We start from the raw sequence: 144,179 nt of genomic DNA, 5'->3' as shown, positions 1-144,179 counted from the left end.
CCTTCGTCTTCTCCAAGCTGTGTGTGTTTCTCTGCAACCCTAATTCCAACATGGCTTAGTGCTCAATAGTCCACACACATACGGTATGTACCATCTTTCTTTTGCACTAAAAGGACTGGAGAACAAAAGGGAGAGGAGCTAGGCCTCACCATCCCTTTATCTACCAATTCATGTACTTGCCTCATGATCTCCTCTTGTTGAGCTTGAGAAACTCAATAAGGAGGCTTGTTAGGCGGTGAGGTTCCTGGAAGGAGCTCAATGTGATGGTCATCATCCCCTTGTTTTGGAGGTAAGTCCATAGGGATATCATCAATGAACACATCTTGGAACACTTTTACAAAATTAGAAAAGTCGAACTCTTCTTGATTCATATCATTTACATTTGATGAAACATAAGGAGCTTTTAGAGACTCTTTGACAAAAATTATGTACGCAAAAACTGAGCTCTTCATTGATTTATCAAAATTAGGAGGATTTACAAGTGGAATAGTGCGACCATGCTCACACTAGCATCTATATACATGTTCTTTCCCCTGTGGGTGAAGTAAATTCTCCTTTCAGGGAACTTCATATTGGCAGCCATGCTATCAAACCATGGTGTCCCTAGCATAGCATCCTTATGTTGGAGAGGAGAGATAAAAAAGTCTTCTTAATAGACATAGATTTGGACATGAAGCCTTAACTTTTCAATCAAGGGAGTAACAAAGGCTGGCTGTCCCTTGAAAGTTGTGTCATCCGTTACAATATCTCCCATCTCAAAAGCTTGAATGCCCAACTTGGTGGCCAACTTTTGTTGATATGAAATTGAGAGTAGAGCCAGGGTCAAGCAAGATGAAGGCATCATGCTCTCTTACCTTTCCCCAAGCATAGGAAAGTGATGATCTTTTGCAATGAACATACTCTTTTGGATCTTTGATGGTGGAAGCCCTAGGAGTCTCATTGCAAGCATTCTTCTTGGGGCAAGAACAATAGCCATGTCCTTGCTCCCCACACTTTAAACACTTATGGTCCTTGTGAAAAGCTTCAAACTCTTCAGGAGAGAGTTTGTTTTTGCCTTTGTAAACTCCCTTCTCCTTGAACCAATTATTGTTGTTGTTATTGGAAGTGCCTTGGGAAGAATTTTGTGCATTGTTTTTCCCCTTTGCATCATTTTTGTCTTTGTTTTCCATGGCGTTGAACGGATACGCCGCGACGGATGTCAGCACAGCGAGAACTCACCTAACAAGATTTGTCAGCTAAGGACAAAGCTTGACCCGCAGGCGCGTGGAAGCAAGTATAAGGTGTCAACCTACACTCGACCGACTCCTAACTAATTCCTACAGAGTTCTCTACCAATTGTCTAAGTCACAGCCTTCAAGAGTGCATAAGAGGAAACTTCCTACAACGCTGTTTAGAGCCGAACACCCATCAAACAATCTCGAAACACCATAGAACTTGAAGGAGACCCTACTAACACCAATAGGTCGCTCTCCCTAAGGTCTATGAACCAAAATCCCAACCCAAAACACCCGGTGCAAAATCACGTAGTTTGTCTGGCCGAAATTTGCAGGTCTTTGTTTTTGAAATCTAAAGTGCCTAATGTGTAGCTCTACTCAATGTGAACCGTGGATATGCTGCAATGCAAAATTGGACAACGTTTTGCAGATTTTCTTCATCATGATGCACATAAGGTGAGGTGAGCCAGTGAACAATTTGATCGCACCCGTTAGGGTTTTCACCATGTATTGGACACTTCTCTCACCTGCCTTCAAGCCCCGCAGCTTAGGATAATTCAGCCAAGTGGGTTGGCTCCTTTGTAATATCTCTTGGGCCTTCCACGTCCTGATCCTTGGTAGAGGACAAAGGCTGAGGTTGTCTCTGATGTTTTTGGGTGCCTCTACCAAGTGGATTAGGTACTGTGGGTACTTTGTCAGCCACGCCTTCCTCCATTTTGGCTGGGAGTCAACTATTAACCTGGCCCCTTCTAGCTGGGAGATATCTGTGTTGTAGAGTGGCACTGTCGGCTCTTCTCTAATCCTCTTATTGATGGTGCTGGCTTCATACTTTAGCAAAGGATATGAGAGAGAGGGCTAAAGCCATTCACGCCTGAGGTTGCTGGTGTCAATCTTCTAGATGGTCATGGATTTGAAAACCCTCTTCTCCCATTCTAAGGCTTCCTTAGTCGTCTCTCTGATCTCCACCATGATTGCTTTACGCATCTTTTCTTCCTCTTCCTGTGTCAGATCTTGTAGCTCTTGAGAGGATCCTCCTAGGATTTCCTCTTGCATAGGTGTGTCCACAGGATCTGCCACATTTTCTAAATCTATGCTCTCAGTGGCCGCTGGCCCTGTACCTTCTTGCTCTTTGGCTTGCTGTCCTCTCAGCTCCTCAATTTGCTTTAGGAGTTTCTATTTTTCTGTTTCAGCTTCTTCTCCCATGTTCACGAGGAGGTCGTTCAACTCGGCATTTATCTTCTCCGCCTCCTCGAGCTTTCTTTTGACGCTTTCTACTTCCTCTTGCATGGCTTTTTGTTCTTCTTCCATTCGTGTTTGCATAACAATTGACCCTTTTTCCATAATCAATCATTTCTTTTTCTCTAGAGTCAGCTCCTTGTGAAGTTCTTGCATCTGTTCTTCATAAATTTGGCTTTCCGTAGTGATGTGATTCGAGCTAGTAGCTCTGACTCTGGTAGGAGATGCCCATAGCCTCTAGATGGTTTGATCTTTCACTTTGAGTTGGTCCTTGAGCTCAAGGACCTCATCTTGGCTGGCTTCCTGATCTAACTCCGCCTTTTCTTTGGCATTTCTCATGGCCTCTACTTCCTTGGACTCCTCAGTCAGCTCTAGGGTCAGGTTATCCTTTTCCCTCTTTGCATCTATCAATGATTTGCTGAGTTGCTTACACTCCTCTTCGACTCATTGCATTCTTTGGGCTGCTGCTTGATTTTCTTTTTCCATTTCCTAGCACCTTTGCAATGCCTTTGCTAGACTGGCTTGTAGCTCCGCTTCTCTCTCTTTCTGCCTTTGTAAAGAGTCTACTTCCAGCTTTATCTTCACTTCAGTGGCCTTGAGAGCTGCCATCTCACTTTCTGAGGCCAGGGACTACACTCTTAACCCGGTTAACTTCGTCATCACCACATCCCAATCATTGGAGGGCGGGTGCAGGTCCACTGTATCTGTGGCCATCTCTTTTAGTTCTACTAACCTGATGCTTTGCATTTGTTCCTTAGGTCCTGTGCTTGCCAAGTCGAATGCGACTGTGGCAGCCTCTTCTTTTGTGTATCCTGCAGCTAGTAGGCCCAGCAATGTGTTGTATGCTTCATTTGGATTTGTCTCCTCACTCTTGGGTTTAACCTCTTCCCTTTCCTGGCTTTGTTCTTTCTTGGACTCTTCCTGGCCTTCGTGTTTGTCTTCCTCCTCTTTATCTTCTTGTGGAGTCCTGTGAGGAGGTGGTGAGTGAAGTGGGTTGGACTCAGGGTTGGCCGGTAGAGATGTAGGCTTTTTCTTTAAATCTCGGTCTGCCTTTGTCTTCCTTTCTCTCTCTTGGCTTTCCTGCTCGTCTAGCAGTTTCTGTCGTACCTGTTCCACTTCCTCTTCTGTAAAAGGTACATGTGGAATATTTTCTAATGCGGCATCAAGAATCTCAAAATTTTTAATGTAATCTTCGAATCTGTCCCTTTGCACCCTTCGGGATGATCCCAACATTGCTTCTAGAGATGGCTTCCAGAGTTCACTCAAATCGCCTTTAAGGGCCCTTTCTGCTTTGAATCTCTCCATCAGCCGCTCTAGTCTTGCCGCTTTTTGTGACTTTGTCTCTTTTTCCAGCACTTGGGTAAATTCTTTCTTTCCCTTCTTTTGCTCTGGCTGCTCTTCTTGAATAGGCTCTAGCCGTGTTTTCAATCTTGTGGCAACCCTTGGTGCTTTTTGTGGCTCGTCTTCTTTGTCTTCCTTGAGCCTCAGCCAGTCGTTCTGTGATGGGGGGTCAGGCCATCTTCCTTTTGCGTGCAATGCCCCATAAATCACCTTAGTGATTAGTTATCTTGGCACAATATATGTGGGCTTCTTGTTACCCATCTTCACTAGGTTGTCATGTATATATGCTGCATAATTGATTATCTTTGGAGTGCTCTTCATCATTGCCCAAGTGAATGTCATGGCAATTGCTCCTAGCGGCATTCTGTACTTTTGTGGCCGCTTCGTACACATATGGAAGTATTGGTTGTACAACTGACTCATGATTGCCACTTTGGGGTTGGAAATATCTTCAAAAGTGTAGTTACCTTTCTTCTCAGTGTACACCTTGACATCATCTCTTCTTTTAGTTACACTATCCCCCTTGTTGGAGAGGTCTAGTGGATCTGCTACAACTTGCTCGGTGATGAATATTTCTGTTTCTAGCCTGCCTTGCAGATCCGTTACTCTGGCCACTCCATCTTCTTTTATTGTTGTCACAAATTCCCACATTCTCTTTATGTCAATTCCGACAGGTACAGCTTCGAAATAGTTGTGGAGATCAATCTTCTCCAAGTATTTGGCCATCTTGCTTCTTACAAACTCATTGAGTTCCCGCGGTTGCATTGGTAGCTCGATCACATTCCTTTCAGTGTCTTTGAACACTCCTTGGTAGATCTTTAGGTCGTTGGACTCTAGCAGATCTTCTTGGATCCTGTGCTGGTGGGCTTTAGTGTTCCTTCTGGTATGACGAAGGGCTCCACTTCTTCTAGGTAATCCTTAATGGTCATTCTTTTCTTCTTTGCCGGTGACTTCGCGGCTGCCATAGATCCTGTTGCACTCAGTAGTCCGAAGTTAGCGTTTTTTCCATATTAGCTGAGAAACTGATTTTTATCTATCCAAATGACTTGAAAATTGAAAATAAAGCTTAAAAGGAACTTGTGAAACTGTGCATGTGCTCACAGTGCAATTCTGGCCAAAAATTTCCCTCTAGACATCCTACGCGTAGGATGTCTTTTTCATCAGGATTGGGTGATACTTGACATGCTAGTAGTCCTTCGCCTATGGAACATGGCTATATGCTTGGATATGGATTTGGGTATCAAAAAGTGGATTTTTTGGGCTGATTCAGGCTTTAGGTCACAAATTGGGTAGAAAGTCCATAACAGGTAGCAAGTGATGTCCAAATGGGTTGAAAATTGATATATGGGCTCATTGCACCATGGTATTGGCTCCGATGATGTCACTCTTTGCACAGAAGGTCTAAATTATGGTGGAGACATCCTACGCGTAGGATGTCTATTTCATCAAAATGGCATGGGATTTGTTCTGTGGGTGGTCCTTGGACTATGGAACATGGCTATTCTCTTGGATTTGGATTTGGACAAGGATTGATGCTTGTAAGAGCCTGTGTAGTGTTTTTGGGCTCAAAAAAGTGTATCTTGAAAGTGTTTTTGGGCTTCAAAATTCGTATATGAGCTCTTGATGATGATGTGATTGGATCTGGAATGGACAAACATCCTCTGTAGGCCAAAAATGTCAAATAGAGATGAGTACACAGATGGATTGGTTATGTGCTTGTGAATGTGTTGTGCAAGTTTCATGTGATTTGGACAAGATTTGGTAGGTCTCTAGCCCATTATTGCCTCTATGCCTTAACTTTGCATTTTTTATGCATATGAGGTCAATTTTGGTCCAAATGTGATGAAAGTTGGTGGCTAGCATGTAAAGGTCATTCAAAAAATGTGTGTGATGAAAAATATTGGGATTTGTGCCCATAAATGCCCTTGAGACATCCTACACGTAGGATGTCTCCTGATGATTTTTTCATGGATTTTGTCACTAGTGCCTGCCCTTGGTCCCCCTGAGTCCCTTTTAAGCCTAATTTCAACAAAAAGGTCAAATGGATAGAAAGTAACTCCTTGTGTGGACTTCAGAGCCTCCGAGCCATTTTCTGACTTTTGGAGTGTTTTTCAGCGATGAAATTTCTTGAAGTTGGTCTCCATAGCTTCCCGATCCCTTGGGGATCCTTGCCGTATGGTTTTTGTCGACTTTGTCTTTACCGGAGTTTCATTTGGCAATTTGTCGCTCTAGAAGCACCCGTGGTTGCATTTACATATCTTCGATGAGTTGTGGTGGTCTACCACCATAGGACTTGGTTGTTGATGGTATAGGAAAGCCGCTCGTGAAGTTTGGTGGCAAACGGGCATGCGGTTTGGCCACGAGAGCTATTTGACGCTTTGTGTGTCTGATGTCGTTCCTGAAGTTTAGTGCCACTTCGGGTCACTTTTTGGTCATGTGGAACACATAGACTTGTCGAGCATGTCGAGATGCTCCTACTCATGAATTTGGGCACCTTTTCGCCGATTTCCCATTTGGTGGCCTCTTGCGGGATTCTAGGAATTAGGGTTTTTCTCGATGGTTTTCTACTGCCTTTGGACATCCAAGACTGATCTCCTATGCTAGGGTAAGCTGCCGATAAAGTCTCGTTGCTTTTGGGTTAGCCGTTAGGTGGCCGCCTCTACTTGTAGGTCTCTACTACCCGCTTTGTGTGTGAACCCTACGCTAATTTTCGCGACAAAACGACAAACATGCGCGAAAAACTCAAGGTGGTGAGCCTACCTCTCATGTCTGAATCCCGTCGGGTAGTCGTGCGCGTCGTAGAAGCTGCTGGAAGGTCCGTTCGCTCTAAGTGGCAGAAGCTCTCTCCAAAAGGTCAATAGTGAAAATGAGCTAAAATTGAGGTGAAAATTTCTTATAATGGAGGTCCCCGAACCACTTTTCATGAAATTTGACATGTGCTCCCAACTTCTTGCGAGATGCGGTTTAGGCTCAAAATTTTCTTGATTTGGACTCCATTTGCTCTATTTACGAGAAATTTGGCATTTGGTCAAAATCTAGCCAAAACACGCTTTCCGCTCCAGTCTCATAATTGCACTCCCACTGTACCATAGGTTGTCCTATAGTCACTGATCATCCCCATATATTTTTTTTCTCATTACAACCGTTTTTCACCTGCTTTTTGTATTTTTGAAATTTTTTCTACCGAAAATTAGCAAAATTAAAACGAAAATAGCAAATCCAATCCAGAAAATCTCAAAAAATCATAATAAATCACAAACATCACCACAAAACATTATATACACTCACATGCAATTTTTATGGCCGGATTTCTCCGTTTTACCAATATTTTGCCCGAAAAATGGCTATTCCTACTTATATATACACACCTAGGGGCTTGATTTGGCGTTTGGCCCCATATACCTATAGATACATGCTGTATAAGGGCATATGTACTTGGGTTAGTCCAGAAAAATCCGCAATCAGACAACAACCCTTAAAATAGTTGAAAATCATGCCCCCTTTTTTTTTGCTTTTCTGCTATTGGTTCCGCATTTGAGAATGCCTCCCCCCCTCCTAGCCGGAGTCCTCCCGGACGACAAGGTATCGCCTCGGAGTATGTGCCATGCATAGGTTGAAAAATTTGTGCTAATGCTTGACCTATATATGTGGCCCTAATTTATGCATACTCGATCAATGCATGGAAAAATTAATGCTATGCAAGAGAAGCGAATAAGCAAGATGTTTATTGGCATTCGCCGTCGAGGTTTCCTGTTTTCTTTGCAAGTAACAGCTGTAACTCTACTGCTCTCTGTTTAATTGTCTTTTTTGCAAAAGGCAATCGCTTTGCCGCTACTGTTGATATAGCCGTAGTTGTTTCTATGGAGAGGGTTGGCTTGGCCGGAATGGCCGTGGACCGTATTTCTTTTGCTTTCCATTGGTAGCTTGTTTTTGCCGGTTTGTGTAGGTGTTTTGCTACTTCTTGTGTTGCCACTGTTTTGTTGCTGATTGGCATCCATATAAGTCTGTTGTCCTTTTTCAAATGCAGCTGGCTGCCTTCTGTTGTTGCTTGTACTGAAGGGAGTTTATTTTGCTTTTGTTTCGGTATCCAAATGCGAGTAACATTTGGATTATTGTTGAGCATTTTCTTTGGGATCCATATCTGTTTTATGCCCTTGGTTTCTAGTTGAACTATCTGCTTCGGTTGAATTCTTTCGTTGCATTTGTTGACCGCTGGGTCAACAACACAACATAACTCAAGTTTCGTACCAAAGTCTTATCTTTTGAGAGTTATGAAATGCTGCGGATTATGGCTATAAACGTCATTTGTAATGAGTAGTTATTCTAGTTTCAGAAGCCGGGGTGCAATAGCACTTCCAGATTGTAAATACAAAGCCATTTGACACTTTCAACCCCATTTTTTGTTAAACCTAAGGTAGCCTTAGTATATAAGGTACCTAGGTCATTTTGTAAAGAAGACTTTTATCATAATCAAAACTTAGCGCTGCCATCTACTGTGTGTGAGAGAGAAAGAGAGTGAGCGTGAGCTTTATCCTCTAGCTACGCCCGGCTCGCTCAACACATTGGAGATCCGACTGCACCATTCTTGTAGGCTCGAGGAGAGCTACGCGACAACGCAAAGCATTCCACGCGAGACAAAGCACACACGCCGACCCATCTATGAGCTATTTGTGGCCGTAAGTGTATCAAACGATGTGTGTTTTCTGCATGCTAGTAGTCTATAGAATCGTGGTGACATAAGCTACGCATAGGCACTCATAAATTTCAGTTTCGGGCACTTTCAAAATTCTGCTCTGTCATCCTACACGTTTTCCACAGATGGGTTTAGAGTGAGGGTTTTGAGTGTAGAAGCTTAGGGACAAGTGTATCCTAGTGAGGGGATGGTGTTCCTTAAGTTTCGTATGAATCTGGCATGATTAGGTGAGCTACCTTCCATATGTGTATATGTGGCTAGGTGGTGTAGTTGAGAGCAGTGAGGTTCTTGATTGAGGTTTAGTTGGCCTTCCAGAGTGTTGTATGTGTAGGATGGTCTCAGCCTGACAAGCTAAAGATATTTCCTCTGTGTGCCTATTGTGTCATCTGTGTCCTCGATTGACATTATGTTGATCTAGGTAGTGTTTGCATGCACTTCATGGGTGTGTGAGTCGCTCCTCCAACATTGGCACCGTTGCCGGGGACACAAGGACTTAAGTAGGTTTCCTACTAACACTCGTGTGATGGTTGCTTGATTTAGTTTCGGCTAAACAAAGCATTTTTCTTAAGTGGATCCGAAAGAGGATATTCCGCGATCAAGTGGATAGCCAGGAAGCGTTTGTCTTGCCGAGGGTCTGCGACTAGATAGGTTTAGTTAGGATCTGTTGATTAGAGTAGTTGTTGGTGGTCAAGTGATTTGTGAGGTGATAAAAGCGTTTACTAGTCCGTGTGTGGCAGTGAAGCGTTTTTCTACTCATAGATGCAAAACCCCATATGACTTGTAGGAGTAGCTTTAGGTAAGTGATCCGATTCTGATCTAGAGCTATTCAGCACTGAATTATTTGCTAAAGTGCTTGATTGCATTTGAAATCACGGAAAAGTGTGCTTTTGAGGGAAAAAATGCACTAAACAAGCTTTTGTGGATATTTTTGTATGACTGACTGATGTTGTGCATATAAAAGAGCATTTGCAAGGGTTCTGTGTGAAGAAAACCTGCAATTCTGTAAACATAGACATCCTACGCGTAGGATGTCTCAAGGGGGTTCTGGAGACCAAATTTGAAAATTCTGACTGCACCTGTGGGTTCAGAGGGTAGGTTTAACCCTAGTAACATATTGACTTGAGTGTTTTTCCCTATTTTTGTTGAACAAAAGCCAAAAGGCGGAGTCAGAAAACGTAAAATTTCAGCAAAGGCTTAATTGAGTGATTTTTGCATGTTTTTGCAATTGTGAAGCATACTTGCACTTGCTGAGAGCATAAGGAAGCATCAGGGACACTTCAGCCTCAAAAAATCAGCAGTAGACATCCTACGCGTAGGATGTCTACAGGGTGATCTGGTGAAAATTTTGAAATTCTGAGTTGACAAGTGTGTTTAGAAGGTAGGTTTTACCCAATTTTCACCTGGAAAGTGGAAATTTGACCAAATTTTGACAGATCAAAGCCAAAAGACGAGAATTGCCAGACACCCTACCTAAATTGTGTCCAAGGCCTAATTTTGAGACCAAACCATAGGAGGACTCCATAGGCATGTTATACATGACGTTTTGAGTGCATGTGAGAGTTTTCAGCTCATTTGGGTGAGAAAATTGGGTTTTAAGCAAACTTTAGCATTTTTTTGAGAAAAAAAATGCTAGAACAGCTAGTTTTGGGGTCTTTTGACATTCAAATTAAAATCTAAGCATAGCATTGGGTTGCTGACATCAAGGGGAAGTTGTGGCTCAAGTTTGGGGCAATTCTAAGCACTTAGACATCCTACGCGTAGGATGTCTTCACCATGATTTAGCACTCCAAATCAACCTCTAAGCATACCACAGTGATCAACACCTTAAGGAGAGTCTGTGGTTCAAATTTGGGGCAAATCTAATCAGTTAGACATCCTACGCTGCCGTGCTGTGACACGTACATAGTGGGAACGCATGCTACAAGATCTATCTTGTATTTTTTTAGATACATAATTATATTTCCTATAGTGTACATATGCATATTTAAGTATAATAATAAGCCTTCTATCTCATCCTATTATTTTTCTCAAGGGTAACATATCCTTATTTTACCATCAGAAAATACTATGGGAAAAGCATCAATAGCTCCGCCTCTTTAACTTGGGGCAAAAAGCATTGATTCTTTATTTCTACTATTTCATTATCATCTCACACCCTAGCTAGATCCTATATCTAGGGTAAACTCCAATATATATATATATATATATTCTATGTATTTTTTATACTTTTCTTATGTTTCTTTTTAAATAGCTACTAGGAGAGAATCAAATCCTAGTGGGACACTAGGTGGCATGATTTCAAAGATACACTTATTTTAATGCATTATTGCAAGCATGATTACAAAACTTTGTCAAGGAGCAATGTCATGCTTTCATATGGCATGAGGTGTCCTTTGGAATTAAATGAAAGTCTAGGCTAAGGAGACCACATGAAGACTTTTGCTGCCATAAATGGACCCTATTTTGATGAATTTTTTACACCAGGTTCCAATCCGAATTGGAAAACAATTTTAAAATGAAAATCGTAGCTAATGAGCTGAAGTTTTTGCCCATATTTTTACTTTTTTATTTGGAGCCACGGTTGAGGAGATATGATCAAAATATTGGACCCCAGTTTTCCCACATCATGCAGGGACAACTCATTTCCAACTTTTCCAATTCCTGTTCACACTGGCTCCTCTCTTCTTGTGTAAACCCTTGTGGGTTCCCTTCACCTATAAAAGGGGACCTCTTCTTCCTTGGAAAGAACTCAAGCATTCAAGCCATTGATGAGAGGATTTCTTGAGGGAGTGAGTAGTAATGCCTAATTGTACTTAGCCCCATTAACATAAGCCCAAGCCTACACTTTCTCCTAGAGGAAGACTAGCCATTCTTGTACGCCATCCTTGGAGGATCAACTCTAATCAAAGAAAGTGTTGTACTTGGCATATCAATCAACGTTGAATTCTCCCCTCTTCTTCTCTCTCCCATCAATAATGGTGCCGAAGGGTTTCAAGTAAGATGTGTTCTACATTGATGTTTTCTTGATTTCTTGTTGTTTTCATTTTCATCTCTAATCCAACATATATATATGTATCTAATCTCATCTCCTTAACCAAACCTATCTCTCTCATTCTTAGTAATTCATCCTCTCTAGGTTCTCTTTGCTACAGGTACATCTCTCCCCGCAGTATCCTTATTGCCTACGGGCAAGAATAGGGCTTGGGAGGGAAACTTCTCATCTCTTCACTTCTCTCATATCTACATTTCTCACACACTATCCTAGATGAATAACCCACATGATGATCATTTCTATCGCTTTCACTATGTACGATCTATTAGAATTAACGTATGGATTAGCCGTAAAATACACTTTCAACAACGTATAGTGTTTCTCTTCGGCCCTGAAAGGCTCAATGAAATACTTCTATCACCGGATCCCATCATACTACCTCTCATAGACTATAATTTTTCTTTTGATGTAAGCGTAGTTATCTTGCTATGAACCAAGAGGATTTGTACACACAATTAATCCCAATCACGAGACAAAATATATATATTATGGTAAGCACAAAACTACAATTCCAAAGAACAATTCGTAGCCTATTTGGTCAGCCAAGATTGAATGCCATTAACTCATCCATTAACCCTTTCATATTACCCATGATACGATATGACCATAGCCTTGATGTTTTCATCTTCGTATTGTTTTGACATTCTCTTTTGCGTTCTTTCTTTGTGTGTGTGTGAGTGCAAGAGAGAAAGAGTGAGTCTTCTTTGATTGCACTTCTTTCCAAACCCTAGTCTTCATGGCATCTATGGTTTAACTCCTTTATATAGTTTTTGTTGAGTTCTCTCACAAACTCTCACAGCCATAAGCCCGGTGCTTTCCTGGCAAGACTGCAAATTTCTCGACAACGCGTAGGATGTCTAAGGCATGATTTTGAGGCCAAATTCAAACTGTGGACATAGCAGGGTGTTGTATAGCCTTAGGCAAGCCTCCTAGGCAAATTTGGTCTAATTTGGAGTTGATTTGACTTGGGAATTCATCAAAATAGACATCAGGATTTTGGAAGAGATTCTTGATCATTTGACCAACCTATAGGTGTCAGAATCAAAAAGTAAAAATAGATGTGAGGTAAGCACATCAAGGGGAAGCTACAATGCAAGTTTGAGCTGAAACAGAGCAAAAATACATCCTACGTGTAGGATGTCTCCAGGGTCATAAAGTGGTCAAAATTCTACTTTGGCCATATAGGGAGGTTCTAAGTGTCTCAAGGATTCCATAAATTTTTTCAAAAGTGAATTTGGACCTTGTTTGGCCTATTTACCAAGCAAAGACAACAATTGTCAGACATCTTACTCGTGGAGTGCACTAGAAGCTTATGCAGCCTAAATCTTGACCTATTGGCATCCAAATTCAATTTTGAACATACCATTCGGTTGCTGAGCACTAGGAGAATCTTGGAATCAAGTTTGGACAAAATCTGAGCAGTTAGACATCCTATGCGTAGGATGTCTCCAGCTTGATTTAGGACTCCAAACCAACCTATGAGCACACCACTGTGATCAGCACATCAAGGAGAATCTGGGGTGAAAATTTCAAGTCATTCTAAGCAAAAAGACGTCCTACGCGTAGGATGTCTCAAGGCCATTTTTAGGTCCAAATCAACCTCTGAGCATACCATTGTGTTGCTGGACTTAAGGGGAGTCTCTTGACCAAATTTTGTTAAATTTTGAGCATATAGACATCCTATGCATAGGATGTCTCTAGGCCAGTTTTAGGGTCCAACTGTAATTTTGATCATACAGAAGTGTTCACAGTGTCACAGAGATCCCAAATCTTCTTTTAAAATTGAATTTGGACTCATTTTGACCAATCTAAACTGCATTTCACTATTTTGGCCGTAACTTTCACAAACGGTATCGGATCGAAAAAGTTTTTATATCAAAATGGCAACCATTTTGTTCAACTTTGAAAAAAACATCGTTTAAGGCCTCAAAATGCATCCAGAAGTCAGGGGTGTCTAAAAGCTACAATTTTCGAGAATTGTGAGAAAACGGTTACGGTTTTGGACATAGTTTCGACTTTTCCCTAACCAAAGCACTTGAACACTTGGACTAAGTCTACTTGAACCAAGCAAAAGCTCTTAAGCCCAGAAATCATGTCTACCCTAGATTCAAACGCAGCTTACACAAGCTTGGAGATCCCGACGATAGAGAAATATCCTCCCACAATCGATCTTCAAAACTTGCAATTAATAAAGACCCATCTTGTTGAGAGAGTTTGGATGATTGGTCATGAGAGTGAAGGACTATATAGATACATTGATGACATTGAGGTCAATATTTATAGGTGCTCAGATCTATACCTAGAAGAGATAACGGATTACAAGCTCTTATATGTTTACACATACGGAGTCGACTGTCAATGGAGATCTATAGTTTTCGACAAGTATGGATGAGAATATAGAGTTGTAGAAAGCACAAATCCACTGACTGTACTAGAAAGAGGTGGATATTTGGTCAATGAAGGACCACAAATGCCTCCACCAAACACGAGAATTCCTATAGGAATTCCAAGAAGAGAGCCACCAGGATTCCCTTCAAGAGAGATAACGAGAGAAGGATTGGGAGAGTCTCTGGTTAGACTTGTAGACAATCAACGAGTTAGACCATCCCAAGTCCAGAAATGGGTAAACAGAAAATACTCTGGAGATAAAGATCCGAGAGATCACGTAACGGCTTTTAGAAGAGTGATTAGAGCAGAGGAAGTTTCAGATTTTGCGACACAGTTTGCGAGATTTGGATTGACTCTAGAAGATGATGCAGCTACATGGTTCGACTCGGTGGGAAAATGGGATTTTGAGACCCTAGATGAGCTGTTTGAGGAGTTTATTGAAGAATTCTCGCCAAAAGGAATTGCTCACAACACGGTCTCACAAATCCATAGATTCAAACAAAAAGAGAATGAATCAGTACGCAAAGCATCATTACGGCTCAAGAGATATGTTAAGCTTTGTCCGAGAGCAAAATTACCTACGCAAGAAGGAATGATGCTGATCTTTATCCAAGGAATGAGACATGCGGGCCTTCAGAAGGATCTGCATATGATAAGGAGGATGACGCTAAACAATTTGATCAAAGAAGCTCTTTATCTAGTGGATAACTGTGAGGCATACAAATAAAAGGAATTAAAGAGTCAAGGAGTGACACATCCTCTCAGCACAGTGTTTCACAGATAAGTGAGTCCATTGCCAAGCCAACGGCACCTATTGATCAAGAAAAGCTTATCGCGACGACTTGGTCAAGAGGTTGATTCCTTTTGTAAGGTCTGATTCGGGGGAGCCGAAGTGGTGTGAAATTGAGAGAAAATGGACAAACCATATGGGGGAAGAGTGCTATTATAGCATGGAAAATGCTAGGGAGAGGTATGTACAACCTGTTCCAGAAGCACCTACTCCACCTAGATACATTACGGGGAATGCGCCAGGACCAGTAGGAGTTTTAAGGCCACAACTTGTCTTAGGACAACAACCTCCACTGCCAGGTGATAGAATGCCGGTAGACATGAGATACATGCCAATGATGGAAGCATCAAATAAACCAACGCCAGTACCAGCTGCAATGTGGTATAGCAACCAAAGTGAGTACTACCCTTCGGAGCAACAAAATGTGAGAGAAACACATGGAGTGGTGAGGCCGGTACAACCTCCACCTCCTGGGTTTCAGTCGAAAGAAAGAAGGTATGAAATGGACGAAAGGACATTGTGATTCATTGCAAATAGCGGCTTATCTAGGTCAAAGCTTGCTTATAGCCAAGAGGAAATGCTAAAAGAATCTCCTCAACCAGAGGCAGATTGTCACAAAAGTCGTGACAACCACTTGGTCAAACAATGTCCTCATACGGAGATCACTGAAGTAAATGCCTATTGTCTTGAGTGTAGCATCACTCACTTGATCCCCGATTGCCCGAAAAAACCAAACCAAATCAAGAAAATCACGACAAATGTATCAGGGATTGTTTAGCTCCCTAGTAGCTCAAAAAATGAAAATGTCGTACCAGTTCAAGTGGTTACGAGAGAACAAGCTCAAAAGAAAGCTGATGAGAATCTAGAGACAAAGAACACGGAAAGTGACACGAGTCCAAAGACAGATGATGGACCAAAGACGGACGCACCTAGTCAGAAAACCAAGAGCAAACGAAATAGTTGGAAAGCTAGAAAGACTAGGATGAAATCACGCAGGGAATGAGAGAAAAAATCCCTAGCTGAGAAGCTTACCGAAGCTATGGAGAAGATAAAACAACGTGAGGAAAAGGAGGCACCTTCTCTTACACAGATGGTTAAACCTCTAGAAGAACCATCCACGGATGAGAAACCAAGAAGTGCTAGTTCAGGAGGATCTGTGTTGGCAGAGAAGGTTAATGAGACATTAGATGCCCTCTTGAAAGCCTATGATGAAAGACTCAAAAACAACCAAACCCAAGAACACAGGTGGATGACATATCCCTATGCGGAACTAGAAAAGAAAAAATTTGAAATGTGCAAGAAAATGATTCAAACAGCCCAAGCTTTACTAGAACCACCAATTGGAAAACCTGAGGATGTGATCCGTGTCATGCCTACACAAGTAATCCCACCAAACCAGGAGCCAGATTCTAGTCATGAGCATAGACCAAACCTCAAAGACCCAGCATTAGAACCAAGGATAGTACTGAATACCATGGATAACTCTTCCGAGGGATTTCACCAAGCTATACCTGAGGATTGTAAAGAGATAGATGGTCTTGACAAATTGTGGAAATGTCATAAAATCTAATATCTAACTAACCCAAATGATTTTCTCATATTAAATTGATCACTTAATGTGGGAGAATAAACGGGAACAAGTGTTAAGATATAGGTATGTGCTTTTAGATCTATCTCAACACGGGGCCAATGTAAAGGGGCCCAAAAGGGAGATGGTCTATCAAAGAGCAAGGCTAACCAATGGAGCATAAGACCTTAGGGTTAGCTTCATTGAAGACCTCCAATAAATGTGTGTAAAAGTCCTTTTGACCTTAAGTAAGCTAGGGCTGAGCTTGAGGTGGGAACCCGACCCAAGCTCGAGGTGCTTGTCCTGCTTGAGGTGTTTGTCATGCTTGAGGTGTTTTTCATGCTTGAGGTGCTTGATTAAGATGCTTGAGGTGCTTGACTGGCTCCATGCTTGAGGTGCTTGACTTGCTGCATGATTAAAGTACTTGAGGTGCCTTGAGAAGCTTGCCTGAGATGCTTGTGGGAACCCCCCCTAGTTCAAGTGCTTTGTCATGCTTGGTGAGTAAGGTGCTTGATCACCTAAAAGTCAAAAGCATTCCTACAAGAGGGGGGGCGAGCCCTTTTCCTAGGGCCTAGAGAGAGAACACCCACTCACACACACAAGGGAAGCCCATCTTGAAGAGGCAGCAAGGACACATGTCAGGCCCCTACCCATGTTACCTTCATGTGTTGCTTGAAGCCTATTGGCCAGGCTTCAAAGGGGTCCAATGATAAATTACATGAATTATCTAATTGTTTTAGCATTTATCAAGTCCTCTCTCTCAAAGGGGAAAGGGGAACACTTGTCCCAAGGCTACCCATGTTGCTTGTAATGGCTCCTGCTTGTGATTGGCTAGGCCTGGAGGGGTCCAATGAGCTTCAGGCATGAGCTACAAGGGGGGGTCGACCCAAGCAATCTAGGGGGGTGCCTAGGGGGTATACTCACCCACACACACTCACAAGCACTCTCATTGTGTGATATGCAAAGTGCAAGAGCTCCCTCTCCAAGCAAGTAGAGGTTGAGAGCCTACACCAACACTCTTGGCTATGGAGTGCAAATCCAATCAAGAGCCATGCTTCAATGCTTAAGCTTGACATCTCCTTCTTCTTCATTACTATGCTATTATGTATGCTAGCAACAAGAGTATGATAAGTGAGGAACTAATTCTTTCTCCTACGAAATGTTTCTTCTTCCTCTTCCCTACCCTCATTCCCTGCTAGCTCTCTCCACCTTCGAAGGTGTTTGAGGTCTTGGGACTGAGGCTTGGGATAGTTAAAGCTTTCTTCAAGTTTATGTTATGTTTGTGGTGCATGAAGCCTTCCATCTTCATGGCATCACCTAGGTCACAAGGAACACAAAGACTGTATTGTAACAAGTCTCTCTTTATGGGAGAAATCATAATACAAATGCCTATTGGAGGGGGGACCGGCTCCACATAAATCCGGTCCTCAATTGTTGTCATGTTCTCTAAACTCTCTCTCTTGAAAAAGTATTGTCTATGCCAAGTTAACTAATTGCTATGATTATGTTGCTATCTTCAATTATGTATACCCGCTATGCTCACAAAATCATTTCTTGAAAGTACTCTCATTAAATTCCGCTATTCTCAAATTGAATAGGCAAATTCCATTACATTGGTATCAGAGCATTTGGTTTCTCTTTTCTTGCTTAAGAAGAGAGGTCCTTAAGTAGCCTATAAATGGTTGATGTTGTTAATTATAATAGAGTAAGTGGAACTGGGATCTAATACCGGTTTTGTTAAGCCCACTATGTGGGGGATGGTGCACACCTCGGGAGCTTTGGACTTAATAATGGAGTATTTTTAGACTTGCCTACGGCTTTACCATTATTGAGCCATAAGAAGTCCGAAAGGAGCTAGCCCTTGGCAACTCTGCTATGTTAGACCTACTCCTCTACTCTCTATAATTAACCACTTTGAGCCGTGGGTGTAGATACTTAAGAGCCGATTTTCAAAGGCTAAGAGGAGTGGCAACTAAGGTTTTGAATTGCCAAAGCATACACTAAGTACATACATAAAATTTTGTTAACATGGCTGACAATAATCAAGAGAGTAGAATGAACATTGATAGCTTTGATTTTGCACATGAAGGTGCTAATGATGATGCTCCCATGTTTGTGAATTATCTTGTGACTAGGTTGCAACAAGCTATGGGCAACCCTACCTTGCAAGCCGAAGTTACTCAACAACTTTGTGCCTATGGAATTTCCCTTCCTCTCCAAGAGGAGAGAGAGCATAGGAGGCCTCTTGAAGAGACCCCCAAAAGAAGACTCTCTCCCATTCGAGAGGAGGAATCCAAAGAGAAAGAAAGCAATGAAAGTCTAAGTTCTTCTGAAGATGTGGCTCCACGAAGAAGGCGGTCTAGACGATCGCCTACTCCTCCTAAGAGGAAAAGAGCAACCCATAGTCCTTCTCCTCATCACTCTCAAAGGCAAGAGAGGAAACAAAGGAAGAAAAGGGCTAGGAAGAGGTCACCCTCTTCTCCTTCTTCTTCACCTTCCTTCTCTTCCGATGAAAGTTATGGCTATTCTCCTAGAGAATACAAGAGGGGAGGGCATCGCAAATCATTTCCTGCATGGCGAAGGTCACAAAAGCTAAAGAAGTTCAAGGAGGGAGGAAAGAGTATCTCTTTTCTCACCTACGATGGCACCTTTGGTGCTACCGACAAAGTGTTGGCCTTCATCCAGCAATTTGATGCGGCCTTTGGGGATGAGGGTTTCACAGAGTCCTCCAAGCTACGTCATGTAGCTATGCACTTCCAAAAATTAGCTCGTCAATGGTGGGCTAGCCTTCGTGGCAATGGAGAAGCCCCAAAGACATGGAAAACTCTACGAGTTTCCATCATGAAGCAATTTCTTCCAAGCGATACTAAAGATAAAGTTCTTACCGAATGGCGCGGCTTGAAGCTCCTCTCTCATGAGTCTATCAACAAGTATGTAGATAAGTTTTGGGATTTACATCTCAAAGCTACTGTCTTTCAAAAGATAGACTTTGCCGAGCAAAGACAACAATTCTGTGCGGGATTACCTGAAGAGATGGCCGAATATATCAACTCTCAACGGCCCGGTACTATTACCGAAGTAATCCACCACACCATGGTTGCTTCACGCATCAATTTCCATCAAGGGGCTAGACGTAATGTCAAGCCCATGGAAAACAAAGATAAAAATGATGCAAAGGGGAAATCCAATGCTCAAAATAATTCCCAAGGCACTTCCAACAACAACAACAACAATCGGTCCAAGGAGAAGGGAGTTTACAAAGGTAAAAACAAACTCTCTCCTGAAGAGCTTGAAGCTTTTTGCAAGGACCATAAGTGTTTCAAGTGTGGGGAGCAAGGACATGGCTATCGTTCTTGCCCCAAGAAGAATACTCGCAATGAGACTCCTAGGGCTTCCACCATCGAAGCTCCAAAAGAGGATGCTCATTGCAAAGGATCATCACTCTCCTATGCTTGGGGAAAGATAAGAGAGCATGATGCCTTCATCTTGTTTGACCCTGGCTCTACTCTCAACTTCATATCAATAGAGTTGGCCACCAAGTTGGGCATTCAAGCTTTTGAGATGGGAGATATAGTAACAGCTGATGCAGCTTTCAAGGGACAACAAGCCTCCGTTACTCCCTTGATTGGGAAGTTGAGGCTTCATGTCCAAAGCTATGTCGACAAAGAAGACTTCTTCATCTCTCCCCTCCAACATCAGGATGTTATCCTAGGGGCACCATGGTTTGATCGCATGGCTGCCAACATGAAGTTCCCTGAAAGGAGAATTTACTTCACCTACAGGGGAAAGAACATGTATATAGATGCTAGTGAGCGTGGTCGCACTATTCCACTTGTAAATCCTCTTTCTTTTGATAAATCAATGAAGAGCTCAGTTTCTGCGTACATGATTTATGTCAAAGAGTCTCTAAAAGCTAATAATGTTTCATCAAATGAAAATGATAGGAATCAAGAAGAGTTAGACTTGTCTACTTTTCTAAAAGGATTCCAAGATGTGTTCATCGATGATATCCCTATGGACCTACCTACAAAACGAGGGGATGATGATCATCGTATTGAGCTCCTTCCAGGAAGCTCACCGCCTAACAAACCTCCTTATCGAGTCTCACAAGCTCAACAAGAGGAGATCATGAGGCAAGTACAAGAGCTGGTAGACAAAGGGATGGTGAGGCCTAGTTCCTCTCCCTTTTGTTCTCCAGTCCTTTTAGTGCAAAAGAAAGATGGTACATACCGTATGTGTGTGGACTATCGAGCACTAAACCATATCACTATCAAAAACAGATTTCCCGTACCTCGGGTAGAAGATCTATTTGATAAGCTACAAGGCTCTACCTACTTCAGTAGGATTGACCTTAAGAGTGGCTATCATCAAATAAGGATAGTGGATGAGGATATCTTAAAGACCGCGTTTCGCACAACATTTGGTCTTTATGAATATCTAGTCATGCCTTTTGGCTTGACTAATGCACCAGCTACGTTCAATCGTTTGATGGAGAAAATTTTTAGACCATATCGAAAATTCACTGGAGTGTTCTTCGATGATATCATCATCTACTCCAAGTCTTTGGAGGAACATAAGCAACATCTCCAAGTGATTTTTCAAGCCTTGAGGGAGAACAAACTTTTTCTCAACCAAAAGAAAAGTGAATTCTTCCTTCAAGAGATTCAATATCTAGGCCATATTATCTCTCACGATGGTATTCGTATGGATCCATCAAAGTTAGAGGTAATAAAATCATGGCCTAACCCAAGGAATCTACATGAGCTAAGAAGCTTTATTGGTATGTGTGCATACTATAGACGCTTCATAGCAAAATTCTCTCAAGTAGCAGGACCACTACACGACTTAACCAAGAGGAACGTTAAGTTTGTATGGACTGCTAAGGAGCAAAATGCTTTTGAAAAACTCAAAGAGAGGCTTACTTCCCAACCAGTCCTCGTGCTTCCGGATCTCTCAAGGCCATTTGAGGTCCAATGTGATGCTTGTGGTGATTGCCTTGGAGCGGTTTTGCTTCAAGAAGGGCATGCCATAGCATATGAGAGCCGAAGGCTCAATGGTGATGAACGAGTCTTGGGCATTTATGAGAAAGAGCTTTTAGCTGTTCTACATGCCCTAGACACATGGAAGCACTACCTATTGGGGACTCCATTTATCCTACGAACCGACCACCAAAGTCTCAAGTATTTCATGACGCAAACCAAGCTTTCCGACAAACAAATGAGGTGGGCAAATTTTCTTTCACAATTTAATTTCCATATTGCTCACATAGCTGGTAAGCACAATCAAGTTGCCGATGCACTTTCACGACGACCAAAAGTTAATGCGGTGTCTATAGCTACTCACAATGATCTATCCTCTATGATAGATGAGTATGATACTGACCCTGACTTTAGAGACATAATGTCAGCCCTTGCTTTGGGGAAGAAAGAGGAACCATTCACCTTGCAGGATGGTTATCTTCTCCACGGCAATAGGCTATGTGTTACCCATTCCCTTCGTGAGAAGGTTATGTATGAATCCCATGCTCCTCCATATGCAGGGCATAGAGGTATTCAACCTACTCTCCGAGGAGTAGAGACGTATTTCTATTGGCCTACCATGAAAGTGGACATACAAGAGTATGTTTCAAAATGTGTAGTATGCCAAAAGACCAAGTATGATAGAGGGAAGCAACCTGGATTACTCCAGCCATTGCCTATTCCAAATTCACCATGGGAGAGTATATCCATGGATTTCATCTTTGGATTACCCAAGTCTATCCATGGGAATACAGGAATATGGACAATAGTCGACAGGTTTAGCAAGCAAGCACATTTTATTCTTGTCAAAAAGACTATTAAGGCACATCAAATGGCAACTCTCTCCATATCTCAGATTTTCAAACACCATGGATTACCCACATCCATCGTGTCAGATAGAGATCCTAGAATGACCAGTAATTTCTGGAAAGGTCTCTTTGAAAATCTAGGAACAAGATTGAATTTCTCTTCGGCCTATCACCCACAAACGGATGGCCAAAGTGAGATAGCCAATCTTACGATACTCGATCTACTCAAGACTTATGTTACCGAAGTAGATCAACGCTCACAATGGGAAAAGTATTTACCGCTAGTAGAGTATGCCTACAATAATACTGTACATACTTCTACGGGCAAAGCACCTTTCGAGATCATAGAAGGAAGACCTAAAAGTCCCTTGCTACTGAAAGTACATGGGAAGATCTTCGCCGCCGATGAGTATAGCCGTGACCTACAAGAATCTTTTCAAAAGATTAGGGAGGCTATAGCCATCTCTCAACAAAGACAAAAAGCTGCTGCTAATAAGCACAGAAGAGCCTTAATGTTCAAAGAAAATGATTGGGTCTTACTCAAGTTTCCTAAGGCTCGATTAAGGCAAATGACGGGCAAAAATCCTACGGGCCATCAAAAGTATTATGCTAAACTAGCAAAAAGATACTATGGTCCTTTCCAAATCTTGAAGCCTATCAATGAGACGGCTTATCAACTCAAGTTGCCCAACCATTGGCTTATACACAATGCCTTTCATGTAAGCTTACTTAAGCCCTACAAAGGAGAGCCACCAATTGAACCAATTATTGAAGACCCTCCCGAAGTTGAAGACCAAGAAGAGGTGCTACAACCCGAAGCTATCCTTCGGCATGAAGACAAGGTACTACGATATGGTAAGATTATCCGACGGTATCTTATTAAGTTCAAAAATTATCCTTTTGAAGATGCTAAATGGATGCAAGGAGTACAACTTAAGGATAGTATGAACCTTGTCAATGCTTACAATGCTACATTAGAGTAAGCAAATGTACAAATTTCTTTTAAATAACTCATGTTTTTGTCTTATATGACTAGTTCTCTTTTTAATTGTGCACAAATTTAACTAGTATGCATGCTTAGAATCATGTTTGTGATGACGACGTCTCTCAAACACCAAGTAGAATTTGTCACTCTACTTTGGGAGAATGAAATGGACTAAAGAGCAGACATGCTTGCGGCAGCTATGTCTCCCAAGCACCAAATGGATTAGTCATCCATCTTGGAAAGATGTCGTAGGGTAAAAAGGGATCCTTTACCCGCTAAGTACGATTGACTAATGACTAAGACTTTATCTCTTCTACCTCATAGTCGAGGACGACTATGATTTCAAGAGAGAGGTAATGTCATAAAATCTAATGTCACAAGGAACACAAAGACTGTATTGTAATGGAATTTGCCTATTCAATTTGAGAATAGCGGAATTTAATGAGAGTACTTTCAAGAAATGATTTTGTGAGCATAGCGGGTATACATAATTGAAGATAGCAACATAATCATAGCAATTAGTTAACTTGGCATAGACAATACTTTTTCAAGAGAGAGAGTTTAGAGAACATGACAACAATTGAGGACCGGATTTATGTGGAGCCGGTCCCCCCTCCAATAGGCATTTGTATTATGATTTCTCCCATAAAGAGAGACTTGTTACAATACAATCTTTGTGTTCCTTGTGACCTAGGTGATGCCATGAAGATGGAAGGCTTCATGCACCACAAACATAACATAAACTTGAAGAAAGCTTTAACTATCCCAAGCCTCAGTCCCAAGACCTCAAACACCTTCGAAGGTGGAGAGAGCTAGCAGGGAATGAGGGTAGGGAAGAGGAAGAAGAAACATTTCGTAGGAGAAAGAATTAGTTCCTCACTTATCATACTCTTGTTGCTAGCATACATAATAGCATAGTAATGAAGAAGAAGGAGATGTCAAGCTTAAGCATTGAAGCATGGCTCTTGCTTGGATTTGCACTCCATAGCCAAGAGTGTTGGTGTAGGCTCTCAACCTCTACTTGCTTGGAGAGGGAGCTCTTGCACTTTGCATATCACACAATGAGAGTGCTTGTGAGTGTGTGTGGGTGAGTATACCCCCTAGGCACCCCCCTAGCTTGCTTGGGTCGACCCCCCCTTGTAGCTCATGCCTGAAGCTCATTGGACCCCTCCAGGCCTAGCCAATCACAAGCAGGAGCCATTACAAGCAACATGGGTAGCCTTGGGACAAGTGTCCCCCTTTCCCCTTTGAGAGAGAGGACTTGATAAATGCTAAAACAATTAGATAATTCATGTAATTTATCATTGGACCCCTTTGAAGCCTAGCCAATAGGCTTCAAGCAACACATGAAGGTAACATGGGTAGGGGCCTGACATGTGTCCTTGCTGCCTCTTCAAGATGGGCTTCCCTTGTGTGTGTGAGTGGGTGTTCTCTCTCTAGGCCCTAGGAAAAGGGCTCGCCCCCCCTCTTGTAGGAATGCTTTTGACTTTTAGGTGATCAAGCACCTTACTCACCAAGCATGACAAAGCACTTGAACTAGGGGGGGTTCCCACAAGCATCTCAGGCAAGCTTCTCAAGGCACCTCAAGTACTTTAATCATGCAGCAAGTCAAGCACCTCAAGCATGGAGCCAGTCAAGCACCTCAAGCATCTTAATCAAGCACCTCAAGCATGAAAAACACCTCAAGCAGGACAAGCACCTCGAGCTTGGGCCGGGTTCCCACCTCAAGCTCAGCCCTAGCTTACTTAAGGTCAAAAGGACTTTTACACACATTTATTGGAGGTCTTCAATGAAGCTAACCCTAAGGTCTTATGCTCCATTGGTTAGCCTTGCTCTTTGATAGACCATCTCCCTTTTGGGCCCCTTTACATTGGCCCCGTGTTGAGATAGATCTAAAAGCACATACCTATATCTTAACACTTGTTCCCGTTTATTCTATTGTAACAAGTCTCTCGTTATGGGAGAAATCATAATACAAATGCCTATGGGAGGGGGGACCGGCTCCACATAAATCCGGTCCTCAATTGTTGTCATGTTCTCTAAACTCTCTCTCTTGAAAAAGTATTGTCTATGCCAAGTTAACTAATTGCTATGATTATGTTGCTATCTTCAATTATGTATACCCGCTATGCTCACAAAATCATTTCTTGAAAGTACTCTCATTAAATTCCGCTATTCTCAAATTGAATAGGCAAATTCCATTACAGGAAACAAGTCAGAGAGGCCAATGAAGCCGATGACCTAAGAAGACGAGTAGACAAGACTGGTGATGAACGAGGAGTGTTTCTACCTCCAATAGAGGAATTTGAGACTGGATCTCAAATGAATCTAGAAATGCGATCGTAATGGGGCGACAAAGGATCTGTACAATCTATGGATAGTCAACCCCATTCGCTAAGAACACTACCATCTTACATGGGAGAGTACGAGACCAAGTCAGATGTGGTTGCAGTCCCATCACAAAGACTGTCTCCCAAAAAGGCCATCGATTCATAGGGGCTAGTAGATATTCTATCTACCCCAGTCACCTGTACAATAAAGACCAAACATGTGGGCTAATGTGGGTAAATGTCTAGAGAAATTTGGTGTAAAAACCCCAATGACTCAAATCGAGGCAATCAAAGAGCTTGAAATGCCTCAACTAAATACTAGGCCAGTGTCATTAAACAAGGTAGGCGAGTATTACGAGGGAGAAGATGGAAACACCACCCTTCCTATGGAATTCAATAATGTAAAAACCATGGAAATCCTTGACAGTGGAGCTGGTGTGGCCATTGCAACCAAAGAGGTTTGGAAAAAATGGGGAAAACCTGCCTTGATATCCACACGAATGACCCTGCAGCTTGCAGACGGACACAAGGAAAGCCCCTAGGACTACTAGCAAAAGCACTTGTTACTTCTTGTGGCATTGAATATGAACACACTTTTGCTGTTGTTGACTTTGTCAAGAAGAACAACTATGACATCATTCTAGGAAGACCATTCATGCGACAATTGAAAATGGTCCAAGATTGGAGTTATGACCATATATACCTGAGACATATGGAAACCATAACAAAGGTAAACTTGAGGGACCATAGCTATAGGGATGTGACGAGAACACCGGTTGAGGAGTTTGATTCCGCCACAGTAGCAGGATCAGAACTTCCAGCTTGGTTAGGTAAGACTAAAGAATTGTGGATGTGTGGAGCTTCACAATGTGGTAGCTTGAAACGTGAGGAATGTATCCTAGAGCGGGTTATAGAGGATATGGACTATATCCCAGAACCATTTCCTGAAGAAGAGTTAGATCCTTTTGGATGGGAACACATCTTGGCTACTCTGGACGTGTGCGCCGTGGAGGATGCTCCCACAACAAAGTTTTGTGATGAAAATGGCTATGATGTCGTTCCTTATTTTGCAGTGAGTGTAATCGAGGAAAACGAAGAGATCCAGACATCAACAAGCTCTCGAAATAAGGAGCAAACAAAGAAATGTGGAGAATCAAAAGATGAAGAAGACGACGAGTTCTATGACTCTGTAGAACACTTTGAGCTTCAAGAAGATCAACGACCCGGGAATCAATGTCATCGCTACATGAATAAAGTGCATCAAAAGTGGATTCCAAAGTCCTCCGTGAAGACACAGCCACCACAAGCATCCTCATACATGGCTCCTAAGAAGGATGCAAAGACTCAGTTAGGAGGAATACGACCAGAACAACGAGCTAACAATGCTCTAATCAATGGGCTAGAAAAGTCCTCCAAGAAACTACCACCCACGAGCAAACAGACAGTAACTTTCCACTACCAGTCAAAAAATCAAGGGAAAGTACAAGAAGTCAACCTTGCTGAGGATAGTAGCGATAGTGATAAATCTTACGACATCCCCTATCATCAACTCAAGCCATCACTATGACAAGTCAAAAGAACAGGACAACAAGTCAAAGCCAAAAAGCTCGACAAATCTGGATACCAAAAAGCCAGATATGCCAAAAACAGATATGGATCAAAAAGACAAAGATCTCTAATGACAAATCACAAGATCCAACACCAAAACAAAAACAAAGAAAGCGTGCACAAACGGGTAAGAATATCACAAAGTTGCAAGCTTTCACAACTCAGGTTTGGACTCCAAAGAAGTTGATTCAAGCACAAAAAAGTCAGGAATTCATTTGGATTCCAAAACAACCACAGTATCAACTTTCAAAGCCTGAATCCCGTCCCCAACCAAGCGTACAAGGGCTGAAGCAAAGAACACTATTGACTCACATAACAAAAAGGTGGATCCCAAAGAAGTCTCTTCAAACACAAATGAAGCACGGGCAAGTATGGGTTCCAAAACGAGAGCCAGGAACAAAACAGCCAATAATCGCAAAGAATTGGGTCCCAAAGAAGAACAACAAAACTGTTGTCAGTGCATCGCCGCTTGAATTATTACAATTCTTCCTACAATTACAGTACAGTTAGTGGAGAGCAAGTCGCTTCAATCAAGCAACGATACAGGAGCTTCAAAGACCATTACATTGCTTAGAATAGGAAGCCTCGCCAACAAATGCCAATAAGCAAATTGCTTATACCCACATCTTGCACAACATAAATCTTTTCCATGCATTGACTGTGTATGCATAATAGGGCTACATTACAAGGCCTGCATAGGCACAACTTTTAATTGCCCAAGCACAACACATACCCTTTGCGATACCTTGTCGTAAAGGATGACTCCAAATAGGAAGGGGGGAGGCATTCTGAATGCGGACCTAATATTATGACTATTAGAGGGAAATGTTTTGTGAGAGGCATTGAATTTTTGCGTTTTATTGTGATAATTTTTGACGAAATTTAGAGTATATGCCCTCATAGTAGTGTTACAGAGGAGTATGGGGACAAAATCCATATATGAGCCCCTAGAGACATGTGTATGTGTACATAGCATTTAGATTTCTATTTGAATGATTTTTCTTTTGTTAAATTTTTGTTAAGATTTTCTTTGTTTATTATTAAGAAAAAATAAAAAAATCCATAATCCACATGAAAAAAAGACCGACGAGAGGCCTGAGCACTACAAAGAGAAGAAGGTACAAGAAAATGATAAAACTTCACGAAGTATGTCTCAGCAGTCACTACAACAGCCGAAGAACTTGTCACAAAGCAGTGTCAACATGCAACTGACAAGTCATACAAGTCAGAGTCGAGTAGCTAAGCCACAAAATGAGTGAGGTGTTAGTCCCAAAGCTTCAAGTAATATTCTCTGTGGTCTAAGCGTCTTAGCTATTTTAGGTACTGCTCAAGCTGGAAGAGTTGAGCATATTTACGTTGTGTCGCTCATGCTAGTATAGGTGAGCAAAAGAGTCAAAGTCTAAGTCCTTAAGTCTGGTGAAGTGAAGGAGAAGGTCCAAAAGACACTCACGTACTGAGCACAGTGAGATACGAGTGGAGAAACTTCTACATCAACAACCCTTCTTGGAAAGGTGGAAGCTATTGAGACGTCTTTTGATGTCACATGTGCTACATTTATTCCTCGAAACACCCATCATCTCCTTCTTTCACATTGCATGCTTTTGTTGACAAATTTCTCATATGCATATAAAGTGTCCCATAATTGGCACTTGCATCAGGCACTCTTTCCGTGTTTCACCCAAGCACTCACCTTTCATGAACATGTACTTCACGTTCAACTGCTCAACTCCAATAAGAGCGTATACCAAAGGCATTTTTTTCCCACCGGGTTTTTTTCCCTTTGGTCATCCAGGTTTTAGACCCTAATCTAAAGACACCTATCACCATCCTCTTGTACATATTCCTTCTACATCAACAATAAGGAAATGCTACTCAAATCAATTGACAAATGAATTGGAGCACCAATTTCAGATCATAGCATACTTCTCCTCAATGGCGAGTCGAAGAATGGCCTACAATGACAAAGCTGCAGACAACACTAACAACATGATTGCACAGGAACAAAGAAGTCCCCAATGAAGAAGAGCAGAGATAAAAGTAATCAGCGGATCTCAAAAGATGAATGGTTATGATGATAGATGTCCGCTCTAATGGATCATAGTTCTTGTTGTGCTTCGACAAAGTTACAAGTAGTGCAACAGATGAAGCCAAAACGACAGCAAAGACCACATCGCCATCAACAATTAGGTCATGTCAGGGACGACATGAATGCGGAAGGGGGGAGTGTTGACCGTTGGGTCAACAACACAACATAACTCAAGTTTTGTACCAAAGTCTTATCTTTTGCGAGTTATGAAATGCTGTGGATTATGGCTATAAACGTCATTTGTAATGAGTAGTTATTCTAGTTTCAGAAGCCGAGGTGCAATGGCACTTCCACATTGTAAATACAAAGCCATTTGACCCTTTCAACCCCATTTTTGGTTAAGCGTAAGGTAGCCTTAGTATATAAGGTACCTAGGTCATTTTGTAAAGAAGACTTTTATCATAATCAAAACTTAGCATTGTCGTCTACTGTGTGTGAAAGAGAAAGAACCGTGAGCTTTATCCTCTAGCTACGCCCGGCACACTCAATCTTTGAGAGATCCACTGCTACCACTGCTATAGGCTTGAGAGACTACGCACAACTCCAAGCATTCACACGCACGACGAAGGCCGTGCCGTGACACATCTACGAGCTATTTTTGGCCATGTAGTTCAATCGATATTTCTGCATGCAGCGGCTAGTAGTATATCGAATCGCGGATAAGCTACGCATAGGTATATAAATTTTAGTTTCGGGCACTTTCAAAATTCTGCTCTGTCATCCTACGCGTTTTCCTGAGGATGAGTTTAGAGAGTTTTTTGATGTGTAGCTTAGGGACATTGTATCCTAGTGAGGGGATGTGTTCCTAAGTTTCATACGAATCCTTGATTGGTTATATACCTTCCATATGTGTGTATGTGGCTGGTGTAGTTGAGGGCAGTGAGGTTCTTGAGTGAGGTTTAGTTGGCCTTCCACCATGTGTTTATTGTAGGATGGTCTCAGCCTGACAAGCTAAAAGAAAGATCATGTGCCTATTGTGTCCTCTGTGTCCTCGATTGACATCGTATGATCTATGATAGTGATGCACTTCATGTCTTCATGTGTTCATCTGTGTCAAGTCATGTTCCCCAACAATTGTTTTTGGCCTGTGTCATTTTATCCTTCCGCCGCCTCCATACTTGTTTCCCTTGTTTTGGTAACCTAGATCTTTGCACGGCAGTCGATGACTTCGTATGTATGTAGTTAGCATGGTTTACTTTTTTAGCTTGTTATGTTAGCCTTGGTTGTTTGTGGTGGCACTCTTGCTTTTGGCATTGTTTTACATGATTGGGCAGCTGATTATTCTGGTATTGCTGAGCAAAGGTTATTACATGTTGTTCTTGTGAATGCTGAATTTTGACTGCATTCGCATTCCAATCTATCTGCACATTGTACTCTTTTTGCAAGGTTGTCCCAACATCATTGGGTGTTGTGTGCTTTCATCCTCGACTACATAAAACTTGTGTGGGTAAATAGATTGATGTACTTGTACATGCAATATAGTCTAGCCCAATGTTTTCAACGAGTGTGATGTACTACTTTCCAGCACTTGAAGAGTAGGATGAAGTTGACCTCTGGATTTGAGCTGTTGGTATAATCCGTAAGAGATCAAATTTTCTTGAGCTCCAGAATTAATCAATTCCATCAATTCAACTTGGTTTTTACCCAGTTTAACTGTAATTATTGGCTCCTCTATGTTTTCATCTAACTTTGTTAGTCGAATGGCATTGATTCGCAATGGTGCTCCACTTTGTTGTTGTTGTCGCAGAAGTCTTCATTTTGCAATGCGTTCTTTTGCTTCTGCTTGAGCTTCTTCTCGTACTCTTTGTTTTTCCTTCATTCGTTGTTTTCCTTGATGAATTTGTTGAAGCATATCCTGTGTGAGTGGTAAATGATATTTCTTCAATCTCGACATCCACTAATCCAGTTCGGTATTTCTTCACCTGCTAATGTAGCAAGATTGACAGCTCTACTTTGTGATAGATCACTAATCACAAAGGGTCCCATCCCTCGCTTTTTAAGTTTCTTGGCATGTTGCTTCAAAGTATAAACAAGTACGTAATCACCTGTTTTGAACTGTTTAGTGCACACATGCTTGTCAAAAAACTCTTTCTGTCTTCTCTTTTTAGCATAGATTGAAGCTACAGCTCTCAAGCGGAGTTCATCTAGCTTTTCAAGATCATCCATTCTTGAAGAGAGCTCATGCCCTATCCATTCTAAGCGTTTTGCTACTTGTAGAGTTGGAATTAAAAACTCTATGGGTAGTATAGCATTGAGGCCAAACACCATGTTTTACGGTGTTGTTCCTATCGATGTTTTGTAAGCTACTCTGTATACCCATAGTGTTGAGTGTAGCTGCTAATCCCAATCTCTTCTTGACTCTGATACGATTTTAGTGAGAACCGTGCATAGTGTTTTATTTGTGGCCTCAGCTTGTCCATTGGCCTGTGGATGGTATGGAGCAAATTTCCTATATATGACCATGAATTCCTCTAGTAGATATTCAATGACTTCATTAAGAAAATGTGTTCCACGGTCACTGAAAATTTCTATTGGTAAACCGTATCGTACAAAAACATTCTCATACAAAAATTGTGCAGTGGTCCGTGCATCTGCTTTTTGTGTTGCCTTGGCTTCCACCCATTTTGTGAGATAGTCCGTAGCCAGAATGATATATTGGGTATGGGTGCGATATGCAGGGGGTGAGATAGGTCCCACAAAATCAATGCCCCATTTTGCAAATGCTCTTGCTCCCATCATTGGCCGTAGTGGCATCTCATCTCTCTTTATCGGCACCTTGGTGTTAGGAAATAAGACGTAGCTAAATAGATAATTGAGTAGATTACTTAATGGAGAGAGACAGATTTATATACACGAGATTATAGAGTAGAGAGAGAGAGAGTACACACGATATACGTGGTTCACCCAATGTGGGCTACGTCCACGGGAAAGCAGCCACTGAATGGCTTTAGTACTTCAAAACAAGAAGTAGTTTACAAAGGGATTATACCCTTAATGGAGCTCCCGCCTTGCTTCACTCTCACCACCTCACACTCACCTTGTTGCATCAACTTCACACTATGAAATGTGTGTAGAAATGGCCTCCTTTTATAGGCCAAGAGGGCTGCCCTCTCTTATGAGAGACAGCCATGTGTAGCCGCCCTTGTGCGAATAACTCCAAATCGGACCCTCCAATCCGCCCATGTGTGGCCGCCCTTGAGAAGACAAGTCCGCTTTTGAATTCGGCCACCGGCCACCGGCCATTGACTTCCGACCACCGGCCATCGGCCATTGACTACCGGCCACCGGCCAACCGACCGGTTGTTTTCCGACCACTTTCCGGCCGCCGTCCGGCCATAATATTCCGACGAAAAAGAATATTCCGGTGAAAAAAATCTCGAGGGCCTCCGCCCCCGAGGCCTTTAAAGTTGCCCCCGATTCTTGTCCATGAAAATTTTGGTTTCCAATGAGTGATTTTCCTTCACGCACGATGGCTTCTCCTCATAATGGGGGCCTTACAAATGTGCGCTTTTACCACAGAAAATTACAAGGGTAAATCAGGCTCCATACTTAACACTTGGTGCGCTGACATGCATCACAACGCTTTACAAACTCTTCAGCATCCATATGCAATGTAGGCCACCATATTCCTGCGGTTAAGACAATTTCTGTCGTCTTATCGCCCGAAAAATGGCCTCCACTTATTCCGCTATGTGCATGTTCTAGAATCAGCAGGTATTCGCTTCACTTGCACAGATTCTAAGTTGATTGTCCTTTTCTCGCTTATAGAGTTGGTTCCCAATTAACTGAAAGTCGCGAGCTTCCAGCTCTATAGCCCTTTTTCGTGCTCTTGTGATGTTCTTAGAAAACGTCCTGGTGGTTAAGAAATCAATGATATATTGACTCCATGCAGGTGCAATGTTTACCTAAAACAATGTCACGTGATCCACTGGTCGTTTGGCACTACATATAGTACAATTGGTAAAATAAGAATGGGTGTCCGCATACATAGTTGTCCAAAAAACCCTTTACTGTTTCAATCTCTGGTGTGTTTTCACTGTTGAACAATGAAATGCACAATCTTGGACATGTGCTTCTTCAAGGTAGCACTCCAATTCTTCCGGATTTATACATAATCGTAGGATTTGGCCCGATCCTAGATGATACAACCGTCCTGCTATCAGCTGGAAGTTTTTTGTTTGTCGAATTGTTTGTTGTTTGGATCTGTATTCCGTATTATCAAACCTACTTCCAAAGGAAAGAATGCTAACAATTTCTTGAGACCATTTGGGTATCATTTCAATATTGAAAAGATAAGCATCTTGTATGTCATCATCTACTCCTTCAGGAGCTTCCCCGTTGTGTATCCTTGAAAGATGATCCGCTCGTAGATGGGTTTTACCCTTTTTGACCACCACTGTGAAATCAAATTCTAGCAATATAATAAACCAGTGTACCATTCTCCCTGTATTGCATGGTTTATTTACCAGATACAAAAGAGCTTGATGATCTGTAAAGAACACAAATTTGTTTGCGAGCAAATAATGACGAAATTTCTTTACAAAATAAATCATTCCTAACCCTTCTCGTTCGGTGGTTATGTAGATCTTTTTCGCACTGTTTAATTGTCGTCTTGCATAACAAACTGGAAAATCCATTGTTCCGTCTCCAGGTTGAGCCAGAATACTCCTGATTGCATATGCAGAAGCATCAATGTGAACATGGAATATCTTTTCCCAATCTAGTGCTTTACGTACAGGTGTTGATATAAGGTTTTCCTTCAGCTTTTGGAATGAAGTTTCACACTTCTTGGTCAAATCGAAATTGACTAGCAAACGATACAAAGGTTGTGCAATGACTGCATACATGTATATGAATTTTTGATAATATCCGCAGTGTCCCATGAAGGATTGCACTTGTTTCGCATTAGCAAGCCTGGGTAGGTCTACTATGACTTTGACTTTGTCTAGGTTAGTGGTTATGCCATTTCTTGAGACAATGTGTCCTAAGATGCGGCCTTGCTTAACCATAAAGATACACTTTTCTGGGTTAAGACAGATTCGATATGTTCTGCATTTTTCAAAGACCTTTTCCAAATGGTCAGTATGTTCCTCTCATAGAAGAGAGTGTACACAAAGATCATCCATGTATATTTCTAAGAATATTCTCAGGTTTTCTTTGAACTCGTGCGTCATTAACCTTTGGAAGGTAGTTGGCGCATTAGTTAAGCCAAACGGCATAACTCCATGCGCATAAATTCCCAATTCTGTGGCAAACGCTGTTTTGTGTTGATCCTCCCTTGCAATTTCCAGTTGGTTGTATCCTGAAAACCCATCCAGAAAGGCATAAGCCCGTTTGCCAGCCACCCTCTCAAGTACATGTTCTGTGATTGGCAAGGAATAATTATCCCTTATGGTGGCTGCATTTACCTTTTTGAGGTTTACACACACTCGCAGTTTTTCGTTCTTTTTGAGAACTACCACAATGGGTGACACCCAATGTGTATGTTCAATTTTATAGATGAATTCAGCTTCCATCAGCTTGTCAATCTCCTCTTTGATTCGTTTCGCAAATGTATCATTGTGTGTATAAGGACGTTGTTTGCTAGGTTTTGCATCCGATTTCAAAGGAATTGTATGTTGGCATATCGATGGATCAACTTCTTTGGGGTCTTTATAGGACCATGCAAACATATCTTTATATTTCTTGAGAAGTTGTGTTAGCTGTTCTTCTTCTTTAGGCTCTAAATCGTTTGCTATATAGACCGGCTGAGGCTTTTCACCTGGTTCCACGAGGTCTATCCTTTTTGCATTTTCAGGCCCATGGTAAGATTCTTGGTTGGTTCTTTCCCTGACCGGTGGTGTCATGATGATTTTTCTATTCTGGATGGTAAATTTCCGATAGTGTGATGATACATTCATGTTTCCCTTTTCTGACTCCCCTTTACCATCACTATCTTCTTCCGTAGTCCATATCTCACGTAAAGACCGTTTCAGTTCTTGGTATTTCTGTTTACGCTCCAGTTTGGTCCACTCTTGGTCTTTTGTTGTTTCTTTTTTTTATTTTTGAGATTTTTTTTTTGTTTTAGCTTTTCGTACCTGTTTTATTTCCTCTCACGTTTTTTCCCTTCGATCTTTTGAGAATCTTCCTGATATTTGATCTTTTACACAATCCTTTGCTTTTACAAGCATCAAATAGTGAGTTTTACCTTTTATCCTGGGCATCAGGTTCTCTCCCGCTTTGTTCCCTGCTCGTTTCTTTCTATAGCGTTCCTGGCGTCTAGGGTGCTGATTAGCAAAATCATAAAACTTTATATTCTCTGTTTCCCTTCCACGCTCACTTGAAGTGTTTGAACACTCATTATCTACATCATTGTTCACTTCCAGATACTCAGAGGAGTTATAAAACTCTTCTTGTCCTGGTGGTTCTATCGTCTCATCTTCTCCTGGTATAATGCTTACTATGTAGTAGGGTAGCACATCATAGCCATCCTTATCGCAAAATTTTGTTGTTGGACTATCTGTAATGGTACAGACATCCAATGTTGCTAGTATGTATTCCCATTCTAGAGGTTCCAAGGCATCTTCAGGGGAAGGTTCCGGAATATACTCCTTGTCCTCTATCGCTCTTTCTAAGACGCATTCCTCCCTTCTTAAGCTTCCACAATGTGAAGCTCCACACATCCATTGCTCTTTTTGTTGCCCTAACCATGTTGGGAGTTCCGATCCTGCTACTGTAGCTGAATCAAACTCTTCCACAGGTGTTTGGTTCACATCTTTGTAACTATGGTCTTTCAGGTGTATTTTAGTTGCTGTCTTGCCATGTCTAAGGTATATGTGGTCATAACCCCAATCTTGGACCATCTTCAATTGTCGCATGAATGGTCTTCCCAAGATGATCTCATAATTGTTCTTTTTGTCGAAATCAACTATTGCAAATGTATGCTCATACTTGATTCCACACGAAGTGACAATCACTTTTTCTCAGAGTCCTAGAGGCTTCTCCATGAACCCATCTGCCAATTGCAATTTCATTCTGGTAGCTCTTAAAGCTGGTTTTTCCCATTTTTTCCAGATTTCCTTGGTGGCGAAAGCAACTCCCGCTCCACTGTCAAGATAGCTTTGGAAACTACTCCTTGGAATTCTACTGGTAGCGTGGTGTTTCCATCTTCTCCCTCGCAATACTCTCCAACTTTGTTTAATGGTACTGGCCTAGTGTTTAGTTGAGGCATGTCCAACTCTCTGATCCCTTATTGTAGCCTCAATGTGGGGTCTTTTACTCCAAATTTTTCTAGGCATTTACCTACTGTGGTCCACATGTTTGGTCGTAACCTTAGGAGTTCGGTTAATGTGATTGTGCATGCCACCGGGGTGGACAATAACTCAATTAATCCTTGTGAATCCATTACTTTGTTAGAAGAAAGTCTTTGAGATGGGATTTCTCTCACTTCGGACTTGTGGCTTCATACTCTCCTATGTAAGAGGGTAAAGTTTTCAGCGAGTTTGGTTGGCTGTGCCCTGAACTAATTGATCCCTAGTCTCCCCCTTGCGAATGTATCTCAAAGTTCATTTGTGACCTTGCCTCAAATTCTTCAATAGGAGGTAAGATCACATTCTTCTCTTTTCTCGTGCTATTCATGTGGTTACTCATCCTGTTAGCCTCGTTGGCCTCACGGATTTGCTTCCACAGATCGTCTAGACCGTTACAGTCCTTACCCATTTCTGTCAATGTTTTAGGCTGGAACCCATCACTTGCCTCATCTGTTGTATTTGGCACTATGATAGGTTCTCCTCAAGACTCATAGGCATTAGTGAGTCTTTCCTTTGTTTCTACTTGTTCCTCTAAAGTTGGTTGGATAGGGGTTGGAGCTGGTGCCTCATGCCAATTTGCAGGTTTACCCAGCGGGTCTTCCATCAATGATTGAGTTGTTTCAATCATCTTTTTACCCATTTCCAGCCTTTGTTTTTCTATTTCCGCATATGGATAAGTCATCCACCTTTGCTCCTGGGTTTGGTTCTTTTTGAGTCTCGCTTCATAAACTTTTAGAAGCGCATCCAACTTCTCATTTACCTTGTCTACGAGTACAGATCCTCCTGATCCTGCACTTTTGGGCTCTACTATTTCCTTGGGTGATATGGTTTTCGTGGTGTGTGAGCTTAAGCTAGCTAGATCCTCTAACAGCTCTAATCTATCCTTTGTATGTTTTAACTCCTCGGATAGAGCTATTTGCTCTCGTTCTTTCGTGGCTTTCATACGCGCCTTTCTAGCTTTCCAAGTGCTTCTCTTATTTTTTGTTTCTGAACTTTGGGCATCGATTTTTGGCTCTTCAACTATGGGTTCGTTCGTCATTCTTTGAGCTTATGCTTGTGTTATTGCCTGAATAGGTATGATTGTTTCATTTTCTGACCCTCCACTAGAAGGTATCGTTTCTAGCATGTTCAAGGTGGTTTTTGCTCCTTTGCTCAGGTTTTTATGGTATTCGGGAATCAGATGAGTAACTCCACACTCGGTGCAATATGCATTGACTCTAATGATTTTATCATGAGGACAGTCTCTTAGCCAATGGTCTCCACCACACTTGTAGCAGGGTCCTTTGGGTTGTTGAGGTGCTCCTTGAGCTCCCCTTTGTTGGTATGCATATCTCTGTCCGCCCATGCCTCCGTTGGCTATGAACAACAATTTTCGTTCATCTAAACTATATCTTCCTTCTCTAGCTGCCTGTGCAGCTGTTGGTGGTCCTATACTTCCTATCATGCTCCATGGTTCAAGTGTCGAGGGTTCTTTCGGTGGATAATAGGCAGAGTTTTCCGCATATCCGTTGGGATCTTCATAATATGCATGCATAGGAGCCAAAGCCTTATCCTATGATTCGGTTACGGTTGGTGTGTATCTTATACCGACTGGTCGTAATCCTGGTAGGGGTGGTTGTTGCCCCAACACCGGTTGTGGTCTTTCTACACCTACAGGTCCTGGTAGGTTGCCCGGTTGATACCTAGGCATCGGTGGAACTTGAGGAGAAGCGACCAGAGCTTGGGGAGCATAAGGTCTCTCTCTCACATATCCTTTGTTATAATAACATTCCTCTGTCCCATGGTTCGTTCATTTTTGTTCAATAGCACACCACTTGAGCTATTTAGCATGGGTTTTGGCGTACAAGTTAATCTTTTTTAGCACTTCATCTACAAGTAGCTCTTGGTTTGCAGCTACTTCTCCTTTTGGTGCTGTCTTAGAAGACTTGCTTCCACTTTGTTGTGAAGATGAATCGTTGTCAAGGTCCTTGAACTCCCCCTCTTTGTAGACCACACAATTGTCCACAAGGTAAAGAGCCTCCTTGGTCAATTCATTCAACGTCGTGCTCCTCTTCATATGTAAGTCTTTCAAGAGATCCGCATTCCTTAGTCCTTGGATGAATATAAGCATAAGTTTGGACTGAGTTGGCAGTTCTTCTACAGGATAGAACTTAACATATCTTTTTAGTCTTAGGACTGCCTTATGGTACATATTCCCCATCTTTCTGTTTGAATTTATGGATTTGTGAGACGATATTATTGAAGGGGATCGGGGAGCACCACAGACGGAGAGTGAGAGAGAGAGAAGGAGACACACAACACAGATATGGGTGGGGAGACTCAAAAAGAGTGAGCTATGTATAAGGTATACAAGTCAGTGAGCGCCCAGACTCTGGGCGGCTGGGCAAGGCACAGGCGCCTATACCCCAACAACCTCCCACTTAAAGGCGACTGTGCCTTTAAGTAAGAGAACCTAGTCTAAAGACTACAAAAGGCGAGATAAAACCACTCTCAACCGATGCCCACTGGCTGGCTCTGATCGTGTGCATCCGGCTGTCCTGCTCCCGTGTAAGTCCATACACCACCAGACGTACCGCACACGTAATGCAAGTATGTACGCAATACCTGCATATCTCCCTCGTACACTATGCCATCATCAGTCAACAAACGACTGACAACCCCAACTGCAAATGCTCCCACTGCAGCTGCGATATCCGGTCTCAAGATCAACATCTCATACATGAGACCACCAAATTCCGATGCAATGCTAGTGGGCCCCGCTAGCTCTACGGACCATGCATCAACATATATATCCCTGGCAATAGGCATCTCTGACTGACAAGGCGTGTCAGCCACATGCATCTCCTGACTGTCCACAAAAGACGCATCAACCTGTCGTGCAATCTCATAGCACACCAGCTGCTCTAGGTGTCTGCTGGAAGACATATCCTACACAACTATATCCCCATGCTCACTGTCGAGCATAGAAAGGAATGACTTCATAATCGCTGACATCTCAGTCTCCTCTACAATCATCCACTGCAAACATGACCACTCAATCTGCTGTGACTCACTAGAGCTCTCATGCTCTAACTCCGTATGCATAGACTCTTGCACAACCTCCTCCTGGCGTGACTCACTAGAGCAAGACCGCTATCTTGCATAGAAGTATCTCGCACAACTGACTCTCTGCTTTGCTCAGTCACTAGCAAAGCATGCATGTCGGACTCTGTCACCTCTCTGTGTGACTGCTCAACGAGCTCACTACTCTGCACTCCATGCAAAGTACCCTGCAACCCATGAGCAAAAGAGACTTGCCTGCTCTCTCGCTCTCTACCTGGCTGCGTGATCACAGAGACATCACCGTCTCTCGCGTGATCCACATGCAATGGGTAACCTATACCACTCCTGGCACCTCTCGCAATCACTAGCGAACCCAAATGCATCACAAAATCTCACTCTTGTAGCGAAATCTGACATCCACAATCTCTAAGCTGACCAATCGAGATCAAACTCACTGTCAAATCTGGTACATAGCGCACATGTCATAACAAGTAAGATGCACCCCTCGGTAATGACAGTCTCACATTTCCTACACCTGCTATCGCATGCACCGATCCATCGGTCAAACGTACACTGCCAAGCATCCCGCTAGAATAGCTACAAAACCATGCACGATGCGGCGTGACATGAAACATAGCATCTGCGTCTAGCAACCACTGCGAAGGGAGTGCACTATCCACATGTATAGCATCTCATGCATAGCTCGAGGTAAATGTGACATCCCCATCACTAGTATACTCCGACACTACATGTGCCTCAACTGTCAAAGCAAATGAGTCCATGGCATCACTACATACATCTCTGAGACTGCCATGTCTCCTACGATGTCGCATACGACGAAAACAGCGTCGTCTAACGTGTCCAGAATGACCACAATACCAACATGCCACCTGTCGGCGTGCTCGTGAATGTACATGTCTCACACGAGTCCGTGATGACTCAGATCTATCATACATATCATGTAATCTACGCCAAAGTGCTCTCGAAGTAGTCTCATACATAACAAGAGCATATACAGATTCCGCAAGGTACAAAGAGAGCATAGATAGTGCCATCTCCTCTAGCTCCTGCCACTGATCATCAGAAATGTTTGAAGGTCTACCTGCATCACCACTCAATGGTCGATGCAACCCTCGTTGTGTCAATGCATCAAGCATACAATCTCTCCATGCCGCAAAGTCTGACCCATCAAACACGCGCATCTGTGAGAGGTCACAATCTGATCGATCACCTGTCTCTGCCATGAGCACAAGTAGCAAGCTAGATAGCAAAACCACCTCACCAACAACACCTGGAAATTGTCTACAAATATGGCCAGAAACACAATGTAAAACCTGTGAGACACACTCCAAAATAGAGCTCCCGCAATGTCAATACAAGCCTCGCATGCTCTAGTATCACACTGCAATCTGTGAGCTAATCACCAAGCCCACATTGTGCGATATCGATGCATACACACGCACAAATCTCCCACCTGCAGAGAACACCGCACGCAAATGCTGAGTGCAACCTGCAATCTCTACCTAGATCGCATAAATGATACGCATAAAACTCCTGAGAAAATTTCGCCAAAGTTTCGACGCACAATGGCTATCAACACAAAATAACCATTGTCCTGCAAGCTCAATACAATGAGCAATCAATGCGCATCAAACTACACTCAACATACATCAACGGAGTGACCGCGCATAAGCAAACGCCAAAAGATTTGCAATCCGGAAACTTGATCAATGCGAAAACAATGCTCTCAAGAGAGCTCACCGGCACTTGAAAGTGCTCGTCAAAATGCATGTATAATGGGCATCAACCATGCGCCATAACCATATGCAAACCATCCGCAAAGACCATAAATCCAAGCACAAAATCACTGCCAAAGTATCCTGTGAAAACAACTGAAAGAAGCTCCACCTGTGTGCTCCAAAAAACTGCGTCTCTCAAGAAACCGCCTCGATGGTGTGTAAACGCCTCCGTACTTCGTTGCCCAAGTCTACCAAAAAACCCTCAAACCACAAGCTTAACACAAGCTGCAATTTCATCTTCAGCTCAGAATTTATGCACTCAACATCAAGCATCTCCCGTGCTTCCAAAAGTGCATCAAACTCGCACGCAATGCGACAACAGAAAATCTGGAATTTCTGTATACAGTCAGTCTGAGCTAAATATCAGCAAAACGGTGAGAAATTTGCAAAAAGTTTCTTCTGCAAAGTTGTAGACCACGTCGAAACGGATGGGCTTGTGTTGACAAAATTCTCAAATCCGCATTCTACAAGGAGAAAAACGAATTTGAAAACTGTGCTGCTGCGCACACAGTTTTAGGGCAGCACCTTTACTTACACACAATCTTCCACACTCCTTTTTGAGCTTCCACAAGAGCATACATCACTCTCAACTGAGCTCACAAGATCCCATTGCATTCTCACAGCAAGTCTTCTGCTTTCTTAATCTCTCTACCATCGAGAGCGAGCGAGCTATCACCTCGAAGCTCTCAAAGCCGTCGTGCTCTCCGCGGTCACCATAGCTCTGATACCAATTGAAGGGGATCGGGGAGCACCACAGACGGAGAGTGAGAGAGAGAGAAGGAGACACACAACACAGATATGGGTGGGGAGACTCAAAAAGAGTGAGCAGCCCCCTATACACTTATGCTATGTATAAGGTATACAAGTCAGTGGGCGCCCAGACTCTGGGCGACCGGGCAAGGCACAGGCGCCTATACCCCAACAATTATGAGCTATCCCCCTTTGTGAGAATTCCTCGATAAACTTGTCAAACACTTCCTCCATAGACTCAAAGTCTCTACGCTCTACAGAGTCAAACCAAGTGGCAGCGTCATCCTCTAGGGTTAGTCCAAACCCTGCAAATTGGGTAGGGAAGTCTAACACCTCTTCAGCTCTAATTACACGCACAAAGGCTGCTACATGATCTCTTGGGTCTCTGTTTCCTGTGTATTTCTTGTTTACCCATTTTTGCACTTGAGAAGGTCTAATTCTACGATGGTCTATAAATCTTATCATTGGATCTCCACGTCCTAATCGATATACCTCCTCAGGTCTTCTGTAGTAGGCTGGTTCCTCTCCCAGTGGTGCTCCTAATCCATAATTTCTAACAATTCTCGCCAGAGATAGTTCATCTCTTCGAACTCGTTCTATGGGTGGCCCTCCATGCTCTGTTGACCCTTGAGTCTTTGGCTTACTCTCTCCTTGATACCTTGAATAGAGTGATGGTTCTTGCAAATCCCTTATCCATCACACGGCTTGATAACCATCTCGATTTCGGTCTTTCTCCATGGTTGCACTCTGTCGAAGCCATGCCTGCAATGATGGCTGGTTTGCTGGTTGGTTTTGGTTGTTGAATGCGTGCGGTCGGGTGGAATGTGAGGTGGCGTCATAATCTTCTGAAAAGGGATTTGTCGACTTGCTTGGGGTGTAGGTGGCTCTTGGCACTTTGTCTGGGGCATATGTTGATGCTCCTGGAACTATTGCCTTTTCTACCTCCTCTGGGAGAATACATTGGTATTCTTGCCCGTATCTATCAACAAAAACTATACCCTTCCCCATAGCAGTTTCATAAGAGAATAAGTAAAGAACCTTGTCTTTGCTCAATTCGTTTAAGTATGGTTCTTTGCTGCAAAAGTAAACGACTATACCCTCACTCTCATGCTTGTAGATTCCCACGTTCTCATTATAAGTTGGAACCCTGGTTGTTTTCTTATCATAAATAAAAATAGCTCCGGGTTGATGAATGTTTGGTGGCGGTTCTTGAGCTTCTGAAACCATTTTCCCTTTCGCCACGTTATCTCCGTATCTGTTGTAATCTTCAGGGTTACTAACTATCAGATAGTGGTTCCCCTTTTCGTCTCGGAATCTATCTCCATCATCATAGACTCGAATTATCTCCAATCTCTGAGCCGGCCTCTCTTCGATACAAATGCACTTGCGTCCTCAATAGTCAGAATAGACTAGGGCTCCCCTCAAGTTTGTTCCCTCTAAGAAGATCACAGTGAGCTTGGAATCATTCAAAGGATTTAGGGAGGTGCTTCCTCCTAGCATTGGTCCATCATAGGTGAAACCTCCTGGCTGCTGACTACCCATCATGAAGAAAGATTTTTCTGACGAAGTATCAGTATCACTACCTTTCTCAATAACCGGTGCTAGTGGATCTAGCCTTGCCTGAGTTACACTCTCCTCGGTGAAACTAAGCTACCTTGGTCACCTGCCATCTTCTCGTCTCTAAAAATGTATCTTCCTGATCTTAAATTCATCAAACTTATCAATGCAATTTACCACAAATCTAACCACTCACTTGGCAAAGGATCAGTCTCCGCACAACTTCTTGCTTTGCTACTGAATATACCTGTACACAAGCATTTAATTCCGGTAATTGAATCAACACATTTATCTACTAGAGGTTATCTTAGTAATGAATGGTATAACTGGAGAGTTAATCTCAACCACTACTGTCTTTTATACACTACTGATGTTCTGGATTAGCTCTGCTAATCTGGAACTGTACTTCCCTCGGATGTTGCTCAATTTACGTGAAAAAGTCTGAATTTAATCTTTGCTCCATCAAATGGACAAACAAGGTCCAAATTCACTTCTGAAAGAAGTTTTGGAACCCTTAAGCCAAATGGAATCTCATTGTCTAAGCCCAGTCAAATTTTCTCTTCGTAGGCCCCAATAGACATCCTATGCGTAGGATGTCTCCTGCTTTGTTTTGCCTAGATTTTTTCACTATTGATTCCCCTTGATGTGTTGAGTCCATAGCTGTTTTTACTTTTTGATTTGGACACCCATAAGGTGGTCAATGGATCAAAAATTTGTTCCGACAGCCTGTTGTTGATCTTGATCAATCTAATGAACTCCAATTTGGACCAAAATTGACTAGGAGGCTTGCCTTAGGCTATACAACACCTTTCTATGCCCACTGTCAGTATCTGGCTTCAATTTCTTGCTTTAGACATCCTACGCATAGGATGTCTTTTTCATCAGAATGGCTTCAAATTCAAAACACGGGCTGCCCTTGAGTTTGTGACTACTTTGGTATGCTCAAAATTAGGTTTGGAGTGAAAAATCACACAGTAGACATCCTACGGGTAGGATGTCTATTTGGCCTGTTTGACCCAGACTTGACCCACAGCTTCCCCTTGATGTCAGCAACCCAATGGTATGCTTAGATTTTGGTTTGGATTTCAAAAGTCCCTTTTTCAATCAAAAGTGCTAAAGTCTGCCTTGAACCCAATTTTCTCACCCAAATGAGATGAAACCCCTCTCAGTCCCTCAATATATCATGCAAGTCATGCTCATGCAGTCATCTTATGGTTTTGGTCTTAAAATAATGCTTTAGCACAATTTGGATAGAATGTCTGGAAATTTCAGTCTACTTGGCCTTATCCTATCAAGATATGGTCAAATTTCCACTTTCCAGTTGAAAACAGGGTAAACCCCACCTTCTGAACACACTGGTCAACTCAAAATCCCAAAATTCCCACCAGATTAGCCTGTAGACATCCTACGCATAGGATGTCTCCTGGCTTGAAATTAAATTTTTTCCTGATAGAAATGCTCCTGATGCTCTGCAGCTCTATCAGAAACACTCACAGTAACTTTTGGACTTCACTTAGGCTTTCCAACACACTTTTGTGTCTTTTACAAACTTGTGATGAATTTACCAAGCAAGTATACATGCATGAAGTGCTCTAGATCCTGAATCATGATGTCCTACTTACTCTACTCCTACTCATCATGTGGAATGGTGATAATGGTGTTTTGGTTGCTTTCTGGCCTCTCCAGACTCTCAAGCTCTCCTCTCACTGCTTCTACCACTCCAACTCCTACTCAAGAACAAGGTTCTTCTTTCTTCCCAAAAGCAAAGGCTAACATTATGTCTCTAAAGTCAGGGTTAGTAGCATACTCATCTATCATAGAGGATAGATCATTGTGAGTAGCTATAGACACCACATTAACTTTTGGTCGTCGTGAAAGTGCATCGGCCACTTGATTTTGCTTACCAACAATGTGGGCAATATGGAAATTAAATTGCGAAAGAAAATTTCCCACCTCATTTTTTTGTCGGAAAGCTTGGTTTGCGTCATAAAATACTTGAGACTTTGGTGGTCGGTTCATAGAATAAATAGAGTCCCCAATAAATAGTGCTTCCCTGTGTCTTGGACATGTAGAATAGCTAAAATCTCTTTCTCATAAATGTCGTTCATTCGTATTGAGCCTTCAACTCTCATATGCTATGGTATGCCCTTCTTGAAGCAAAACTGCTCCAAGACAATCACCACAAGCATCACATCGGATCTCAAATGGCTTTGAGAGATCCAAAAGCATGAGGACTGGTTGGGAGGTAAGTTTTTCTTTGAGCTTATCAAAATCATTTTTCTCCTTAATAGCCCATGCATACTTAACATTCTTCTTAGTCAGGTCATGTAGTGGTCCTGCTATTTGAGAAAATTTTTCTATGAAGCGTCTATAGTATACACACATACTAATAAAGCTTCGTAGCTCATGTAGATTCCTTGGATTAGGCCATGGTTTTTTTACCTCTAACTTTGATGGATCCATACGGATACCATCTTGACAGATAATATGACTTAGGTATTGCATCTCTTGGAGGAAAATTTTTCTTTTCTTTTGGTTGAGAAAAAGCTTGTTCTCCCTCAATGCTTGAAAAATAACTTGGAGATGTTGCTTATGTTCCTCCAAAGACTTGGAGTAGATGATGATTTATCAAAGAACACTCCAGTGAATTTGCGGTAAGGTCTAAAAATTTTCTCTAGTAGACAATTAAACATAGTTGGTGCATTAGTCAAGCCGAAAGGCATGACTAAATATTCATAAAGGCCAAACGTTGTGCAAAATGCGGTCTTTAGGATGTCTTCATCCACTATCCTTCTTTGATGATAGCCACTTTTAAGGTCAATCCTACTGAGGTAGGTAGAGCCTTATAGATTATCAAATAGATCTTCTACCCGAGGCACGAGAAATCTATTTTTGATAGTGATATGGCTTAGTGCTCAATAGTCCACACACATACGGTATGTACCATCTTTCTTTTGCACTAAAAGGACTGGAGAACAAAAGGGAGAGGAGCTAGGCCTCACCATCCCTTTATCTACCAATTCATGTACTTGCCTCATGATCTCCTCTTGTTGAGCTTGAGAAACTCAATAAGGAGGCTTGTTATGCGGTGAGGTTCCTGGAAGGAGCTCAATGTGATGGTCATCATCCCCTTGTTTTGGAGGTAAGTCCATAGGGATATCCTCAATGAACACATCTTGGAACACTTTTACAAAATTAGACAAGTCAACTCTTCTTGATTCCTATCATTTACATTTGATGAAACATAAGGAGCTTTTAGAAACTCTTTGACAAAAATTATGTACGCAAAAACCGAGCTCTTCATTGATTTATCAAAATTAGGAGGATTTACAAGTGGAATAGTGCGACCATGCTCACACTAGCATCTATATACATGTTCTTTCCCCTGTGGGTGAAGTAAATTCTCCTTTCAGGGAACTTCATATTGGCAGCCATGCTATCAAACCATGGTGTGCCTAGGATAGCATCCTTATGTTGGAGAGGAGAGATGAAAAGTCTTCTTAATAGACATAGATTTGGACATAAAGCCTCAACTTTTCAATCAAGGGAGTAACAAAGGCTGGCTGTCCCTTGAAAGTTGTGTCAGCCGTTACAATATCTCCCATCTCAAAAGCTTGAATGCCCAACTTGGTGGCCAAATTTTGTTGATATGACGTTGTGAGTAGAGCCAGGGTCAAGCAAGATGAAGGCATCATGCTCTCTTACCTTTCCCCAAGCATAGGAAAGTGATGATCCTTTGCAATGAACATCCTCTTTTGGAGCTTTGATGGTAAAAGTCCTAGGAGTCTCATTGCAAGCATTCTTCTTGGGGCAAGAACAATAGCCATGTCCTTGCTCCCCACACTTTAAACATATGGTCCTTGTAAAATGCTTCAAGCTCTTCGGGAGAGAGTGTTTTTTTTGCCTTTGTAAACTCCCTTCTCCTTGGACCAATTATTGTTGTTGTTATTGGAAGTGCCTTGGGAAGAATTTTGTGCATTGGTTTTCCCCTTTGCATCATTTTTTTCTTTGTTTTCCATGGTGTTGGACGGATACGCCGCGACGAACGTCAGTACAGCGAGATCTCACCTAACAAGATCTGTCAGCTAAGGACGAAGCTTGACCCGCAGGCGCGTGGAAGCAAGTATAAGGTTTCAACCTACACTCGACTGACTCCTAACTAATTCCTACAGAGGTCTCTACCAATTGTCTAAGTCATAGCCTTCAAGAGTGCATAAGAGGAAACTTCCTACAACGTTGTCTAGAGCCGAAAACAATTTCGAAACACCATAGAACTTGAAGGAGACCCTACTAACACCAATAGGTCGCTCTCCCTAAGGTCTATGAACCAAAATCCCAACCCAAAACACTCGGTGCAAAATCATGTAGGATGTCTGGCCGAAATTTGCAGGTCTTTGTTTTTGAAATCTAAAGTACCTAATGTGTAGCTCTACTCAATGTGAACGCGTGGATATGCTGCAATGCAAAATCGGACAACGTATGCTCACCGAATCACCAGATGAAGCTCGTAGAAGGAGCTCGTAAAACCGGACTGTACGTGCGCAATGTATGTATCAACGTGTAGCTCTCATTGGGGGCAACACGCTGCACTTCTCCGCACTCCATTCCGACCACCGGTGCACACGTAGTGTCAAGATGAAGCTCACACTCTCTCGTACACAGTACGCTCACTCACAGACTTCAAAACTCTTCTTTGTTTCAAAATGACAAAAGGTCTTTTCATTAAGGTCAAAAAGTGGTATATATACCTTACAATTCTCAAACCCTAAAGTTCCAAATCAACCATCTACTCAATCTAACTATCAAAACTGGGATACAATCTGGAACCTTTTGTAAGCCCCAATATTTACAAGGTTAAAAATCAGGTTTCGTAAATAAATGAATAATTACAAAAAATGATAATCTTCCGAGTAGTCAGTTTCCATGGGGTGTGTCCAGCTTTTAACACATGGGCTTGACATTCCATCTAGCCCCTTGATGGAAATTGATGCGTGAAGCAACCATGGTGTGATGGATTACTTCGGTGATAGAACCAAGCCGTTGAGAGTTGATGTATTTGGCCATCTCTTCAGGTAATCCCGCACAAAATTGTTGCTTTTTCTTGACAAAGTCTATCTTTTGAAAGATAGTAGCCTTGAGATGTAAATCCCAAAACTTGTCTACATACTTGTGGATAGACTCATGAGAGAGAAGCTTCTAGCTGTGCCATTCGGTAAGCACTTTGTCCTTTGCATCGCTTGCAAGGAATTGCTTCATGATGGAAACTTGTAGAGTTTTCCATGTCTTTGGGGCTTCGCCATTTCCATGAAGGCTAGCCCACCATTGATGAGCTAATTTTGGGAAGTGCATAGCTACATGGTATAGCTTGGAGGACTCTGTGAAGTCCTCATCTCCAAAAGCCACATCAAATTGTTGGATGAAGGCCAATACTTTGTCGGTAGAACCAAAGGTGCCATCATAGGTGAGAAAAGAGATATTGTTTCCTCCCTCTTTGAACTTCTTTAGCTTTTGTGCCTTCACCATGCAAGGTAGGATTTGCGATGTCCTCCCCTCCTGTATTATCTAGGAGATAGCCATAGCTTTCATCGGAAGAGGAGGAAGGTGAAGAAGAAGGAGAAGAGGGTGACCTCTTTCTTGCCCTTTTCTTCCTTTGTTTCCTCTCTTCCCTTTTTGAGTGACGAGGAGAAGGACTGTGCGTTCATCTTTTCCTCTTGGAAGCAGTTTGCGATAGTCTAGACCATCATCTTCGTTGAGCCACATCTTCAAAGGAACTTAAAGCTTCATTGCTTTCTTTGTCTTTGGATTCCTCCTCTTGTATGTGAGAGAGTCTTCTTTTGTGGGTCTCTTCAAGAGGCCTCCTAAGCTCTCTCTCCTCTTGGAGAGGAAGGGAAATCCTAGAAGCATGAAGTTGTTGAGTAACTTTGGCTTGCAAAGCAGGGTTTCCCATAGCTTGCTGCAACCTAGTAACGAGATAAATAACAAACATGGGAGCATCATCATTAGCACCTTCATGTGCAAAATCAAAGCTATCAATGTTCATTCTACTCTCTTGGTTATTGTCAGCCATGTTAACAAAATCTATGTATGTACTTAGTGTATAATTTGGCAATTCAAAACCTTAGTTGCCACTCCTCTTAGACTTTGAAAATTGGCTCTTAAGTATCTACACCCACTGCTCAAAGTGGTTAATTATAGAGAGCAGTGGAGTAGGTCTAGCATAGCAGAGTTGTCGAGGGCTAGCTCCTTGCGGACTTCTTATGGATCAATAATGGTAAAGCCGTAGGCAAGTCTAAAAAGACTCCATTATTAAATCCAAATCTCCCGAGGTGTGCACCATATCCCACATAATGGTCTCATCAAAATCGATAATAGATCCCATTTCCACTTACCCTAATATCATTAACAAAATCAACCATTTTTAAGCTACTTAAGGACCTCTCTTCTTAAGCAAGATAAGAGAAACCAAATGCTCTGATACCAATGTAATGGAATTGGCCTATTAACTTGAGAGTAGCGGAAATTAGAGAGAGTACTTTTGAGGAATTACTTTGTGAGCATAGCGGATGAACATAATTGAAGTTAGCAACATAAAGTTAACATTTAGTTAACTCGGCATGAACAATACTTTTGCAAGAGAGAGAATTTAGAAAACATGACAAAACAGTTCAGGACCGTATTTATGTGGAGCCGGTCCCCCCTCCAATAGGCATTTGTATTATGAGTTCTCCCATCAAGAGAGACTTGGTACAATACAATCTTTGTGTTCCTTATGACCTAGGTGATGCAATGAAGATGGAAAGCTTCATGCATCACAAGCATAACATAAACTTTGTGGAAAGCATTAACTATCCCAAGCCTCAGTCCCAAGGCCTCAAACACCTTTGCAAGTGGAGAGAGCTACCAGGGAATGAGGGTAGGGAAGAGGAAGAAGAAACATTTCATAGGAGAAAGAATTAGCTCCTCACCTATCCTCACTCTTCTAGCAAGCATAGCATAATAGCATAGTAATGAAGATGGAGAATCTCGCAAGCTTAAGCATTAAAGCATGGCTCTCCATAGCCAAACTCATTTTTGGGCCTTTTAAGAGTGCCACATCATCAAAGTTGTACAAAAGAAAGCAACCCGGTAGACCCCTCTAAATATTGCTTAGAATCCCATGATATGACCTATCATTGGAAAGTTCTTGAAAAATGGATTCTAAAGAGCCAAGGTCCGAAAAGTTTGGATGAATTCTATGAAAGTTATGCCTTTTTTTCAATCAACCAGGTTTTGTTACCGTTACGGTAATCTAAAATCACCTTTTTCTAGATCTACATGAAGGCAATGTCCGATACATGCATGCTATATATCAATAGATAGCATTTGAAGAGTAGATTCTAAATATCCAACCTCCGACAAGTTTGGATCTTATTTGCAAAGAATTTACCGATCCCCACTTTTTGAAAGCTATGCCATATCAACAATTCTTACAAGGCCCATTTTTGAGTCCAAACTTTTCCTAATGTAGTGTAGGCTCTCAACCTCTACTTGCTTGGAGAAGGAGAGGGAGATCTTGCACTTTGCACAATGCACAATGAGAGTGTGTGTGAGTGTGTGTGGGAGAGTATACCCCCTAATCAGTCCCCCCTACTTGCTTTGGTCAACCCCCCCCCTTGTAAGCTCATGCTTGAAGCTCATTGGACCCCTCCAGACCGAGCCAATCACAAGCAAGAGTCATATCAAAGCAACAAGGGTAGCCTTGGGACAAGTTTCCCTCTTTCCCCTTTGAGAGAGAGGGCTTGATAAATGCCAAAACAATTAATTTATGGTGTTAAATTATCATTGGACCCCTTGGAAGTCCAACCAATAGGCTTTACACACACCATGAAGGTAACCTAGCTAGGCCACAGGCTTGGCCCTTAAGCCCGTCAAGCTTGGTCTGGGTTCTCACCTCAAGCACAACCCTAGCATCCCAAGCATGAGAAGCACCTCAAGAATCTCAATCATCAAGCATCTCAGTCATCAAGCATTTCAAGCACCTCAAGCACCTTAAGATTGGGGCGGGTTCCCACCTCAAGCTCAGCCCTAGCTTACCTAAGGTCAAAGGACTTTTACACTAACTATTGGAGGTCTTCAATGAAGCTAACCCTAAGGTCTTTATGCTCCATTGGTTATCCTTGATCTTTGATAGACCATCTCTCATTTGGGCCCCATTACCATTGGCCCCATGTTGAGATAGATCTATAAGCACATGTCTATATCCTAACCCTTGTTCCTGTTTATTCTCCCACACTAAATGATCAGTTTAATATGAGAAAATCATTTGGGTTGGTTAGATATTAGATTTTATGACATGTTCTCATTTTGGTGCTCGTCCTCTGGTAGAGGAAATGCTATTAGGTTCAACCATAGTTACAAAGTGAAAGGCAAATATGCGTTGCTTGTTGATTTTAGTTGGGAGGCAGCGTTACAAAGCCTACACACGTGGTGTTCTCACTCTGTGGTCCTCTACTTTATGGGTTTTCAAATGACGACTCAAAACCTATGGGAATGGATTGCAATGGTGATAAAGAACTAAACTAATATTTCCCGATTCAAAGCAGTGGGAAAAGGTTTCTATGTGGCTAGGCGTGTCTCAGAACAAACTGTACATGATCTGGTTATGAAAGGGGGCACTTGGGGGCCTTCCTACTTTGCATATGTGATGCCTTGGATCCCTCTTGGTAGGGCTTGTTTTCAATGCAGAAGGGAGGAAGAGTACATGTGAGTCATATGCAAGCACTACTAATCCTGAGAAGATTTTGAAGCCTTCTCAATTTGGTGCTCGTCTTCTGGGAGAGGAAATGTTGCACCGGGAAATTAGGCTCAGCCAAAATGACAAAGCGCGAGGCGAATATGCGTTGCATGTTGAGTTTAGCCGAGAGGCAACATTACAAAGCCTGCAAACATGGTGTTCTAACTCTATGGTGGTGCTCTATTTTATGGACCATTGAATGGCAACTCAAAACCTGTGGGAATGGACTGCAATTGCTACAAAGAACAGAACTGAGATTTTCCTTGAACAGAATGCTCAAGGGTTTGCCGCTCTGGATGAACGATTATATAGACTCCATTGTTGCTACGTTGGGTAGGATACTTTCATTCCAAAACTACAACAGGTCAGATCCGGCTTGGACATAAAGGTATGCATTCTGTGGAACTGGGTAAGATCGGGCCTAGCCCATAAAGGTATGCATTCTATGGAAATGGGTAAGCCAGTTTCCAAGTATCTGGATTTGTGTATCGTATGTTACGGCATTTTTTACAGGAGCTAGAGATTTTCTCGTTTGCAAATGCTTGCTACAAGTGTCGTAGAGTTGAATATCTCGTTAAGGATTTCCACTAGGTAGAAGTCACCCACAACCAGATGGACAAGACAACTTGGAGACACATTACTAGGAAGGTCCAACCCTCCACATGTGACACAAGCCCTGAAGACATGGCCAGAGAACAAGACCGGAGAGGTTTCTAAAGAGAAGGGGTGCCCATTGGTTGCGATGCAAGAGGAACTAGTTGCGCTTAGTGAAATGTCCCTCTTAAACAACAAGAAATGTGCACATTGGCATTGTGAAACAAAATAGAATGAAAAGAAAATAAAAAAAGAACAACAAAATAAAAGTATTCATTAATAAACTTAAACAAAAGAACATTTGATTCAGTGCATAAGAAAAGGTAGGTCTACAATGTTGGAATTAGGGTTACAGAGAAACGCACACAGGTTGGAGAAGACGAAGGAAGCTCAAGGCACACAATAGAGAGTGTGTTACTTAGTATGCAATGGAATGATAGATAGCCCTAGAGTGATGGGCGTATATACAATGCTCGGGGTAAAAAACCTCCTAAAGAGGGAAAAAATACCCTGGCGGTCCTAGTGTGTTCACACACATCACTACCACGTGTATATGGTAACAAATCCCCCCTGGAGTGATGCGGTGAACGAGAGCTGGCACATGAGTAAAGGGAAGTGACATGCCCTGAGGACACGATCAGTCCACAAAGGGGAGTAACCCCAAAGCTTTGCAGAACGCTTCAAGCTTCTCACGAGACAATTCCTTTGTGAAAATATCTGCAAGGTTGTCCGGTGTTGGCACATAAACCAAGTTGATCTCTCCTATTGAGAGCCTCTCCCTGACATAGTGGTAATGCACCTTAATGTCCTCTGTGCGAGCATGAAAAACTGGGTTCCTCGCAACTGCCAATGCGCTCTGACTGTCAGTGTAGATAGTGTTGGCAGTGTCCTGTCCAACACCCAAATCAGCCATAAGGCGTCTGAGCCATACCCACTCAACCGTAGCTGTAAAAAATGCCCTATACTCAGCCTCACAACTTGCAGTGGCCACAGTAGGTTTCTTCTTGCTCAACCATGATATACATGAACAGCCAAGCATGAAACAAAAACCACTTGTGTACACTCGCGTGTCAAAACAACCAGCCCAATCTGAGTCTGAAAATGCATGTAAGTCTGGTGGCAATGATCCCCCCTTGGGATAAAACAAGCCAAGATGTAAAGTGCCACTAAGGTAGCGAAAAATCCTCTTGACATCCTTCCAATGCTTAGACCCTAGGCTATGCATAAATCTACTGACCTGTGAGACTGCAAACTGAATATCTGGCCTCGTGTTGCATACATAAATGAGGCAGCCAACAGCAGTTTGCTAAAGAGTGACATCAGCAGGATCGTCAACAACATGTAGACTCAACTTCAAACCTGTTTCCATGGGAGTGGCAATAGGTTTGCAATCCTCAAGTCCAAACTACATAGCAATGTCTCTATGTAACTTTTCTGACACAACGCAATACCACCGTCACACTGCTTAAACTGTATACCCAAGTAATGATGCAACAGCCCCAAATCTTTCATCTTGAAAGTAGCATTCAAATCAGCCTAATATTCAGCAATATGTCTCTCATTTGGTCCAGTGATCAGCAAATCATCGACATAAAGAACCACAATGACAAGTACATCACCCTCACGCTTTACATACAATGTGCTTTCTGTTGGACTGTTATGAAACCCTCATTTAACCAAATGAGTGTCAGTTTTCTCATACCAAGCACGAGGAGATTGCTTCAACCCATACAAATCCTTCTTACATCTGCACACTTTGTCCTCTTGTCCTTTTATGACAAAACCGGGAGGTTGCGCTACATAAACTTCCTCAAATATGTCACCATTCAAGAAAGCAGTAACAATGCCTGATTGATGTACATCCCAACCAAAATGAGATGCCAATGCACATAGAAAACGCACAGTATTCATACGACAAGTGGGAGAAAAAGTCTCTTCATAATCTATGCCTTTTTGCTGTGCATAACTCTTTGCAACAAGTTGAGCCTTATGGCGATCGATCTCACCATCCGGCTTTCGTTTCAACTTGTAAACCCACTTCGTACCAATGGCCTTTTTTCCAGGAGGCAAATCACATAAAGTCCATGTGTCATTTTCTATAAGTGCATCATATTTTGATTGCATGGCAGCCATCCAATTTTTGGAATTTTGTGCTTCATCAAAAGACAGAGGCTCCTCAACATTATGTAAGCTAGACATAGCCAAAGCATAACAATATGATGCATAAGATGCATGGTGAGAGCCTGAACGAGTACGACTAGAGAAAGGTGCATCCAATTTACTTTCACGCAAAGTGTGCACCAGCCATTTTGGCATACCTCTAGCCTGCTTATTTTCAGCCCTTTCCTCATCAAGTACATTATGTACATATGCATCAGTAATAAGCTGATCTGTAACAGTTTGGGAAACCCCCATAGCTTGTACATTTGCCTCATTGGAAACTACATTCATATTTCCACAACTAAAAAGAGGCAACAAAGTGTCATAAATGTTCTGTGAGCTTACATTACTGTCTCTAGTACATGAGAGCAAGGGCTGAACAGAATCTTCCACAAACACTACATCCCGTGAAACCACAATACGCTTTGTTTCCGGATGATATAACCTGTAACCTTTGCTTTCAGCACTATAACCAACAAAAATACATTTGACAGCCTTATCATCCAATTTTCTGCGTTGTGTTTGTGGCACCAAAGCATATGCCAAACAGCCAAAAACACGCTGATAAACCGCTTTTGGCGTGTACAAAGTAGTTTTTATATGCATGGACACATTGTGAATAGACAAGTTCGCGTGCTAGTAGTCGGATACATGTACATGCCCGAATAGGGTATCGGGGCCTTGGATATGGTTCTAGGTGGATTATTTTGGCTCTAGAGAATGTTTTTGAGATTTCTAAAATGTAAATAATGCAAGCGACAAGTATGGGTACTCTCATCCTGCTCGAGAAGTGTGGGACATGCAGTAACTGTGCAAGCGACAAGTATGGGTACTCTCATCCTGCTCGAGAAGTGTGGGACATGCAGTAACTCTCTATTTAAGGTGCATGATCTGCGGTAATGCGTCCACCGCCCTAGAAGTGGTCAAAAATAGAATGTGAAGATGTGGAAAAGTGCTTTGGGTCAAGCATACAAAATTTGGTGAATTTTGGAGTCCGTTTGGGGTTTTCTTGCTAAAAATGCCCGTCGGGGGTCAAAACTGGTCAAAACTGGGCCAAAAAAGGTCAAAAAAGGTGTGAAATGGCTTCAAATTGCCACATCACTCACGGTGCCGTGAGATTCCAGGCTGAGTGAGAACTTTTGAAGAGAAATATCAACACTTTCACCTCTCTGTGTGTGGGAGGAAGCAGGGTTCCTACAGGTGGTCTACTGCAGTCGCGTTGCTTTTGGGTGTGCGGAGGAGTGAATGAGAGCTTTCTCTCTTCAATTTTGCACTTGAGAGAGTCTATGGAAGTTTTTAGGTTTCCATAGATGTGTGTGTACAAGGAATTGAGGGAAGAAGGTGCGGATTTCTGCAAGACTATGTGACCCTGTATCGGTGCCATTAGTTGGCGCTACTCCAAAGAGTCCAACAGAGTGGTGTTTGATGAAGCTTTTGCAATGGTCTGAGATTGGCCTCTTGTGGCTGGAGTTTTTGGGTTTTTCATGGTTTTTCTTGTATATTTTGGTCACCATCAAGCGTGATTTCAAGTGTTGATCACCTCGACTCACCTTGTAGTGTCTGCGGGCAGGCAAGGGCTTGTAGGTCGAGGTGTTTGGAGTTTGAATTGAGCTTGTGGGTAGATTTTAAATAATGCAAGCGACAAGTATGGGTACTCTCATCCCGCTCGAGAAGTATGGGACATGCAATAACTGTCTATTTACGGTGTCTGATCTGCGGTGATGTGTGCACTGCCTTAGAAGTGCTCAAAAATAGAATGTGGGGATGTGGAAAATTGCTTTGGATATTGAGGAACACGCATACAAAATTTGATGAATTTTGGAGTCTGTTTGGGGTTTTTCCCACGAAAAATGTGTTGGGGTCTAGGCGTCTGTGCCTTGCCCGGCCGCCCAGAGTCTGGGCGCCCACTGACTTGTATACCTTATACATAGCATAAGTGTATAGGGGGCTGCTCACTCTTTTGAGTCTCCCCACCCACATTGTGTGTCGTGTCTCCTTCTCTCTCTCTCACTCTCCATCTGTGGTGCTCCCCGATCCCCTTCAATTGGTATCAGAGCTATGGTGACCGCGGAGAGCACGACGGCTTTGAGAGCTTCGAGGCGATAGCTCGCTCGCTCTCGATGGTAGAGAGATTAAGAAAGCTTGGAAGCTTTGTGAGAATGCAATGGGAGCTTGTGAGCTCAGTTGAGAGTGATGTATGCTCTAGTGGAAGCTCAGAAAGGAGTGTGGAAGATTGTGTGTAAGTGAAGGTGCTGCCCTAAAACTGTGTGCGCAGCAGCACAGTTTTCAGATTCGTTTTTCTCCTTGTAGAATGCAGATATGAGAATTATGTCCGCAATGCCCATCCGTTTCGACGTGGTCTACAACTTTTCAGAGAAACTTTTTGCAAATTCCTCACCGTTTTGCTGATATTCAGCTCAGACTGACTGTATACAGAAATTCCATATTTTCTGTTGTCGCATTGTGTGCGAGTTTGATGCACTTTTGGAAGCACGGGAGATGTTTGAAGTTGAGTGCATAAATTCTGAGTTGAAGATGCAATTGCAGCTTGTGTTAAGCTTGTGGTTTGAGGGTTTTTTGGTAGACTTGGGCAACGAAGTACGGAGGCGTTTACACACCACCGAAGCAGTCTCTTGAGAGACGCGGGTTTTTGGAGCACACAGGTGGAGCTTCTTTCACTGGTTTTCACAGGATACTTTGGCAGTGATTTTGTGCTTGGATTCATGATCCTTGTGGATGGTTTGCATATGGTTATGGCGCATGGTTGATGCCCATTATACATGCATTTTGGCGAGCACTTTCAAGTGCCAGTGAGCTCTCTTGAGAGCATTGTTTTCGCATTGATCAAGTTTCCGGATTGCAAATCTTTTGGCGCTTGCTTATGCGCAGTCACTCCGTTGATGTACGTTGAGTGCAGATTGCCATTGTATGTGAAAATGTGGAGCCATTTTGGCATTTCTACTCATTGGCATTGAGTAGTGTTATGGTTTATGGTAGAGATTGTACTTGAGTTTTTTGCTCAGTTTTCAGGGGAAATTCTGTCGGATTTTTCCCAGATTCTCACCATAGTTTGTGATCGAGTGTTTACTCTCACTTTGACAGGTTTTGTCAGTTTGGACACAGTTTTGTGTTTTTTGTATCCACTCTCGCAAGAGTGAGGAGTTGTGTATCTTTCTTTGCTTGAGACAGTGGTTTGCTCTCGGGTGGGAGAGTTTTGTGATCTAGAGCATTGTTTGCCATAGTTTTGCAGAGCTTATGCATGTATATTGAGTGTAGTTTGATGCGCATTGATTGCTCATTGTATTGAGCTTGCAGAACAATGGTTATTTTGTGTTGATAGCCATTGTGCGTCGAAACTCTGGCGAAATTTTCCCAGGAGTTTTATGCGTATCATTTATGTGATCTAGGTAGAGATTGCGGGTTGCACTCAACATTTGTGTGCGGTGTTCTCTGCAGGTGGGAGATTTGTGCGTGTGTATGCATCGGTACCGCACAGTGTGGGCTTGGTGATTCGCTCACGGTTTGATAGGCGTATAGTTATCTTGGCACATTCACAGGAGTGAATGTTGTGATGTATGCTTGTGTGGCTACGAGCTAGGTAGTCGGATTCGAGCACTAATGGCTTGAGGTTTTTCAGCAGGTTTCAGCTACAGGTTTACAAGTTTACAGGCAGGTTTGAGGGCTTATTTGGGCGCTGAATTTTCAGCCATTGTTTCCTCTTTGCAGGTGTCCATGTATGGCTCAGTTGTAGGCTGATATGGGACACGTTTGTGACTTGTTTATGCAGCTGTTTAAGAGCTGAATTTTGGGGCTGTTTTGGGACTGATTTACAACCATATTTGCAGACTTTTGTTGATGCGATTCGATCCAGTTTAGGGCTGATTTGCTTGACATTTGCTACTCATTGTTGGTTGCTCTTTTGTGAGCATTATGGATGATTTTTCATTTGACTTCCAACGTTATGGTCTGACACAGTTTGATGGTGCAGATTTTGTTGCTTGGAAGGAGCATATGCTTGTTGCATTGGTGGATTTGGGGCAGGATAAACCCTTGCGTGGTTTATCGGCGAAGCCCAAGTCTATGCGTGATGATGATTGGGAGGATCTTGATGAGTTAGCAATGTCTACGATTCGTTTGCATCTGGTTGAGTCTGTTGACTGGCAGGTCTCGAGGGAGACTACAACTCATGCTTTATGGCAGAGTTTACATGCTATGTACACGACATCCATGTCTACAGGGAAGTCTAGTCCCACTTCTATGTCCATGGGAGAGATTGATCCCACACGCAAGTCTCGACGGCATAGAGACTTGACATGTTGGCATTGTGGACATAGAGGGCACATTAGGCGTCGATGTTTCAGGCATTTGAGACAACGGAGGCGACAGATGCGTGATGCAGATTTGGGCATGACAGATGCTAGTGAGATCACTACGGTGGTTACTGAGTATGTTTGTGACGACGATGTCACATTTACATCTAGCTTGTCTTCAGACGATCTTATGTCTACGGATTGCATATCGGATTGCACATTGTCTTCACATTGGTTACTAGATTCAGATGCTACTTTCCATGTCACGTCGCATTGTGAGTGGTTTAGCACGTTTTCTAGTGGGAGACTTGGTTGTGTGCACATGGCTGATGGTGCTGTGTATGACATTGAGGGTGCAGGAGACGTATGTTTGTCCTTGCCTAGTGGTATGAGATTTACCCTGCGTCATGTGTGTTATGTGCCAGATCTGAGACAGGATTTGATCTCAGTCAGACAGTTACAGGATAGTGGATGTCTTGTATCACTGCTTGAGCGATATTTTGCGTTGCATTTGGGTTCGCTAGTGATTGCGAGAGGTGCCAAGAGTGGTACAGGTTACCCATTGCATGTGGATCACGGGAGAGACAATGTTGTCTCTGTGATCACGCAACCAGGTAGAGAGCGAGAGAGCAGGTGAGTCTCTTTTGCTTGTGGGTTGCAGGATGCTTTGCATGGAGTGCAGAGTAGTGAGCTCGTTGTGCACACACTTGGAGCACGACTTGAGCAGTCACATAGAGAGGTGATAGAGTCAGACATGCATGCTTTGCTAGTGACTGAGCAAAGCATAGACTCAGTTGTGCTAGATACTTCTATGCAGGATAGACAGGTAGAGCGGTCTTGCTCTAGTGAGTCACGACAGGAGGACGTTGTGCAAGAGTCTATGTATACGGAGTTAGAGCATGAGAGCTCTAGTGAGTCACAGCAGATTGAGTGGTCATGTTTGCAATGGATGATTTCAGAGGAGGCTGAGATGTCAGCGATTATGCAGTCATTCCTTTCTATGCTTGACAGTGAGCATGGGGATATAGTTGTGCAGGATATGTCTTCCAACAAACACCTAGAGCAGCTAGTGTGCTATGAGATTGCACGACCGGTTGATGCGTCTTTTGTGGACAGTCAGGAGATGCATGTGGCTGACACGCCTTGTCAGTCAGAGATGCCTATTGCCAGGGATATATATGTTGATGCATGCTCTATAGAGCTAGCAGGGCCCGCTAGCATTGCATCGGCATTCGGTGGTCTCATGTATGAGATGTTGATCTTGAGACCAGATATCGCAGCTGCAGTGGGAGCATTTGCAGTTGAGGTTGTCAATCGTTTGTTGACTGATGATGGCATAGTGCACGAGGGAGATATGCAGGTATTGCGTACATACTTGCAATACGTGTGCGGTACGTCTGGTGGTGTATGGACTTACACGGGAGCAGGACAGCCGGATGCACACGATTACAGCCAGCCAGTGGGCATCGGTTGAGAGCGGTTTTCTCTCGCCTTTTGTAGTCTTTAGACTAGGTTCCCTTGCTTAAAGGCACAGTCGCCTTAAAGTGGGAGGTTGTTGGGGTATACGCGTCTGTGCCTTGCCCGGCCGCCCAGAGTCTGGGCGCCCACTGACTTGTATACCTTATACATAGCATAAGTGTATAGGGGGTTGCTCACTCTTTTGAGTCTCCCCACCCACATTGTGTGTCGTGTCTCCTTCTCTCTCTCTCACTCTCCGTCTGTGGTGATCTTGAGACCAGATATCGCAGCTGCAGTGGGAGCATTTGCAGTTGAGGTTGTCAATCGTTTGTTGACTGATGATGGCATAGTGCACGAGGGAGATATGCAGGTATTGCGTACATACTTGCAATACGTGTGCGGTACGTCTGGTGGTGTATGGACTTACACGGGAGCAGGACAGCCGGATGCACACGATTACAGCCAGCCAGTGGGCATCGGTTGAGAGCGGTTTTCTCTCGCCTTTTGTAGTCTTTAGACTAGGTTCCCTTGCTTAAAGGCACAGTCGCCTTAAAGTGGGAGGTTGTTGGGGTATAGGCGTCTGTGCCTTGCCCGGCCGCCCAGAGCCTGGGCGCCCACTGACTTGTATACCTTATACATAGCATAAGTGTATAGGGGGCTGCTCACTCTTTTGAGTCTCCCCACCCACATTGTGTGTCGTGTCTCCTTCTCTCTCTCTCACTCTCCGTCTGTGGTGCTCCCCGATCCCCTTCAAAATGCCCGTCGGGGGTCAAAACTGGGCCAAAAAAGGTCAAAAAATGGTCAAAAAAGGTGTGAAATGGATTCAAATTGCCACATCACTCACGGTGCCATGAGGGTCCAGGCTGAGGGAGAACTTTTGAAGAGCAATATCAACACTTTCACCTCTCTGTGTGTGGGAGGAAGCAGGGTTCCTGCAGGTGCTCTAGTGCAATCTTGTTGCGTTCGTGTCCTGTTTTTGAGTGTGCGGAGGAGTGAATGCGAGCTTTCTCTCTTCAATTTTGCACTTGGGAGAGTCTGTGGAAGTTTTGAGGTTTCCATGGATGTGTGTGTGCAAGGAATTGAGGGAAGAAGGTGCCACTTTCTACAAGACTATGTGACCCTGTATCGGTGCCATTAGGGTTCGTGCTACTCCAAAGAGTCCAACAGAGTGGAGTTTGGTGAAGCTTTTGCAATGGTTTGAGAGTGGACTTTGGTGGATGGATTTTTAGGGTTTTTGATGGTTTTTCTTGTATATTTTGGTCACCATCAAGCATGATTTCAAGTCGTAAACACCTCAACTCACCTTGTAGTGTCTGCGGGTAGGCAAGGGCTTGTAGGTCGAGGCGTTTGGAGTTTGAATTGAGCTTGTGAGTAGAGTTTTCGCGGAGCTTTTGAGTGGTGGTGAGTGAGGTTAGGAATTTAAGTGAATTCCTTGTGTTGTGTTGAGTTGTCTGCGTGTGTGAGTGTGCGCACGACATCTTCTGCTCCATCATCCTTTGGCGATCCCGCTGGGGAGCGAAAATTTGCCGGTTGTGCACCCAAGTGAAGCGGTTTTGCTGTGAAGTTTGAGCTTCATTGAAGAAAAGTGGTGGTTTGGTTGAGGTGCAAGACTTCAACTTTTGTGGAGTTACTCACGCAAGGGAGAAGCGACTCCGAAGAGATGGCTTATAGTTGCCCAGTGTTCACAAGGAAGGAGGATGTGAAGGATTGGATTGCGGACTTTGAGTGGCATACGCTTGGTATGCACATTGTGAATGACGAATCAAGGCTTCATGTATTTCCTCTTTCACTAAAAGGAGAAACCCGTGATTTGTTTGAAGGTTAAGAGGAAGACAAAAAGCAAACATGGGAGCAGGTGAAGCTGGCAATTTTTGACAGGTTTGGAAAGAAACTAACCGCAACATAAGCGACAACAAAATTGAGAGGTTTGCTTCAAGATGTTCATGCTAGCTTTAAAGATTTTTTGCAACACTTCAAAGGACTTTGGGTTCAATTAGAGGCATCATCCCAAGTACCTCCGGGGGATTTCTTTAAAGTGCGTCAGTTTATGGATTGTCTCCATTTAAGTGTAATGGAGAAGGTCGATCAAGAGGAGCCTGCTACATTTGAAAGAGCTGTGGAAATTACCCAATCCAAGAGCAAGAAGATCAAGAGAAGGTGGGAGCAAGGCATGACACACACTGAGCCAGTTGTGGTGCAATTGATGGTCCCTGTGGCAACGGATGATAGAGTGGAGTGAGTGGTTCAAGGTCCAAATCCTGTTACGGCCCAGGTTTTGTATGATCTTCCCGGTCAGTTGCAAGAATTAAGAATCAACATAATGAATAGGAACCAAAGAGAGGAGCGGCCTGGTGGGAGGGGTGGGGGACGAAGGCTACAAGGTAGATGCTACAACTGTGATGAAGAGGGTCACTACGCCCCTCATTGTCCTAAACCACCAAGAGAGAGGAGGGATATACCCCTTATATGAACGTGGTCGAGGGAGAATAGAAGAAAATCATCAAGTGTGGGAACTAGAAGCACCGTCGCTGCAACAACAACCACAACCGTTGCCTGGAAATGGAGAAGGCAGAGCTATTAACATCATTACCTTTGAGCATCAAGATGTGGATGTTTTGGCCAATAAGAGAGCTAGGCATGATAGGGAGAAAGAGACAGAAGAAGAGAGGGAAACAAGAGCAAGGAAAGGAAAGGCTAAGGTAGAAGACAAACCAGAAAGTAGCAAGAGGTGGCGAAGAAGGAAAATTGGTCCAAAGGACTATCTCCTTGGCCAAGATGTTGAAGACTATGATATTGTCGACGACATACGAAATCAAAAGGCAAATATATCTTTTGGTCAGTTGGTGACTTTGAACGCTAAATTGAGGAGGCAGTGGACCAAGTGTGTGAGTACGCAGTTTCCTTCTAAGAAGGAAAAGCATCAAAGCATGGTGTCATCTTTGAGGGTTGGTCACCCAGTGATATGGTGCCAATAGTTGAAGCTATGCTAGGGACGAAGAAGGAAGTGCAAGCATATGTGGACGGTGGTGCTCAGGTGTATGTCATGACCGAGGCTATCATGAAGGAAGCAGGCGTCAAGATGTCAGTGAATACTTCAATCCCTATGAGGATGGCCAACCACAAAAAGGCAAGGTGTCTTGGAATAGCTGAAGATGTGAAGATAAAAGTCTTGGGGATTGAGTGCTTGGTTGATTGCTACATGATGCAAGCAGGTGAGAATGCTTATCCGATCATTTTAGGGAGGCCATGGCTTATAACCCTTGGTGCTAAGCAGGATTGGGGCACGGGCTTGATTACCATCCCCAACAAAGAGAAAGGAAGGACCATTGTCTACAACATGAAGACACACGAGAGCCATACACAGCCCCTAGTGGAGATGCAAGATACAAATTCGACAAAAACCACGTCATACGATAGTGATGCCTCGTCTACATCATCAAAAGAAAGTCTAGAGGAAGGCTTGATGCAATTATGTCCTGATCTTTTTGGGATAAGTGTTGAAAAGGAAGCATTAGTGTATGATGTGAAGGTCAAGGAGGAGAAGGATGGTCCAAAAGCAGTTGTAGAGCCTGCCAAAGTGAACGGAAGGAGCATGCTAGGAGAGAACTTGACAGAGAAAGAAAAAAAGGAGTATGAAGACATGTTCACGGAGTTTCCAAAGCTATTCACCACTGAATATACAGAGTTGCAAGGAGCTAAAGGAGTTGAGCATAGAATCAATCTAAAATAAGGTGCCAAGCCAAAGGTTCAAAAGCTTAGGAGGTTGGGGGTCATTCATGAGAAGGCACTTCATGAAGAGGTGACGAAGCTTTTGAAAGCAGATTTCATCTTTCGAGTGGAGGAGTCTGAATGGGTCTCTCCAGTTGTTATTGTGCCCAAGAAGAACGGAAGATTTAGGATATGTGTTGATTTCAAACCTTTGAATGCTGCCACAAAAGGAAATCATTATCCACTACCCTTCCTAGATGAAATCCTCAATCAGGTTGCAGGTCATGAACGTTACTCAATCATGGATGGATTTTCTGGCTACTTTCAGATCTTGATAGCGATTGAAGGTCGATTGAAGACGACATTCATTACTCCTTGGGGTTGTTTTGCCTACAAAATAATGCCTTTTGGGCTGCTTAATGCATATGCTACCTTCCAAGGATGGATGAATAGAGTGTTTGGTCCCTACTTGGGTAAGTTCATTCGCATTTTCATGGATGACATTGGGTGTTATAGCTCAAGGGTCACACATTTGGAGAAGCTGAGGTTGAGTTTTGAAAGTCTTCAACAAGAGGGTGACAACTCAACCCAAAGAAGTGTAAGTTTGCTCATGCGAGAGTCCATTTGCTAGGACATGTGGTTTCCCAAAATGGAATAGAAGCTGATCTAGAGAAAGTTACGGCTTTATTGCTTATGGATCCTCCCGGTAACACAAAGGATTTGGCATCATTTGTGCATAAGCTCAGGTACCTGTCACGTTTTTTCTGGATGCTATGTCAATATGTGTATCCTCTCCAGAAATTGAGTCAAAGAGTTCAAGGGTTTGAGTGGAATGAGGACATGCAACAGGCTTTTGATGGTATCAAGGAGGTATTGTATGCTTTACCAACAGTGAGTCCTCCCGACTTGCACTCAATTTTCTATGTATCTATTAGTGTGGGGTCAGTAGCTTTTGGGTCGGTTCTCTTACAAAAGCAAGGAAGGAACTTCAAGACAGTTTATTTTGAGAGCAAGATGAAGAATGTAAGCGAGTTCTTCTAGACGGAAATGGAACAGTGGGTATTCGCCTTGGTTCTTGCTTGTCAAAGGTTCAAAACCTATCTGTTACCCCAAAAGTTCTATGTGCTCACCACGTCGAATATTTTGCCTCATGTAGTACAACATTTGAAGCCTAGCAAGCGCATCTTAAAGTTGACTTTCAAGCTTCAAGAGTATGAGTTTGAGTTTAAAGTGGATCATTCTGTTAAAGCTCACTTGGCAGACATAGTGGTACATAAGGAGGGGAGCTTCCATCTTACCCAAGGGTTGACAAGGATGATCATGAAGAGGAAGTGCGTATACAATGATGTTTGATGGTGCATACAGGAAAATTCTTCAAAAGGCAAGTGGTGGGGTAGTCATTAAGAACCCAAAAGGTGATGTAATATTTTCTAGAGCTTACGATCTTGATGAAGCTGAAAGTAACAATGAGGCTGAGTATCTCACGCTTTTCCTTGGGTTGAAGCAGTGTGTTGAGTTTGGATTGAAGAGGGTCATTGCAAAGGGGGATGTGTTGCTAGTCATGAATCAGTTTCTTGGTTTGTGGAATGTTAAGAAAGACAATTTGAAGAAGTGTTTCTATGGCATCAAGAAGCTTTTGCATGAGTTTGAGAAGATACAATATAAGCATTTTCCTCATGAGCATAATAAAGAAGCTGATGAGTTGGCTAGGGACAAATTGGATGCCTTGGTAGCTCCTTTAAAGGTCAAGGAAGCCTTGTATGTAGGAAGGGAATCATTGCAAGATGTAGAAGTATTTCTTGGTAAAGGGCAATGTGCAGAGGGCATGTCAAAGGTTCGGCGTAAGAGAATAGTTGCAAAAGCAAGAAACTACACATTGGTAGGTGAGGATCTCTTGCTTTATGGCAAGGATAGCATTTTGAGAAAAGTGTCGTACAAAGAAGAGATAGGCTTGATTTTGGAGCACTGCCATGAAGAAACAGGCCATCAAAGCAAGGATCAGGTTGTCTTTCGTGTTTTGAGAGCAGGCTACTGTTGGCCCTCTCTGATGAGAGATGCTTATTTTTGGTGCAAGTCATGCCATGAATGCCAAGTGTTTGCAAATCGGAAGCTTTTGGCTGAGCCTCAAAAATCTATAATGTCTTTTGATGCATTTGCAAAATGGGGAGTAGATGTTGTAGGTCCAATTCCAAGAACCAACAATGGAAAAAGGTATATCCTTGTGGCTGTGGACTATTTGACAAAATGGGTGGAGGCAAGAGCAGTAAAAGATGTAACAGCAGGAAGAGTGGCCTCTTTTTTGTATGAACAGGTGTGTTGCAGGTTTGGATCTCCTATGGTCATCATTTCTAATCCTGGACCAGGGTTTAGGGGAAAACTTGTTGCTACTCTCATGGAGAAATTGAAAATTCAGCATAGGCATTCTTCTCCTTACTACCCACAATGCAATGGGTTGGTTGAGAATTACAATGGTCAAATTGTGAAGATGCTATCAAAGTATTCTAGAGAGCATCCTCAAAAGTGGGACTTGGACTTGGAAAAGTGTTTGTGGGCTTATAGAACTACATATAGAGTGTCAACACAGTTTACACCATACGAACTTGTTTATGGAAAGGAAGCTCTTATGCCCATACAGGTGCAGCTGGATGCCTTGAAGTTGTTGTGCAGAATGCAAGGTGAGCATAATGACAAGCTGCAAGAAAGAATTCTTTCTCTAGCGTTGTTGTGAATGAATAGAGAGAAATCCAGTGATTATTATCTTCAACAAGCAGAGACAAGGATGGAGAAAATGAATAAGAGGCTTCCAGAGAAAGAGATCAAAGAGGGAGATCTAGTGATGAAGTACGATTCTCTCTTGGATTTTACTTTTCAAAAGAAGTTAAGGGACAAATGGTTGGGTCCATAGAGAGTGAAGCATGTATTTCCTAATGGCACCTATGAGTTGGAAAAATTGTCTGGTGAACGTTTGCGCTACAGAATAAATGGCTATAGATTGAAGAAATATTTTGCAAGGGATGTGGCTCCAGATGCAAATAGTCTCTTGGTTGAGCATAAATGCTCTACCTAGAGGGTGGGCAATGATGATAGACCGCTTTTGGCATGTCCAAAGTAGCATTTATATGCATGGTCATATGTACAGAAAGATGTAAATACATGCATCTCGGAGCTTCTCAAAGTGGTTTCAAGTTCAAAAAAATATGCAACATGTACACATTGTGAATAGACAAGTTCGCGTGCTAGCGATCGGACACATGTACATGGCCGGATAGGGTATCGGGGCCTTGGATATGGTTCTTGGTGGCTTATTTTGGCTCTAGAGAAGTGGTCAAAAATAGAATGTGGGGATGTGGAAAATTTCTTTGGGTATTGAGGATCACGCATACAAAATTTGATGAATTTTGGAGTCCGTTTGGGGTTTTTCCCGCGAAAAATGCCCGCCGGGGGTCAAAACTGGGCCAAAAAAGGTCAAAATGGTCAAAAAAGGTGTGAAATGTCTTCAAATTGCCACATTACTCACGGTGCCATGAGGGTCCAGGCTGAGGGAGAACTTTTGAAGAGAGATATCAACACTTTCACCTCAGCAGGGTTCCTACAGGTGGTCTAGTGCAATCTTGTTGCGTTCGCGTCCTGTTTTTTAGTGTGCGGAGGAGTGAATGCGAGCTTTCTCTCTTCAATTTTGCACTTGGGAGAGTCTGTGGAAGTTTTGAGGTTTCCATGGATGTGTGTGTGCAAGGAATTGAGGGAATAAGGTGCCGCTTTCTACAAGACTATGTGACCCTGTATCAGTGCCATTAGGGTTCGTGCTACTCCAAAGAGCAGAGTGGAGTTTGGTGAAGCTTTTGCAATGGTTTGAGAGTGGAATTTGGTGGATGGATTTTTTGGGTTTTTGATAGTTTTTCTTGTATATTTTGGTCACCATCAAGCGTGATTTCAAGTGGTAAACACCTCAACTCACCTTGTAGTGTTTGCGGGCAGGCAAGGGCTTGTAGGTCGAGGCGTTTGGAGTTTGAATTGAGCTTGTGAGTAGAGTTTTCATGGAGCTTTTGAGTGGTGGTGAGTGAGGTTAGGAATTTAAGTAAATTCCTTGTGTTGTGTTGAGTTGTCTGGGTGTGTGAGTGTGCGCACGACATCTTTTGCTCCATCAACGCATGTGCTCAATAGAAGGCTTTCTATAATGCCATGCTTCATATGGAGTAATAGACTGCAAAGCTTTCGTAGGACACTATTAAGTACATAAGTGACACACATGATGGCCTCAAGCCAAAAAGAATGCGGCAAAGCTTGACTTTTGACCATACATCGTGCCATTTCCGTCAGTGACCTGTTTTTCCTCTCAGCAACACCATTTGATTGAGGTGTATAAGGCACTGTACATTAGTGTTTTATCCCATGACTAGCCAGAAATGAATTAAATTCATGAGACATATACTCCCCCCCTCGATCAGAACGGAGGGTGCCCATAGTATATTTCGAGACATTTTCAGCCATAGCCAGAAATTGTTTGAAGCACATAAAAACTTTGGACTTCGCTTTAAGCCGAAATACCCATGCATGCCTGGAGTAATCATCAATGAAAGTCACAAAGTACAGGTAATTGCCCAAGGACGGAGTTTGCATGGGCCCACAAACATCACTATGCACAACTTGGAACTTGCATGTGTCCCGAACTGAACCATCCTTTGGAAACTTAGAACGTTGCATCTTACCCAAAATGCAACCTTCACAAACATGTTTGACAGGTGCTTCAAGAGGCGGCAAAGAAGCAACCACATCAAATTTCTGCAACCGTAGCAAACTGGAAAAATTCAGATGACCAAAACGTGCATGCCAAAATTTTGCATCTGAAATAGCCCTTGCATCTGCAACTGCATTTGCAAAATTTTGTCCACACTTGTCATACAAAGTGAGCTTATACAGCCCACGGCACAAAAGGCCAGATGCAACAATTTTATCACCAAAACTGAGATCATGAACTGTACATCTGTCATCCACAAATTTGACTACAATTCCAAGTCTAGCAAGTTCGGATATAGGCAAGAGATTCTTCTTGATCCCAGGTACATAAAGTGCATTAACAAGTGTGATGGAACTGCCATTTGTAGCAGTAAGCACAATCTTTCCAACTCCCTGAACTGGATAACAGGCATTGTTGGCACAAGTGACTAAATTTCCATGAGGGACAGACTCGAGAGAGGTAAACCATTCACGATGTGAGGTAATGTGCTTTGTAGCACCACTGTCGAAATACCACACATGTGAATCTGCAGCAACTGACAAGCATGCATTATGGACAACAGGATTGTAAGTGCACTCTGCGCTAAAAGCCCATTATGCATCAACATCAGCAACACAGTCTCCTTTCACAGAAGACTCAACAATGGCTACATTTGTAGTGGAACCAGCATTTGCAGTGGAACCACCCTCTTTCTTCTTAGCCTCTTTAGCCTTCAACTTAGGACACGGCTTGATCAAGTCATCATTAGCTTTACAATAATGGAAACGCATCTTCTTTTTGCCCTTATCACCATAATTTCCAGATGAATTTTTGCTAGCAAAAGCATTAGGAACAAAAGTTTTGCCACTCGCAGTAGAACCATAAGAAGTGGCCGCATTGCTGTTACCACTCTTTCTTTGAGAAGCAATAAAAGCCTGTTCAACTGCACTCTGCCTAGTTTTGTTTTTTCTGGAAAGTGACTCTTGCAACAGCAATGTGCATAATGCATCAAACTTGACAACTTCAGGATTTCCTTGGGTCATCAGCCTCCAAGTACTAGCAAAAGTCTGGTAAGAATCTGGTAAGGCATTAAGAACAGTCTACACAAGGGAACTGTCTGAAATGACTTCACCTACAGAAATGAGTTTCTCATTGATATCCTTGACACCAGGAAGGAAATTTTCCATATCATCTTCCTCATGCATAATATTCGACTCCAGCTCTTTACGTAGCAAAGCAATTTTAGCCTCATTGCGGCTTGCATAAAGACTTGCTAGAATATCCCAAGCTTGTTTTGCAGATTTTGTTGAACAAATGTGAGGAACAATGGTGTGCTTGACAGACAACGCAATCAACACATGAAATTGCGCATCCTTTACATCCCAACAAGCTTGTTCTGCCGTAGGCAAAACAACTCTAATAGCAGCAATCCTTGTAGCAAGACCCACAACATCCTCAACATCGCCTACATCCTCAAAACCAAGACGTACATCAATGCCCTGCACAATGTTCTAGACACTCTTTGACACAAGAACATGTTGCATTATATAAGCCCACATAGGGTAGTTGTTCCCATCCAACCTGTCCTCAGCAGCAAACATCTTGAACACATCTGTGTTGTTGTCAACCATGGTAAATGTTGCACCTGATGTGAAAACTACCCAAAAATAGGAGAAACGGAGCGGGAAAAACACGTGCTATATAGTACAAACTGTAGAAGACTATGAGGCATCTATTCTGCAGAAAACGACACTGACAAAAATTCTACATAAAATGAAGAAATAGCCCATGCAGTACTGCCTGTGGTGGAAACGGAGACCTGCGAACGCTTGCCAAAGCTCACAGAAATTGGAGAAAGTGAGCAGGAATGTGATGGAGCAGCTGGCGACTAAGCCCGGGAGGACGCAACCTGCTCTGATACCAATTGTTGGAATTAGGGTTATAGAGAATCGCACACATCTTAGAGAAGATGAAGGAAGCTCAAGGCACACAATATTGAGTGTGTTACTTAGTATGCAATGGAAAGATGGATATCCCTAGAGTGATGGGCGTATATACGATGCTGAAGGGAAAAAACCTCCTAAAGAGGGAAAAAATGCCCTGGCGGTCCTAGTGTGTTCACACACATCACTACCATATGTATATGGTAACATACAAGAATAGAAAAGAATAAAATAATTTAATGCAATAGATCCACATGAGGCCCTTAAATGAAAGCACTCTTTCACAAATAACAAGGTAAGGATTTACGGGGACCTTAGAGAGAGAGAGAGAGAGAGAGAGAGAGAGAGAGAGAGATACCTTGACTTCAATGAAGTGAGAGAGTGGGAGGGCACTCCCATATGCACACATTAACATTCAAATACCACATGAAGAACATCCAACAATTCAATTCAATGGTGAGGGAATTACACCAAACATCTTCACTTTTCCTTATGCCCTTATGTATGAGTGTTATATTAATTGACCTCATGAAAACATAAAGCATATAAAATATTAGTGAGAGTTTAAGAATTGATCTAATTCTTGTATAAATATATTAATAAAACAAATTACACAATAAAATGATGCATGCTATTAAATGAAAGAAATCCATAATATCTTTAGGATACAAATGAATATTGAAAATGTCTAAACCTAACTCCTAATAAAAATTTTAGTTGTGAAAAAAATTTTAAGCTAATCCCTAATAATAATACATGCACTAAAGTAATAAGGTGACAATTTCATATCAAAACCAAAAGTTGAAAAAAAATCTTAGTGGTAAAAAATTTATTTAATTTAAGGACAATTTATTATTATGTAGTTAGAAATTGTCTGTAAATGAAAAGAAAATTTACAAAGAAAAAAGTATGTTTTTAATCAAAAAGTTGACAAGAAAGTCATTAAATCCTTAAATGAAGAGACCCATTTATAAACTAAACAAAGATCTTTTAGAAAAGTCAAGTGAATACTAAATAAAGGGATCAATTTATAATGATGAAAAGAGACACTTACATTATAAAAGAAAAATATAACCTTTATAAAACTTATAAACTAAACAAAGATTTGAAAAAAAAAAAAACAAGTGAACATTAAATAAAGGGACCAAATTACAATGATGGAAAGACCCATTTACATTATAAAAATATAATATAACCTTTATATAACAAGGAAGTCAGTTGAGCATTAAAAGAAGGAACCAAGTTACAATGATGAAAAGACCCATATAAATTATAAAACAAGCTCACCTGATATGTGTCACCAATCCGTGATTCTTAACCAAAGGTCCGAAAAGTGCACCAATTCTCCACCCACTCTCCTATGGCCTTCTGAAGGCCAAAAGTAGTAAAAGAAATTTCAATGAGTCAATACTTTACATCAAAAGGATTCAAAGGATCACACTGCTATGAATGCACTCCTTAATTTGCCTTTTTGAGCAAGTAGAAAAGACCCATTTAATATAGTAAATCCAAAAGGACATTTAAGGTTCAATGAAAACATTAAAAGTATGCCTAACACAACTCTACTCTAAGGCTTCTTTTAGAAAGCCAAAAAAAGATAAGTCAAGGTAGCATTAAATGAAAGGACCAATTTACAATGATCAAAAGAGCATTTGCATTATAAAAGAATGATATAATATTTATAAAACCTTCATTTTCAATCAAAGAGGACACTTGTGCACCATCAAAAACCTACTAGTATGTGACCCGCTTGTTGCTGCGGCCAAGGAGTACCATTCAAATTTGGTTAACACCCCCCCGTCCCCCACCCGTTCTTCAAAGGGATAACATGTGTCACTATTGTTTATGCATCCAATTCAAAGTATTGACAACCATATCTTAAATTCTTTACCATTCAAATTTGGTTAACACCCCCCCTCCTTCTCCCCCCCCCCCCCCCCCCCCCCCCCCCCCCCACCCCACCTGTTCTTCAAAGGGATAACATGTGTCACTATTCAAAGCGAGCTGAACTTGCATTATGATTCAAAGCCACACTAATGTGAAATTATCCTTGTGGTCATTCAAAAAACTCATACACTTCCATTAAAATGTTATCACGATAATAGTGATTCCTACACGCCAACATGTTAAGTACAATAAGTTCAATAACCACACAAAATACTAAAAAGCATTGTTCTTCACTGATGTTCTTTACCGAGCAACTTCAATAATGTGTAATACATCGTGCGTAGTGAGTGGCGCTCTCCAACCAGGTGGATCTACATGAGAAAATTTTCAGTTTGAACACCAAGCTAAAAGTTAACAAACAATATACTCAGAAGTTACCATAGATATAAAATGACGGATGATGAAGCATCCAACTAAATGTAGATAGTCTCCAATGCCTTTTTTGACGTGGCATCTATAGATAGAACATTTCAACCCCATCCAACAAACATCATAACATCAGCTTTTCATGGAAATCACAATGTATAGAGAATTGCATCAACATAACAACTATAGTATGTGACCCATATGTTGGTGCAAACCAAAAGATCACGCTAATAATACCATTGAAACTCTTAAATCCGAAACAAAATCCTAGCTCTCGATCACTCGTAGACATGCATATAGAGCTACACAAATCTAACTCATTTACGTATACATAAGCCATAATATTTCAACATTCCCACATAATGAGACATGAAAAATATCGCACATATGCAACAACTTGAAATAGAAGGCAACACTTAGTTTTGAGATTTTAATGCCTGTTTTGGAAAGAAATAACGCCAAATGTAATACCAATAAACCTTCAAACACCAAAACATTTTATTCATGATTTACATTATCCACTTAATGATGCAGAATGTCAGAACTCCATGTAAACAAACAAAATAGTTAGCGGCAAAGGATGAGTTTCAAATGGCTATATATAATAACTATAATAATATCCAAATTCCCTACACCAATCATACATTGATGACCCAATTTGCAAATGAAATCCCACAAACTCTATCGTCTTGTTTAAACCTTTCACAAGTTTTACATTATACAACCTTTGTGGGTGCACATCATAACAGGGGCCAATTGGTCCGTAATTTCCAAAGCAAAGGGTTTCATAGGAGCAATTTTGTTTGTTGTTTACAAAGAGAAAACAAACTTCGGGCATGTGCATATGCATCAATACAATAAAATATCCAACTTAGTGGTTTCATGTGCATGACCCCAGTCTGAAGTTATATACAATGGTCTACAATGGGGTCTAGAAAGTGCTACCCAAATATTTGAAAATGCAAAAAGTGAACCAAATCCAAAGGAGTAACACAATTTCTACTTGTAAACCTAAATATAACTTTCATAATGAAATTTAGATAGTGGAAAAATATCCTAGAATCTATCGAGCTTTCAAGTATTTCATTTCAATCTTGAAGCTCACATAGCTAAGCATAGTTGTAGTGATTGAAGCATCTTTTCTAATGACATGCTACCTTATGTCCCCAAGCCACAAAGGTAGTACTTCATATTGATTTGACATAAATATCATCTCAACCAAGGTCTCAAAACTTAATTTAAGTATACTCAATGGCTTCACGCCATGTAGATCAAGCAACACAAGTATAAAAACAAACAAAAAAACACATTCGTTAACTCACCCTACCAATACACAAAAGTACGTGCTTCAATTATTTCTAGTAGCAAAGGTTGAATGTTGCTACATGTCACGGGCATCAAAAGCTTGAGCCATCTTTGTCATCAATGCATTTAATCGATTTAGCTTGACCTTGAGCCGTGTCACATGTCCTTCTAGAGCAAGGACCTGGTCCTTAAGTGCATCAATTAGAATCTGGATTTCCCTATTGGGCATGTGTGAGCTTTGCATTGATTCAATTTTTTGCTCCATGTGCACCAACATGTTGAAATGGTGGTCCTCAATGTGGGTCATTCCGCCATTGAAGCGTTATGCACATACATGCACCTCATTGCATCCATTGGCTTGCTGAGCCACTTCCAAAAGTGCTTCCAAGTGTCTTTCAAAGTCCAATTGCTTAGACTAACTACGGGCAAAGAAGTCCCATAGTGCAGCCATAAGTTGGTCATTCCCATCATTTACCACATGATTAATAGAAGAGGATCCCACACATCGAGCACTTCTCTTTGCCGCTCGAATATTAGTAAACCTTGGAGGAGTGGACTCAATACCATCAGACTCGGCCTCAATGATGGCATTGCTATTAGTGTTTTCCATAGCTGTACCATTGAAAAGTACATCACAATGCATATAAAGCTGAACTATGTGTTAACTACCACACTAAGGAAGCAATCCCTTGCACAATATTAAAAAGATAACATCTTATCATGCCAAAAAAACATAATCTACACAAAGCATAAGAGGTGCAAGTTCAGAAAAGACACAGAGAGGCTTTAGGGTTTTTCTCACACTTCCTAGCAACATGCATATTTTTCTTGCTTTCTTATCACCTCTCTCTCTCTCTCTCTCTCTCTCTCTCTCTCTCTCTCTCTCTCTCTCTCTCTCTCTCTCTCTCTCAACATAGCAACCTATCCTCTCACAAATGTGAGGATCAATGCATAGAATTGTTGTGCTTAAACAAAAATGTCTAAGATATGAATCTAATATCTTGATCCCTCAAACTCAAACCGCAATTCAAAAACTCTATTGCATAGAATTAGAAAAGTAAAACTAAACATCAAGATATTTAGAAATTAATCCAGATATTCAACGAGCATTGCCTAAAATTGATCACGAACATGGAGAAGTTGTTGATATGTTTGTCATAGAAACAAACTCAGTTAAGGACACTATTGTGCCACAAATGATCTAAGAGGCAATATCAACAGAGCCTGCTTCATCATGCAATGGGCAATTGGCTCATTCCTAAATTAAGGACAAATTTTCCATCCCAAGGTTGATTATCTTTTGGATTAACAAAAAAAGGTAATGAAAAGGGAGACTTTTTTTCAATAATACAATTGAAGAGCCAAACCCAACAGTTTACACATACCAATTATTGTAGCTACGTATGGAACTACCAAACATGCAAGTTGTTTAGGCAAGTAGATTTGGTAGATTAACTCAGAGAACCTAGAACTCTGGAGGTACTCCCAATCATTGGAAATGGAGTATCCTTCATATTTAGCAACCACTAAGCATCATCTTCATCTTGGGAAGACACACACTCCTTCCTTACCGAGTAGACACCGTACTCAATGTCGGAGGAGTATGCAAAAATATGCAATGTAAAATATTGATAGATGGCAACTTCCTAAGGTCCGTAACACAAAAAGAAACAAAAAAGGCATGAATCTTACTTTATGAAGGTGAATTCCTGATTTTAAGCGTACACACTTGGTCTTATAGTGCTTTTGGATGGTCCTAACAAATTTTTCATGCGACAAAGGTGCACACCAAAAATGTGGCTCTGCTTAAAATAATAATAAAAAGTCAAGGTCCCAAAAGAAGCACAATAAGTATCCAAATAATGCCTTAATTGTGGATAAAAACATAAAAACATACCAGTATGTGGATAATCTTCTACATCTAACAGAAAGGACACCCCAGAGATGTAAGAAATCTGATCCATGATCTATACAACCAAATGGGAAAAAAAAAAGACAATGTGAGGAAGGAACGAAGCCTTCACATGACATAGTTTAGTATATGTTATGGAGAGAGGTAAAAAGTTAATTCATGAAATATTTAATTATGAGTTGAAACATACACAAAGAAGAAGACAATGATAAGAAGGATTGGAGCATTCATATGGAATTGTTTAATATCTCATGGTACACAATGTTTTCTATTAGTGCAACTATTTCGTTCACATCAACGTCACGTAGGAGAATCTTCACTCCAGCAGTTGAATGTACAAAGACAAAGGAACGTACAATTGTCCATGAGTAAAGACCGGTGTCACCAAGTATAGGCCCAACAAGGAAATTCTTTGGTCTTGTGAGTTATTTATCATCATACAAGAAGACAATCTAACTAGAAATTTTCTTTGTCTAATAACAGATGGCAAATCCGTGCCAGAATGCACAAAACATATTCGAGGGATGAAAACCTTGGTCCCAAACCGTGTACTAGTAAAGACTTTTGCCTCCAAAACTCTAGCATGAAATGCCTTGCACACCAAGCGTGTCCCATTGCATAGACCTCGACTAGGGTCAAGGTTTTGCAGTAGAATTATTGGGGCATTCATCTTTAACTCCAAGCAATGTGTTGGAAATTCACCACCCATGTTTAGCCCATTTAAAAACTCCACATGGCATAAGAATGAATCTTGCATTGAATTCTCCACAACAGAGTCAGCACTAAAGTATTGCATAGTGACATCACCTTTCATTGTGTACAAGGACCTTAGCATTGAGAATATCAACATCTGAGTTTTTTGCAAGCAAGGATGGCTCGCTCTTTGAAGTATTCTGCATGGCCCGCATCTTGATCCAATTATGAATAAATGCAACTTATCAATACATCTAACAAAGACGAAGAAAGCACCATGTGACGGGAATCACCATCTTCTGTTCATCACTACTTGTCAAAGTCCCATTTCCCACATGCAGAATTTGCAACGTCACCATCTCCCACACGCATGTTATGTGTCAATTTAAGGATCTTCACATGATTCTATAAGTGTGATCGACAAAGTGTAGCATCACAATGTCGGCACACCATTGGTAAGATTTGTTTAAAATCTCCCCCAAGAAGCAACACTTTTCCACCAAATGGCCTTCTTGAGCACACAATATCTTGCAAAGACCCATCCAAAGCCTCAAAGGCATATCAATGTGCATCATAGGAGCTTCATCCCGCACAATCAACTTGCATAATCTAAGAAATTTAGCAAGCTGACCCTCAACAGGGATATTGCATGTGCTACAACTATTGAGCTCCAAGGGTATCTTGAACCTGGAATGTGCGGTGCGTCCATTTTGTAGTAGCAATGATGAAATCCCAGAAGACGTTGTGGCCAATGCAACTCCTCCTTCTCCACACACGCATGACAACAAACAGTTGTACAAATAAGTTTTTCCAGTCCCTACAGGCCCATCTAGGAAAAAGTAGGCCCACCATCAACACTCAATGCATGCAAAACGATCCCAAAAGCAATTGTCTGATCTTCATTTAGAGTCCCCTCCATTGCATGTGGCACAAATAGCACTTGTAAAGCATTGTTCTTGGAAAATCAAGTTTTCATTACGTGTTGCAAAGTGCTCACCAAGCATTGGAAATCCAGGATATTCAATTAAACTTCACCAAAATTTACCAAGAATGTTATGCAAATCTCTCAACGCATATCTTTCAGTAACCTATGCACATCCATCCAAGGACTCATATCTGGACTCTAACATGTGTTGGTAGTCCTTAGAAAAAAAATGTCAAAATCTTTCCCATAAGAGATGAAAGGAGGAGGGTTCACAAAACAATAGAATGGTCAGAAATAAATGTCTCAATTGCAAGCCTATATGTGTATTGTAAGCTTCCTCCATGCAACCAAACCATTTCCCATCATCCTCCAAGATACCACTTCCAATGCATGTTGCCTTGAATGTTGTGAACAATACGCCATTTACAGCACGCAAATCCTCAAATGATTTGCATCCTTTACAAATAGTCAAAATCAAACGGACATAATATCGTTCACTTGTAGAGGGCTGCACAAAATAGATCCACCCAATAGGGTCCCCACAACATCTCTTCGTTCATTTTTTGGAACTAGATTTCCACACCCACTTTGGAGGAAAATCAATGTACAAAGTATTGTTTGTATTAGGATTCTCCAAGTTGGATGTGAACCACTTTGTCAAAGAGGTCTTCTTTGCACCCTCTTCCAAGACATCACTAAGGTTGTCATATCACAAAATGTCACCATTTGACCACTTGGAACATGCACGTTCAATCTCTGGACAATTTCTGCATCTTTGTGCAAATGGGATTCAAAAATTCTCCAGCAACCCTCAAATGCGAATACATAGCGTCCATCTGTATACATGTTTATCTCATCAACATTCTCCCTTTCTACATCATGCACTGGCGTATGGAATCTTACAGTTGCCCTATCATGCCCCTTGTAGATGTACTTGTAGACATACTTGACGGTTGAAATTCTAGAGCATACCTCAACATTGATATGTGCATTAAATAGTGTCGACAAAATAGGATTATATAGCACAACCCATCAATTATCAATAGTAGAACCTTTGACCTTGGTGATGAAGCCATTGTCTCATCGTGCATAAATGGGGTAGCCATTATTATCCATGCTTGTTTTCTCACAAAATGGACATGTATAGTTTCTAATACATTTCTCATCAACCATGCAAGGTGATGAACTATTGAAATCACCACATGGGCCATGAATATTACAACTAATAATGATATCATGCAACACTTGAAATCGATTTTTATCTGGCAACTCTACACAAACCATCTTTTCATAGTCAAATGTTGATTGAGGCTTACATTGAGGATCTAGAATGTATGAGAATGTGGCAAGCCTCTCTTTTGGAACTCCATGACAGACATGTAAGCCACCATTTTTTCAAATATGTATTTCTTCAAGATGTACTTCATCATGCTCAAGTGTTTTAGGAAGAAAACCCTGGTGGTTATGTATGGTTGATCAACATAAACCTGTCCTAGAAGCAATGCCTCATTTATTTTTGGCCATTTAGGGTCACATGTGAATGTGATAAATAGGTCTAGATTTCCATTTGCACGGACAATTTCCATTGCATCTTGATATAATTGGTACATGTGTCGAGGGCTGCCTATAAAAGATGAGGGCAAGACAATTCCTCGACCCACAGACTGTCCAAGAACAACATTACTCTTAGACAAAATGTCAACCATAAGCCTGCACACAATTCTGCTCTCAGCATCTGCTGATTTCTATGAACCCATGCAAGGCAACAGTTCTCAATGGCACAATATTCATTTACCATAAATTGTTGAAGTAAACGACCCTCGTGAAGCAAGCATGATTCTGTATCAGCACGAACTTGTAGCCGATATGCATAATACTCTCGTTGAGTGACACATTGTTGAGCTCCAAGAGATGAAAATCTATAATGGAAATGGCCTATGAACTTTGAGAATAGCAGAATTAAGAGCATTATAGTGAGCATTTTTGTGAGATTAATTTTGAGAACATAGAGGGTGAACTTAATTGATGGTAGCAACATAAACATGGTACTTAATTAACTTGTCATGAACAATACTTTTGTAAGAGAGAGAGTATTAGAGAACATGACAATAGTTGAGGACCAGATTTACTTGGAGCCGGGTCCCCCCCTCCAAAAGGCGTTTGTATTATAGATTCTCCCATTAAGAGAGACTTGATACAATACAATCTTTGTGTTCCTTGTGACCTAGGTGATGCAATGAAGATGGAAACTTTCATGCATCACAAGCATAACATAAACTTTTCAAAAATCATTAACTATCCCAAGGCCTCAAACACCTTCGAAGGTGGAGAGAGCTAGTGGGTATGAGGGTAGGGAAGAGGAAGAAGAATCATCCATAGCAGAAAGAAATAGTTCCTCACTTATCATCACTCTTCTTGCTTAGCATAGAATAATAGCATAGTAATGAAGATGAAGAAGATGGCAAGCTCAAACATTGAAGCATGGCTCTTGGTTGGATTTGCATTCCATAGCCAAGAGTGTTGGTGTAGGCTCTCAACTTCTCAACAAGGTTGCAGAAGGAGATGGATCTCTTGCACTTTGCACTCCACACAATGAGAATATGTGTGTGTGTGTGGGAAAGTATACCCCCCTCTCATGCTTGGTCCACCTCTCTCTCTCTCTCTCTCTCTCTCTCTCTCTCTCTCTCTCTCTCTCTCTCTCTCTCTCTCTCTCTCTCTCTCTCTCGTATTATTTAATTATATCATTTGGACACGTGTCCTCTTTTTCCTCTTTGAGAGAAAGAACGTAATTAATTATTTTTATGCATCTAAATTGTCATTGGACCCCTTTAAATCCTATCCAATAGGATTCAAACACATCATGACGGCCACATGTGGAGGATCTTGACATGTGTTTTTTATGCTTCTTAAGATATAATGTTTGAATTGAACACTTCAAGCACCTAGTTATTTAAGCATGAAAACCGTTTATGCCTCTTGAGAGTTTATGTTTGAATTGAACACTTCAAGAACCTTAGTCATTTAAGCATGAGAAGCACCTCAAGCTTGGGAAAGGTTCCCACAAACACTTTAAGCACTTTAGTTAGCAAGCACGACAAGCACCTCATGCTTTGGTAGGATTGCCACCTCAAGGTCAGCCCTAGCTTGCCTAAGGTCAAAGGACTTTTCAACACTAACCTTGGAGGTCTTTAATGAAGCTAACCCTAAGGTCTTTTAAGCTCCATTAGATGCACGTTGCTCTTTGATAGACTACCTCCTTTTGGGCCCCTATTGAGATGTAACCATCTCTCCTCTTGGTCCCTTGTCGAGGTAAATCTAGAAGCACTTATTGCAAATTTCTCATTGGTAGACCGTCTCCTCTTGGACCCCTATTGAGATGCAACCATTTCTCCTTTTGGTCCCCTGTTGAGATAGGTCTAGAAGCACATATCTATATCCTAACTCTTGTTCCCCTTTTATCTTCCCCTATTAAATGATCGGTTTAATATGACAAAATCATTTGGTAAAGTTAGATATTATATTTTATGACAAATTCCATCACACTGTTGTAACTCCTGATGTTTCTTCTCCAAACATGAAACAATGCGTTGTCCATCCTTTTCCTTGCATGACAGTTTTGCAAAGGGGCTTGTGGAACTGAAACATCACCATCGGCACAACCCTCCACGAATGTGGAGGGACTCCTACCATGACCATGGTCATTCGTTGTGGATGGCAAGGTACCACTTGGCAAGTATGCCATATGTTGTATAGCGAGGTGGCGATGATAATTTTGTGCCACCTTTCGACGTGCACGCACATGGGAGGAATAACTTGGATATTTAGGAAGACAAAGGCATGTGTCCCTCATCCTCATAAATGCTTCTACTAAGCAACAGAGAAACCACCAAGTTCATACTAAGTGTATAAGTTATTTCATTTTATTTACTCTCAAATGAAAGCATGAAATACCCCCAATCCATCATTGTATTGATTGGAGTAGTGTACCTAAGGCAGGGAAGGTTTTCATTTTATTTACTTCCAAGTGCAAGAATAAAATACCCTCAATACATCATAATATTGAATGGAGTAGTATGTTGGAATTAGGGTTCCAAAGAAATGTATACATCTTTTGAGAAGACAAAGGAAGCTCAAGGCACACAATAGAAGTGTGTTACTTAGTGTGCAATGGAAAGATAGATAACCCTAGAATGATGGGCGTACATACAATCCATGGAGGAAAAACCTCTTAAAGAGGAAAAAATGCCATGGCGGTCCTAGTGTGTTCACACACATCACTACCACATGTATATGGTAACAAATCCCCCCTGGAGTGATGCGGTGAACGAGAGCTGACACATGAGTAAAGGGAAGTACCATGCCTTGAGGACATGATCAATCCACAAAGGGGAGTAACCCCAAAGCTTTGCGGAAAGCTTCGAGCTTCTCATGAGACAATGCCTTTGTGAAAAGATCTACAAGGTTGTCCTGTGTTGGCACATAAGCCAAACCGATCTCTCCTGTTGAGAACCTCTCCCTAACATAGTGGTAATGCACCTCAATGTGCTTTGTACGAGCATGAAAAACTAGGTTTCTCGCAATTGCCAATGTGCTCTGATTGTCAGTGTAGATAGTGTTGGCAGTGTCCTGTCCAACACCCAAATCAGCCATAAGGCGTCTGAGCCATACACACTCAACCGTACCTGTGAAGAGTGCCATGTAATCAATCTCACAACTCAAAGTGGCCACAGTAGGTTGCTTCTTGCTCAACCATGATATACATGAACTGCCAAGCATGAAACAAAAACCACTTGTGGATACTTTCGTGTCAAAACAACCAGCCCAATCTGAGTCCGAAAAAGCATGTAAGTATGGCAGCAATGTTTCCCCCTTCGAATAACACAAGACAAGCTGTAAAGTTCCAATAAGGTAGCAAAAAATCCTCTTGACAACCTACCAATGCTTAGACCATGGGCTATGCATAAATCTGTTGACCTGTGAGACTGCAAACTGAATATCTGGCCTCGTATTGCATACGTAAATGAGGCATCCAACAGCAGTTTGGTAAAGAGTGACATCAGCAGGATCACCAGCACCATCAAGACTCAATTTTAAACCTGTTTCCATGGGAGTGGCAATAGGTTTGCAATCCTCAACTCCAAACTTACATAGCAATGTCTATATGTAACCTTTTTGACACAAAGCATTACCACCGTCACACTGCTTAAACTGTATATCCAAGTAATGATGCAACAACCCCAAATCTTTCATCTTGAAAGTAGCATTCAAATCAGCCTTAAATTCATCAATATGTCTCTCATTTGGTCCAGTGATCAGAAAATCATCTACATAAAGAACGACAATGAGAAGTACATCACCCTCATGCTTTACATACAATGTGCTTTCTATTGGACTCTTATGAAAGCCTTGTTTGACCAAATGAGTGTCAGCTTTCTCATACCAAGCACGAGGAGATTGCTTCAACCCATATAAAGCCTTGTTACATTTCCACACTTTGTCCTCTTGTCCTTTCTTGACAAAACCGCGAGGCTGCATTACATAAACTTCCTCAAATATGTCACCTTTTAAGAAAGAAGTAACAATGTCTAATTGATGTACATCCCAACCAAAATGAGCTGCCAATGCACATAGAAAATGCACAGTAGTCATACCACAAGTGGGATCAAAAGTCTCTTCATAATCTATGCCTTTTTTATGTGCATAACCCTTTGCAGCAAGTCGAGCCTTATGGTGATCGATCCACTATCCAGCTTGCGTTTCAACTTGTAAACCCACTTCGTACCGATGACCTTTTTACCAGGAGGCAAATCACATAAAGTCCATGTGTCATTTTCTATAAGTGCATCGTATTCTGATTGCATGGCAACCATCCAATTTTCTAAATTTTGTGCTTCATCAAAAGACAAAGGCTCCTCAACATCATGTAAGCTAGACACGGCCAAAGCATAACACTCTGATGCATAAGATGCATGGCGAGAGCCTGAACGAGTATGACTAGACAAAGGTGCATCCAATTTACTGTCACGCAATGTATGCACCAGCCATATTGGCATACCTCTAGCCTGCTCATTTTCAACCCTTTCCTCATCAAGTACGTCATGTATATCTGCATCAGTAATAGGCTGATTTGTAACATTTTTGAAGATCCCCATAGGCTGTACATTTGCCTCATTGGAATTTACATTTGTATTTCCACCACTAAAAAGAGGCAACAAAGTGTCATAAATGTCCTGTGAGCTTACATTACTGTCTCTAGTACATGACAGCAAGGGCTGAACAGAATCTTCCACAAACACGACATCCATGAAACTAGAATACGCTTTGTTTGCGGATGATACAACTTGTAACCTTTGCTTTCAGCACTATAACAACAAAAATACATTAGATAGCCTTATCATCCAATTTCCTGCACTGTGTTTGTGGCACCAAAGCATATGCCAAACACCCATAAACATGCATGTGCTCAATAGAAGGCTTTCTATCACGCCATGCTTTATATGGAGTAATAGACTGTAAAGCTTTCCTAGGACACCTGTTTAGTACATAAGTGACACACATGATGGCCTCAAGCCATAAAAAATGCAACAAAGCTTGACTTTTGACCATACATCGTGCCATTTTTGTAAGTGACCTGTTTTTCCTCTCAGTAACACCATTTTGCTGAGGCGTATAAGGAACTGTACATTGGTGTTTTATCCTATGACTAGCCAGAAATGCATTAAATTCATGAGACATATACTCCCCCCCTCGATGTGAACGGAGGGTGCCCATAGTACATTTCGATACATTTTCAGCCATAGCTAGAGATTGTTTGAAGCAAATAAAAACTTTGGACTTCGCTTTGAGCGGAAATACCACGCATGCCTGGAGTAATCATCAATGAAAGTCATGAAGTATAGGTAATTGCCCAAGGACGGAGTTTGTATGGGCCCACAAACATCACTATGCACAAGCTGCATGTGGCCCTAACTAAACCATCCTTTGGAAACTTAGAACGCTGCATTTTACCCAGAATACAGCCTTCACAAACATTTTTAACAGGTGATTCAAGAGGCGGCAAAGAAGAATCCATATTAGATTTCTGCAAAACACTGCAAATTGGCAAAATTCAGATGACCAAAACGTGCATGCCAAAATTTTGCATCTGAAATAGCCCTTGAATCTGCAACTGTATTTGCAAAAATTTTTCCACACTTGTCATACAAAGTGAGCTTATACAGCCCACGGCACAAAAGCCCTGATGCAAAGATTTCATCACCAAAACTGAAATCATGAACTGTACATCTGTCATCCACACATTTGACTACAAGTCCAAGTCTAGCAAGTGCACATACAGACAAGAGATTCTTCTTGATCCCGAGTACATAAAGTGCATCAACAAGTGTGAAGGAACTACCATTTTCTATAGTAAGCACAATCTTTCCAACTCCCTAAACTGGATAAGAGGCATTGTTGGCACAAGTGACTGAATTCCCATGAGGGAAAGACTCAAGAGAGGTGAACAATTCACGATGTGAGGTAATGTACTTTGTAGCATCACTGTCAAAATACCACACATGTAAATCTGCAGCAACAACTAACATGCATGCATCATGGACAGCAGGATTGTAAGTGCACTCTGCACTAAAAGCCCATTCTGCATCAACATCACCATCACGATCTTCTTTCACAGAAGACTCAACAATGGCTGCATTTGTAGTGGAACCAACATTTGTAGTGGAACCACCCTCTTTCTTCTTAGCCTCTTTGGCCTTCAACTTAGGACACTGCTTGATCAAGTGATCATTAGCTTTACAATAATGGCAATGCATCGTCTTTTTGCCCTTATCACCAGAATTTCCAGACGAAGTGCTGCAAGTAGAAGCATTAGGAATAGAATTTTTGCCACTCGCAGCAGAACCATAAGAAGTGGCTGCATTGCTGTTACCACCCTTTCTTTGAGAAGCAATAAAATCCTGTTCAACTACATGCTACCTAGTTCTGTTTTTCATGGAAAGTGACTCTTGCAACAGCAATGTGCATAATGCATCAAACTTGAAAACTTCAAGATTTGCTTGGGTCATAAGTCTCCAAGTACTAGCAAAAGTTTGGTAAAAATCTGGTTAGGCATTAAGAACAGTTTGCACAAGAAAACTGTCTGAAATGACTTCACCTGCAGAAATAAGTTGCTCATTGATATCCTTGACACCAGCAAGAAAAGTGTCCATATCATCTTTCTCATGCATAATCTTTGACTCCAGCTCTTTACGCAGCAAAGTAATTTTAGCCTCGTTGCAACTTGCATAAAGACCTGCTAGAATATCCCAAGGTTGTTTTGCACATTTTCTTGAATAGATGTGAGGAACAATGGTGCACTTCATAGACAACGCAATCAATGCATGAGCCTGCACATCCTTTACATCCCAATGAGCTTGTTCTGCCGTAGGCAAAACAACTCTAATAGTAGCAATCCTTGTAGCAAGACCTGCAACACCCTCAACATCGCCTACATCCTCAGAACCAGGATGTACATCAATACCCTGCACAATATTCCAAACGCCTTTTGACACAAGAACATGTTGCATTATATAAGCCCACATAGGGTAATTGTCCCCATCCAACCTGTCCTCAGCAACAAAAATCTTGAACACATCTGTGTTGTTGTTAGCCATGGTAAATGTTGCACCTGATGTGAAAGCTACCCAAAAAGAGGAGAAACAGAGTGGGAACAACACGTGCTATATAGCACAAACCGTAGAAGACTGTAAGGCACCTGTTATGCAGAAAATGGCACTGACAGTAATTCTGCACAAAATGACGAAATTGCATGTGCAAACCTGCTTGTACTGGAAATGGAGGCCGAAATGAGCCCGAATCAGAAATCTGAGTAGACTAAGCTCTACAAGCCTTCCCGCAATATTTGTCGACCTGCGAACGCTCGCCAAACCTCACTGAAATCAGAGAAAGTGATCAGGCATGTGTTAGAGCAGTTGGCAACTAAGCCCGGGAGGATGCAACCTGCTCTGATACCAATTGTTGGAATTAGGGTTGCAGAGAAACGCACACAACTTGGAGAAGATGAAGGAAGCTCAAGGCATACAATAGAGAGTGTGTTACTTAGTGTGCAATGGAAAGATAGATAGCCCTAGAGTGATGGGCGTATATACAATGCACGGGGGAAAAACCTCCTAAAGAGGGAAAAAATGCCCCGGTGGTCCTAGTGTGTTCACACACATCACTACCACATGTATATGGTAACATAGTAAACCCCAAGGAAGGAAGATAGAGTAAACATGACTTTAAGGCTCATCAGATAGATCCATTCTATAGCTTAAACAAACCTTTCATTTCATGCATCCTCCCTTTTCTTCTTTCAATTCTATGTATTAAATCTAATAGCCATCAACGGATGAATTAGCTATGAAATTACACCATTGGATTTCAAGACTTCTTGAAGGTCTCCTTGGATGTTCTGTATGCCTTTCAAACCATATTTTCTCATGGATTCTCTCTATGATGTCCATAACAAAAAAAATTCATAGGTGCATGCATGCAGAAGGGGAGAAAGCCTTAACAGCCCAAGTGTGTAGACTATTTTTGTTAGTTTTCTCCCCCAATATGGTAGAAGGGCTCTCCCAATTCCTTCTCAAAACATTCTAGGTTGGTTCTCCCAATTCACACTGAAATAGTATGCTTAGGGATCAAGATTCATCGGTCTATTACCATTGTCCGTATGACTTTCAAAACCTTCCCTCTCTTGGGTTCTTCCATGGTGCTAGAAAATGTACTTATCATGGCTACATGTATGAAGAAGGAGAGGAAGCTGGAAGCTTGGTAGACTGGTCAGTCAAATTTTCCTACCCCATTGCAATAGACTGGCTCTTCCAATTCCCTCTAGATTTTTGATAGCTATGTTATCCAGGATAAGGAGGAAGAGTCCAATTTATTGACGTGTGCATGTGTCAATGGGCCTTGATTCTCTCATCAAGTATTTATCAGAACAATGTAGATAAGGTAATAAGCTCTGTGTTTGCCATTGTAGTAGGAGGAGTTACTTGTTCCTCTAAGATAGAAATTGTTGGGACTAGTTTCTGGCAAAAATTTTCTTGACATCTCTCTCTCTCTCTCTCTCTCTCTCTCTCTCTCTCTCTCTCTCTCTCTCTCTCTCTCTCTCTCTCACACACACACACACACACACACACACACACACACACACACACACACTTTGTCATAGCAGTTGGCCATGATAGCATCTAAAGGGGTTCTGATTGTGATCTGAATCACTTTATCTGACTAAAAATTGTGACATCTAACTGTATGCACTCAATTTAGACTTAAGTTGCTGCCATATAGAAGTTTACCATATGCTTTACTATACACCTCCTGTATTGACAAGCAGCCTTCTCATAGCATAATGATCTCCACCTTGGGCAAAAAAACTCTGAAATGTTATTTGATTTTAGTGTTGCTGGCCTACTATGCTATCTTGATTAGCATAGCTGAATGTGTACCACTAAAAGCCTAACTCAGTGGGGGCTTTCCCTTGTGGATTTAACCCTTAGAATAAGGAATCAGTGGGAACTATCCCTTGAGGTGCTAACCTTAAAAGGTAAATAATTTTCCTTTTATGGCTCCTCCTGGCATAACACCACCGCGAGGCTTTTCCTGTCGCCATTTTCCCCCTTCCCTCCTTTCACTCAACAGGATCCACGATTGGTGCTTCCTTTTCTGATGATGGTGGTGGCTTAACTAGGCTTGAAGATTGTCTTTTTCATAATTACTCCTCATCTTTAGAGCCCGCTCATGATCTCAATGGGATTGCTTGCAAAACTGTGGCGTTTGCAGCCTTTTCCACTATATAAGGTGAGGGGAACTCCCTCACTTAGACGTTGTGTAGATGGGGTTAGGTCTGTTTGATGCTTGGCTTCACAATAATGTGTTGCTGTGATGTTGGCTTCACTTCAAAGGTTTTATTCACCGCCATTGATGTTTACTGAGCATTCTACACAACTTTCTTTTTTAGTCTTTTACTAATGTTAATCGAAAGTATACCTGATCCGATGTTGCAGGGTTTTGTAGTAAAGCTCTAAATCAAACATTTCTGCTCTAAAATTTTTGGCAGAATTGTACATTTGGGATTTTCTTTAGCTAAAGCATATGTTTGATAGACTTGGCACTGTTAATTTCACATCAACTGATGGTTTCTTTTTGCTTCCTGCCTGGTACTGTTTACATACTTACTCACTCTAGTTTTTTGTTGCTTGACAAAAAAAGTGGCATCAATTCTATGGTTAATGATCAGGTTGTTACCTAAATGTTGTATACTATGGTAATATGGTGAAACTGATCTAACTGATCACTAGTTGATACTCTGAAATATTCTGTGATGGTTCATATTCTGGTGGGTTATGAGGAGATTCAAGGGAACTTATCATGGAAACTTTTGAAAAAATTGTTGTTTCTTTGCATTAAAATTGATACTTATGGTGAGAATAGTGGCATTGCTAGTTATGCTACCAAAATCTGAATTTGGAATATTGCAGTTGTTTTTTTGGGTATGATACATTCAATTTTTTAGGAAATCTTAAACATTGGTCCTCTAACTATGGCTCTAGCTGACACTTCTCTTACTCTGGAAAATTCTACTGTAAATTGTTGCTAGATCCTTTCACTTTCTTACTAGCCTCTATGGTTTTGCAGGATTATAACATTGTTTGGCTTTTTCCTGGTTTGGCTTCATATATAATCTGGTTTTCATAAAAAAAGCATTGGCTTAATTTTTGATCTGGCCTTGTGAAGTACTTGTCTAGCTTTTTTTCCTCTACCACCTGTGTATGGTATGATAGGGGGAGAGGCTACTTGCATTGACAAAACACTAAACATTCAGCTTGATACTGAGTCTATTAGCCTAAAATTGGTTCCTTTTTTACTACATCCGGTTGGCTAGCTCTGGCTCTGGCTTTGGCTGGCACTTCTTTGGCTTTGGCTAATACTGCTTTGAGCTGTGTTTTTTTGCAAGATCCTCTCGCTTTTTTGTGTTGACCTTGCTGGACTTTGTCTTGCCTATCTTGAGGTGATAAATCTAAAACGTAACACTGAGTACTGGATTAATATCTTTAATCTGGTCCAGGTTTGATAAATTTGGAAATACAAAAATCTCTATACAAAGCAGGGAGTACTGGTCCTTTTTTCACTACATTTTGTCTTCTAATCCTGCTCTCTACGTATGGATAATGATCTGGTGCTTTAGATACCTAAGTTTATTATGGTATTATGATTTGGTCTTCTAATCCTGCTCTCTACTTATAAATAATGGTCTGGTGCTTTAGATACCTAAGTTTGTTATGGTATTATGATTTGGGGGAGACTATTTTTGACTTACAAATCTGACCTTCACCTATTGCATGGATGTCGGGCCTAGATCTGGTTTTTTACATACAATTTCCACTATAGCTTAGTGAATACTGACCTGGTCTGGTTTGAGTATAACTGGTTGTAGCCAGATTTTGTACCTTCAGCTTGATACTTAGATTGTTGGCTTAATACTGGTCCTTTTTTCATTACATATGGTTGGAATCTTTCTGGCCAACTATGGCTTAAATCTGGATAAAGATACTTCGGGCATGCTCACTAAAGCTTGAGTAAAAATCTATCTAAATTTTTTTGTTGCTATACCTTATTGATGGTTTGTTGTGGCACTAATTAAGGGATGACTTGAAAGAATTTTTTACCATTGAGAATGAGATCCAATTATTTGACTCTGGCTGATACTTCCTGGGCAGTTCAATCTAGCTACTGTTTTGATACCAATCTCTTTATGATGCTTAAATGGGTGTTGATAGGTAAGCAGGCCTATTGCAAAAGATTACTCGTTTAACTAAGGTTTCTACTAGCTGACTTAAACCTGGGGGTTTTTCATACAATGCTTAAACTAAGGAAATTACATAAGTTGATATGGAGTTGTCAACTTCCTCTTACGGTAAAAGATTATTTTAACATATGAAGCAATTTTGGTAGTATTACTTTGTATAGGACAATAGCTAGTAGATGTTTTTTTAAGGTTGACATGGATAACAACTGATAGTTTCTTTGAACCCTGCCATACATAGCCAAGTCTTACATATCTATTGTCTTGACTATATCGATGCAGGTGAAACCTCTATCTTGGCTTAAAAATGATTTAGTTTGCTGCATTCCGACTTTGAAAACACTTGATGATTCAACTGGGATAGTTCTGATAGCCTTGTATAAACTCATTTGGAATGATACTTCATTCTTATTATGTTGTACAATTATGAATCAAAGACTAAGTTGTTTCTGTACTAATGTTTTCCTAAACATCTTTAGCCAGTTGTCTTTTGAACGTCTTGTTCCTTGGTGTGTATTTATTAAAATTAAAACAGCTACACACACACCTAAACACCAGGCCCTCCCAGGCAACAGGGTGGACCAGGACGCTGGCTTTGAATTCTTCTTGTCTATAGGTTGGGATTGACCCACTGTCCATAATTCCTTGATTGGTTGACAGGTGTAGGAGGTCTTTCCTTTACTATAGACTAGATTCCTACTCACGCCTATTGTAGTCTTTATGGCTCAGTCGGTTTTAAGTAGTAGGTTAATCCAATTCTACTTACCTATGCTTTTGCAAATTGTATTTTGACAATTATAGGTACATACTACCTATTACTCATATGTTGACTTTTTGGAACAAGAGGACAAGCTTGGAATTTATCATCCAATGGCTACTCAATGACAACCATACTTATTTCAAACTGGCTGACAAAGCCTTAAAACTCCTACAGGAGTAATGTCTTCCTTGAGGACTATATCTAATATTGTACAGACATTTCTTCCCTCTTCAGGGTCACTCCTACTTAGCTCTTCTATGCTAAAGAAATTTAATAACTCATCTTTCTGATGAGGCAATAGGTTCATACACAATGGGCCTACTACCGAACCCCATTGTGTATGGCGCCTGGGATAGGGCGGGTACACACACACACACACACACACACACACACACACACACACACACACTATCACAGCAGCTGACCATGATAGCATCTAAAGGGTTCTGATTGTGATCTGAATCACTTTATCTTACTAAAAACTGTGACATCAAACTGTATGCACTCAATTTAGACTTAAGCTGCTGCCATATGGAAGTGTACCATATGATTTACTATACACCTCATGTATTGACAAGCAGCCTTCTCATAGCATAATGATCTCCACCTTGGCTAGGAAAACTCTAAAATGTTATTTGATTTTAGTGTTGCTGGCCTACTATGGTATCTTGATTAGCATAGCTAAATGTGTACCACTAAAAGCCTAACTCAATGAGTGCTTTCCCTTGTGGATTTAACCCTTAGAATAAGGAACCAGTGGGAACTATCCCTTGAGGTGATAACCTTAAAAGGTAAATAATTTTCCTTTTATGGCTCCTCCTGGCATAACACCGCCACGAGACTTTTCCTCTCACCATTTTCCCCTTCCCTTCTTTCACTCAACAGGCTCCACGAGTGGTGCTTCCTTTTCTGATGATGGTGGCGGCTTGGTAAGGCTTGCAGATCGTCTTTTTCATAATTACTCATCATCTTTAGGGCCCTCTCACAAGCTTGATGAGATTGCTTGCATAATTGTGGCATCTGCAGCCTCATCCACTATATAAGGTGAGGGGAACTCCCTTGCTTAGACTTGGTGTAGACGGGGTTAGGTATGTTTGATGCTTGGCTTTACAATAATCTGTTGCTGTGATGTTGGCTTCACTTCAAAGATTTTATTCACCGCCATTAATGTTTATTGAGCATTCTACCACACTGGCTTTTTTACTCTTTTAATAATGTTAATAGAAGGTATACTTGATCCGACGTTGCAGGGTTTTGGAGTAAAACTCTAAATCCAACATTTTTGCTCTAAAATTTTTGGTAGAACGGTACATTTGGGATTTTCTTTAGCTAAGGTATATGTTTGATAAACTGGGCTCTGTTGATTTCACATCAACTGATGGTTTCTTTTTGCTTCCCGTCTGGTATTGTTTACATACTTACTCACTATAGTTTTTTTTGCTTAACAAAAAAGTGGCATCAATTCTATGGTTACTGATCAGGTTGTTACCTAAATGTGGTATGCTATGGTAATATGCAGAATCTGATCTAACTAATCACTGGTTGATACTCTAAAATATTATGTGATGGTTTATATTCTTGTGGGTTATGAGGAGATTCAAGGAAACTTATCATGGAAACTTTTGAAAAATTGATGTTTCTTTGCATTAAAATTGATACTTATGGTGAGAATAGTGGCATTGCTAGTTACGCTGCCAAAATCTGAATTTGGAATATTGCAGTTGTTGTTCTAGGTATGATACATTCAATTTGCAGAAAATCTTAAACATTGGTGATGTGGCTATGGCTTTGGCTCTGGCTGGGACTTCTCTGACACTTTCTCTTACTCTAGCAAATTCTTCTATAAACTATTGCTAGATCCTTTCACTTTCTTCTTGGCCTATATGGTTTTGCAGGATTATAACATGGTTTGTCTTTTTCCTGGTTTGGCTTCATACATAATCTGGTTTTCATAAAAAAAGCATTGGCTTAATTTCTGATCTAGCCTTGTGAAGTACTGGTCTAGCTTTTCTTGCTCTACCACCTGTGTATTGTATGGCAGGGGGGGAGGCTACTTGCATTGACAAAACACTAAACATTTAGCTTGATACTTAGTCTATGAGACTAAAATTAGTTCTTTTTTTACCACATCCGGTTGGCCAACTCTCGCTCTGGCTAATACTGCTCTGAGGAGCTGTGTTTTTTTGCAAGATCCTCTCACTTTTTTGTGCTGACCTTGTTGGACTTTGTCTTGCCTACCTTGAGGTGATAAATCTAAAACATACCATTGATTATTGGATTAATACCTTTAATCTGGTCTAGGTTTGATAAATTTGGAAATATAAAAAACTCTATACTAAGCAGTGGGTGCTGGTCCTTTTTTCACTACATCTGGTCTTCTAATCCTGCTCTCTACTTATGGATAATGATATGGTGCTTTAGATACCTAAGTTTGTTATGGTATTATGATTTTGAGGAGACTATTTTTGACTTACAAATCTGACCTTCACCTATTGCTTGGATGTCAAGCCTAGATCTGGTTTTCTACATACAATTTCCACTACAGATAGTGAATACCGATCTGGTCTGGTTTGAGTATAACTAGTTGTAGCCAAATTTTGTACCTTCAGCTTGATACTTAACTTGTCGGCTTAATACTGGTCCTTTTTTCACTACATCTGGTTGGAATCTTTCTGGCCAACTATGGCTTAAATATGGATAAAGATACTTTGGGCCTGCTCACTAAAGCTTGAGTAAAAATCTATTTAAAAACTTTTGTTGCTATACCTTATTGATGGTTCATTGTGGCACTAATTAAGGGATGACTTGAAGCATTTTTTACCATTGAGAATGAGCTCCAGTTTTTTGAGTCTAGCTGATACTTCCTGGGCAGTTCAATCTAGCTACTGTTTTGATACCAATCTCTTTATGATGCTTAAATGGGTGCTGATAGGTAAGCAGGCCTATTGCAAAAGATTACTCGTTTAACTAAGGTTTCTGTTGGCTGACTTAAACCTGGGTTTTTTTCATACAATGCTTAAACTAAGGGAATTACATAAGATGATATGGAGTTTTTGACTTCCTCTTAGAGTAAAAGGTTATTTTAACATATGAAGCAATTGTGGTAGGATTACTTTGTATAGGACAGTAGCTAGTAATTTTTTTTCTACTTTTGACATGGATAACAACTCATAGGTTCTTTGAACCCTGCCATACGTAGCCAAGTCTAACATACCTATTGTCTTGACTATATGGATACAGGTGAGAACTCTATCTTGGCTTAAAAATGGTTTAGCTTGCTGCAGTCCGACTTTGAAGTGACACTTGATGATTCAACTGGGATAGTTCTGATACCCTTGTATAAACTCATTTGGAATGATACTTCATTCTTATTATATTGTACAATTATGAATCAAACACTGAGTTGTTTTTGTACCAATCTTTGCCTAAACATCTTTAGTGTCAGTCGTCTTTTGAACGTCTTGTTCCTTGGCGTGTATTTATTGAAATTAAAATAGCTACACACACACACACACCTAAACACCAGGCCCTCCTAGGAAACTGGGTGAACTTGGACGTTGGCTTTGAATTCTTCTTGTCTTTAGGCTGGAATTGACCCACTGTCCATAATTCCTTGACTGGTTGACAGGTCTTTCCTTGACTATAGACTGGATTCCTACTCACGCCTATTGTAGTCTTTATGGCCCAGTCGGTTTTAAGTAGCAGGTTAATCCAATTCTACTTACTTATGCTTTTGCAAATTGTATTTCGACAATTATAGGTACATACTACCTATTACTCATATGTTGACTTTTTGGAACAAGAGGACAAGCTTGACGTTTATCATCCAACGGCTACTCAATGACAACCATACTTATTTCAAACTGGCTGACAAAGCCTTAAAACTCCTACAGGAGTAATGTCTTCCTTGAGGACTATATCTAATATTGTACAAACATTTCTTCCCTCTTTAGGGTCACTCCTACTTAGCTCTTTTATGCTAAAGAAATTTAATAACTCATCTTTCTGATGAGGCAGTAGGCCCATACACAATGGGCCTACTACCGAACCCCATTTTGTATGGCGTCTGGGATAGGGCGGGTACACACACACACACACACACACTTTGTCACAACAGCTAACCATGATAGCATCTAAAGGGGTTCTTATTGTGACCTGAAACCCTTTATCTGACTAAACACTATGACATCATACTATATGCACTCAATTTAGACTTAAGCTGCTGCCATATGGAAGTTTACCATATGCTTTACTATAAACCTCCTGTATTGACAAGCAGACTTCTCATAGCATAATGATCTCCACCTTGGGTAGGAAAACTCTGAAATGTTATTTGATTTTAGTGTTGTTGGTCTACTATGCTATCTTGATTAGCATAGCTGAATGTCTACCACTAAAAGCCTAACTCAGTGGGAGGTTTCCCTTGTGGATTTAACCCTTAGAATAAGGAATCAATGGGAACCATCCTTTGAGGTGCTAACCTTAAAAGGTAAATAGTTTTCCTTTTATGGTTCCTCCTGGCATAACACTGCCACAAGGCTTTTCCTGTCACCATTTTTCCCCTTCCCTCCTTTCACTCAACTGGCTCCACGAGTGGTGCTTCCTTTTTTGATGATGGTGGCAGATTGTCTTTTTCATAATTACTCCTCATCTTTAGGGCCCGCTCACGATCTCGATGGGATCGCTCACATAATTGCAGTGTCTGTAGCCTCTTCCACTATATAAGGTGAGGGAAACTCCCTCACTTAGACTTGGTGTAGACGGGGTTAGGTCTCTTTGATGCCTGGCTTCATAATAATCTATTGAAGTGATGTTGTCTTCACTTCAAAGGTTTTATCCACCGCCATTAATGTTTACTGAGCATTCTACCACACTGGCTTTTTTAGTCGTTTACTAATGTTAATAGAAGGTATACTTGATCCGATGTTGCAGGGTTTTGGAGTAAAACTCTAAATCGAACATTTCTGCTCTAAAATTTTTGGTAGAACTGTACATTTGGGATTTTCTTTAGCTAAAGTGTATGTTTGATAAACTTGGCACTGTTAATTTCACATCAATTGATGGTTTCCTTTTGCTTCTTGCCTGGTACTGTTTACATGCTTACTCACTCTATTTTTTTGTTGCTTGACAAAAAAGTGGTATCAATTCTATGGTTACTGATCAAGTTGTTACCTAAATGTGGTATAATATGGTAATATGCGGAAAATGATCTAACCGATCACTAGTTGATACTCAGAAATATTATGTGATAGTTCACATTATGGTGGGTTATGAGGAGATTCAAGCAAACTTATCATAAAAACTTTTGGAAATTTGATGTTTCTTTGCATTAAAATTGATACTTATGGTGAGAATAGTGGCATTGCTAGATATGCTTCCAAAATCTAAATTTGAAATATTGCAGTTGTTTTTTTTTTGGGTATGATACATTCAATTTGCTGAAAATCTTAAACATTGGTGCTCTGGATATGGCTCTGGATCTGGTTCTGGCTGGCACTTCTCTGACACTTCTCTTACTCTGGAAAATTCTTCTCTAAACTGTTGCTAGATCCTTTCACTTCTTACTGGCCTCTATGGTTTTGCATGATTATAACATGGTTTGGCTTTTTCTTGGTTTGGCTTCCTACATAATCTGGTTTCATAAAAAAAGCATTGGCTTAATTTCCGATCTGGCCTTGTGAAGTACTGATTTGGCTTTTCTTGTTGTACCACCTGTGTATGGTATGGCAGGGGAGGAGGCTACTTGCATTGACAAAACACTAAACATTCAGCTTGATACTTAGTCTATTAGCCTAAAATTGGTTCTTTTTTTTACTACATTTGATTGGCCAGCTCTGGCTCTCGCTCTGGCTGGCACTTCTCTGGCTCTGGCTAATACTACTCTTAGCTCTGTTTTGCAAGATTGTCTCACTTTTTTCTGCTGACCTTGCTGGACTTTGTCTTGCCTACCTGGAGGTGATAAAGCTAAAACATACCACTGATTACTAGATTAATACCTTTAATCTGGTCCAGGTTTGATAAATTTGGAAATACAAAAAACTCCATACTAAGCAGTGAGTACTGGTCCTTTTTTCAATACATATGGTCTTCTAATCGTGCTCTCTACTTATGGATAATGATCTCGTGCTTTAGATACCTAAGTTTGTTATGGTATTATGATTTGGGGGAGACTTTTTTTGGCTTACAAATTTGACCTTCACCTATTGCTTGGATGTCGGGCCTAGATCTGGTTTTTTACATACAATTTCAACTATAGCTAGTGAATACTGATCTGGTCTGGTTTGAGTATAACTAGTTGTAGCCAGATTTTGTACCTTCAGCTTGATACTTAGATTTTCAGCTTAATACTGGTCCTTTTTTCATTACATCTGGTTGGAATCTTTCTGGCCAACTATGACTTGAAGTTGGATAAAGATACTTTGGGCCTTCTTACTAAATCTTGAGTAAAAATCTATCTAAAAGCTTTTGTTGTTATACCTTATTGATGGTTCCTTGTGGCACTAATTAAGGGATGACTTGAAAGCATTTTTTACCATTGATAATGAGCTCCAGTTTTTTTACTTTGGCTGATACTTCCTGTGCAGTTCAATCTAGCTGTTGTTTTGATACCAATCTCTTTATGATACTTAAATGGGTGCTGATAGGTAAGCTAGCATATTGCAAAAGATTACTCGTTTAACTTAGGTTTTTGCTGGCTGACCTAAACGTGGGTTTTTCTCATACAATGCTTAAATGAAGGAAATTAAATAAGATGATATGGAGTTTTCGACTTCCTCTCACATTAAAAATTTATTTTAACATATGAAGCAATTCTGGTATGATTACTTTGTATAGGACATTAGCTAGTAATGTTTTTTAAAAGTTTGACATGGATAACAACTGATAGGTTCTTTGAAGCCTTCCATACATAGCCAAGTCTAACATATCTGTTGTCTTGACTATATGGATGCATGTGAGAACTCTATCTTGGCTTAAAATTGGTTTAGCTTGCTGCAGTCTGACTTTGAAAACACTTGATGATTCAACTGGGATATTTCTGATACCCTTGTATAAACTCATTTGGAATGATACTTCATTCTTATTATGTTGCACAGTTATGAATCAAAGACTGAGTTGTTTGTGTACTAATCTTTGCCTAAACATCTTTAGTTAGTCGTCTTTTGAACCTCTTGTTCCTTGGTGTGTATTTATTAAAATTAAAACATCTATACACAAGAACACGCGCGCACACACACACACACACAACATTATGTTTTGTGTGCACATTGGCAAGCTTATATGCACAATTTAAGCAAATTTGTCTTTTCTGTGTATAAATTCAGTGTGGCTATTTATGTTGAGCAAACAAAGATACATTCATTTAACACTAATGCCTCATGTGTATGGCACAGTGCCATTAAGCTCAAAAATAGAAAATAATGCACTTTTTTGTGAGTGTGAATAATACATGGGCACCATGTGTCCCTTTTGTTTTGTACATAGGTGTCATGCTTGCCAACCCTCGCAAAAATAGGATCTAGGTTGCATAATACAGTTAATAGGTTACAGGTAATTTATTTGTCACACTACCCATAAGCTCATTGACTCCCAAGTTACTTCATATAGCTTACCTTCTCTTTTTACAAAGGGACTAGAGTCGCAACACCAAGGCTCCAATGCTCACATGCTTTCCATCAAATATTCATTTAGAGAGGGAACATTGGAGCATAATGCATAGGAGAAGGGAGGGTGTGCGAGTTCGTAATGTGACGCTTGAGGGCTAAGGGCTACCCACAACTCACGAGCCCTAAGGGTTGCGACGGGAATGTTTCAAGGCTTGAGTGTTGGTATTCACAAACCTTGAGGGTTGGTACTTGCAAGCCTTGAGGGTTGAGACAACCTTCACACGACAATTCAGTTTCCAAAGCCACTTTCTCCTTCAGCCTCTTCAATTTCATTTTATCTCGTTTACCCTTCCATGATCTTCTTTCGAAAGTTCTCACCGATTTGTTCTCAATTTGTGTTTGAACAGCCAATGTGGGTCCCTCCTCATTGATTGCGTTTTTAGCAGCTTCTTGAGCTTGAGCTCGAGTCATCACGTTTAAAGGAATGGTGGGTTCTACTTGGATCCGCTTGAAGAAGGCATTACGCCTACAACGTTCATTGTTGCTTTCCCCCTGTAATTTGGATTTTAAGCACAGTGTTGGCGTAGATGGTCTATCCTACAACGTTCACAAAATATAAAAAACTCGATTTGTGACCCTTGTTTGGACAACTTCGTGCCCAATGATCACCTCCACACTCATAGCATGGACCTTCTTGTTTCACAGTTGGTGATCCAGCCAATGGTTGTTCTTGCCTTGTAAGAACTTTATTCGAACCATATTCTTGACTAGCTATGAACATGAGCGTATTCGCATTTATGGAGTACTGGTGTTTTATGGGTTGTGGCACATACGTTGATTGAGTGTAGTTGATTACAACTCTCCCATCGTTCAAAGATGCAGTTGTTGCCCTGGCATTTGTTCCATATTTGGTTGAATGCTACACCATAGAGTGGGATGATCCCCTCCACAAGTATTACATATCCTCAATTGAGGTTGTCGTACATTGAGGTTTTGTTTGTAGCCTTGGTGTATTCTTCTGATTACCCCCTCAGCCACTTGTTCAATGATTGGTTCCCAAGGAGTTTGAATATCTCTCTTTGTTGTTGATTCGCTCTTTGGAGATGAGGCACTACTAGTCGCGTTGTCTGTATCTTCAGTCACCTCTCCGTAGGCCATGCAATTGTCAACTAGATACAGAGCTTCTCTAGCGACTTTCTCAAATGTCGTGCATCCCTTCAAATGTAGGTCCTTTTTTAGAGTTTCATTTTTCAATCCCTCTATGAAGAGAACTGATAATCTCTCATCTTGCGCTCACCACAGGACATCTATCTATGTACTATTTGAAGCGAAGTAGAGCTTCCTTCACTCTCTCGTTTGCTTTTTGCTTGAAAACGTAGATTTGGGACACCGTGTTATGTTTGATTCCCCATTTTGAGAATTCCTCCACAAACTCTTGTAAGAGTTGTGCTATGTTTGGAAAATCATCCCTGTTTAGAGGTTGGAACCACGTCAAAGCCGTTCCTTCTAACGTCAACCCAAATCCCTCATACTGAGTATGGAAATCTGTAATCTTTTCAGCTCTCAAAACTTTTTTGAAGAGTGATACATGTGCATGTGGATCCCCTGACCCATTGTACTTTGACTTGACACATTGAGCCACTTGGTATGGCTTTAACCGTTGTGGTTCAGTCACCAATCTAACCAATTTGTGGTCTCTTGGAAAGATGTCTCTCGTTCTGTCCTCTCATCTTGGAGAAAATCCCGGTGGAATCCTCTCTGATGTGTACTCTGGCATTGTTTTTGGATGAAAGTAAGTAGAGATCGGAGTACCCTTGTATGTGTAGCATTCTAAGTCAATTGGATCAACAAGTTTGTACTCATGTCCATACTTATCTACCATCAAAACTTGCACTTCGTTGGCATCTATATACGTAAATGTATAGAGGTTCTTATGGGTGGTCAACATAGGGTTCTACACACATGTAGAAGATGTATGGCACTCCTATACAAGCCCTCATGAGTGTAATCTGTCAAAACTCTCATGGATTCATTGGCTTTGATGAATCTCACATTTGGTTTGTTGATCAGAGGATGCCTATCCTCTAGGTATTCTCCCAATCCCACTGTTGTTGGCATTGTAGCGTTTCTTGCGTTTTTCATGTCTCTGAGTGGAGTAGAAATCCCTGGTGGTGGAGGATTTTTCATGGTCAAGCTCACTCAAATCTCTCAAGATAGTACTTGACAAGCCCAACTTGGCTTAGTGAAACTTATCCCTTTTTTCCCCTGGTAAGGTCTCTCAAAAGTCAAGAATTTGTGACTTTTTTGGTTTCTGAAAACTGGTTCTGGGTACCCTAAAAGTTTAGATTTAGGAAACCTTGCAAAATTCACCTCTAAAACCAAAACCCAGAACCACTTTGCTATTGCCAGCATGCTATCTTCCTAGCTTCACGTGACTCAATTTGGAGTTGTCTATCAGCACTTTTAGTGAACTGCACTTGAAACAACAGTCAAAACAGTTCTAGGACCAGAACATAGGAACTTTGGCTTGTATCTTGGTCTGCCGAAGGTATTTTTAGCTCAAACTTGAGATTTGGGATGTCCTCAAGTATGTCTACAAGATCACCAAGTCAAATACCCCACTATGATGAGAGGTACATGGATCACGATCCATGTTCCCTGTCAAAAAAAAATTCAAAATTTTTCCAAATTTTGACTATGTATAGACAAGGTCCTGTGCAGACTATATAACAATTTTCAGTAAATTCTGAGGTTGAGGTACATGGATCACGATCCATGTTCAACCACATCTGGACTTGATCTCTTAGGGGTTTGTTCCAGACTATGTCCACATGCTAAATCTCAAATCTTTTTGGATTTGGACTTGTTTTGACAGGTCAAATAACCAACACTAGGTCTGCACAATGGTTTTTGGTCTGTCACATGTTTTGCTCCCTTTTGACCCAAATTTGCTGATTTTTTTTCAAAATTGAACTTGGGAATATGTTTTTTTGTGTATGTACTACTGATCTGGAAAGTTTCAACTCAAGCTATCACTATGGGAACATGGATCGGTATCCATGTTTGAAGCCCAAATTGACTTCTCTTGGTACCATCATATTTAGCATGACTAGGAGGTTCTATGGTGTCAGTTTTTCTAAAAATGGACCTCTGGATTGAAAGTATGGTCAATTCTGGCACTTTGTCACAATGCTTGACAGTTCTGGCCTTTTGGTATGGTTTTTGATATCCAAATTTAGTTTTAAAAGACCATTAGATTCCTTGTGATGTCCTCTAGCTATGGTACAAATATGGTATCAGTCTGTGACAAAGGTACATGGATCGCGATCCATGTACCTATGTGTCAGATTGCATTGAAACTTGGCACACAGCTTCCCCTTGGTCCATCGATCACTGCTATGTGTTTTTTGTGTGATTTGGACTTGTTTAGGTTAGGCAAAAGTCAATCCTTAGGTCTGTTTTAGGGTTTTTGCCTTCAACAGTTTATGGCACTTTTGATGACTTTTTTGGACTTTTTTTGACAAAATTTCTTTGGGGATCTTTGTTCACAATGGTCTCTGCTACAAGCTTGAAAAAAAAAATTTCCCAAAAATTTCTCATAGGTACATGGATCACGATCCATGTTTGGCCACTTTTGGATCTGAATTTTTGGTGTGCTGATAACTTATGATGTTTGTAGCTTGCTCCACAAATCTTTTTGAATTTGAATAATTTTTGCCCAACCAAAACTGACTTCTACAGTCTGATGTGACAGTTTTGACAATGGTCTGTTTTTGGCTCTTTTGACCACTTTTTACAACTTTTTTTCATATGGTTCTTATGGGAAGAGTCTTGGTGTCAGCTATCCACTGCTCAAATCTCAGCCAAAAAAAAATTAATTTTTTTCTTGAGGTACATGGATCGCGATCCATGTTCGGAAGCCAAACTAACATTTCTTGGTACCACTAGATGCTATGGTATCAAAAGTTTTGGATTTGGACTAGTTTTTGTCATTCAAAAGTAAGTTTTTATGTATGTCGTGCGGTTTCTGACTAGTTTTTGTATTTGGCTATTTTTGACATGGTGCCTTGCTACCATATACATGTGGTAGTGATGTGTGTGAACACACTAGGACCGCTAGGGCATTTTTTCCCTCTTTAGGAGGTTTTTCCCCCCGAGCATTGTATATACACCCATCACTCTAGGGCTATCTATCTTTCCATTGCATACTAAGTAACACACTCTCTATTGTGTGCCTTGAGCTTCCTTTGTCTTCTCCAAACTGTTTCCTTTCTCTGCAACCCTAATTCCAAAAATTGGTATCAGAGCAGGTTGCATCCTCTCGGGCTTAGTCGCCAGCTACTCCAGCACATGTCTGCTCACTTTCGCCTAATTCAGGCTCATTTTGGCCTCCGTTTCCACTACAAGTAGTACTGCATAGGCTATTTCGTGATTTTGTGCAAATTTTTTGTCAGTGCCATTTTTTGCATAACAAGTGTCTCATAGTCTTCTACGGTTTGTGCTATATAGCACGTGTTGTTCCCGCTCCGTTTCTCCTATTTTCAGACAGTTTTCACATCAGATGCAGCATTTACCATGGCTGACAACAACACAGATGTGTTCAAGATGTTTGCTGCTGAGGATAGGTTGGATGGGGACGACTACCCTATGTGGGCTTATATGATGCAACATCTTCTTGTGTCAAAGGGCGTCTCGAACATTGTGCAGGGCATTGATATACGTCTTGGTTCTGAGGATGTAGGCAATGTTGAGGATGTTGCAGGTCTTGCTGCAAGGATTGATGCTATTAGAGTTGTTTTGCCTACGGCAGAACAAGCTCGTTGGGATGTAAAGTATGCGCATGATCATGCATTGATTGCGTTGTCTGTGAAGCGCACCATTGTTCCTCACATTCGTTCATCAAAATCTGCAAAACAGGCTTGGGATATTCTAGCAGGTCTTTATGCAAGCCGCAATGAGGTTAAAATTGCTTTGCTGCGTAAAGAGCTGGAGTCAAAGATTATGCATGAGGAAGATGATATGGACACTTTCCTTGCTAGTGTCAAGGATATCAATGAGAAACTTATTTCTGCAGGTGAAGTCATTCCAGACAGTTCCCTTGTGCAGACTGTTCTTGATGCCTTTCCAAATTCCTACCAGACTTTTGCTAGTACTTGGAGACTGATGACCCAAGCAAATCCTGAAGTTGTCTGTCAAGTTTGATGCATTATGCACATTGCTGTTGCAAGAATCACTTTCCAGAAAAAACAAAACTAGGCAGTGTGCAGTTGAACAAGCTTTTAATGCTTCTCAAAGAAAGGGTGGTAACAACAATGCGGCCACTTCTTATGGTTCTGCTGCGAGTGGCAAAACTTCTGTTCCTAATGCTTCTACTGACAGCAATTCGTTTGGAAATTTTGGTGATAAGGGCAAAAAGAAGATGTGTTGCCATTATTGTAAAGCTAATGATCACTTGATCAAGTCGTGTCCTAAGTTGAAGGCCAAAGAGGCTAAGAAGAAAGAGGGTGGTTCCACTGCAAATGCTGGTTCCACTACAAATACAGCCATTGTTGAGTCTTCTGTGAAAGGAGACTATGTTGCTGATGTTGATGCAGAATGGGCTTTTAGCGCAGAGTGCACTTACAATCATGCTGCCCATGATGCATGCTTGTCAGTTGCTGTAGATTCAAATGTGTGGTATTTCGACAGTGGTGCTACAAAGCACATTACCTCACATCGTGAATTTTTTACCTCTCTCAAGTCTATCCCTCATGCGAATTCAGTCACTTGTGCCAACAATGCCTCTTATCCGGTTCAGGGAGTTGGAAAGATTGTTCTTACTGTTGCAAATGGCAGTTCCTTCACAATTGTTGATGCACTTTATGTACTTGATGACGGGAGCAAAGCGAACCCCGAGCCCCGACGGCCTCTAAAACGTCGGGGACCATAGCGGCTTTTTACAGGGGTGGGTGGATAGGTTAAAATAGGATAAAGATAGAAACATTAAAGGAATGATGGTAATCCAATGTGGGGAGAATGATAGGGTTCGGAGAATTGAGGATTTCTCCTAATATCGCCGCACCGAATAGGTATATGATCTTCTGTTGGTAGAAGACTTTCCTATCTACATAGATATTCACATGCATATGCTGCAGGAATCTGAACGGGAATGCTGTCGGCCCGTTTTCATCATGCACAGAGGGTGGAATACTTACTTATACTCTTACCGTGCCAGTGTTGATGAGTCGGCACATCCACAAAGAGGTCGTCGCCTTTCATGGGCTCCACCTTTCCTTCATTGCTCAGCATGTACAGGGTGATGGCGACGCATCTGACCACTCCCAGCCTCTTTGCTAATAGCAATTGCAGGTAATTTCCGTAGTTGGCGTGTTGCATGAATTCTACTCCATTCAGTTGCAACTCGTCCCCAGCCCACTGGGTTTCACCCGTTGTAGAAAGCTTCTTCAGGATAAGTTGTACAGGGAGAGGAGGAAGATCCTCCACTCGCTTTCCAAAACACCGAGAGCAGTAACCAAACCACTCTTCTCTAGAACATGGGAATCTTCTTACCACTTCTTCTTCCGGATTGTCGAAGTGGATTGGTAGCACTCGCATGCGTCGTGCAAATCGTAGGCCACCTTCCGCCGCTTAGCTTCGGATGACTTCCTGTTTGGAAAGCTGGGTACAAGTCGGCTTTCTGAACTTGAAGCACTTGCTTGGCCAGATGCCCCTCCCTTCGGAATCATGTGTTTCTAGACTGGCTTATCTTCTCCTTACCTTTGGCTCGAGCAGCCCCTTTAGGCCACTTTGGAGTTATAACTTTGACTGTAGTTTCTTTAGGGAAAAGAGGCCTCACCGTTTTCTTCCCTTCTTTGATGTGAATGACTTCTTTGCATGAATGTCGATGTAGACGATTTCAGACCTTTCGCTGCCTTCGTTGCTGGCACTCATTGACAATGTGTCTTGGTTGACAACAGTGATGGCACTTCACCGAACTCCCACCTGAGACCTCCCACCTGATGCTCTCAATTTATGGTTAGAACGAGTGACACGAGATGGAGAATTTACCTCTTGAATGCTGAAGACATTGCAGCCTAGCAGTAGCACCTCAATGAAGGCGGCTAGTGCCTCCTTCGTCTCCTCTTTTTCCGTCCTTCAGTTAAAAAATTCCTTCAGCCATTCGTCCATGATTGATAGTGGGCGTCACTTTCAGCATTGTAAACTGAAGGGTCTTAGAAAGCCCTCCTCCGTGGGGGCACCAAATGACGGGAGCAAAGCGAACCTCGAGCCGTTGTATGACAAGTGTGGACAAAATTTTGCAAATGTTATTCCAGATTCAAGGGCTATTTCAGATGCAAAACTTTGGCATGCATGTTTTGGTCATCTGAATTTTGCCAGTTTGCTGCATTTGCAGAAATCTGATATGGTTGCTTCTTTGCCACCTCTTGAAGCACCTATCAAACATGTTTGTGAAGACTGTATTTTGGGTAAGATGGAGCATTCTAAGTTTCCAAAGGATGGTACATGCAGCTTGTGCATAGTGATGTTTGTGGGCCCATGAAAACTCCGTCCTTGGGCAATTACCTTTACTTCGTGACTTCATTGATGATTACTCCAGGCTTGCATGGGTATTTCCGCTTAAAGCAAAGTCCGAAGTTTTTATGTGCTTCAAACAATTTCTGGCTATGGCTGAAAATGTATCGAAATATACTATGGACACCCTCCATTCTGATCGAGGGGGGGAGTATATGTCTCATGAATTTAATGCATTTCTGGCTAGTTGTGGGATAAAACACCAATGTACAGTGCCTTATACACCTCAGCAAAATGGTGTTGCTGAGAGGAAAAATAGGTCACTGACGGAAATGGCACGATGTATGGTCAAAAGTCAAGCTTTGCCGCATTCTTTTTGGCTTGAGGCCATCATGTGTGCCACTTATGTACTTAACAGGTGTCCTACAAAAGCTTTGCAGTCTATTACTCCATATGAAGCATGTTGATTATAGTGCTGAAAGCAAAGGTTACAGGTTATATCATCCGCAAACAAAGCGTATTCTGGTTTAATGGGATGTAGTGTTTGTGGAAGATTCTGTTCAGCCCTTGCTGTCATGTACTAGAGACAGTAATGTAAGCTCACAGGACATTTATGACACTTTGTTGCCTCTTTTCAATGGTGGAAATACGAATGTAATTTCCAACGAGGCAAATGTACAGCCTATGTGGGTTTCTAAAAATGTTACAGATCAGCCTATTACTGATGCAGATGTACATGATGTACTTGATGATAAAAGTGATAAAAATGAGCAAGCTAGAGGTATGCCAAAATGGCTGGTGCACACTTTGCATGATAGTAAATTGGATGCACCTTTGTCTAGTCTTACTCGTTCAGGCTCTCGCCATGCATCTTATGCATCAGACTGTTATGCTTTGGCTGTGTCTAGCTTACATGATGTTGAGGAGCCTTTGTCTTTTGATGAAGCACAAAATTCAGAAAATTGGATGGCTGCCATGCAATCAGAATATGATGCACTCATAGAAACTGACACATGGAATTTATGTGATTTGCCTCCTGGCAAAAAGACCATTGGTACGAAGTGGGTTTACAAGTTGAAACACAAGCCGGATGGTGAGATCGATCGCCATAAGGCTCGACTTGTTGCAAAGGGTTATGCACAACAAAAAGTCATAGATTATGAAGAGACTTTTGCTCCCACTTGTTGTATGACTACTGTGCGTTTTCTATGTGCATTGGCAACTCATTTTGGTTGGGATGTACATCAATCAAACATTGTTACTACTTTCTTGAATGGTGACATATTTGAAGAAGTTTATGTAATGCAGCCTGCGGTTTTGTCATAAAAGGACAAGAGGACAAAGTGTGCAGATGTAAGAAGGCTTTGTATGGTTTGAAGCAATCTCCTTGTGCTTGGTATGAGAAAGCTGCCACTCATTTGGTTAAACAAGGCTTTTGTAACAGTCCAACAGAAAGCACACTGTATGTAAAGCATGAGGGTGATGTACTTGTCATTGTGGTTCTTTATGTCGATGATTTGATGATCACTGGACCAAATGAGAGACATATTTTTGAATTTAAGGCTGATTTGAATGCTACTTTCATGATGAAAGATTTGGGTTTGTTGCATCATTACTTGGGTATACAGTTTAAGCAATGTGATGGTGGTATTGCCTTGTGTAAGAAAAGTTACATAGAGACATTGCTATGTAAGTTTGGATTTGAGGATTGCAAACATATTTCCACTCCCATGGAAACAGGTTTGAAGTTGAGTCTACATGATGCTGGCAATCCTGTTGATGTCACTCTTTACCAAACTGCTGTTGGCTGCCTCATTTATGTATGCAACACGAGGCCAAATATTCAGTTTGCAGTCTCACAAGTTTGCAGATTTATGCATAACCCAAGGTTTAAGCATTGGCAGGCTATTAAGAGGATTTTCCGCTACCTTAGTGGCACTTTACATCTTGGCTTGTTTTATCCCACGGGGGGATCATTGCCGCCAGACTTACATGCTTTTTTGGACTCAGATTGGGTTGGTTGTTTTGACACGCGAGTGTCCACAAGTGGTTTTTGTTTCATGCTTAGCAGTTCATGTATATCATGGTTGAGCAAGAAGCAACCTACTGTGGCCACTTCGAGTTGCGAGGCTGAGTACAGGGCAGTCTTCATAGCTACGACTGAGTTTGTATGGCTCAGACGCCTTATGGCTGATTTGGGTGTTGGACAGGACACTGCCAACACTATCTACACTGACAGTCAGAGCGCATTGGCAGTTGCGAGGAACCCAGTTTTTCATGCTCGCACAAAGAACATTGAGGTGCATTACCACTATGTCAGGGAGAGGCTCTCAGCAGGAGCGATCATCTTCGCTTATGTGCCAACACAGGACAACCTTGCAGATCTTTTCACAAAGGCATTGTCTCGTGAGAAGCTTGAAGCTTTCCGCAAAGCTTTGGGCTTACTCCCCTTTGTGGACCGATCATGTCCTCAGGGTATGGCACTTCCCTTTACTAATGTGCCAGCTCTCGTTCACCGCATCACTCTAGGGGGGATTTGTTATCATATGCATGGGGTAGTGATGTGTGTGAACACACTAGGACCGCCGGGGCATTTTTTCCCTGTTTAGGAGGTTTTTTTCATCGAGCATTGTATATACGTCCATCACTCTAGGGCTATCTATCTTTCCATTGCATGCTAAATAACACACTCTCTATTGTGTGCCTTGAGCTTCCTTCGTCTTCTCCAAGTTGTGTGCGTTTCTCTGCAACCCTAATTCCAACATGGCTTTGTTGTTCCAATTGATATCAGGGATGCACTTGTCAAATATCAACCCCAAATGTCAAAAATGTACATGGATTGCGATCCATGTTTGGCATCATTTTTTTATGAATTTTATTCTGCTGGTTCTCTATGTCCTGTAGAAGCCAAATCTCACTCCTTTTTGAAATTGGATCCCAAAATCTCAAGATTTGCCCAGTTTTGTGTTTGAATCTCTATTTTTGTTGTTTTTGTCCTAACAATCAATTCTGATGTGATTTTTGAACTTTTCTTTCAAACAAACTTGATCAGAGCAGTATCCCACTGATGCTCAATGCAACTAGTCACTCGTTCACTAAAAATGGTCTTTGGGGTACATGGATCGCGATCCATGTTTCTCCACATATTCTTGCTAAAATTTCCAAATTGCTTCTAGAGAGTTTGCTAATGCCCTTAATCCACAAGTGTTTAATTTGGATCACTTTTGAGGTCTCTACCATCAAATTTTCAAAGTTATGGTCATTTCGGCCAAAATATGGTTTTCACCCTTTTTTCTCTCAATCTTTTAGCCCAAATTTGATGGTGGTAGTTTTTACTTATCCTACTCGTAAGTAATGAAATGAAACATGAAATAAAAACAAATTGAAAAGTACAAAATAAAGTCAAAACGAAAAATGGAACAACACTCTGAAAGCATAGAGAAAATTGGAAAATGAAATTCTTTTGGCTATCTCACTCACAACCCTCTTTACTTCTCAAGAATAGATCTAGCAAGTCCTCGACTTCTAGACTCTACCAAGCACTAAACTCTGTGTCTAGCTGCTTCACTGCTGAAGTGTAAATGGAATGGAAAGACAAATCTTTAAAAAAAAAAAACGCTCTAAATACGCACCAGGTCACTCACCAACTAAGGATCATATCCCCGGCAGCGGCGCCCATGTTAGTGGGTCACCGCGACGGGCGTCTGCAACATAGCTTTTTGGCACTAACATAATGTCAATACTCATGAAAAAGTGACTCGAATGGGGCACAAAGACTCTTTGAGATCATCAATCTCAAGAAGTGAACTTAATAAGCAAACACAACAACTCTACAAGCAAACCAATACTCAATGATCAGGGAAATCTGCCTATGTCCTTTCTCACAACTCTAGGTTAACACGCCATTCCAACACTCGAACGGACTCGAAATGCAACAAAACTTTAGAAGGAGGTCTAGGACACCTAGGGACACTATTCTAGCAAGTCTGGTCTCAATCTGACAAGGTACCAAAATCACGATCCATCATGAAAAAGGTCCTGAAAACTGCAACAAAACATGCCAGAAATGTCTACCTATGGTCTAAGAACTCTCTCCTGTGGTCAAAATAACTAAAAACAGTGATTTAAGCACTCAAATCTGCAATTACAGCTCACAGATACGTAGTCGCGAACCACATCGTAACTGACAATGCTTACACTAGAATGAAAGAGCAAAGAAAGAGGAACACAATGCACATTTTGGATTTGAAAATAGATTACCCAATCATTAGCTGCGTTGATTACAAGGTGGAGCAGAATCGTAGCTTGAGCGTACGTTTTTTGAGCTCTCTTCTTCTTTTCAAGATAAGCCTCTTTTCACATTAAATATACCTAGGGCTTTCTAAATGGCCAGTGGCTGGCTCACACGGACCTTTACAAATATCATTACAGCATCACAACTCAGAGGATTGATCCACTACTCTAAAATCAGGATTTACACAGAGTACTACTACACTAGTCTCGAAAAACGAATAGAGTATAAATATAGTGTCCGGCTTCGTGTCCGACCAGTTGGACGCCCGTTTGATCTGTCCTCAAACAAACGTCATCAATGCACAAGCTATGTAGTGTGCGTGCTCGAGAAAAATCAATTTCACAAGGTAGATTTAAGCTGAATTTTTTTTAAAATAATTGGTATTTTGATTTTTTTTGCAATTTAACTCGATTTTTCAAATTCTAAGTGGATTTTCTCCTTCTTCCCCTCCTTTCAACCAACTAGCATTTTTCTTCTTGCAACATTATTTTGATCAAGTGTTATGTGTGATATGTATGTATGAATTTTTTCTTTGAAATGTATTTTATCAACATTGGAAACATCTAAACCTAATCCTTAATAATAATACATGTTGCATTAAACTAACAAGGTTACATTTGCATATCAAAATTATAAGTCGAAAAAAATCTTAACTATGAAAAAATCTTTCATTTATGAACAATTTTAAAAATTTTATTTATAAATTGTTTGAGAATTAAAAAAAAATTGCAGTCTAAAAGATCTAGAGTATGTTTATGTTTTAAATCCAAAAGCTGAAAAGAAAGTCATTAGATCCTTAAGTCAAGCTACCCATTTACAAACAAAGACAAAACAAAGAAAGTCAAGTGAGCATCTAACAAAAAGCCTCGTTATTGTTTTAGCTCTCTATGATTTCTTGTTCTCTCTTTCTCTCTCCCCCTCTTTATCATGCGCAAGGGAGCTTATCTCTTTTTTGGACTTTAGCTTTCATCTCGTAGTTTTCCACACGTGTAAAGGGCACTCCTTCTTCGTTATAAAATATACATAATATACATAATACATTCTACTAACATAATATGGTGGAAGGGCTCCCCTTTACATATGTCGCAATCTACGACTTGAAGGCTAAAGTCCAAAAAGAAAAAAAGCCCAGTTGCACGTGATAAAGAGGGAGAGAGGGGGAGAGAGAGCGACAGCCGTACTAGTGAAAAAAATGATGAAGAGGGGGGACGTAAAAAAATGCATTTTCCTAGGCTTGCTCGCATGGCTCTGCGCCTGCGGTTTTGGCAGCAAGGAGGCCCCTCGACGTCCCGTACATACTGTAAATAAGTGAGGTAGGCGGGGAACTCGCCACCCACGACAATCCACAAACAGAGACAGAGAGAGAGAGAGAGAGAGAGAGAGAGAGAGAGAGAGAGAGAGAGAGAGAGAGAGCTATCTGATCTGTGAAGGGGGACTTCTTCAAAACCTTCGTGTGTAGTGTGCGTGGATGGCTGCTTGTGTCCTCTTGACAAGGTCCTTAATTATTCCCCTCAAACAAAATAATTGTCTTTACCTTGAATTGATTCAGCTGGGCTGTGCACTGCACACAAGTTTAGTTGGCCAACTTATTCTATAAACAACAACAGCATGATATGTTTGATAGTAAATCTATTCTCAACTTAAGTTTGTTAGGGAAAGGTTTCTCTTCTCTTCAGAAAGGTTTCTCGGTTTCTCTTTCTTTTCCCGAGGGAGGAAGCTTGCCACAGGGTTCCTTACATTCTGGTTGTAAGCAGCTGAGGCTCTTGCCCACGCGAGTGCCTGATTGAAGACCAAGGCCTCTCTCTCTCTCTCTCTCTCTCTCTCTCTCTCTCTCAAGTGTGGTAGATTGGTTATGCCATTTCCCTCATGAATGACAGGTCTTGAGTTCGACTCTCCTCGTCGGCTAGATCTTTAAGGTCTCTTGGGATAGTTTCCTACGACGTTAATTAAAACTCTCTTCTTCTTCTCTCTCTCTCTCTCTCTCTCTCTCTCTCTCTCTCTCTCTCTCTCTCTCTCTCTCTCTCTCTCTTTTAATGTCATGCTAGAGGCCTCTCGTCTCCCCCTTAGAATAGATAATCAAAGTATGTATATGTATCTTATGGGTCGGCAAATACTACATTTATAACTCAGCCACAAATTAATGGAATCTTTTCTCTCTCACTAGAGAGAAAGGAGGACTCAAAATCATCGATATATAGCTCCTACCAAACAAGCTCACCATAAAGCTATAAGTAGTAATGGCCTTGTGCTCCTCTCACACAAAATGGGTAACCTTATCTCGTGCGCGATGACTCCATGTGGTGGCCCACAATAGACATCCCTAATAAGGTGGTGGTGGAACGCTTTGTCAAACAAGCCATTAGACTCCACGAGTCCACAACATAGCCATTACCCCACATTTGATACTTGGTTTATGGGCGTTGATCTTTCCATGCACTTCAACTTAAGATCTTGGGAAATTCGACTTGTCACAAGTGGAGGCACTCTGTTCCCCCTTGATTCAAAATGGATTCTTGGCTTCATCACTTCCCTCTTAATCAAAGCAATGAAATGGTCATAAGGATTCAACCTACAACTTTTGACCTGGACCTAGTCCCCCTCTATTCATGCTAGCCCTTAAACACATGGAAACTCCCAAAGGATTGAAAAAAATTGAAAAAAATGGGCTTTCAAGTTTAAAAGTGCATGGGCCATGGACATTCATTCTTAGACATTTTCTAGCTATGGCTCTGTCTCGAATGGCTCATTGATGAATCCATCACACTGCTCATATACATAATACATAATCCATATAGATGAAGAAAACATATAATCTTAATAAAACTTTTCTTGAAGTATATGGTGATACAGATTCACAGAAGGGAAGCTTGGGCTGATCATTAATGGCGATCCTGCAGGTACTGCAGGCAGTAATTATAATGTTGATGATTATATTTAATTATCAACTGGCTGCAGGTTATACGTCAGACACCGAGCTATGCCTCAAGGCTTTCAAGAGCTCTGTGCTGGATCATTCCGGCATCTTACATTCCCAGTGGAATTTCTCTCACGGAATCTGTGATTATGGTTTCTGGCCGGGCGTATCCTGCTGGGGAAACCGTGACGATGTGCAAGTGATGAGCCTGATGTTGTCGGGAGCGGGCCTTGCAGGAAACCCTTTTCCAGCAGGACTCTCCAAATGCGGCCTCGGCCTTGTTCAGCTTGACCTCTCCAAGAACAACTTCTCCGGGCTCCTCCCCCCAAATCTTTGTCAAATGCTGCCTTACCTTACTACCCTCAACCTCTCCTTCAACGATTTCTCTGGTGAGATACCTCTAGGCCTCAAAGATTGCCTGTTTTTGCACTCCCTCGATCTACAAGGCAATCGCCTCAGTGGCCCCATCCCTCCCTACCTCGCTACTGGCCTCATCCCTCACTTGCTCTCCCTCAACCTCTCCAGCAATTCCCTCTCGGGACCCATCCCTTTCCCTTTCATCCTCAACGGAACATCCCTGCCTGCCTCCGCATTCGACCACAACCCTCAACTCTGCGGCCTGCCACTGACCTTGCCTTGCAGCACCACCCACCATCACAACAATCATCTCATAGAAATACTTGTGCCCATCGCTGCATTGCTTCTTCTTCTACCATTCATTGTGATGGCACTCAGATTATGGTCATGGTGGTGGCAGTCCCACAGTCTCGCACGCCGCACCCAGATGTCTGCATCTTTCCATATGTTTGATGGACACCTCAGATTGTCATGGAAGAACCTTCAGCAGGCCACATCTAACTTCAGCCATGCCAACATCCTTGGGGTCGGCGGCTCAAGCACAGTTTATAAAGGCAAACTTGCCAATGGCAAGGTGCTGGCTATTAAAGTACTCCAAAGTAGCAAAGCTGTTCACTCCTCTGATGTGGAAAAGCAATTTATGACAGAGCTAGAGGTATTGGGGAAGCTTAGACATCGGAATTTGGTGAGGATATTGGGGTACTGCTACAATGGGCAGGAAACCATGGCTATCATCCTAGATTTTATGGCCATGGGTAGCCTAGATGCTCTGCTCCACAATCAATCTCTCCCTGGACAGCAAATAAACATGGGTTGGAAGTCACGTTTGTACATTTTGCGCAGCATTGCAGATGGGCTAGCATACCTCCATCATGATTATGATGGCAAGCATTGTGTCATCCACGGAGACCTCAAACCTGGTAATGTGCTTCTAGATGAGCACTTAGTAGCCCACATTGCCGACTTCGGACTTGCTAAATTTGTTGGGGCCACGAAAACGACATCAGTACCTCTCGCACTATCCCGAGAAAGTGTATCGGCCTCGAAAGCGCAGTGGTGGTCCTTTGGCTACACAGCTCCAGGTATATTCAAGCACCCAAACTTTTATGTGTGTTAGATTTCTGTTCAAAGCTACCTTATGATGATTTAAACCAAATTCTCGCATCTAGAATGTGCACAGCAAGGTGTGATGTCTCGCAAAGCTGACGTCTTCAGTTTTGGGGTAATCATGCTGGAAGTAATGACAGGAGAGAGGCCAGGTAGCTACAAGCTGAAAGAGGGTCAAACATTGGCAGATTGGGTGGGCACGGCCTTAGCAAGCGGTATAGTAGATGATGTAGTCGCATCGGGATTGAAAGTTGAGCAGAATTGGAAGAAATGGGATGCTCAAATTGTTGCTGCCTTGAAGTTGGGATGCAAGTGCACTTCCTACAAACCAAATGCTAGACCATACATGCACGACGTGCGTTCGTTCCTTCACGATCTTGCTCATAAGCAAGATCTGATAGGTCACCTTTCAGAAATGCAACAATGAGGATGAATTCATGCTGTTGATTAGCATGTCATTGTGCAAACTTGCTTGCATTCCTATCAAGCCTTACAAATTTGAAGAATTTCCAGGTTTGTGCACTCAAACTTGTAAAATTTTATCAGTTTTCTTCAATACAAGCTCCGAATCTAGCTGGGATTTTGTAATTTGAGCCGGTCAAGAAATACATTAAAAGCATGCTTTGTGCAAACAGTACTGCTTCCTATACCTCAAGACATGCTAGCTGGCATTGACATGAGTGAGAATGAGCTTTCGATGTCAGTTAGCATGCCTAGAGGCATAGAAATGGTGTGTGCCATGTTGTTTATATCCTAGGAGATCAATTGTCATGTACTGTTACATTAGAGTATCTTTGGAATTGTAGTGTACCAATATAAATATTTGTTCTTAAAATTTCTTCAATTGCCAAGGTATATGCATTATTATTGAAGCTTGAGCTATGAAAAGCGGACATCTCAATTAAAAGATTGATTGATGTGTCGGAACTTGGAAGTCTCACTTTGTCGCCTTCAGTGATAGTTTGTAGATCAAGCGCTAATCTTGCTTGGTAGGCCTCACTATAGAAGCATGTCAAGAATGTAGGATTGGTGCCGACGATGTAGGAGCAAGAAGAGCACGTGAGAGAGTGAGGAAGGAAGAGATGCACACATGATATGGGTGGAACTTCACTCTGTGGGAATAGAGTGAGTGAACCCCTTATTCATATGTATCTAAAGAATAAGGTATGAGTACACGAGTGCGCGGCCAGACACTAGACGTTCGGCCTCGAGCAAAGGCACAACGCCTTTAACTCTAACAACGTCCCACTCAAAGGAAAGTGTGCCGATAAGTGGATCCTACTAGCCAAACCACTAATATGTACAAAGAGATATAAGTGTGAGAGACTCTCTCAACCTATGTCCACTAACTCACTCCAGAGATGTGCATGCAATTGTATTTGCTCTAGCACCAAGGAATTGTGCGCAACACTACTAGAGCTTGTATGCAAGTCCTGCAAGTACTTCCAATGCTCCACAATGCATCATGCTAGTGTTAGTCACTGTATGACTGACAATGCCAGCTGCAAATGCTCCCACTGCAACTGCTAACTCGGGTCTCAACCTCAAAAGATCATACATGAGAGTCCTCAACGTTGCCGAAATGCGTGCAACCTTGTCCGTGTCAAACCCCCTCTGCACTATGTGCAATCCTTGCACCATCAGGACTAGAAACAAATGGATATGACAAATCAGGGGTGCTCAACACTACGACCGTCCCTGCATCTATCGTACCACGCTCTATCTATCCTAGCATAACCATGTCAACGTCTAGCATGAGCAGCATGTCAAAGAACTCCATATCACTCATCTCGGTGATAGGAGGCATCTTTATCCTAAGAGGATCAATCCGTTGTGTCTCACTAGAGCATGGCCTCTCTAACTATCTACAGACATGTCGTGCACAATACTCTAGAGCTCATCTGCGAAAGTACATGTCAGCAAAGTCACTGAGATTGTAATGTCTCGTACATGTGATTCACTGCTCCGCTCCCTGATTGGCAAAGCCTCGAAATCCGTCACCACCACCGGTGAGTGCTCTAGCCGTGTACTTAAAGAGCTATCTTGTTCTACATGTCTGTCCTCAGACCGTGCATGCACAACCAGTGAAGTACCACGATGTTCACACAGAGACTATGGCATCTCTGACACCAAGAACGTAGAGAAGTGTCAAATGAGTACCACGATGGCCTCGCGCTATCACAAGCGAACCTCTCCTCATCAAGTAAGACTCATCAATCAACTGAACATGACATCCATGATCTATGAGCTGCAAGGTAGAGATCAAAGTCTTACAAGCATTAGGCACATACAAAACATAATGGAGCACAAGCATAGTCCACCGGCAAAGTGCAAATGAATGTCACCCACACCATGAACATTATCATGTCTTAGAGCAGAAAAGGTGCCAAACCACTCCCTGTGAGGATTAACATGGTATAAAGCACTATTGTCTAGCTGCCAATCATGAGACAAAGTCCACGTATATCTAGGTGAACCTGCGGAAGTAGGAGTGCCTACCACACTCTGTAGGAGTCTCTTGTCAACAAGCAAGGGAAACCTCCGTTGTCTCCAACACTTGAAATAACGTATTCTCACGTGCGTTGGTCTACCACAATGCCAACAAACCACATGTCTACGCCTCTAAGGTCTACGTGATACACCAACCTGTGTATCCAATGATGAATTGTCACTGCAAGATGCCATAACCGAGTGCAAAAAGGGTCTATAGATCATCTCACACAAGTGTAAATGCATTGTCCACCAAGAGCATAACTGCTCAACACAATGCAAAAGGAAACCAACTGATCAGACACCTGCAACCAAAACTATGACAAATATCGCTTAAAATGCATAACTCTCTATCAAAACCAAGAACAATCATGCATAGAAAAGATGCACACACGATATGGGTGGAGCTTCACTCTGTGGGAATAGAGTGAGTAAGCGCCTTATTCATATGTATATAAAGAATAAGGTATGAGTATATGAGTGGGCGGCTAGATATTGGAGGTCCGGCCTCGGACAAAGACACAATGCCTTTAACCCCAACAAAGAACATTATGTTTAATACAATTTAACAAATATGAATTATTACAATGAATAATTTGATAGTCATAAAGAGAAATTTAAAAATCATATACAATTTAAAATAGGACGACCACATTTATGAGAGGACATTAAAAACAATCATAATTTAAGCGAGAGGGTTGAAATAGCACTTAGTATTGATTTGTTATAGAGTCAACGAGTGAGGAATATAAATGGGTATAGTAGAGTAAAGATTTTGGGATGTAATGTAGAAAAAATATATAGTATAGTAGAAAACATTGACCAACTCTAAAAATTAAAGTGTACTAATGACCTATTGATCGTGTATAGGTGTCGTTTGAATGTCCAACGCAGAGGATGTTGTTTTTATTATTTTACATGATGAAAACAATGTGAATAGTTAAACACTTTGTCATGCAATCAGATGAAGAGTGAAACTATAGAGCATCCACGTCAAGCACAAGTGACATACGAAAGTATGGTGGAGAGTTGGTGTTGCGTTTCCACAAAAAATTTGTAGAACCTTGGCACACATCGTAGTCTTTGTGCATTGTCCAAGCAAAAGCATAATCATGGAAGTTTGAATGCAGATTACAAACCTTTACAACTTGTTGACATAGGGTTTTGTCCGTCAGTTTATAGGCGCGCTCCCATTGTCGATTTGCAAGTCTTATCATGAATAGAGATAGATTTTAAGTCTGTTGTGGCACAAAAGGGCAAGAGGTTAAGGTTAATAAATAAATGGAAAGGAGTCAAGTAGGGTGGCAACTACATTCTATCTCTCTATGTCTCTCTAGGTTGCCATGTCTGTGTAGTGCAGCGTTGTGTGGTTATAATTTGTAAAGTTCTTTATCGTAATAATTAACTGCCCAAAATCAAGAGTTCAGTTCAATAAATTCCAAGGTGCAAGGCAATGAAATCCCACAAATTGGGTGTCTAAAAAACAATGTTGATTGTGGATAGTGGAAGGAAACTCAATCATCTTCATGTCTAACTTTATCAAAAGCCCTTCCTCATGCAAGGCTCCTTAGTACTAGATCGATAACAGGACGCGTTTGTGTCCTCTTAACTCAGGAACTTCCTAGAACTATTGCTTGAGATGTCAAGGAGGTTCTAAAGTGCTCTATATCTACAAAGCTAGCTTATGACTTGAAAAAAACTTGGAATTTTTTTGGGCTATTGATTCCACCTTCAGAGATGAGTTTGAATATAATTTTCAAACCTAACTTGAGCCATTAAAAAAAAAGTGGCATATTTTTGTCCAATTTTCATGAAATTGGCATTAGATAATCACACTGACCTCTAAAATGCTATATAGCTAGCATAGGTAGTTCTAAAGGTGTTGTTATGCTTCTGAAAAATGGAAAGCCTATGTTTGGAAGCTATATCCCATTTATGAAAAATTCTTTATGCTTATTTGTTAGTGAATTCACATTTTGATGAATATTTTAGAAGTATCTTTGTAATCAAAAGGCCATTTTGAGTATGTTTATGGAGTTCTCACTATGCAACTCTTCTTCCTTGAATTTTGGGGCACCTAATACCCCAAAGAACAAACAACACAAAGGCAGGAGTGATTTTCCATTTTACTAGAATCAGACTCATTTTGAGTTGATACTATATTTTCTTCAAATTACTAGATTTCTTTCAACAAACATGGTACATTTCAAGCTTAGGTCCAAATATAAGCGTACAATTCCAATTTGGCACCAACTTGATAGGTTTAAATGCCATACGAAAGGCCACATTGTGGAACCAATTTTTTTCATCCATGCACTTTTGTACTTCAATATAGGTGTAATCCAAATTGTCTGAGGGAGACATCTTTTGATACTTTATGTACTTGAATATGAGAGTAGAAAATTGAAGTGTGTAAAGTGGAAGAACTTATTAAAGGTAATGATAGGTGTATGCATAGAAACATGGATGATAGGTCAACAAAATGCGAGAAATGCACTTTTTTGTTCTTAATTCTAGGGTAGAGGGGCCAGTAAGGGTACTTCTAACTTGCGGAGCTTCAATTTCTCTCCTTTGAGCTCAATTTCTTGCGCCGAGCAACTCATTTTAATCACCTAATCAGAAGATTTCAACATAATTCATTTGGGGTTGGTTTACCTCTTCTTTTTTCCTTCCATTGTCTAGACTACTATTACCTATATTATTTGGAAGTTGAGTCTAAACAACAAACCCTTGCTTGATTTTCCGAACCCCACTATAATTCTCCGAAACCTTACCTCCTAGATGAAATAAAGGGTTTGAGAGCCAATCGTTACAACACCATTTTCGGAATCCAATATATCAAAAATCGGAATCACGTGTATCAAAATTGGCATGAATAAGAACACCAACCAGGGCCAAAAGAGGTAAAATGCAGCCACGAGTCTTGAACCCATGCGTTGGCCAATGAACAGGCTTCAATTCGAGTAAGCTAGTCGTTTCAACTCCACTTTTTCGTGCTTCTATTGGTCGCCAAATGTAATATAGTCAGGGGTTCACGTGTCCTTTCTCTAGGGGCCATGATGCAACTGACCCCTCTACCTTATGTTTAAAAGAAAATTTTTGGGCCTACAACGATCGAAGACTTTGGTCAAGAACTCATTGATGTTTACCAAAAAAATAGGCTCATTTTTTAAAGGTTTTTATACCTTGTGTGAAATGGGGTTCACCTAGAAAATATGATGTTTTTGGTCAAATTGAGCACTCCTTTGGCTTTAATATTTTTTCAAGCACAAACTCAAAAAAAGGGTTCTTTCTGCAAAGCACCTAATTATGCAATCAGATTTAAAGTAAGGACGCCTACAAACACATATATGATAACACATATTTAGGAATTTTGGTGAAAAAATGCATAATTTTGGGACGAATGTTTGTGAACTAAGTTCTTGAGTGGTGGTCGCATTCTGCTATGTTGTGGTGTTTTCAACCATTGTTGTCAAGCTCTAGAGTAGAGTTTTCATGTTCTAGGTTACATTATTGCCGAGCATTGGTGTCAAATTTGCTAGGTTGCATCGTTGCCACTAGTTGGGTGTCCAATTCTACTAATTAAGAGAAGTTGCATTGTGCTAGGAATTAAGATTATGTAGAGAACTTGGAAAATTTTGATGTTTAGATGGGATCAAGAGTATCCAAATAAATGGAAAAAAATTACGTTTGACTTGTAAAGTGAAGGTAGCTTTGCCTTGTTCTAGATGTAGAAGTAGAATTTGAAGAAACTTGGAGGGCCTTACACTTAGTGTAAGGCTTACCATGTTCAATGCCCCTTCTTCCAAAGCTTGGTGTAGTTGTCCTAAAAGAACTCATTTTGGAATGCAGGTTGTGATAGAGAAATCATTGCTATTTTATGTCTTGTAACAAAAGAATATGGGCATGTTCTTTATTTGTAGATCCCAAGGAATAATTATTCTACAAGCACAAATGCTAAAACTTGAGTTGTAGTCAAGCTGAAATGTTGAATTGGAGCTATCTAGAACACTCATTACAGGAGCAAACAACCCAAAACCCAAAAGCAAGTTTCATGTACAAATTGGCAAGATAGCGAACACTTGTACGAAAGAAGGTACTTTCTCTCACGTTTTCCATATAGTGCTAAACAATAGAAGCTTTTTGGGAGAAACCATATACTAGCTATGTGCAATATTGGAGGGCAAGGGGCCATTGACTCCCCATCTGCTCCAAGGTTAATTGCCCCCATAGCACGTAGTTGGGTATGTGGTTCCTCTCTCACAAAAGCTGTTCAAAGAAATGACGAGGATTAAAATGGATTTTGATCTAAAAAATTTCGTAGCACTTCTCTTGTACACTTTTTTGGCAAGGCTCAAACTAGAGATTGAGGCTTCAAGTTCCACCCATAGTTTGAGGATTCACTTGGTACTTGAGTTTTAGCTTAAACATTCTAAATAGCAAACTACAAGAGTAGCAAAATCAAAACTAAAAACAAGAAGAAATTTGCAAGAGGTTTTAAATATTCTTGATGTAAGTAACTTGGACTCATGAGCTTCCACTTTGGAGGCATTGCATCATTTGCAAGTGGAGGGAAAGGTACCACAATCCCTCCCATCACCATTGTCATCCTTTGCCCCAACAACACCTAGCTAGGTATGCGGTACACCTTTCACAAAAGCTCATGAGATTGGGGTGATATGGGATGCTATCGGTCACGTTCCTTAGGGAACGAAATGAGCCACTTGCATCTACGATCCATAGCCCCCATATTCTGGGGTTTCTATCCTAAACACACTTTTGATACTAACTAGGACTTGATACTTGTTTTGCAACAATAGGCAAGATGGCTCGAGCTATAGTTTAAGCAAGCTTGAAGAATGACCCACCAACTACCCACACCCTCAGTCATTAACTAGGTCCGCCTAAGTTGACGACAATGTTAGTTTCCTCGTCAAATTTGAGAGACAATGTTAGATTTGAAATTTGAAAGTGACGATGTGTCAGTCATGCCTCTCGCTATTGTGCCTTTTACTGCGGTGCCGTGAGCTCGCCATGAATTAGGCACCACGAACTGCTATACCTTGAGCTGTGATCTTGAAAAGCTATGCAGCGAGCTTTCTATGATCTTGAAGCACCACAAAGTGCCAGGCCTTGAGCCCGCCATGAAAAGCTATGCCTTTAGCCAACCATAAAAAGCAGCACGAACTGAATTTTGCCTCGACTGCCCTTGAGGAGCCAGGATTTGTTGCCTCTTCCATGAGCGCAGCTGATTTTCTTCTTCGACCTCTGTCATGAAGTTCTCTTTCGTTCCTTTGTCATGATCTTTGTAGAGGAACCTGCAATTGTGGTTGTTGGCCGCCTATCGCCAATTGCCCTTGATCCTTCTTCTGCGATGACTCGTCGAAGGTAGAAAGGCTTGAGTTTCACATTAATGGTAACCAATTGGCTCATTTGGTTTCCCTTATACCACCTCAGAACACATCTAAAAGAAGAATATGCACGGCTTTGGATACTTTTCTTCCTTCATCTCTCCCCACCATACGTCACTTGGACCTCTCCCCTCTCTAATCCCTCTCCTCAATGCTTGTGGCTGCTAGCTCACATCGCGGCTCTTTGCTAACCCCCAAAATTTACTCTTTTTTCATTCTTGTCAATGTGTTCTCATCGATGTGTATTAGCTTGAATGGATGACCTATGTTGTTGTTGATACCTGCATCACATTATAATTGGTATGTTGTAGTTGTTAAACTTGCAAAAGCAGAGGAAGGGAAAACCATATGTGAGAAATGCTTTGGTCTTTGAACCAAGCCTATCTTGTATGTAAACCTACAATAATGTGCGGAGATCATGCTACTACCCATAAATGATATTGTAAAGTGTGCAGAAGCAACACATACCTCCCTTCCAGTTCTCATCTGAGCTCGCCACATCCTACAAAGGCAATGGTACTCACACTCTCTTTGTCAAGGAAGCCACACTCTATTTTGATGCCCTTTTGGTTGTGGGTAGAAGTAGCTCAATGTATGCCAGCCCTCCTTCCCCCGCCCCCCTTCTCTCTCTCTCTCTTCTTGAAACAAAGACTCTTGCAAACCTATTTCTAGTTGAGCATTTATTCTATTGCTCTTGGGCTCAAACTTAAGTTTGAACCTCATGACTTGGATGCTTAGTTTTCAAAGCCTCATGAGATAATATAGCTTGTTTTAGGTGAGCATCCAGTCTCTAGCTTTGAGGCTCGAACTTAAGTTCAAGCCACATGACATGAACACACTCTATCTTGTTGCCCTTTTGTTTGTGGGTAGATGTAGCTCAAGGTATGCTAACCCCCCCCCCCCCCCCCGCCCCCTCTCTCTCTCTCATGAGCTTCTTGAAACAAAGACTCTTGCAAAACTATTTCTAGTTGAGCATTTATTCTATTTCTCTTTAATTTCGAGCCCCATGACTTGGATGTTTAGTTTTCAAAGCGTCATGAGCACTCGAATATAGCTTGTTTTAGCTGAGCATTCAGTCTCTAACTTTAAGACTCAAACTTAAGTTTGAACCACATGACATGGATACTCAATTTTCAACCCTTATGAGCACTCTAGTAGAACTCTTTCCACCTAGAAACTATCTGGTAGAGTTTGTATCTTAGAAGGCTTGGATTGAGTCTTTACCTCATGTGGCTTGAACTTATATTTGAGTCTCATGACCTAAAGACTTAGTTTCTAAGCATTATGAATATTGTTAGAAAAAAACCATGGTCCAGTCTAATCTAACCGGCTAAAATTGTGAAATCCCGATTAGATTTTAAGCGGCAAAAGCTTCAAATTTTGACCTAAAAGCCAAGAGAATTTCAAATTTTCCTTATTTTCACCTTCTAGGGAAAATGTATTTTTCTAGCCTTGATTATGAACACTGTAGTAGGACTCTTCCAAGCTAGAATCCATCTACAAGAGTCCTACCTCATGAGATTGGAACTTAGATTTGAGCCTCATGGGCCAGAGACTCTTCTATAACTCTTCCTATTTGATCATCTTCTTGAGTCTCTAGTTCATAATGCTCGAACATAAGCTAGAGCCTCATGATCACGAGATTAACTTTTCAAGCCTCATGAGCACTATAGTAGCACTCTTTCTAGCTATGAATAGACTCTTGCAAAACTATTTCTATTTGAGCATTTAGTCTATTGCTCTTGGGCTCGATCGAGCCTCATGACTTAGATGCTTAGTTTTCAAGCCTCATGAGCACTTGAATATAGGTTGTTTTAGTTGAGCATTCAATCTCTAGCTTCAAGGCTCAAACTTAAATTTGAGCCACATAACAAGGACACTTAGTTTTCAAGTCTCATGAGCACTCTAATAGAACTCTTTCTACCTTGAAACTATTTGGAAGAGTTTTTATCTCAGAAGTCTTGAATTGAGTCTTTACCTCATGCAGCCCAAACTTATATTTGAGTCTTATGACCTAAAAACTCAGTTTCTAAGCATTATAAGCACTCTAGCAAGACTCTTTCAAGCTAGAATCCATCTACAAGAGTCCTACCTCATGAGGTAGGAACTTAAAACTGGGCCTAATGGGCCATAGACTCTTTTATAACTCTTCCTAGTTTATCATCTTATTGAGTCTCTAGCTCATGAGGCTCGAAATTAAGTTTGAGCCTCATGATCGGGAGACTCACTTTTCAAGCCTCATGAGCACTATAGTAAGACTCTTTCTAGATATGAATCATATGCAAGAGTGTCAGTTGTGCTAAGCTCAAGAGCCTCGTAATCTAGAGACTTACGTGAAATCCTTTCAAGTTGAAAGCCATCTTTAAACATCTCTAGCTCATGAGGCTCTTGACCTTCATGACCTTGAGACTCAAATATTAATCCTCATGATAACTCTAGGAGGACTCTTTCTATCTAGAAACTATATGCAAGACTATCTATAGCACTAAGCATGAGAGCCTTGCGAGCTAAAGACTCTTGGAAAAGTCTTTCTAATTGAAATCCATCTTCCAAAGAGTGCTACAAAAAGTTTTTTTGACTAGAAACCATTCCCAAGAGTCTCTATCAGATGAGGCTCAAACTATAGTCTGAGTGTCATGATCTAGAAATGCTAGAAGAACTGGTTCTAGCTGAAAGTTATCTACATCAGCTATACACCTTAAACTTCACCTTTCACCTAATTATTCTCTAAACTGTTTTGATAGCTTGACTCAATATTTTGTATCGATTAAATATATGAAAGCCGATTGTGGGGGATTATCCCTTGCTTATTTTCAACATTCTTATGAGATTTGTGTTATTCTCATGAGAAGGATATGGACACGTGAAAACTCGCAATTTTATTTATCCTAAAACCTTTTCGTATTAGTTTGGAAGATTGAGAAAGAGAAGATTTGGAGCTTTTAGTTTAATAATATGAGTATGTGACAACGATAAGAATTGGTTTTTACCCAACTATTTAGAGAAAAGCTCTATTTTTTGAATTTATAAGAGATTTTCTCTTTATATATTATAAAAGAGTACAAGTTTGACCACTTACTTTTAGGCTTTACCATACCCACCATTTCAGTTTACATGGCATCCACCCATTTGCCCCTTCCATAATCTCCTTTTTAATCCCATGGAAAATAAAGAGGCCCCCGTAGACCCCATTCCCTTCCTAATGTTAGGCTGTGCTCATCCACCTCTACCTCTATTTTATCTCTCTCTAGGCCAAACTTATCAAATCTTTGCATAAAATATTGATTGTATCAACAAATTCATGACAAGGAGTTGAGAGAGAGAGAGAGAGAGAGAGAGAGAGAGAGAGAGAGAGAGAGAGAGAGAGGATGGCGAGGAGCAAATCCAGTCTGAGACTGTGAGGGAATTGATGTTGTGTTTGATAAGTGTTTTGCTTAGTGCTTGAAGTTTCCATCTTCATTGCACTAGCTAGTATTGAAGGAAAACAAAGAATTGTATTGTAAAATGTCTCTCTTGATGGGAGAAACCATAATACAAAGCCTTTTGGAGGGGGGACCTACTCCATGCAAATCTGGTCCTCAACTGTTGTCAATTGCTTAATTTCTCTCTCTTTTGAAGTATTGTTCATGCTATCTAACTAGGTGTTATACTTTTTGTTGCTCTCTCCACCCAAGCACTCTTATTAATCTCATTAGGAATCTATTCTAATGAAATGCTCACTATGTTCATGCTATTTTCCGCTACACAGTTTGGGTCGTGCATCCTTTTCTTTCTTTTTTGGCTTGCTCTTTCTCTTTCTACTTTCATTTTTCAAAGTCTGTTCGGTCCTTTCCGTCATGAGTTCATCTGTGGGGTAGGTCAAACTGCCTGAGTGAATGGCAAAACCCCATTTCTCATGTCTCATCAGCTCCTAAATGGAAGCTGACTTTTGTTCTAAGCAGTGATCTCAGATCTTTGTAGGAAGACCCAAGGTAAACCGCTCAATCTGTTCTCTGAACGAGATCTTCTTAAATGAAGAGGCGGGTACAAAAGAGCTCCAGAATCTCTCGCAATAAGCGTCCACTGTATCCTTCTTGGTCATCTAAATTCCAAGCGGTTCGTATGTCGCGTTCATACTCTCCAGTCAGCCAAGAAGAAATAAAAAGTCTTTTGAATTTCAGCCATTTAACTGGCGTTGTCTTGTTTAATAGAAGCGTGGACCATCAAGTTCGAGCATTTCCCTTAAGTAAGAGGCAGCCCTCCGAATCTTGGAGTGCTTTATAAAAGACAGCCTTCGAAGCATCTCTATAACCAAAAAACGTGTCAAATTTAATTGACTGTCCACCTTCCTTAAACTCTCGGACTTTCTTGCTTTTATCTTCCAGAAAGTCATACTGGTTGGCTTTATAAAAATTCTTCTTCTTTGAATAAAAGCTATTGTCGTCAGAGTCCAAACTATCTGAAGACGAGTCCTCTATAGAACTGTCAACCACTGGGCGAGATTTAGGCTTTTTTGCTTTTATCTTGCCCTTTCCGAAGCTTTGCTTTTTGCTTCGCTTTTTGCCTTTTCTGTCTTCTTCGCTCGAGTCAAAGGAGCTAGAAGAATTGTCAGAAGAAGAACTGGGTACTCCTTTAAATCGAACACGCTTCTTCTGTTTTCTTGCCGACGCAAATGTAGACTGACGACCCAAATAGCCCAGGAAGTCAACGCCTTTCTTCTGATTTTTCTCGTGCTTTTCTGCTTTGTTTTGCGCGTCAAAAAACTGAGCAATTCGTGTATCAACCACCTCTTCTAATTCTTGCTATGTATACATCCTTGGAGTAGAAGGTTTCTTTAGGGCCGGTTTGAGGGGTCGTTCTGTGGTCTGCCGCCACTATGCATGCACCTCGTCGAAGGAGGTCTGGCTCATAAATTTTGCAAATTTCGGATCCTTTGCAAAATTTAGCATCATCTTTGTTCCATCGCCGATCAATCGTCGACGCTCCATCTCTTCGATCTCCGCCTGAGTAGGCTGAGGTGGGCCGTAGTCCTCGCGTGAATCTTCGTTGTGATCTCTTCCATCATCTCTGGATGCAGAGGAAGTCGACTGATCTCTGTCTAAAGCCATAAGTGCCACGTAACAAGGATCAACATTCCCGCAAAAGAGAAATCGGTCGTGCTCTGATACCACTGTAACAGACTTGGACAGTCCAAGTCGAGATTCTACCACGACACCACAAGAATTCACTTCAAAACAGTTCACAGTTCACAATTGATTTGACACTGGCCGGGCGGAGTTCTGTGCCTAGAGATATTGGCGCCAAAGACTGGCGCCCCTTTCGGTATTTATTTTTACATTAATCTGCAACTCAAAGTACAAAGGAGTGGTTGGGACTCACTCTCAAACTCTGCGTCCAAATGCTCTGAGAAGTGAGAGTTTAAAGCACTAATAAATAGGTTTTTACAAGGGTTGCTAAAAGCAGAGCCCAAAAGATTCAAACTCAAAAGCCTTGCCAAATAAAGCAAAAGCTCTTTGTCTCTCACAAGCTCTCTCTTTTGAGTAAATAAAGCAAAGCTTTTAGGTCTCTCTCCTCTTTTGCGTAGAAAAGTAGGCCAGATTTGCGTAGCTCCAAAAGCAACCAAAAACTGCCGTAAATTGCGCATTTCCATACAGTTGTTGCCAAGTGTCAGCTTCGCATTTTGCGGGCCTATCTGTACGGTGCAGCCACATCATCATCCAACGGATTTTTCGGGAATGTCCTCCAGTCGAGGAGTCCTTGCCAGAGGGTGTGTGTGTACTGGGAGCCACGTCACTGAGTTGTGACAGGATCTGCGGCGATGGGACGAACGTGTCATCCTCAAGATGGGGATCTACGATGAAAATGATGAAGGTGTCGTCGTCAAGATAGGGATCTGTGATGACGATGATGATGACGATGTTGACGACAACGATGTGGTCGACGACGAAGATGTCAAGGCTGAAAACTAAAAATGCTAGATGCTCTGTTGGAGATCTGCTACTGTAGCAGTATTGCAGCCTGAATCTGCAATTGCTTCGCCGAACTAGGGCTGAAATGAAAAAAAGTTGGTTGATCTGGCTGAAACCTGAAAACGCCAGGCTGATCTTGGTCTTGACGGGGAAACTGGCGAGGATCTGCAGCCGAGCGGGAGTGGGTTCTCGCGAGGCTAAGGGCTGAAAACTGAAAACGTTGGTAGAACTTGTTGAATCTGCAAACGCTAGACAGATCTGCTGAGAAAACGTTGGGCAAGTTGTCTGGTTGCACTCTGCACTTGTGCACTGAGCTTGTCTGCTGTTTTCTACTTCTATTGAGTGCCCACTGGGTTTCTTTTATAATTCCTTAGCAATTTTCCCTACCTACTTTTCCAGCAAAAGTCACTTATTAATAAATAAGTGAAAAATATATACTTTGGCAAAAAGGGTTCAATGCTCTAAAGAATGCCATGCTTGGTACTGTATAATGATACTAATGATCCTGGGTTGTGCAATTAGAGGGTATATAGCTACTCTTAAGGGCCTGGACATGCACGGCCTGAGCACATGCTCACAAAGGTGCTAGAACATTTCCTAGGCTTCCTAAACCCTAGAAGTAGGAACTGCTTGTCCACATACACATAGGGTTAGATGTGCACATCACATCACACTCCAGCGATGCACATACTTATTAGCAGAGAGTGCACCAACGTTGAGCGGACCTATGCAACGAATAAATTGCCCAATCACGACTCATGACATCGGCAGCATTTGATAAACTTCGCAAGGCTAATGCTGGTCAGCGATGATTACTAACGTTAAAACCCCCAATTTTTTTAGCCATTTCATTAGGGGCGTTTCACCCGCATGCCGAAACGTTTCATGTGTTTCAAGCGTTTCACGTTTCACTCATGCCGAAACGTGTTTCGCGGTTTCGTTGCAAGCCGCACACTCCAAGGACTTCACAAGCTTTCATTTTTTTTGCCCGAAGCTACATGCCTTCAGACATCTTTCTTCCGATCGCAACTTTTGGCAGAATGGGGTATACTGAAAGGCTTGCCATAGGAACCCTAGCAGATTAAAACTTGAAATTTCCTGACATCTCTTACCAAGTGCCTCTTCTCGAGCTGATAACCTTGGAGGTCTAGTATGATTGCCATGTCTTGGGACTACCATCACCACCACATGAACACTATCTGTCGAGGCTTGTTTCAACTGTTCAAGAGCTTATGAACCATGCTGCGGTTGGCTACAACCTTATGGAAGAAATATAACCCTAATCTTGGTGAAGGTTTTAGGATGGAAAGCCAGTCGTCTTTCGAGCTCGACTGATGTCGAGGTTGCTTTTTAAGTTTGAGTTCTACTTGAGAACTTGTTTGGTGATCCTGTTTGGAATTTGTTTGGAATGGATGGTATCTGTTTTGAACCTATCTTGGTGCCGATTTGAATTGTTTGACTCTTGTTTTAATACTGGTTTCAATGATTGGTGATTTTACTCCCGGGTGGAGTAGTGAGAAATGTTGTTTTGGTATTGTCTAAACCTTGGAACGACACTGACGGGATGTCTGGGTAGCATTTCATTGTATGCTTGAAAACCTCGGAACGACGCAGATGGGATATCTAGGAGCGTTTCCTTGTATGCTTGAACCTCCAAAGGACACTGGCTGCGGTCTAGGGGGCGTTTGGTTGTAAAAGGCCTCTATATCTCCCGGCGCGGATCTTTTTGGTTATGCGGGACGAGTGATGAGGGAGTCATTGAACAACTTGTGGCCCGGGCCTCGATGGTTATTTACCGGGGGGGGGGGGGGGGGAGGGGAGTTCATCGACAACTTTAGGTTTCTATGTCTTGTAACACACATATGTGAGCATTCGTGTTGCATTGTGATGTGCCAACCACTGAATATTCCTTATTGGACGAGATACTTTTGGGAAACCAACGACCCAAGATATCAAGAGTTCCGATCTAGAATGAGACTCTTTATTGGATGAGATACTTCTGGGAAACCAATGACCCAAGATATCAAGAGCTCCAATTTGGAATGAGATTCCTTATTGGATGATATTCTTCTGGAAAGCCAACGAACTAGGAAATCAAGAGCTCCGATTTAGAATGAGAAAACTGATTGTCCCTCATAATGTCTATCACAAACTGGTGACGTGGTAGCAGGTCCCCCAAACACACACTGTTGACGTGGCAGGCCAACGAGTAATGCGTCGATAGGTTGACGTGGCAGTAGGTCCAATAAAACGCGTCGACAGGCCGTACGGAGCTCCGCAATTTTTGTTGACATGCTGACATGGCAGCGTACGGATTTCAAGAAATTACGTTGGCTAATTTTGACTGCTTTTACTGTAGATTTTTGACACAGTTTCTTTTGAGTTTGAAGCTTTTGGGGCACTGCTTTTAGTATCCCTTGTAACCTTTATAATGAACCCAAGGGGGATTGAGTCTGCAGAGCATCTAGATGCAAATTCTGAGAGTGAGTACCCGCGGGAGTTGTACCTTTCTCAAAGATTAATATAAAAAGAAATACCGAAAGGGGCGCCAATCTTTGGGGCCAATACCTCTTGGCACGGAACTACGCCGGGCCATGTCGTCTTTTATGAATGGTTTCAAAGCGAATCTCTACTGCGTCGCGGTAGAATCTTGACTTGGGGTGTCCAAGTTTGTTACAGTGGTATCAGAGCACAGAAAGATTCTTCTTCTAGGGAGGATCCGATCCTTTTTGCAACGCACACAGTTTTTGGGAAAGAATCTTCATATCCCAACCCAGGACTTATTAACCACTCCCACCCTTCATACATCGCGCATCGGGCGCGCTCCTGTCTTCATCGCTCTGTCTTATAGGGCATAAAGCCATAAAGAATCCTAGATTACACATGGGTTCTCGTGAAGAATCTCACAAAGATGACACCTCTCAATGGGAAGGCTAAGAAAAGTTGAAAATCCAGCGTGAGAATTGAAGAAAAGAATGAAGATTTGGGCAATTTTTTTTTCCAGCGAACAAGTTTGACAGAACGGAGTACACGCAACTGCAGATTGGCATATGTGTGAATAGATTGATTAAGTACTCTAGGGACTTGAGGTTGACGAGACACCTGAAGAATTACCCAATTGATAAGATTTACTCGAGATGGCATGTAGTCATTACTTCTCTTCTCAGGTAAGGAGTAAAGCCGAAAGGACAACGAGTGTAGAAAAGCAAAACCTGTAGTAGTGGCAGAAAGAGATGGACAAGAACTCTTGAAAAGAAGATGGACCAAAGGACCACTAGAAGATGAATTTGAGAGTTACACAGCAGCAGAAGCCGAGTGCGAAAGAAAAGGAAAGATGAAAGCAGAACTGGTACCACATTGAGTGGGGCCTGGACTGAATTAGATGAAAGAAAGTACAAAACTTTGCCGCCTTGGGGGCAAAGTGAAAGATCAGGAAGCCCTCACTTTTTTTGATGGAGGAGCCAAGGCCGACTTCTTGAATTGGCGGCTCGACTTGGAATTACGCCCGACAGGCTGAGGTCACAGGCAGAGGCAGTTCTAGCAGCACCAGGATGGGATGTTGCCATTACACCGATCTTTGGCAAACTTCGTTTGCAATGTCAGAGGTATTTAGGGCACGAGGACTTCTACGTAATGCCCTCAGGAAGGTTGTGAAGTCCTCCTCGAAATCCCTTGGTACCACAAGAACAACACCGTGGTTGACAATTGGGCTGAGAAAGCGACTTTGACAGATGAACGGCAAAGAGATTGTACCTGATGAAATTCGGTTTCTTTACTTGCTTTTCTTGAGAGAACTGAATGAAGATTGAAGGTCTGTTTTGACCTTGAAAAAAAGAACGACAAGATTTTCTGCATGATGGACTGACTGTTTCTCTGAAGGTGTATAAAGCAAGTTACCTCCTTTACGTCATGAAGATCACATGATCGATTTGTGGTAGTACACCACCGAACCAACCACCTTACAGAATTAGCCGAGGCCAAGATAAACACACAATGAACCAGACGAGATTTCCACATTACGAGGATTGATGATATACTCGACAAACTTCAGAATTCTACTGATTATCATCAGATCTGTATTGCTCCTAAAGATGTCTACAAGACAGCTTTCAGGACGACTTTTTGAATTTTCAAAGAATACCGATCATTTGTGGGTTTTCCCGACACTGAGGAAGCATAAATTGCTTATAAATGTGAAAAAGAGCGAGTTTTTCTTGCCTGAGATACATTTCATGGGACACATTGTCTCAACAGAAAGGGTATAGATGGATCTGGCGAAAAGTGACACTATCCACAGTTGGCCCGACTTGAAGAATGTTCATGAAGTTGGAAGCTTCTTGGGCTTGTGTTTTTACTACCGGCGGTTCATTCGGAAGTTTGCAGAGGTGGCTTCCTCTTTGCACATTTTGACTCAGAAAGGAGTCCCTTTCTCGTGGGATCGACATAGGTGACTGCCTTTTATACACTTAAAGAAAAAGTGACTACTGGACCAATGTTGACTTTGCTGGACTTGCAAAAGTCATTTGAAGTATATTGTGATGCTTGTGGTCGTAGTTTGGGAGCGGTCTTAATGCAAGAAGGTCATATGATTTCCTATGAAAGTCGATTGTTTTCAAGGCCAGAATTGACAGCACAGATTTATGAGAAAGAGCTTTTGGCAGTGATCCATGCTCTTACTCAATGGCGATATTATCTACTCGGAGCCGATTTTACGATCTTTACTGATCATCAGATTTTACGCTACTTCTTGTCAGAAGCAGTTTTCGAAAAAGCAGATGCGGTGGGCTAACATCTTGTCACAGTTTCACTTCCTGATTGTCCATGTTTAGGGACATAAGAACTTGGTGGCAGATGCTTTGTCCCAAAAGCTCTTAGTCTTGGATATTTCCACGATTCATCATAGAAGCTTCGAGGACATGGTCGATCACTCGAATACAGAATGGGGAGGAAGTAGCGGGATATTCCATACGGGATGGCTACTTGATGAAGAAAACGATGTTGTGCATCACACAACCATTGAGGGACAAGGTTTTGACTGAGTGCCATTGTCCGGCTTTTACGCGTCACCGCAGCATCGACACCACCTTCAAAGGTGTGGAGTGTTACTTCTTTTGGCTGAGACTCAAGAAAGATGTGGATGAATTTGTTCGCAGTTGTTTAGTATTCTAGAAGGTCAAGTTTGACAGGCATCAGGTACAAGGATTACTACAGCCTTTACCGATTCCCACACGCCCTTGGGAAAGTATTGCAATGGATTTCATCTATGATCTCCCAAAGACACAGAGTGGGCATAGTGGCCTTTCGACGGTCATCAACAGATTCAGTAAGCAGGCTCATATAGCATGTCTGAGTCCATTGTTTCGGACAAAGATCCCCGATTTACTAGTTGTTTTGGACGGCAGTTTTGAAGAACATTGGCACGTGGTTGCAGCTCTCGTCCTCATTCCCCCCGTAGACACATGGGCAATTTGAAAATAGCCAATTCCATGGTTTGAATTTGTTGAAGTCTTCTTCTTTGGATCAGAAGACTAGATCGGAAAATTATTTTCCCTTGGTGGAGTTTGCCTACAACGACACATGGGAAAGACGTCATTTGAAGTGTTCGAGGGTGCTAAGAAGCTTCTTAAATTTCTAAGCACCTAAGACAAGATTCTTTTGAAGAAGATTTTTGAAATAGTGTAGAAGGCATGGAAGGCCATCTACCCGTTTAAAGGAGAAGAGGTCGTCCTCTTTTGACAATGACCAAATCAATAAGGAAACCAAGGAGTTCAAGGAAGGGAGTCAAGCAAGGACACCCATCGAGCCCTTGAGTTGAACAAAAGTTTGACATCGGCTTCTTTGGAGCATGGTTCTCAGAACATTCTAGGGAGCGAAAGGCGGCATCTTACTTGAAAAGAATGATGAATATGCAAGAGATGTCATCATGACTTGGCATCACTTGAAAATGACTGAGAAATATACATTGGATGATTATTGCCAGTGATTTTGGGATACTTGTCGAAGATTCTTTTGAAAGACCAGATTGAGCGGTTTTGCTATGATTTGCTAAAGAGAGACTCAAGGCTTTGCTTTAAACCAAAAGTCTGATTTCATGGGACATGCCTAAGCAACAATTTGGAATGCATGCCGGCTCATTGACTTATGCGACGGAAAGGATAGTATAAAAAAGGCAAGAGTCTTCCAGTGAAGAGAATGAATCAAGGGAACCAGATGATAGCTCATCACAGGATTCTGGCGAATATGAGGGTTCCGACGAACTAAGGAAACCAGATGCAAGTTCATCAAAGGATACCAGAGAAAGAGGAATCAGATGATAGTGCGTCTTACGGCTTCGATGATTGACTCGGACGTGCCAATGGAGGGGAAAGCGAAAGACATTACCTGCAGGTCCTAAGGCAGAAGGAAAGAAAGGAAAATGAAAATCGTCTGGTAGATCAGAACATTCTCCATACCCAGGATAAGATTTTTGAAGCCAACCAGTACACAAGGGACTTGGACATTGCTTTTGCCAAGGTCCAGGATGCTTTAGAGAAATCTCAAGAAAGACATAAGAAGGCAGCAAATCGACATCGTCGCGATTTGGAATTAAAGGAGGACGATTGAGTGCTCTTATGTTTTGAGAAGGCACGCCTAAGAAGGAAAGGAGCAGCTTTTTCCAAAGCTTGGTATGAGGTATTATGGCCCTTTCCAGATAAACAAAAAGATAAATGATGTCTCATTTAGACTGAAGCTGCCCGATACTTGGAAGATTCACAATGCATTTCATGTGAGTCTATTGAAGCCTTTTAAAGGCGATGTGCCCGATGATGGGGAGCCTGATGAGCAACCCGAAATGCAGGAAAACGAGGAGATACTCGTTCCAGAATAGATTTTGGCACACAAGAAAAGAAAGATAAAAGGTAAAGTGATTAGGTGGTTCTTGGTTAAATTCAAGAACTAACCTGCATTGGATGCGAAATGGATGGAGGAGGAGGACCTAGTAGATACTCCTTGAATTTTGGAACGTTACATTGAAGCATTCGGTTTAGCATAGTCTACTCCGATAGAACCCCGATAGATTTTGGAACGTTACATTGAAGCATTCGGAACCCCGATTTTAGCACGGATGAATCTAGTGCAGCGGGCTTGCACAAGAGGGGAGTCACTCCGCTCCTTTGTCAACGGATTACCCCGATTTTGATAGAGTCACTGATGTCCCTTTGGGTTCAGGGATACTGCTGGGCTGACAGTATTCTTATGTATGACTTTATGAACTGGAATTCCAAAAAATAAAACTCATTGATTTGTACTTGATTTGTTTAAGTGCAGGAATTGAAAGACGAGATGACTATAGCATTTCGGTCTCATAAATCTCTATAGACATGATTGCAATAAGGATTAGTTAATCGGGCATCTGTGAGGTCCCGACTGGATCTAGATGCGATTACTAAATACGTTGCCGATTAATCATGGTCTAAGATCTGGAATGAATTTGAATGTGATTTGTCTTGTGATGTCAAGTGATGGCCGGTGATGTGACTGTCGATTTGTACAATTGCTAGATGTGTCATGTCTAGTGCATCGGTACTAACAATGAGTGTCTACTAAGACAGTTTATGCCTTTGTCTGTTTTGCAAGCGTAATCGAGGGTGATTACAATTCTTTCAAGAGGGGGGTATGTCACAAACTCGTGACGTGGCAGGCCAATGGGTAATGCGCCGATAGGTTGACGTGGCAGCAGGGCCCGAAAAACGCGTCAACAGGCTGACGTGACAGGTCGTACAAAGCTCCACAATTTCCACTGACATGCTGATGTGGCAACGTACGGATTTTTGGAAATTACAGTGGCTGATTTTGACTGCTTTTACTACAGATTTTTGAAACAATTGCTTTCGGGAACTATTGCTTTTGAGTTTCAAGCTTTTGGGCCTTTTCTTTTAGCATCCCTTGTAACCTTTATCATATGAACCCAAGGGGGCTCACTCTGCAGAGCATCTAGACACAGAGTCTGAGAGTTAGTACCCGCGGGAGTTGTACTTTTTCCAAAGATTAATATAAAAAGAAATATTGGAAGGGGCGCCAGTCTTTGGGGCCAATACCTCTTGGCACGGAACTACGCCGGGCCGTGTCATCTTCTGTGAACTGTTTTAAAGTGAATCTCTGCTGTGTTGCGGTAGAATCTTGACTTGGGGTGTCCAAGTTTGTTACAATGTCCCTTGGAATGACCCTCAAAATTTCTTGAGCTGACTTGAGTTGTGTTGCAGGTATGCTGTAATTGCGGACGATTACTTTCTTTCAAGAAGGTGGATGTCACAAACTGCTGACTTGTCAAGCCACTAAAGAACGGAGCCAACCTGTGGATCCTCGCCAAGGAGCCTAAAGTGTAGGAGTAGCAGAAGAAGTTTTACCTACTTATAAAGTCTTGCCAAGAGACCTATTTTTAAAGAGAAGTTCCAGCCAACTTATGGGACCCCGTTCGATGGGGCCCTAGCAACCTAAAGATAGTAAATAAAGCTGGATCCACACACACATGGCGTAGCAACTGATGACATGGAAGACAATATGGAATCTTGCAGTTTACACTGCTGTGCTGACGTGGCATTCATACGGATTTCCGTAATTCACGTTGGCTGATTTTGAGCACTAGTTTTTGGGCCAGATGCTTTTGAGTTTGAAGCTTTTCATGTAACTGCTTTCATAGGCCAAGGGCCTTGTGCCATGGGCTATTCTCTGGCACTCTTCGGGCTGAAGGTGCAGAGCATGGAGTACCAGCGTTGTACTGAGTTCAAGAAATATAAAGAAATACTGAAAGGGACGCCAACATTTGGGGCTTGTGCTCTCTTGGGGTGATACTCCGCCACTCCCCGTCTCGTGTCGTGCATCTCTTTCAGTTCAATTGTTATTTGAAGTGCTTAAAGTTGCTCTGTCTATTTTTTTTTGTTGGCACGTGGTGCTCGTCCTATTACACTGAGAGCAGAGGACTCTCGGGAGTTGTACTGTTGCGACTCGTAATAATAAAGAGATACAGAAAGGGATGCCAATCTTTGGGGCTAGTGCTTGTGGGCACAGATCTCCGTCGTGATGTGTCAACTTTCTCTCTCTCTCTCTCTCTCTCTCTCTCTCTCTCTCTCTCTCTCTCTCTCTCTCTCTCTCTCTCTCTCTCAGTAAACTTCAGTGATTTTGCAATTTTTATTTGTGTGTTGCTATTGATTTCTCTCTTGGAGTATCTAAGCCTGTAACAGTGGTATCAGAGCTCAAAAAGATTCTTCTTTTATGGAGGATTAGATTCCTTCTGCAACACATAGGTTCATGAGGAGAATTTGACAGAGCAGTCAAATTTTTTTTTGACAAGGAATTGTCGTGTCCCTACCCCGAACTTATTAGCACTCAAGATTTTGTTTTTCAAGGAATCGTCGTGTCCTTTCCTTGAACTTATTAGCCTCTCCCACTCTTAGTTCATTGCGTATCGCGCACGCTCTTGTCTTCATTACTGCCTGAAGTCAACTTTCGAGGTGGCAAGCAAATCCAAGAAGCGTGCTCGTTTCGAGGATGACTCAGATTTTTATCGTCTTTAGAGAGTTCTGACAGTTCGTAGTCCTCTAGTTCTAGTGAGGATGAGAAAAGGTGGAAGAAGTGGAGAAAAAGCAAGGAAAGGCATGGGAGGCCATCTAGCAATTCAGAGGACGAGAGCCGTCCTCTTCTGACAGTGAACAGATGAGCATGAAGACCAAGGAGTTCAAGGAAGGGTGATTAGTCCGTTAGGTTTGAGACATTTTTAGGCTACTAGGATACCCATCGAGCCCTTGAGTTTTTATAGTAGTTTCACGTTGTCTTCTGGCTGTTTAGGAATGCTCCAAGGTGTGAAGAGAGGCATCTTACTTGAAAGGATATGCATAGACATGGTGATCTACTCTGTTGTTACGTAGAGAAGTACCTGCGACGTGGGTAAAATTCAAGAAAATTTTCACATCAATCTGGATATTCGACGAATATGGAAGAGATGTCATCACGGTTTGTCATCATTTGAGAATGACTAAAAAAGATACATTGGATGACTACTTTCAGAGGTTTTGAGATACTTATTTGCTAGTGTCTTTATTTCCGAAGATTACTTTGAGGGACCAGATTGAGTGGTTTTGCTGTGGTTTGCCAAAAGAATTGTTTGGAATAGAAGTCTGACTCTATTCAAAGACTCATGGGACATGCTAAGCAAGGATTTGGAATGCATGCTGGCTCATTGAATTATCCTACAGAGAGGATAGTATCCACCTCACCAAGGCAAGAGTCTCCTGTGAAGAGGATGAATCAAGGGAACTGGATGACAGCTCATCATAGGATTCCGGAGAAGTAAGAGAATTAGATGGTAGGGCATCCGAGGGTTCGGATGAACTAAGGGAACCAGATGCAAGTTCATCAGAGGATACCGGAGAAGAATGGATCAGATGATAGTGTATCTAAGGGTTCCAATGATTAAGACTGATGTGCCAGCAGATAGGGGAGGCTAGCGAGGCTACCCATAGGTCCCAAGGCACAAGGAAAGAAAGTAGAGGGAATCAACTGGTAAAGTAGAGAATTCCACAGATCTAGATTGAGGTGCCAAGGACAAGGAGGTCAGTAGGGCTACCAACAGGTCACAGGACAAGAGAAAAGAACAAAAGGTAAGCTAGGTCCACTGGATAATTTGGTCAAGGGCACTTTTTTGCCCTCGATGCAAAGTGGATGGCAGGAGAATCTCGCAAGTTCTCTTTAGAGAGAGCTCTACCTTGAAGCTTTTGGGCTCTTAGCACAGTCTATGCCAAAATTTACCGATGAATCAATAGGTTGAATTCGGTGCGGTGCGGACTGTACAAGAGGGGAGCCACTCCACTCCTTGGTCATAGATTTCCTAGATCGAATAAAGTCACTATTCTCTTTGAGATTTTAGGGTATTGACGCACTGACAATATTTTCCGAAATGACCTTATGAAGTGTGTGCACTAAATTGGAAATTTTCTTGAGTGAATCGAAAACATGTGCTCTTTCATGTGTGTATTGTTAGAGACATACAGAAAAGATGAAATGTCTGTAACATTTTGTTTGATGAATGATTTGAACTTAGTGCATCTAGACATCTATTGGAGATCAACGAGATTTGGATGTGATGGCTAAGTGAACTGAACATGAACTGAACGAGATTCTAGTGCACCAAGATGTCTATCTAGATGAGATGACCGGATACTGTTGTGAGTGTATCAAGAGTTTTGGACGGAATGAGATGGCTAGATTGAATGATTGAAACACAAGTGTTCTATGTGAACTAAGTGTCTGATTTTCTGAATTGCATGCTATGTGGGTGTACTATCTTGTGGGGATGGTCATGGGCATGGTTTGCTTGATTGAAATTTAAAATGAAAAAATATGAATCTGATAGTAACAAGATTTAGTAGACATCCATAAAAAGATCAGCGTGGTCTGGATGTGATTGCTAACAGAAATGTGATTGATCAATGACTGATGTCTTTGTAAGAGTACATGATTGGTGGAGTTTGGTGCATGAGTACATAGAGTCAGTGTCTACTAAAGAAAGTTTCTGTCCTTTGGCTACTTTTGTAGGCGTAATGGAGGCCAATCACAATTCTTTCAAGAGGGAGCATGTAACAAAGTGATGATGCGGCATGTCCAATTGGAAGAGAAATGGCAGATTCGACAAGAGAAACCAAACCAACCAACTTAAAGAACTTATGAGCACCAGCCGAGAGGCCTAACCATAAAAATCCTGAAGCTTGAACTCTTAAGGGTGACTTTCGTAAAACGCACTGACATGCTGACGTGGCATATTGTACGGATGCTAACGTGGAAGTTGCTGTATGGAATTTTCGTTGTGCTGCTGATGCCACTTGGCAGGCTGTACGGATTTTCGTGATTTGCGTTGGTAGATTTTGGAGTTCTAGCGTTGGCTTTTGAGAGAAGATGCTTTTGGGGTTTGGTGCTTTTTGGGCTCTGCTTTTGGGCAAACCTTGTACTCTTTGTAAGAGCCCTTGAGGCCTCACTCTACAGAGCATCTGGAAACAGAGTGTGAGAGTAGAAGACCCTCGGGAGTTGTACTGTTGCGACTCGTAGTAATAAAGAAATGCCGAAAGAGGCGCCAGTCTGCTAGGCAAGGAACTCCGTCGTGCCGTTGTCGGGGGATAATTGTGCGAAAGATGTGCCGGGAAGGCACCGGGCCCGTGGCTGTGAGAGGTGCGGGGAAAAAAGGTGTAGCAGACACAATTAACGACAGCAGAGTTTAAAAACAAGAAGTTCGCCTAATTTCAATTAATCGACAGAATCCATGGTTAAACAATCATTATGGAGGCTTAAATGCTCTTTACAAGAAGAAACCTGGCTTAATCCAGGTGCTAAACAAGAAAAGTAATAATGTCCCGCCTTACACTGCTTTCTGCTTCCCGATTCAAATGGCTAATGGCTTCGAGCAGGTTTAGGATGGCTACTGCCTCTCATCTTCTTCCCTGGAGAGCAAGAGATCAATCCGATGCTTGGCTAATGAGGCTTAGGGAAAGTTTAAGATGGCCTAAGAGAGGTTAAAGAGAGCTTATGAGGTTAAGCTTATGGATTGAGAGGGGTTTAGGATGGCTTATGGGCTTAAACTTGAGGGATTCAAGAGGTTTAGGATTGATGTATTCGAGAGGTTAAGGATGGCTTATGGGCTTAAGCTTGAGGGATTCCAGAGGCTTAGGATTGCTTAAGGCTTTTAATGAGGCTTAGGACATTTGGCTTATCGGATTAAGGAGGATTATGAGAGCTTAAGAACTTCCTCTTGTGAGAGCTTATCCTTTGCTTCCCCTTCCGGGGAGAGAGAGCTCCGTGAAAAAATGAGGAGAAGACCCAAATAACCACAGGATGTTCTTTGCATGGCGAAAGAACCTTCTATTCTAGGCCATTAGTGATATCGCTAATGGGATTGACCTCTTGATGATGTGGCAGGCCGAAATCGAACAGCGCGAAATTCGTCGGGACTAGTGCCGAAATTGTGCGCGAAGTGCTTCTGAGCCTTTCTCATCTCTACGGCGACCTCATCTGACGCTTCCCCTGGCCAGTGCGACTCTCTTTCTTCTTGCGCAGGTTCTTCCTCTCTGCCGCCACGACCTGGCTCCCTTATTCCCCACTAGCTTGAAACTCAATAAAAAAAAACCTTTTGTTTTTGGGTGGCCACCCCATGGGTGGGCAGGCTTTGGGTTTATGGCCCTTGGGCCTTTGCACAGTAGCATGGCTGCCTCCGATCCTGTCAGAGGGGTCCTCCAACATGTTGAAGTCCCCTCCTACACACCAATGGTCAACCTGTGGCAAAGACTCAACAATCTGTGACCAAAACTCTGCACGAGCACCCGCCACATTGGGCGCATAGATGTTCAGGAAGCCCACAAGGCCACCCTGAACCTGCACAGTAATCCACTGAGCCCTGCCTGGCACAATAATCCCTCTGCCCACAATGGCCTACTGCAATGAGTCCGCAATAGTCATACATACCCCACCCTGGATGCCTCCAGGTCCAAAAGCAGCTGACCAAAAGGTATCATAACGTCCACGCAAAATCTGACCACATCGCCGAATGCGGCTCTCAGACAAATGGTGCTCCTGAAGCATAAGGAGATCAATCTCTCCTCCCACAAGGCAACGCTGAAGCTCCTGACGCAATCGGCCCCGCTGTCGCTGAAATTGGGGCCCACCTAATCCCTGCACGTTCCACGAGACGATCCTCATGGGGAGCGAGAGAGAACAGATGCTGCCGCAGCAGCAAGACGGGCTATCTTCGAGGCAGGCTTGGATGGGGAGTAATCCGCATCTGAGCGTCCTCTAGATAGGCAAGCCTGTAGTGAGTGCCTGGCCCAAGCCCAAGCAGAGCGAGCCGTGCGTAAAGCAACCTCCTTTGTCTAGGAGTCCTCATGTATGTATACATAGCAAGGCAAACACTGTGTATCAGCAAAAAAGTACACCACAATGTGCCTACATCCTGCTGAGTCTGGGGGTGTCACCGCAAACTTGGCCAGTGGCCACAAAGTCTGCAGCAAATTTGTAACTCCAAGTTCTCCCATGTGGTGAGAGAACTCGAGAACCTGTGTATGCAACCATCCCACCACTGAGTCGAGGGACCACTCTGTCTCGGTCCTACCACAGAGGGGAAAGGAGAAACCAACTGCTGAGTCCAAGGCCTCTGTCCCCCTAGCAGCGAGAAACAAAGCGTGGACCCTGAAGTAGGCTGCCTCGTGGTCTGCTGCGGAATCGCCGAGAAAGCGAGTGAATCCGTAATCGAAGAAGTCCTAGCAGCGTCGGAGGTCAATGCTCGTCAGACCACGAGGGATAGCTGCAAGGGAAGATATCTGAATCTGCAAAGGGGGCCGCAAGAAGGGCTGGCGCTTTCTCGCTAGGCGACTCGTGGTAAAAGCGTTGCCAAGAGATCTCCTAGCCGCCGGCGAGGGACCAGTCTCCTGAGTCGACTGTGGTATTGAAGCAGGAGGAGGGGGAGAAGGAGCTGGGGGGGGGGGGGGGGGTGGAGGAGAAGAGAAGCGGGGCAGGGCGACAGAGACAGGGGGGCGAGGTGAGGAGTGGGCGGGAGC

At 41.7% G+C, this 144,179-nt stretch overlaps 1 protein-coding gene across 4 annotated transcripts; it reads left to right on the top strand.

Moving 5' to 3' along the window:
- Window positions 1–114,002: 114,002 nt before the first annotated feature.
- On the top strand, window positions 114,003–116,592 carry LOC147428452 (putative LRR receptor-like serine/threonine-protein kinase At1g69990). Of its 4 annotated transcripts, XM_086497476.1 has the most exons (3): window positions 114,007–114,276; window positions 114,335–115,732; window positions 115,820–116,592. In XM_086497476.1, exons 2-3 carry the CDS (start codon window positions 114,496–114,498, stop codon window positions 116,182–116,184), a joined length of 1,602 nt encoding a protein of 533 aa, XP_086353602.1. In that variant the 5' UTR covers window positions 114,007–114,276; window positions 114,335–114,495; the 3' UTR covers window positions 116,185–116,592. The 4 variants fall into 4 exon arrangements, with proteins under 4 accessions (XP_086353601.1, XP_086353600.1, XP_086353599.1 ...); XM_086497475.1 differs by having other exon boundaries at window positions 114,003–115,732; window positions 115,898–116,592; XM_086497474.1 differs by having other exon boundaries at window positions 114,003–115,732; window positions 115,889–116,592.
- Window positions 116,593–144,179: the final 27,587 nt, after the last annotated feature.

This window comes from Adiantum capillus-veneris, chromosome 23, assembly GCF_014529385.1.
Source record: "Adiantum capillus-veneris isolate H3 chromosome 23, ASM1452938v2, whole genome shotgun sequence".
NCBI classification, from domain to species: domain Eukaryota; kingdom Viridiplantae; phylum Streptophyta; class Polypodiopsida; order Polypodiales; family Pteridaceae; genus Adiantum; species Adiantum capillus-veneris.
The sequence above is the reverse complement of the archived record's forward strand: the minus strand, read 5'-3'. Positions and strand labels throughout refer to the sequence as shown.

Excerpts from the sequence above, each read along its gene's own strand:
- LOC147428452 (XM_086497473.1), top strand. The coding sequence starts at position 114,262 with ATGGCGATCCTGCAGGTACTGCAGGCAGTAATTATAATGTTGATGATT. Across the intron at positions 115,733-115,819 it reads CTTTGGCTACACAGCTCCAG|AATGTGCACAGCAAGGTGTG; the intron begins GTATATTCAAGC and ends TCTCGCATCTAG.